This window comes from Chaetodon auriga, chromosome 17, assembly GCF_051107435.1.
Source record: "Chaetodon auriga isolate fChaAug3 chromosome 17, fChaAug3.hap1, whole genome shotgun sequence".
NCBI classification, from domain to species: domain Eukaryota; kingdom Metazoa; phylum Chordata; class Actinopteri; order Chaetodontiformes; family Chaetodontidae; genus Chaetodon; species Chaetodon auriga.
The window spans coordinates 9796804-9917217 of NC_135090.1; the positions used below are offsets into that span (position 1 = coordinate 9796804).

Here is a 120414-nt window from a genome sequence, read left to right on the forward strand (position 1 = left end):
ACTGTCAGACTCTGGGGTATTTGTCTCTGTCTACATCTGGTATTCACTTTCTTTCCGCTCTCTCCATCACTGTGTGCTGCTCTTTTGTCTTCACTCCATCTTCCCTGTTCTGTCTTTCTGTCTCTCTCTGGGGGACATTGTGCAGGCAGGCCTCCGCGTTACTGCTCTGATCCCAAAGAGGGCCCCACTGAGGAGGGATATGGATTCCATAAAGCACTCAGCTCTATAAACGTCTCCCAATCCACGTTCAGCACCTGGCTAAATATTATCCCGGCAATGCTTTGGCGACGTCCTCAGAAACATGACTGTATTGTCTGATGACAAATTCTCTGTTATGATTAATGATGTGCTTGCTGTGTTTCTTCAAACAGCACATCTGCAATTCACAATGATAACGGTGACAGATTTACTACTTGAAATTCTTTCTCGAAACAGTGAGTCCTTGATTTCACACAGAAGTGGACAAAAAGTATTTCTAGCTCAGTCTATCAGTGGCAACTAGCTGGCTAGCTACTAAAGCTAACAGCACTTTACAATTAATGTAAAGAGTGAAATATTTGAGAATGAGGATTAATTTGTGTTTGGCAAACATACTCCCAAAACATTAAACTATCCACAAATTCAATAAAGAGCAGGACAGAGAAGTTTAACATTAGCCTAAACTGTGATAGCATCCAGGACTGCCTTCAAACCAGTGGGGAAAATGCTACACTGGATGTGTTTTTTGTTTTTCTAGTGTAACCTGTAAGCCTGTCAACAAGCACAGTTAGTTAAGATGTGCTCCTTGGCCTTGGAAGTAAAGTCTGGTTACTATTGAAGGTAGTAAACTGGTTAGCCAGACAGGCTAACAATTACCACATACAGTTATGTTAAAGGAGATAAACACACTATGTAGCGCATTACTTGCACTTATGAGTTTGTGTCCAAAAAAAGACACACCCTCCAAACTCCTTTACCCCTGAAATTCTCTTAGTAGTTAGGACCCATGAAGTCTGCTTCCACATCCAAAAGCTTGACAATTGTGAGGTGCCTAGTTATGGCTGCTCACCTATGATTGGACAATCCCTTTTTGCTGGAAGAGTTTAGCAAACAGTCAATTGTGAGTTTGTAGATTTTGGACAGACCATAAAAAAAATACAACACATTGACAGCTGAAAGCTGAGCCTCAAAACTACATCTTTTTGTCTGTTTCTCAAAGGAGACAGAAAATGAATACTTAAACTGAACCTGAACAATGGACATTATTTGGTCCAGGACTACAGGTTCATTGTGGTTGTGAAATCCAGTGCTGCCATGAGTCTCATCAACCACACAAATGGGGGGGGGGGGGGTACGGTATCTTATGGTGACCCTGAGCAACAATTCAACTTCCTGGCAATGTGCCAAACCATTACGAGAGTGTTTTTGACCACCTGTGTCTATACGGCCTCTCATCTTCTCTCTCACAGTACACCTGGCACAAAGACTGATCACATTTGAATAAAGCTGGATGTCGATCACATTTCAATCAGCCTAGATCATCAAAATCATCTCATTATGATAGGTTTCAATGATGCAACACATTAGCAACAGCACATGAAGACTCATTACTTAATGTGGATCTTTGGCTACTGTGCATGGGAACCAAAAAGCTGCAACAGAAGCATGTGACACTGACAGCCTCAGCAAGCCTCGCCTCCACATGGAATGACTTATATTCAGTCTCTGCCAGAATGCTTTGCATTTTGAAGTACAACCACAGTCGTGTTTTTATGATTTTATGATGAGAACGTCTTAACTCAGAGCCATACAGCACTGTCAAATAATAACTTCAGGCTTCCTGGAGGGGCAGTGCAGGCCAGGGGTTAGAAATTGACAGAGATAAAGAAGGGGACCTCAGTTTTTTCAATTTGCTTTGATTGTTAAAGAATCTATGAATTACTGTATGACATAAATTAATAACATTTCACTGGCTTGCAAAGGAAAGCCCTGTTAGAAGATCATGTTGCTGCCATGTCACCTTACAGTCAATCCAAGCCTGACTAGAAATCTCACATGAAGTCACAGATCTCTATCTAGATTCAATTTGATAAATAAGATTGACCCTTTAGTTCAATCACAAAACCAGGCTCGGATGTCAAACATGCTCATTTTTAATGGGCTTTGGCGGCTTAGAACTACAACAGAAACCTCTCGGGTTACCACAGCTGCACGGCTCACAATTTGGGAAACCGATTTGGATGGATGGATCCAAGATAGAGATGGGATCCAGTGGACTTGATGCGACCTGGACTACCTCAGCCAGTGCACACTGACAGTGATGGAGAAGAAAAACAAAGGGCTGGAGGGAGGGAGAGGAATCGCAGAGGAAATGAATATCTTACAGTAACACATGGTGTGAAAGAAAGAAATGTCTCTCTCGCTGACCTCCTTGTGTTTTTCATTCCTCTCCTCTCCCCCCTCCCTCTCACCCCTTCCTCCTCCACCCCTCACTTGCGCTCCATGCCGATTGAAATATGCAAGCATAATAGTCTGGGAAATAGGATCGAGAGGTTTATGAAGGAAAGTGTGTTTGGGCAGGGCCCGCTATGCGGTGTTAAGTCTGTGTTGAAGACCAGTGAAAGAGATTTATGCTGTGTGTCAAAAACATGAAGGTAAATTGGAATTATCAATTTGAAACCATAATACCATGAAGAGAAAATTATGCAGAGGAGATGCTGAGTGAGTAGATGCGGATGGAGCGGGACACTGAAAAGAGGAAAATTAATCAGTGCTTCATGCCAAAAACTGCTCAGGAATGACTTAATGGATATATGGTTTGCTGTGGTTTCTCTACATGCACAGAGGCCAGACCTCATTCAGTTTAACTCTTTAATCCCCCCTCTATCTGGTGTGTGTGTGTGTGTGTGATATCTCTATTAAACAATTTTGCCAAATTATTTCCTCTCTATTCTCTTGTCCTATATCTGATCCCTTCAGCTAGCTAAAAATCGTCCGCAGCATGGGATGTCCTCTCCGCTTTCATCTAAAAAGTGGTTTAGTTAATATGGGCAGTGAGATAACCATTGCTCCCCTACTCTGCGGGACAGCTTTGTTTGCCCTCACTCATCCAGACATGGATAATAGAAACCAATTATCTCGCGCCACTGACTTCATAATTACTTTGGAGGGTCTTTGCAATAGTTCTGTTCCCACTGAACCTTGTCAAGAGAAACCAATCAAGACCCTCAAGTAGATGAGATTGATAAACCAGGCAACAGGCACTGCTTTAAAATCACCTTTTCACCTCTGCAGAATGGCTGGATGAGGTCTGAAACACTTCCTGAACCAAAACAGTTAAGGTGTCAGTATGCTTCAACCAAATGTGTGATATTTAATGTAGTAACGCGTGCAAGAATGTGAATTACGGAACCCGGAAGTGGCCATAAAGAGGAAAAAAGGTACTGAGGCAACCTTTTTCTACATCAAGATCTCGAAATGCTATCATTGACACACATGATACAATTCCTTGCCACGTTTTGGTTAATTCGTGAATGACATAAGTGTATATACTATGTTGAAGGCACTGGTAGGCCATCAACACACAACTTTGGTATTAGTCTTAGTCCAAGCATAGCAACCATGCATAAAGACGTACACAACTCATTCAGCAAAACCGATAGCTATCCCTTTTGAAAAATTATCATGTCTTACCCCTTATATATTTTTATGCCAGATTTGAGTGTGGCCGTTCAGAATAGCCATAAACACTTTTACTAACTAATTTTAAGCATAACCCGGTTTTAAGTTTACCGGAAGAGCTGGCGTTCACATCGCTAACTATATACCAACAACAAGTTGTACCTGTTCAAATTTCTTAGTTTGGACAAAATCTAACTTTTATGCAAACCTCTCAGTTTGTCAGTGAAATAAAAAAAAAATCAAGTAACAATGAACAGAAGCGATTGTAAGTTCCAAAAGACACAGACAGACTGACCTGGTCTCACTTGGCCCCAGATGACAATTCACATTTCCTCCGCCCAGTTGACAGGTCGAACAAGTGCATCCCACTTCCTTTTCCTACAGTGACCTCATCTGTCAGCTGTGGCAGGCGTTGACACTCCTCCCACCTCAGTCTACCAGTGCCCTGAAACATCAGACAGGAAACGCTGTTATCATCCCACTGTCCGTCCAATATGTACATGTTGCTGTTGGTTACAGAAAGTTTGCTTGCTACAATATAGAACAAGAGATGCAGATGTTAGGTATTTGACCTTGAATGATTCCATATTACTGACAAATGCGGCCACACACTGTACACACAAAAAGCAGACATTTTTGGATTCAAGCCCTTTCAGTAAATGGAAACAATTATGCATTTCCTTGAAGCTGCTGGTTGGTGTTACAGGCAAAGCCTTCAGAACGCCAGTAGCGAGGGCGGGTCTACAGGTGGTGTGATGTGTCTGTGAACACATCGCACCACCATCATTTTGGTTTTAACCCCATCACACACTTCAAGTGCCCACATGTGAAAATGGAAATATCAGTTGCAGTTTTCCAAGCGTGTTACTTATGTTTCCATTTTTAGGTACAGCACACCTTTTTAAAACGAGGCACACAAGTCTATGAAGAGGTGCTAATGAATGAGTCACACTTCATGGAACCCTCCGCTGCGCCTGTCATTCTTTCCTCGCTGATTCAAGCATCCACACCTCGCACCAATGACCACAGTCATTCCTTTGTTTTCATGGTAGCTGTAAATATCGGAGGTCACGCTCACTCTGTCAGTATCTGACTTGGGTTTTTTTTGCACAGGGAAGTGATTATATAATGACTAAAAAAGATCACTTTGTTACACTTCGATAACCCATTCATCGATCCATCCATTCACCCTTCCATCCATTCATTTATCACTCTATCCAATAGCCTTTCACCCCCTCCTGTTCCACAAGATTCCTGTTCATGGAGACCTTTAAAGCACATGAACCTTCAGATGAACACGTGTGTATTTGGCTCTACAGTATACTGCATGTGATCGTCATACAGTATGTTGAGTATGAAGGTGTCGAGAGGTACTTCATGTGTCACATGACGCACAGTGTTAGTGTTGTGGTGCGTGTGTGAGTGTGAAGGCGTTCAGAGGGTCACTGAGGTGTGAACAAAGAGGTGTGTACTGGTCGAGGGAGCTGCAACTGTGAGTGACGGCGTCTTGTTATAATTACACACTTGTGTTCAAACCTGAATTTCTTCCAAACACATTCACCCTGTAGGTTATTACTTTATGTTCTTTTCCTCTCCTCAACGTTGTGCACCAATCTCAGTTATATCCTCCACTGACATGTTTTCCCAGAGCTGGTGTTATTGCTAATACGGTTAGTGCTGGAAAACCAAACAAAGCATGACACAGCACTCCATCACCTGGCCTGATGATGTCATGATGTCATAAATACCGTACTGAAACGGTGGCCCCACCTTCCTCCCTGCACGTTTGGTGAGCGAAGGGCAGGTGTGCGTGTGTGTGTGTGTGTGTGTGTGTGCAAATCAGTGACATTTTTTGGAGGTTGAGTAGTGACAGGGCATGTTTTTAAGACCCCCCTTCATATTGTAAAGTTGAACCAGACCATGCAGCACAGGGGCTGGTTGTGAATGGGGGGGTTGTGTCTCTGAACAGTCCACTCTTTGAGCGTCCATAACCAGGTCCACCCTAGTGGATCAAGCATTCATGGTAGAGGTGTCGCCATCGGGATGGTTGGTACCCCTGGCCTCAGGTGTGAGAGTAGATTTAGTGTTTCAACCTTTTTGTGGTTGTATCACATCCTATTAGTACAAACTACGGCAACACCGGTGAGATCATTCACCTTTACCTTAGATTTATGCAAGAACATACTGTTCAGGTTTTAAAGAGACCCCTTAATGTAAGACTTAACATGTTCATGTTCATGCTCATTTAGCTCACCACCTTTGTGTTAACATGCTAACATTTGTTAATTAGCATTCAACACAAAGTGCAGCTGACACTGAAGGGAACAGTTTAGCAAAACAAAAATACTGGACACTTTTAAAAAGGGTAATCATGTGCTTAAGGCTCTGATTTGTGGTAAGAATATGAGGCACTGAAGAAAAATTTTGGATTCATTGCCATGTGGACAAAGACATGAGCTGGTTACTCATGCCAGATAAACGTACTGCTCAAATGAAAGTGTCATCACTTTCATCTTGACTAAGGCATGTCTTCGTTTTTCTCACAGCATCATCTATTTGCACTCATTCACACCTGCCAAGAAGTAGATAAAACAGAGAAGGACAAAAGGAGAGATAAAAGTGAAGAGAAAAAAATTGGATTGTTGGACACTCCTGTGCATTTTGAGTCATGCTTTTGCCTTCCAAAGCACATCTCCGAGGACATCCAGGTCTCCTTCAATCAGCTCCACTGGCTTTTATGTCCGCTGAAAATGTCTCCATGGTGTGTGCTGCATACCGAGTGCAAAAGAAACCAAATGTGGTATTCTGAAAACAGATTGTTTTCAGTGATTATGTTTCACTTTCCTTTGTTTCTTACATATACAATTTTGGTTTGACTGATTATGGTTAAATTTCTGAATCAAAGAAACGCTTTCATGGAATTAAAGGAGGGGAAATAGGAAATAATTACATGGTCTCACAACATATTAACAACAAAATCGATTCATAGTTACTGTGAAACATAAACCACATTGCTCTCAGATGACAGAGGCTGGAAAGACTAACACAGAGAGAGAGAATCTCACTTGGTGACAATCAGCTACCCGCTGCATGCTTCTGGTCCAGTGAGTCCAGTGAGTCCAGAGAGCAAAGATATGATATTTGCGTGTGAGGCTATTTGTGGCTGCGTGAGTACATGAGTGGTTGTAACATGGCCACAGAGATCAGAGTCCGTCTGGCTTTTCAGTTTTTTCTCCTGCATGAAACCATATGACCGTCCTTTAACTGACTAACTGATGTGGATGCTGACAGTCGGAGGGCCAGACACTGAACTGCAGAGAGAGGCCCGGAAACCATCGGACAAAATGCTCCACAGCTTTTGACAACTTCCTCTCTGTTCCTCTCTCCCGGTCCGTCCCGTTGGACCAGGACCCAGTGGGTGTTTTGTCTGGGTCAGATTTACAGTAGATTTAAGCTCCACTGAGCCCAACCTGGCCGGCTAATTGGAAAAAGGTTTGTGCGTTATGAGGCCCGGAGGGAGTGCTTTCAGCACCTCCACACTGCATGAGAAGTGAAATCACACAGGGAGTCACATAGGTGAAGCAGATGCACGCATGTACACGTGCGTCGGGAGAAATCCTCTACACACAAAGACACAACCATCACATTTTCTAGGACAGAGAATTATGAGGAACTTTTGGCGCAGCGCTCACATTACTGAATGACATGAGTGAGGAAATGGGAAGGGCAAAAGGTGAACATTCAGCTACACATGTTTGGCACGGACATTGAAGAATGAGTGTAATACACTCCCACTATGCATCCCAAATATATGCAAGCATGTGTTGTATTTGAAGGACAATAAATACGCACAATTATACATGTCCTCTTGCATTCCCTCATACAAAGTGAAGTAAAACTCCTTTCCTGTTTTAAAACATCCTCTCTTGTGTTAATGGGAGGCTCAAAAACGCACACTGTTCACATAAATCAGGCTGTTGTTACATCTAGTTATCGCTGCACCTTTCCCCAAACCGTAGATTTTGCAACATCATACCTCTAGAGGCATAGGACTTTCATGACAGGCAATAAAATGGCAGAGAAAAATCGCTCCTGCTGTGGGCCTGCTGGATGTGTGATCTTTTGCAGGCAATTTTACATCTACTGTATCTAATCTGTCAGTTGACCTCTGATTTCCATTATGGATCAGTGGAGAGGCATGTTTTGTGCATATTGGCCTGTCCAATGAATATGGCCCATTAAATAAATCTCTCAGCACTCCGAGAGCTTTGTACCCCTGAACAGCAGGTGAACAAGAGGTCTTAAACTTGGCAACAGCAAAAAGGCTTTACAGTTGGGCAGACGTACCACCACAGACTCTGGCAATATTAGGATGGAGAAATGACACCTGTCATGAACTCATTGCACACTCATTGCAACTGCATCACCCAACATAGCAGGAAGAGCGACAAAGCCCTTGAGGTGTGGGAAGAGTGTGGGGTCACACACAGGACTTGCACTCAGGAGACCAGGGTTTCTATCCCATGTGAAACTAAAAGTGGTTGGTTCCTAAAACCAAACCAAACTGCGAGCTTTTCACAACAGTGACTTTTCATATCAGAGACTGTTTGACAGCGCTACCTTGTGCATTAGTCGTTACCATTATTCCTTAGCCATACTTTTTGTTTTGTGCTAATTAGCACTTTTTAGCGTGCCAAGCAATGAGTGTAATTATTTCGACATCACAGGTGGAATAATTGTGGATAAAGTAAGGCTTACTATGTCACAGTAACATTACCAAAACAATAGGTGAACCCAACTCAACTGTTAACTTGCTAGCTTTCATGTGAGGCAGCAGAGGCACCAGGAATGAACGGAACAACTTCAGTTCTACAACATAGTTTAGGATCAGGCCACAAGTGTTGTCTTCAAAGTGATTTGAGCAAATTACAAGTTCATTCTTTCAAACTTAAATTTCTGGAAAAGTAACCTTGTGTGGGAACCCATAACGGTTCAGCCATTTTTTTAATGCACTGAAATATTCCTAAGTGCATTTTTTCATCTTTGAAATAAAAAGCATGACATGTCACCAACGTTTGCCATCATTAATGAACAATTTGCCTGATACCGTTTCTTCTAAGGTCTTTAGCTATTGGTAATTGAATGTGTTTAAGTGACACTGATAAAGGTTAAGGTAGGCCAATTGGTTTTAATAGACACACACATTCTTAGCATTTAATCTGGCACAATTTAACAGTTAAATTGAAATACAGCTAATAATGCCCCATCACACATCTCCCACACTGCTAATTTTTCAAAACCTCAGTCCACCCGTCAGATTCCAGTCAGTCTCATTTTCCAGTGTGACAGCTTGAGGTGTTTTATATGGAAAGTCATACTCACAGACCTGAAATGTCTAGCCCGCATAATAGGACATCCAGACCCCTTACAATCACATTGAGTGGTGTGAAAGGTGCATGCAGTGGGCGGATAATAAATGACTTGCTGAAGACATAAAGCCTTTGAGCTGGTGTCTAGATTTATGCTGTGATATTAGCTCGGATATATTGCTTTAAAAGTTAGATAGATGGCCTGCCTGGGAGACATGCGTCATCAGAAGTACTTCGCTCTAATCAATGTATGGTGTGTGTTTTGTCACTCCAAGGTTTTGATGTGACACACACACACAGACGGTCAGTTCATGCTTGGCAGCGGTGAGCGGTGATATCCCGTCCAGTGCAGCTGGTGTGCAGCCTCTAGGCAGCCCCGTGCTCTGGGAGGGAAGCCTGGTTTGATTTTAGTCCAGGGCAAACCAGGACTTTCACATTCCTGCTTTTCAATTGGAATTAATGTATTTGTTGCTGCCTGGGAGACTGATAGAAATATATGCTTACATATGTGCATTGGGAGGAAAAGGCCCTGCAATAATGAAGTCTAAGGTGAGGTGCCGTTTGCCCTCAGGGCTAGCCAGTGTAATATTACATGACACTTTTTTTTCCTCTCTCTCCCACTCATTCTCCTCGCTCCATCTTCAAGTGAGGCCATTCCAAGCTGGAAAGTTCTGCCGCTGTTACATAAACTCCAACTCGAGCGGCTGTGGGGTCAGGAAAAAGGGAAGAAAGGAGGGAGAAAAACAAGACAAAAGTTGAGTGTATTGTGGGAAAATGCGGCACGAAGATGAGAGAGAGGATCTGGAACGGGTAAAACCTATATCATCAGCAATGTCGAAAAACTCCTCTTCATCAGATCCTGGAGAAAAGAGGAAGAAGAAAAGAGCAGGAGGAAATTGGAAGCAGAGCGAAGGCAGCTTAGCAGCTCCCATCCAAAAAGCCTGCAAGAAAGGGAAGGAGCAAAAACTAAAAACAAGGCATTAAATGGCTCGGCGGCGTCCAGGGCTCCGGCTGAAACCCTCATGGAACCAGCCAGGTCACTGCTGATACAGAGAAGAGACCCAGCTTTGGACCAGTTTCAACCTGACATGTCTTCCTGCTGCAAAGATGTTTTCTTTGTTAACACAAATCCCTTGTGACACTGGTGATCCAGGATTTTATTGTCCGGGTTAGCTGGATGTGATTCATGCTTTTACTTTTGAGCTTAAAGAGGCGTGTTTTACTAGTTTTGTTTCTGCATTTCACCCTCCCTGCCAACACTCCTGATGACCCAAACATAACTTCTCACTTTCTATGGATGTAGGGTCCATGCTAAATGGTTGAGTTATTAGATTTATAGGAAGTGCTCAACAGTTTGTCTGGAAGTGGGTGATGATTCATATTCCAAATGGCTTGCAGATGCCGTAGCAGATTTCAGTGGGTACATACTGTGACTAAATAACAAATCAACTCATAATTACATCCCAAAACCACATCCACGTTTATTTACTGAGGTGTTTATGCACGTAAATCCCACGAACATCCCCTCAAACCGCCAAAATCGCACTTTCACAGAGAACAACAGGATGTGTTTAAGTAGACAAGTGTTGAGCCTGTGAATTATGTAACAAGTCATGTGTTGATGTGAGCATCTTTTCAGGTGCGCAACAGAGACATGCTCATTAAATCAAACGCTTCTTCCCACACCGCTTCTCTGCCCGGGATCATCATTCAGTCTGTCTGGGATTTTTACCATGAACACGCTTGTTTGCTGACTCATTGCATTCTCTTCTCAAAGAGTGCTGTCCATCCTGCTGTCATCCCCTCTCTTTCCACTGACCAGACACAAAACGCAAGCTCCGGAAACCTCCGTAAATCCAGGGTGACTGCATCTTCAGTCAACCCTTACCTCACCTGAGACAGAGCACGTTTCCCATCAGAGGCAGGACGGTCCCGAAAGCCTGACTACCACACATCCTTCCCTTGATTTAGAGACTGCTGGCTCTGCTTCAGCACATCAGCAACCAATTAACAAGACTAAGACAATGGGAGGAAAAAAAAGCAGGAATAATTGAAACAATGAAAAAGGACTGAGAAAACAAAGTGGGAAAACTAAGAGAAGCAGCGGATGGAAATGGATGGAGTGGAGGTAGAAGAAAGTGATGCGGTATTCAATAAGCGCAGGTCAATACCAAGCTGTGCGCTGGGCTTTACTGTCACAGCGTGCCTTTCACCATTTGTTTTCCATAAAGGCCACATGGAAACATTTATCTGGCTTAAAGCAGATCGGCGCACGTTGTCTCGGGCCCGTAACATTTGCTACTTGTTTTCCAGGTCTGTCCTAATAAAGTTTTCTGAAAAATATAGGCAGCTGCAATAAATACCATCAGTGATAATAAGAAAATAAAAAATAATAAAAGAAAGACAACGCATGTGCCGACGGGAGACGCCAAACCAACGGAGACATGAGTGATGTGAAATAAAGCAGAGGGGGAACAACAATAGATAAAAATAGCATCTTCGAAGCAGTTCTTCATAGCGTGGGGAGAGTCTTAAGTGCCTCGACAAATGCTTTTTTTTTTTTTCTCCTTGTGTTTTCATTCTGCGACATCTGCAGTCTTGCGAAGGGAATAGGGCTCACAGCCGCGCAGGTTATGAGTCATATCGCAGCATTAGTTTGCAAGTCTTCATACTTTCTTGTTTAATGGCCAAAACTGTGAATACAATCAGCACAAAACTCTCCCTGGTAGAACTTTGGGTGGTGGGAGACAGAAAATGAGCTATTGGATTGGACAAGGTGCTTCTAGTGTGTTTAACGCCTATTTGTGAGAACAGCGGCTGCGATAAATTCATTCTCCATGTCGAGTTTGTGCATGCATGTGTGTGTTTGTCAAGTGAAATTCCTGCGAGCATATGGCAGAGTAATACAGGTTTTCACAAATACACAAACCCAGCTGTCTGTCCATCCCCCAGGTACACGGCTCTAATTCTGCCAAGTCATTTACATTAAGCTTCTGCACAAAAACGATTTCCTGCCCGCCGTCCATCCAACATCCACATCACAGGCCTACAGGGTACACAGATATGTGAGCGTAATGTGTTGAAGAGCTCTCCTAATGGCCCGCCGGGCTTATTGCATCCTGACGGCCGTCGGGGTGCTTCCACTTTCCACTCTTTATCCTTCTAAATGAGCACTGCCCCAGACAGGAGTGGGCAGAGACTTAAGACAGTAAATAATACGAAGAAATCCCATCCTAATACATCTTCCCGGGGATTATTAAGTACAAAGACTGCATGTTGTCATCGTTTGTCTAATCTCCGGCCAAATCAAAGCTAGAGTCCACATATTGGCATCAGCCACTCCACTCCGCTCAACTACTGCGAATTGTCTGCTCTTCCCATATTCATAATCGGAAAATGAACCTTTTATTTATGTTTTCTGGCAGCTCTAGCCTCTACTCCCACAAATAAGGGAATGTATTTCTCCCACAACACCCACCTTTGGCCAAAAAATGCTCAACGTACATAACTTGAGCCTCACACTGAAAGCTGCCTCCAGCTGAGGAAGGTAATGTACACAGCAACCTCTGGTGGCTTTTTGGAGAACTCGTGCCTGAATACTGAAATTGTAAAAGCAGAAATGGGTTCATGTAATAGCAGCTATAAAATAGGATGTGTAGAGCCTGAAGGTTTCCAGCAGCTAATAGCTGACAGATTTCTCCAAAAGGAAATCCCTATCTTACAATCTCATCCTCTAAGTGCTTTCAGCAGACTCGTGAGTTTGGTACTAATGTTATTGTCCTGTTACACAATAAAACAAAAAAAGACAAAGAATAAGAAAAACATGGCTAATGTTCTCGTGGTATCCAGACCAGATTCTTGCTTCTAAAGCAAGACCAGGGATGATTTGTGCGTGTGTGTGCACGTGTGTGTGTGTGAATGACCGCCTGTGTTTTCAGTTATTGATGAGGTGTGCAGCGGGTCTAAATGAGAAGTTCTGTTCGTTACCTCTGAGTGACGTAAAGCCATTCACAGGTGTGACAGCCAGAACCGAGCACTGGTGAGCTTAAGCAAGGCAGCCTGTCCTTTTCTGCACGCACACACACGCAAACTACAAGCACAGATTACTTCCATGTACCCTGAACAAACATAAGAGAGGCATTAGGTCTGTTATTGTTTGCCTTTGCAGAGAGGCTACGGTACTCCAAAGGAATAACGCTCCCACAGTACACTGAAGCAGAACTGACAAGGTGGTACAGAGGACACTGTGTGTGTGTGTGTGTGTGTGTGTGTGTGTGTGTGTGTGTGTGTGTGTGTGTGCGTCACAAACTAGTTAAAACCGTTGCAGGTTGCCCAACAGGCATGTTATAAAGCCTCCACTCTCACAAAGCACATTAGAAAAGCATCAATATTAAATATGCCGCTTTTATTTGACATATCCATCTACATAAATTAACATTCCATATACATAATTGGGAGCAATAAAGTGTGTGATTTCTTACAAAAATAAAAGAAAACAAACATAAAAACATTATGAATAAGGTTTTCCAGCCTCACACCAAAAAGGAAAAAAAAAAGCAGTCTATACATGGCCAAATGAAAAGGCATCAATCTTTCAAGAAACATAACAAGTAATAAAAGTAACTTTGCATGAGGGATAAACCATCAGAGGCGTTCTCTTCTCCTCAACAGCAACAGCTGTCATTAAGGGACAGAGCTACAATAACTTTTCCCTCAAACTGGCAATCGATGCAAAGGATGATTTTCTTTCTTTTTTTTTTTTACCCCAAGATATTCAAGTCATGTTTCAATGATCAGCTTTTCATTGGTGAACAGTGTTTCTTCTCTCTGGAAACCTCTATTGTTTCTGTGAAGGAGATGAAGATGCTAGAACTTGAGGCTTCAAGGAAAGTGAACATCCTTCGGGCTGTTGGGGTTTGTACGTCACTTGTCTTGATGTTTTGAATTCATTCATCTACTCCGTCTGTGTGTGACTCAGTCCTCTCCATATGAGACACAACAAGCTGAGGGAAGGATCTTCTCATTTTCATCACTCGTCTCCTGCCGGGAGGTTTTCTTCGATCCTCTTGATGAATTTCATGCGGATTTCTGTCACGTTGTCCCCTCTCAGAGTGTCCTGAGCAAATCTCACATCCACAGCCATCTGGACCTGAATCAGATACATAAACACTTACGTTTCTATTCTGTTTGTACAGGAAATCTATCAATGGTTCTAGTCTATGTCAACCATCAATTTATCACTCTGTAAAGACCTGGAGCGTTGACCTTACCATCTCCAGGGCTCCTCTGAGGACCCCACACAGCAGGTTGGAGTAAATCAGCGTGTTGTGGTTATCCGGCAGCTCCACAAAGTCGACCAGCGGGTTGTTCTCAAGAATGAGGGAGAACTCATCTCCTGCTGGGCTCCAGTTGGTCACACTGGGGGTGATTCCCAGGTACATTTTAAATGCGACCTAACAACAACCACGAGACAGGGAGGAGTGGGTAAAAAAAAAAGAAAACAGTTCATGATTACTCAATAGAAAACAGCAGTGTGTACATAGTGTGCATGTTTATTTAGCTCAGGCAGATTAAATGTTTACTTGGTGGCACTTGTAGGTTATGCTCTGTAACTAATTACAGCAGCTCCAACAAAAATATAGTAGCACAAAACATAAAAGTAACTGCAGTGCCAGACAAAGACATGCTACACTCAGTTCATATCATCATTAGCATACACTCAGGGTATGTACACATACCTACATAATCAACATTTCAGCTTTAACTGTGAAACACCCACAGGAAGCCTCCGTTCGCACCAGAGGTATAGTGACAGTTGCATGTGCACACACCTGATTTCTGATAACTGTTGCTTCCTTTCGTCCGCAGCGCTTTGTCTCTGTGATGTGTCACAGGAGGGTCGGCATGTATGTCACGCATGCACAAACCAAGGTTGGCTCAAGATAGTGAAATTGCATCCACACCGATGAAAATATGCCCCGGTGCTGGGTGGCTTTTTAGTTTTTGTACGGAAAATGGTCAGACTCTGGAGAGCAGCTTACATTAATAAAAAGTCTTTTAGAAACACAGGAAAAGAATATCGGTAAATAACGGTGGTGTGACTAAGCCTTCGACTCCTAAAGAAATCAGTCGTGATCTAGAAAATCTGTTTTTGAACAAACAGCAGACCTCCTTCACACATACTCAACTGACGAGGTGACTTTCAGAGATTCACTAGAGGTCATGTGACACTCTCAGGAAAGGCTATCACTGCAACCTCCAAACCACTGTCCCACAGTGGTCCTCCAGTTACAACCATGACCCTCCTCTTCATGACCAACAGCCAGTTCCCTGAGCAAGTGTGAGGTTACATGTGTGGAACGACTCCCCCAACAAACAGCTGTAACACCTTGAAAACAGCTGGAGTGCTGAACACAGTCGGGCCTGAGAGGGGCCTTGGTTATCTGTTGTGTCTATCAGTCGCAAGGGGAGTCTGACTTTCGCAAAACATGACGAGGACACGTTAAAAATCCACAGGCAGAAGATTGATGTACAACAACTCGCAACAGTAACGTGATCATCACCTTTCTGAGGGACGAGATTACATTTCAACCCACATGTAAGCGAATCCTCGCCTTCTGAATATCAAAGCAGCCGCCGCACAACGCAAAGAGGAAGAAGGGAATTTTTAAGTTTTCTCAGTCACAATCATCAGTTTCCCCTCCCAACATCCTTCTTTTCTTTCAATTGTCAGGATGTTTCATCAACATCACTCTATCTAGTCTTTCTTTTCTCCTGCCATCCATCCTTCTCCCTCCCTCCTTCCATCTTGGAAGAAGTCCACGGTCATGCTCTGATTGGCCTGGAACCTTCCAATTACCTTAGCGATGACATCGGCTGTTTCTCGGAAATCCTGACACCTGCCGATGTTGGAGCGTGCCAGAAAGTCCTCAATCAGACGCACTCCGATGTTATAACCCCTACGAAAGAGAGAAAGACAGAAGAGAAAGAGAGATAAGCTCATTATTCCTCCTAATACTCGAGGAAAAGTACTGATGAAAACTGATAGCAATGAGTTAGAAGTCAGTTCCAAATGCAAATATTTTTGGTCATACGCTTGGCAAATGGTGATAATTCTCGTAAGGTCAAGTCAACTTATTCTTTCTACAGAATCTGAAGCCAACCGATACATCCCCATCCTAACATGGTCTTCCTTTTGACCAGCTGGCTGGCGACTAGCAGGGTGGGCAGCGCAGACTCACTGCCTTCTAAGGCCAGGTAAGAAAAGCCCCATCATGACTTAGCTTTGAGAGAGCTTAGGGTTGCTGCACAACCAGAAAAGCAAAGTACATCCAGTCCAAAGTCCTGTCAGCGTGACAGGATGTTTTGAATTTTTGAGTTATAAACCCAACGATTTTTCTTAATCTTATTTTCTGGGAGAACTGTATCCAACATAGCCTTCCAGAGAATCTTTTTTTTTTGGTCTCATAAAAACACATATCAGCATTCTCTTCTTCAAGGGCCCCATGGGTTCTGAGAAATTACAAAAGCAGAAAGGAACCTCTGACACAGAAGTGTGAGAAATAAAACCTGATTATGTCATCTCAGTGCTTTAGTTTGTGTCCAGGTACATTGTGAATGGAAAGCAGCATAATGTGTCAGCGCAGTGTGAAGGTGTGAGTTAAAGGGAGACACCCAAGAGGCCAAAGAAAATTACTTCTCTTCCCTTGGTTAAACAAGCAAGTTAAACTTTAACATGTTGAAGCAAAGCAACTCAGCTTATGGACTCAATGTGTGCGTGCACAGGGTATAACATCCATGCAATGCACAGAGAGCAGGGCTACATCTTGTAATAGTTAGACACCACTGACTGTATATAAAGACAGATGACATGACAGCCACTCAAAAGTGAAGCCAAAACATCTTGATCGCCCCCTGGTGGCTGCCTACAGAATAGGTCATAAATCTCATCCCCTCCATGTAGCAGATAGGACATGGATCAAACTAAAAAAAAAACAGAACATGCCAAATAACTGTTACTGATGTATGTTTAAGTGTTCATTTTATTGTCAAGTTTGGTTTTAATTAGTTATTCGCTGCTATAAAAAGAGGGTGTGACCCCATGATTGGCAGTTAACCCCAACCCACGAAGGAGCCGGGATGCTCCACTCCCCCATCACTGCAGTGCAGACGTCACCAAGTGTAAGATGGCAACGCCTGTATCTTGAATATTTTGGCTTCATTGTTATACAGTGGGAGGAAGTGGAGACACATCGTCCATCTTTATTTACAGTCATTATTAAACACCAACGCACAATATGTTCAGTGCTGTATGGTTCTGCCATTTCACTGGATATTTGAAGGTGGTATGTGATTTATATACTGTACCGGTAACAAATTCCACCACATTTTTACAAATGTATGAAATTATCAAGGCCAGATTAAAACAGATATTTTGTGATATGTAAAGAATCTGTGAAATTAATAACACAGAAAGAAAATAAAATGTTTTGGGTATAAATCACTGATAACAATGATTTTGATGTCATCTGCACTACATGTAAACTACAGCTGGGTGTGGTTGTTGCTCATTACAGTAGATGGGGCTCCTTACATCTTGTCCAGCTGCTTGTTGACCTCCTCGTCATTCTCATAGTCTTTGCAAAGCTGGGTGACCAAGGCCCCGTAAGTCAGCGTGAACAGCTCAGAGTTCTATGAGAGAGAAAACAACATAAGCCTTGTGTTATGTTGGCTGCTCCGAATGAAATAAACCATCATCTAATAATCAATTCTTTCAATGTGAAGAGAGGCATGGAAACAGATACAAGGATACTTTCTGCACCAGGAAGTACAACAGGTCACGCTATACGGATAGCTCCTGGTGCTGAAATCAAGTCTAACAGCAGTTGTACAAATTAAAGATTTTAATAATAATAATGAAGAAGAAAAATAAAAACACTATATACCCTCTGTAATGTATTGCCATCATGAATAATTATTTTTAATATTAACACTGAAGGCTTGTGTCTTCACCATGGCTGTAAAATTGTAATGCATTAATGATTAGTGACTCCTTGCATGGCAGAGATGATGCTGACCATTTAATACTACCGTACTGTGACTAACTGCTTCAGCAAAGTGTCTTTAGCAATTAACTATTACTATTACGAACTATTACTATTACTAACAGTAATTATGTTGAATGCTGTGTGTTTTTTAAACTTTTCCAGGTGAGAATGCATTACGGCGATATTTGTCACAATCAAATGTTATGGATTTCACTTACAAAGTTATCTTAAAAGTGAACGGGCTGGGAGGGGACCCTACAGCTACGGAGGCTAACTGTTTAGCTTGCGTGCTACAACGAACTGGACTTCCTCTCAAAGCTAGTATTATTAAACAATGAATGAAATCCTAAGTCAATTGGTTCAAATGCTATTTGTGTATCTAACCAAAACTCTCTTGCAAAGATACATGACTAACAAGTAATTTAGTTCGCAGACAAATAATGTAGCCAGTTGTTAAGTTAGCTAACGCTGTTCGGCTACGTTAGCATTTTGCTAGCTAAGCTAGATAGCTTTGGTTGACGTTAATCCCGCGGGAGTCGCCTACCATCTTCTTGTTGTCTGTTGTTCGGCTGGATTGCCTGGACATTGTGGACACTGTTACAGGCTTACACAGGTGGTGACTCGATATTAATCCTTTATTTATTTGATTCTGACTAAGCACTTATTTCCGTAATCGCCAGTTTAGTCACGCGTGTACTAACGTCAAAGTACCTCGATTAAAATATACACTTCCGGTACTTTCGACTAAAATAATTATTTGGGGGGAAAAATCCTGAGTAATGAAAGGCAAAGAGATGAAATTAAACGATGCATTTCATAAAAGATCAATCGATAAAAAATAACCTATCGTTATCATGTTATCATGTGATTGCATAGAGTTTTGTTTTTAAGGAGCAAGACGCTCTACGCTTTATTTTGAAGACAAAATAGTTATATTTCCGGTATTGTTTTGGTGACTGTTTACTAGCTTGATGCAGCGCTTCAGTCAGCTGTTTCGTCCATTTTTCCTCCGCTATTTCCTCCCGGCAGATTGCTTCATCGCCCTCCGGCGTCCCGGAGGGAAACACCATGGTCAAAGTGAGACCTACTTCTAAAAGACTTCTACCGATTGACCACTGGATGGCAGTATGCCTAAAATATTGACAGTGAGATCATTCAAAGGACCGGACATTTTCATTATAAAGCTGGAAAATACAGCTTTAAAATGTTTCTAGTTTAGAATTGAAGTGACTACTCACACTTTTGCAGCAGTACTTTAATAACATGTCGTGTGTGTGTGTGTGTGTGTGTGTGTGTGTGTGTGTGTGTGCGATAAGGGAGTGAGTGTGTTGTGTGTGTGTGAGAGAGAGAGAGAGAGTGAGAGAGAGAGAGAGAGAGAGAGAGGGAGAGGGAGGACTGAGAGCTGGAGGACTGTCAGTAATAGGTTAACTGTTATGCCTTACAGTCGACATTACATTTTGAATCATAGCAATCACATGGTGCTTTCCTCCACGATACGTCTTGATTAGGGTATCTGCATCTCGAATAACCCGCATGCTGGTTGGCTGAAAGGCAATCATCCCATCGTTGTGAAACAAACTCGCCTCGCTTTGACACCGAGGAGGAAGAGGAACGGAGCGCAGCGGCTCACACACTGCTTTAATTTGCTCACAGAAGAGGCTATTTGACCGCTGCCGGCTCGGACTGTAGGGGCCGTGGAGGAGGTGGACCAGTGCAATGATGACGGGCAAATCTGTGAAAGACGTTGACAGATACCAGGCTGTCCTCAACTCTTTACTGGCGCTGGAGGAGAATAAATACTGCGCTGACTGCGAATCGAAAGGTAGGTGTTTGCCGCTGTCCATGCCTGTTAATGGTCACCGCATGAATCGACCCTCTTGCTCATTTACTACGCTAGAAAATGCGGCATTGCATTCATCATCCCTCGACCAATTACGTTGTACTATGGTGCAAGGCACGGCTGGAGCATGGCATGCAGGGACACCATGCCAGCCCCCCAACTAATGGTGTGTCCACAAACACAATAGATCCAGATTTTATGAGGAATACCTCTCATCAACAGCTGTATTACAGGATGAAATGACTAAATGTGATCATCAGTGAACGTAACTCCCAACTATTGGGACCCCTACCAGACACCTGAGGCTCCCTGGGCTCCAGTTTGGAAACAGATCTCGAGACACTTGCACTGACTTTGAGTCACCCTGAACAGACTGTTCCTGCAGTCTGAGTGCAGATGGGGACACAGCCTAACTCTTAACAGAAGGGCACTCCAATATTCTCACTTCATAGCTGCATTATAAGGCTCAGTCATTACTTAAAGTTACAACGAGGAACTGAGGAATTGGTCGTGATGCCACACTGTCCCTCATGTTTTTAAAATTTCTGTGCTATGTTGTCAGAATATCCTTTTGCAATTGTAAAATGTAGTGTAGGATAATTTTATATACTGTATATAAGGATCACCACAGCCGGAAACTCAATTTTATGTGTTTCTGTAGACTCCTCAGTCTGTGTGTAGCCTCAGTGAGGCCTTGAACTATGTCATCAGCTGTTTGCTGAACCTGTTTTTCCATACTGGAGTAAACACTGCTGTTTTGGTTGCAAATACACTGAGCTGGAGACTGAATCAACAAGCTGATTCTCCAACATTTTGCCTGTTTAAACTGTCAATAAGGTGAAGGGGTCTGCGACTGTAACATGCTCAAACCACACACATGTCCACACGCCGGCGGATAAAGTGCGATGCACATGAAACCACTTCACAGCCGGCACTGGTTCCCAGTGAACAACTCTCCTTTGTCGTTAACAAAGAAGGTGTCACATCCTGTTTGGGCATAATTGCTTGTTTTCTTGCAAGTTATGCCAGGTTTTATGGAAACCTTTTCTAAAAACGTTGGTGCTGATACCCTGTTTTAGTATCAGCCCATTTGATAACACTGCACAGTGTCACAACCTGTGCTATTTCACACTGGCTCTGATGTAACACAGTGGCACTGTCGGTGTTGAAATGGATGAGACTGACCTCTCCATACCTCGTCCGAGAAATGAGTCAACAGGGCAGTTGCGTGTCACTGCTCTCGGCTCAATCATAGATTCTTAAGTGAAGGATGTCCGTGAATCACTGCACGCTGTCATGCAGAGGGGGCACATGGGATTCCTGATGAAAACTTGATGAATGATATGAGTAAGCTTCTCATTTTTAACTGGGAGTGAGATCTATCCTTTGGTACTGCATTCAAGTTCAGGTCTGCTTGCCGAACAGACGCAGAGGTGGACAGGATGGACACGCAAATAGCATCAGAGAAATACAAAGCGCTCTCATATCTGAGTCGTGTCACGGCTTAAAAATCTCCCTTTAATGTGTACCTGCGCCTGCAAGCCCACCTCTGCTTCACGAGAGGAGGGGATGAAAGAGTGGAAATCATTGAGTTATGTTAGCTTTTTTTCTGGATTTATGTGCAACACTGATAAAGGTGGTGCAGACAGACAGATTATTTGACCTCCTGTAAGAAGGCTAAACTTAATCTCAAAGCCCCCATCCAGTTTGTGCTTGTTCATTTGTGGCCGTCACCATCCAGGTGTTCTCTCTGTGTCTCTCTTTATATCCCTCAGTCTCTTCCTGCCTCTGTCTCTCTGTTCATTTACTGCGTCTGCATCTCTGTGTCTATTTCAGGTAGCTGCCAAATGCAGGTAAAAATGATCCGGGGTGCTGACGCTGGCATCACAAATATTTCATAAGAAACACAAAGCGAATCAAAAAGCTGCTGAAAGAGAGAGCAACTGTCAATACGGATGTGGAGGGACTTATTTTTCTTTGGATAACCTCCAATTAACCTCAACAAAAAAGAAGAAGCAGTGTACGAGCAGAAAGTGTCATTTCGAAGCCTGGTGGTAATCTGAGTTTAAGTAAGACATCAAGACTTTTAGAGGCATCAGTGACACTTGGAAAAGTAAATCCACTACATGTCGTCTGCTCAGTCTTAAGCATGATTACACCTCGTTTTTTCTTGATTTGTGCTTAAAGTCAAATCCAACGCACACACAGAGAACACAGACAATGGCAAGACTTGTACAGAACTTCGCCGAAATGACATCTGAAGTCAAGGTCTGTGTTGGATTCAATCCACAGACGTCACCGGGACGCCGTGAATGCTTTGCTTTTCAACACAAAGTTTCCTTCCACTGCGTATTGCCTTTGGATGGTCTTTTTAATAGGGTATAAATAGATCTGCAGACATTGTTAGACTTCAGGCAAAGATGCTTGTGACTGTTCAGAAGTCAGTTTAAAAAAGCAAACTGTTCTCAGACTCTTGCAGCTTGTCTAAAGACGTGACCACTCTCAGACAGCTGACAAAAGCACAGAAAATAAACAACAAAGGCGTCATTTTTGTGTTGGTGAAGCGGTCTTTACTGGTCCAAATTAGAGACATGTGGAGAAAAAGTTCATCGAAATCCTTTTCTTTTTCTCACACCCTCACACACGTGGTCTCCAAACACGCCTGTGCTTTGCTTTCTTGATTGGCGTGACTTCGCTGTGCAACAGACTGACCTAATTAGACTGCAGATGAGATTAGGTGCGAGGGGATAAAATAGCAACCATACACACACACATACACACACCAAGGGTGCTGAAGCCCCGGCTTAAATCCTTATAAAAAGTGACATTTATTCTGCATCATTTAATGGTCTTTTATAATGTAATCTGAAGTGTGTTTTCTGTCAGCTATGTCGAAAAACTTGTTCTTCTTGCTTTAATTATTTAACCATGGAAGAATATATGCTTAAATATATTTACACATCACTCTCATTCCTCAGCTTGTTTCACGTCGCTGTGCTAATGAATAAAGCCGCGTTTCCTCTGCAGGAACTTTCACCAGGAACTATGAGCTTGGCGACTGGATTGGGATCTCGCAGGACCTAATGCAACTTGTAATTTTTGCTGGATGAAATCATAGAAACGAGTTCCTTTATGTGTGAGCCAATGATTGAAATTACCGCTGGTTTGTCAAGAGTAAACGCCACATGAGCAGATCAGACATTGAAACAGAAAGAAACTAAAGCCATCGCTTTTTGTTATGTCAGCAGACACATTTGTCTACTCTTAGCAGGTCTTAGAAGCACACGTGCACACCTTCAACACATTCGTCCTCTCCCCTTCCTTCTGTCAAGTCAGGCTTTTGGCCATATGGCAGCATGATGAGGTTTGGTCTAATCTTGTTTGCTTTGGCAGAGATTACTGTGCGTTTACTACCTTCCTCCTTCTGGGTGATTGAAGAGGAAGTGGCGACATGTAAGGAGCCGAGTGTGTGCACACACCTGCACATGAAAAACACCCAAAAACATACATTAACGGTGCTATCAGGCCATCCCCTTCTATGCTTACTGTACGGATGCTGCAGCAATGAAACAATATCTCTGCTTTTTGACTGTTGTTTGCTGCCCAACTTCCTGTCTCTCCGGACCGGATGCTCTGTATTATTTGTTTTTGATCACTTCCTCACAGTGTGACACTTCTACTGTAAATCCTCAATACTGCCAGGAAATAATGAAGAGATGGGGGGGACGAGGGGAGAGCAGGTGCATAATGTAGTCAACACTTCTACCTCTGGCTTCAGTCTCAAGAGGCTGTGTGTGTGTGTGTGTGTGTGTGTGTGTGTGTGTGTGTGTGTGTGTGTGTGTGTGTTTGTATAAAAGCCTTCCTCCTTTATTGTCTCCATTGTACTTGTGTTTACGTACACACCGGGCCCTGGTTGCCATGGAGATATCACCTGGCGATACCATGCCTTATCCCTCCACCACCACCACCACCACCACCACCACCACCACCTAGCTCGCCTTCTTTCACACCCCTTAACCTCATCCAATGATAGGCCAGGAGGGATTTCCATTTAAAAAAGGTGATTGGCTGGTTGGGTCCCCGGGCTGCCATAGAGATCAAAGTCTCACAGTACCAAGAAGAGGGTGGCACAGCGGTAGACTCGACAGTATATTGCTGTGTGTATACAGTCTCTAATACACTGCTATGGCCAGATTAACCTGCTTGGGGCCTCTGGGAAAAATAAGTTGCTGGGTCCTTATTAACACCGCAGATCTACACAGCATCAGCTGAGGGCCTTAAAACTAGATTTTGACGCAGAGCCCCTCTAAAATACAGGGCCTGAAGATGAGGTAATAAAGTAGGACCCCCTTAACGTTCATATTATGACATTTGATATTGTGCACACACAAATTGCCACACGGTGAACCTTGGGCTTTGGGGGTGGCCCCGACAGTTTGAGGCCCCGGGGCAGTTGGTAATCCAGCCAAGTACAACTGTGTATAATAGAAAAACACACACACACTGTGATAACATCAAACGTCAATCTGCTCTGCCTAGTTAACCAGGAGACTGCCTCGTCACTGCACTGGAAAAATAGGACCATTTCTGCTGATGTGATGAAAAAAACAAAGAGCCGTTACAATAAGAAACAGTCTTGAAATAATGGCGTGGTATCTCAAAATAAAGCTGGTTTTCTCTCTTGGATGTGGATGGTTAGTTTGATATTACGCAATTCCTCCAAAACCGCTAAACTTTCACAATTTGTGAATCCACCTCTGAAGTTGAAAGTCATCAGTGATGGTGTCCATTTGGGTCTACTAAGCTTTGTCTCACCTGCTTGCTTTGGAGCAGATGAGGAAACAACACATAGGCCTATGCAAATTTCAAGAATGTGTCTCATTGGTTTTGAGGAACTAAGTCATTATTGTGAGAAAGCTTCTCTTTACCTTACATTAAAATGTGACAGCACAGGCTGCAGCCTCAAAAAATACCATGAAGTCCAAACAATAAACATTAGCAAAGGTAGCGCGTATTCCAGGGCTATTATATTGTTACTGTTATGTTGTCCGCCCCTTTTGTCACCAGCAGCAGCTTTCAAAATGAAAAATAGGGTCTGAGGATGAGTTTAAATACAGGACTGTAGGCAGCATTTTTATAGGTGGCATTGATTTATCTCTCCTGTTTGTGGATAACTGTGAATTATAGCTAAAATTTGTATTGCGCTCTTTAACAGATCAGTTCTCTCACACCCATGCAAATGCATACTCAACAGCTACAGAGAGTACAAACAATAATATCAGTAATAGGATCAAATGAGGCATAAAAGCAAGTCTAAAGATGTGTTTTGAGAAGAACCTAAACTTACAGTGGAGCGTCTTACTCATCTTTTGATGTAGAACGCATTCAAACTCAGTGACTCACCTGCAGGATCACAGCAGTGACACTTGCATTGTAGCACAGATGGTGGGTGTGTATTAGTAAATTATCAATAGGGGTCCATCTGTTTAGCTCAGACTGGGACTGGGTCACTGGTTGGCCTCAGGGTTTCTGGATCGGTTTAGATGTTGCGAGGCCGGATGGGACAACTGTGTGTATGCACGACTGTGTGTTTGTGTGGTGGCGTAGGAGGGCGTAGGATCCGCTCATGACTGAGGCTCTGTGGGATTAACTGGATGCATGCAGAGAGCACCATTTATCCTTGTGGGATACAGGCTAATGAGCCATATGCACCTGCTCATGCATGTGTCTGTGGGTGTGTGTGCAAGTCAGTGGGTGTATACATGAACAAATGTGTTTATGTGTGACATGTCCATTTATGTGTCATCATAGGTGTGTGTCAGTGTTGATATCATGTGTGTGTTTGTTATGTCCTGGCTCAGGGTTTGATTCTCACTTTAGGTGTGAGAGGTCTCAGGTTCAAATCCTGGACGAGCCCCTATTTGCTATGACCTGGCTCAAGCAGCCAGAACAAAAGGGAGATGCACTGTGTGAAAAAGTTAACCAAGTATATTTTATTAAACCCAATTAGGACACTCAATTAGGCACTGACAACATGGGGTGTGGAAATCAGTAAAGTGTGGTTAAAAGCTGAAAGGGAAACAATGTAAACATAACAAACCTGCCGTGTGCCTGTGCTCCTGATCACTCCAATCAGCTGCCTGCAGAGCAAACCATTACCAGGACATCACATACAACTACAACAAGGATGTAAGGATGACACAATGAAGGCCAAAACTTGTTGTCAAAGTGCAAGATGCTAAGAGAGTGAATTGTAGGAGAGTCTTTGTAGGAGTCTTGATTACAGGATGGGATGCAGCTGGAGATGCTCAGGCAGAGACACACAGGGAGGGGCAGAGAGAGAGAGAGAGGCTCTGAGGGAGACGGGGGGGTTACTGCAAATCAGATGTGCGAGGGGCACATAGCAACGATGCCTTGTTTCCCCTAACCCAAATGTCGTCTTTGAGGTACTCAGGGGTGCGTCTGTTGTATGTGCCACACTGAGTTGAGCTGTTGGACCTGTTGGAATTACTCGTTTTTAAAAGTATGTGCAAATTGAGTAGTAAAAGCAGTTCGAAGCAGGAAATTGGCCATGAGCCTTTGACTTCCGTTAACAATTAAATTAGCTTTTTCAGCCAAATACCTAGTTCTGTTGTTCACTTTCCCCGTGGGCTTTAAAGATATCCTCACTCAACCCAGATTACTATCTAACAAGCACCCTGAGTAACTAACTTGGCAGAAAAAAATCTGATAATCTAAGGCAATTGTGTGTGTGTGTGTGTGTGTGTGTGTGTGTGTGTGTGTGTGTGTGCGCGCGTGCGTGCGTGCGTGCGTGCGTGCGTGCGTGCGTGCGTGCGTGCGTGCGTGCGCGCATGCGTGCATGTCGTTGTTAATGCATCATCTTGGTGTCTATTGTTCTATTTTCTTATTTAAAATGATTTATCTCTTCATAATTTTGATAAATAAAATACATTTGTCCCAGTTTACAGTTGCCTTCCAGGCAGCCATTGATTTCCATTTATTTCTGTATGATATGAAAATGTATTTGCAGGCTCTTGAAACTTGCTCGAGATGTATAATTCAGCAATGTGAACATTAACTTTGAATTACTTTTTGACAAAGTTACATTGTCATCATGAGGTACTGAAGTTCACTGCTCCAATTTCCAGTTTTTCCACTCAATGTAATGTTCTGTTTTTTTAATTTTATGCAGACTTGACATTTATTGCGGTGGATTACACAAGCAAACTTTATTTAAAATCACTCAGAGCGCTTTAACTTAACAACTCCAGGAAGTTCAAGAGTTTGCTAATTAGTTTTCATCCTATATGGAAATGGATGGGACTCAATGGCTCTCTGGAAGGTGGATAAAAATCATACAAAATCTAACTGAAGTGTATAATATGCATTAAAAAATGATCACTACAAATGTAAATTAGACGTAGTAGTTATGTGGATAGTACTTCAAACCTGCAAATCCACCGGTGCGGTATTTAAGGAAGTGTTTTAATATTGGGGGGAAGGATGAGGGATTACAAAATGAATGGAACCAGTTTGGGTCCTCACAAGTGTTGTAATGCAGATGAGTGTGTGTGTGGGTGAGTGACAGAGAGGTTCATTATAGATCTCTGTTTGCGCTTGCTGCTCGTCATACCCCCTGTGCATCCCAGCAGGTTATCAAACAGCTAAAGTCCACCATTTGACGACTATAAAATCCTCTCTTGTTTGTCTCTGTTTTTGGCTTTCGCCCCAGCTCTGCCTTCTCCCCTCCTGATGTGCCACAAAACTGCGTGTTAGACAACCACAACCATGGTCGGTTTTTGCCAGGATGATTCATCAGTCTCCTATGCAAACCCTCTACTTTTGGATAGTTTGCCCTATAAAAAAAGAGAGGACAGATTTATTAGCCAAACCTAATAAATATTTGATCATACCTCAAAAGCAGGTGTTGGCCTTTGTTCTTTGTTTACGAAAAGAAAAGAGGAAGCTGAATCACCACTCTTATTCAACAGTGGAGAATGTACACTGCAGTGCAAACCCTGCAACACTGAGAATCTGATTTGTACAGATTGTTTGTTCGATCTTTCCTTCCTTTTTTTATATGTCTGTTCCTCCTACTCTCTACCAACTATATCTGTTGAAAGTACATGGAGGTGTGCATTGTTGCTGGACAGACGTGCTCTATACGGGTTCTTACTCAAGCACAGCATTGATTGGAACCAAAGAGGCTGCTGCGGTGCAGTGTGCAGGCGTGATTCACTTTAAATAACTAACCTTCACCTCTGTCCTGATTAGACCAACACGTCCACCAATGGACACAGGATCACACATGGTTTGGAAAGAAAAACATGGGAGTTTCTGGAAACTACTAATGAATAAGAGTCCGCAGTCATAAGAGCTAACAGCTCTGTGAGGTTGCTCTTACTGGAGGCACAGCAGTGCTTTGAGCTACATGCTAACATTAGCATTCTCACAATGATAAAGTTTACATGTTGTTAAGCAGGTATAGTGTCTGCCATGTTCACCCTCATAGTTTTGTGTGTTAACATGCCAACATTTGCTAAATTGCACAAATCACGAAGTGCAGCTGAGGGTTCATGTCCTTCATTTGTCATATGCACAACCATGAAGCACTCGCTGGCAATGAAGTTGGTGGTAGGAATGTAATTAGTTTTTCAAGTATTTGGTCATAAACCAGAATATTGGACACATTCAACTGTGCAGAAACTTTAAGGGATCACCAAAGTTATTGCAGTTTACCCTTATAGGCACAAGGCCATCTAGTAGGTGTTGAGATCTTTCATCCAAGACTACAATAGTCAGCCTCATGGTGGAGAGAGGAAAAAGTCAGGGGATCAAAAAAGTCATTCAGATACATTTTCTGTGAAGCATCAATGTTTGTACCAAACTTCACGACAATCCATCCAATAGCTGTTGACATATTTCAAGTCTGGACCAGCGTTGCCATTCCGAGAGCCACGCTAGACCACGAGTCTGGCTAACAAGAGATAGAAAATCAGCACAATATGCAAAGAGAGAAAAATTCAACAGTGGCAGTAATTCAGTGAAACCCCAGAAAGTAAGGGTGGAGAGTGTTATAGAAAGGGAGGATTGGAACTGTGAGTGAGAGATATGGACGGACGGGGAGAAGAGGAGGGAGGCAGCTGCGGTGAATGAGAGAGATAAGAAATGGCAGCCAGGACACAGAGGAGAATTAGAATAAGGATGTGGAGGACAAACAAATTCCAGCATTCAGGGGGTTCGACACAATTGACAATCTCTCTCTTTCTCTCTGTCAGGGCCGCTGTTTACAGCGGTTAAGCAGGCTTTGCAGAGTAATTCTACTATTATTAGCCGGCATGACAGCTTATGCTGCAGCCAGACAGTCAGGATGATGGCCATACTCTGTCTGGTGACCCTCTGTTTATCTTAACTGGTTTGCTCTTTTGTTTGCATGCTTGCCCTTTATTTGCTCATTTCAAGCTATATTCTACAAACTGGGCAGCCTAGAAATGCATGAACACACAGAGGCAGTCTTACGATTGCCTTCTAATGACAGAAACAGTAGAACCCCTTAAGTATTCAGGATGTAACCAAGACAAGATTCTATTATTTGACTCTGCACCCACAGCGTTTCCGCAGCTGAAGAGAAGAGGAAGGTTTTGCATCTTTTCTTTTCTGAAACTCAACTTCCTGTTTCATTTGCATAGAATGGCCTCACTGTGCAGTGGCTCTGGCTCACGGGAGAGTCCAATGAGACATCCATATCGAAAGCTGCTCTTCCACCTAGTGGTATAAAGGCCGCAGTGCATCTACTTGGAGCAAGGTTGCAAGCGAGGACTCATAACGGAGACGAGTGGAGGGGTGGAGACAGAGTGCTTCAGCCGACCAGAGCAAGCGAAGGGTGGGGGAGCAGGAAGAGATGGAGTGGGGGGGGGGGCAAGATGAGAGAGAGATGCAGGGAGCGAAGGGGGGAGAGGCACCAGTATTCTCTTTGAAGCTGACTGTATTCTCTGAAGAGGACGGTTGCATAATTTCAGCAGAAAAATAGCCCGACAGTGTTGTTTTTATTTCCTCCCTCAAAGAGTTTTGTGGTCAGGAAAGCAGAAGGAAGGAGTATCCACGCGGCAGTATAGAAAGCTATAGAGCGTGGGGTTGAATATAGGGCACATGACACTCCAGTGCAACCATTAAGATACATGTGGCAGTAAGCTGGACAAAATGGCCCACTCAGATAACTACGCACCCACACACACAGGCTCATGACCAAGTGAGTAATCATCCCTGCAGGTATCCAGGCTCAGAATGTGTGCGACTGCTTGTGTGTGAGTGTGTTTGTGTGACTTTCTACACCCCCTCTCTCCTCTCAGTCTCAGCTATGTAGGCTAACTCTCCGATTGCATCCCATTATGTGTCAGGACACCACATGACTTACACAGGATTAGATTTCCCAGCTGAATTCAAACTCATAATTGAATTTCAGGCTCGTCTCTCTATAATTGGCCCAAAATTAATCAGGAGTCTTTCCCATCATTCTTCAGCCTTTCACCTGGTTACTCTACCTCTCTGTTATACTTGTAGATTCACTCTCATCCCATCTCTTTTCTTAGTTTTTGTTCTGTCGTCCAATGACTTCATTGGCCTCCTCCAAAGACCCTGTGCTCTGAATATTATATTCCACCTTCCTCTCTCTGCCAGGTCCAAGATGGGCATCTTGGAATCTGGGCATCTTCATCTGCATCCGCTGTGCCGGTATCCATCGAAACCTGGGGGTGCATATCTCCAAGGTCAAGTCTGTCAATCTGGACCAGTGGACGCAGGAGCAGGTCCAGGTCAGAGGTCACACTGCAGATCCAACAATAAAATGGGGAGATTTGCTACATGCTAATATGTGATATAAAGTACATAGGTTTTCACAAAATATTAATGTGATACAGTCCATGACGACCAACCAACCCAAGCCCTACAACTATATGTTCTTCAAAGCATGACACTTTTCAGTCCCTTATTCAGTATTCATAGATGAACTCCAAAAAGTGTCATGTGATAACAGTGACTAATGCCTTGATGTTCTGATTTCCATTTCATGGAGGCAGTTGTTTGCATTTGTAGGTATGATACTTTGACATGTTGAGAAATATGTTGATTGCTTTTACTGCCCAGAGTTAGACAGGAAGATTGATAAAACTGTCATATTAGCTTAGCTTGGTGTTGCATAAAGACTTGAAACAGGGGGAAGCAGTTAGCATGGCTCCATCCTCAATGAAACCACTTCAGTTATTGTACAGATTAAAGCCTCTTTTCAGTTAATCAGCTGCTGGCTGTGTTTTCATATTTAGCTCAAGATGTGAGAGTGGTTTCAATCCTCTCATCTGACTCTCAGAAAGAAAGCACATAAACATATTTCCCTAAATGTCAAACTATTCCTAATTATCCCTTCCTCTACAAAATCTTTGAAAAGTATGACATTAACATTTAGGGCTGATTTTCCCTTTCAAACAAAATAACTCTCTTTATTCGCTGCTTACTGCAGCCATCTCTAGCCTGCAATTTATGTGACCTTTTGGTAACAAGATTATGGGGAACAAGAGAGTAAATTGGACCTTTTAGAGGAAAGGAGGAATAAATCATTTGAATAAATGCAGAATTATTATCAATTGGAGTACAACAAGGTAGTTTTAGGGTAACAAGCATATAGAAAGGGAGTATGAACCTTGGATAAATGATAGACTTGACAGTCATCTCTGGAGCACAGCAACATACTTATCTATAAGATATTTAAGAAACGTTATCCCAGAGCATGGGTGAAAACAAATGCTTTTGCCCTTTTCTAATGGCACTTATTAGTTAAGGCACCCAAACAAAAAGCTGCTATAGAAATATAGTTGTTACGGTGGATAACCCTGGCAGCTTTAATGCCTTAATGAGTGTAATTTATTTCTTCCGTCCTCTAAAATGTCCAGTTGTTACTCCCTTGTTCCCCATAGTCTTGTTTTCTTCCATGGTAACTACATTTAAGTAGCAGTAGGAGCCAGTAAAAATTAATTAGAACAAATGACACTATTAAAGTTTATATACATATATATATATAATATATATAAACAACAGTATCATAGCACAGAGCCCTGAGTCAGAAATGACCAGTTGTTGGATCAATATGACAGAAAACAACAAAGACAAAAAAGTGGTTGCTGCAACTGTATCTCGTGTGATTGATTAGGAAAGTTTATCTGACCTGCTAGATGGTTTGTTACGCAGAACCATCTGGGAAATTGTCCAAACTCTTTGGAAAAGGGCAGGCACTTTCAAAAAACATTTGCCAGATGAGTGGATGAACTATACCCGTCTATCATGTCTATGACTTCAACCAATCGGATCAACGAACCACATGACAAAACTCTTGTGGAAGCCTGTCTTGTGTTTCTTCTTAAAATGAAGAAATACTTTGGATATAAATGATGCTACAGCAGCATCTACACTAACCTCCTCAGGAGCCGCCATTGCTGTTTTCAAATGAACAGTGGTGCTATCGTCACATCTAAAGCACGGTCGCAGCTGCCAGTAGTTCCTCTTAGGACGTTGTTTGGTCTGAACCTCCGTGGTTCTGCCACAAGTTCCTCACTTGACACCTGGCATGATGGATTCTTACATCATGTGATCTTGCATGGTCTTGTGTGATCTAGCCGCTGCAAGGTAGAAAAGGGAATATTATGTTCACATACAGTGGAGCAAGTAGAAACTTTTCTCATCAGTATGCAGTTCAGCTCATCTGGATCTGAAAGAAAGTCGGTGTTATGATTTCCAGTGTGATAATTTTCCGATAGTCAGCATGTTTATTTCTCTCTTTCCTCCACAATAACAATTTCACGCTGTTTTATGATCAGGATTCCACCACATGCAGTGTGAATATTACCTGGGATGATGTATCTTTCCATTATTAGACTGCTTAAAAGTGTGACTGATTGTTGTGTTTGGATGTCATCAGTGTGTTCAAGAGATGGGAAATGCCAAAGCCAAGCGTCTCTACGAGGCTTTCTTACCTGAGTGCTTCCAGCGGCCAGAGACAGACCAGTCTGCAGAGATCTTCATCAGGGACAAGTATGATAAGAAGAAGTACATGGATAAGGTCATTGACATCCAGATGCTCAGGGTGAGTCCACAATGGTGTTTCCATCACTTTTGGGAACATTACATAGACAAACATTCATTTCCTGGAGACTTAACCTAACCCGTAACCATAACCACTACTTTTCTAACCCTAACCTAATCTGAACCCAAGTCTTCACCCTAAAGTATAATGATTTCTATTTTGTGGACCTGCATGTTGTCCCCACAAGTAAGACAAGTCCCCACAATGTGGCTGTGCAAACAGATTTATGTCTCCGCAGCCTGAGTAGTACACAGCCACAGAAAGGAGCTTTGTGCTTGTGTCTCAAACAGGATGAGCCGACAGAAAAACTGGATGAGACAGTGAATAACACACTTTTTTGTCTCGTCTCTCATTCCACCTGAAGTCTTTGCTTGCTCAACAAAAGTGTTTGTTCTCCCCGTACAGAAAGAAAAGAGCTGTGACAACATACCCAAGGAACCAGTTGTGTTTGAGAAGATGAAATTGGTGAGCACATCATTCTTTGTTCACACTGGTTGTACACTGTATCACAGCATTAATGGAGTGGGACTTGTCTTGTCCTGAATTGTTAGATTGTTCACATTTAGCCGATATGAGCTAAAGACAGAGGGGCGAGTCAGTGAGGAGAAGGTCATATGACGCATCATGAAGAGATGAGTTTTCAGCCAGCGGGGGAAAATTGGGACTAACTGCTGTTTTGACTTGAGTGGAAAGGTCATTTCAACACCGGGGAGTCTAGAGGACAAAAAGCATTGTGGATTCAAGTTCATTTGTCAGTGCAGACATATTGCATTAATTGTGTCGACTTTCTCTGTTGTGACAGAAAAAAGATGTCAGCCCGAAGACAGATTCCCAGTCTGTTACGGACCTGCTCGGATTAGGTATTGGTATAGCTCACTCGCATACACACAAACACCCATTCAGTTAATATATGGTTTTAGGTCAAGTTTAAGGCTGATCATCATATCCATGCCTCCATATACCCTGTATCAGATGCCCCTGCTCCAAGTCCTGCAGTGTCTAATGGTGGAGGATGTGTTCCAGACAGTAATGAGAGCCCAGTGGTATCTAATCCAGCTCTGGCACAGTCTGCACTGGATCTCTTCAGCTCCCTGCCAGCACCCTCCTCTGCTTCCTCCACTAAAACCACGGTAGAAGATAACATACTGCACATACTGTACACTGTCTGCTCTCCACAAAACCCTTATGTTTTAGCCATGGCAATGCCGGTCTCTTGGTTAGCCCATCACTTTGGTCCACACTGGCATAACCACTCTTGAATGGATCACCATGGACTTTTGTACATGCATTCATTGTGCAAAAAATCTTTAAGTCTTCATTAGCAAATGGGAGCCCACTGAGCTAAGATGGTGAACATATAAACATACCTGCTAAATATCTGCATCTTAGCATTGTCATTGTGAGCATTTTAACATGCTAAAGTTAGTGTTTCCCTTTCCCTAAGTACAGCCTCATAGAGCCACTGGCATGTGGACTCTTAGCCTTGCTTAAATCTGCCTTTGTAGCTGTGCTTTCATTTGCCCCGTTTCTCACACCTGTTTGCAACCTTCCATTATTGATGATAACCTTCTACTACTTCCTGTCTGTCTCTCCCTTGTGTCTCTATCCATGCCACCCTGCCGCCCTCCCTCTCCAGCCCATTTCCAGCTCCATGCCCCAGAGCAGAGTGACTGCCTCAGTGCCTGAAAACCTCAGTCTGTTCCTGGATCCCGCTCCCAAAGCAGAGGAGGGTACTGTCAAGAAACTGTCCAAGGACTCAATTCTCTCCTTGTATGCCTCCACCCCCTCAGTGCATGCAAGCAGTATGGCTACTCACGGTGAGAACTGAAAAACCTTCTCTCAGGTGTTGTTTTCTCTGTGTTTGTGAGTTAGTTTCATCCAAGACACAAGAGAATTAGAATTAGTAATTGCTTGCCAATTGCCAAAATGGCCACTTTCTATCTGTGATTATTTTCTGCAGGCTTGTACATGAACCAAATGGGATACCCGACACACCCCTACGGGTCATACCATTCTTTAGCCCAGGCAGGGGGAATGGGAGGCGCCATGATGACATCACAGATGGCCATAATGGGACAGCAACCAAGCACCATGATTGGAGTTCAACAGAACAGCATGATGGGACAACAGAATGGCTTAATGGGTGCCCAAGGTGTCATGGCTCAGTCTAGTGGCGTCATGGCATCACCCTACATGACAGGGATGGCGCAGGGCATGATGGGACAGCCTCAAAGCGGAATGATGGTACAACAGCAGAGTGGGATGATGGGACAGCAGCAGAGTGGGATGATGGGACAGCAGCAGAGCGGGATGATGGTGCAGCAGCAGAGCGGGATGATGGGACAGCAGCAGGTTGGAGGTTTACCTCATCAGCATGTGTATGGAGTGCAACATGCCCAGCAGCTCCAGTGGAACATTACTCAGGTGTGTGTGTGCATATTTGTTGTGGACCATCTGAATTTTGAAAGCAGTAAAAGCACTGTAAGTAACAAAGTGTGTTTCGTGGCTTTCAGATGACTCAGCACATGGCCGGCGTGAATCTCTACAACACCAACGGCATGATGGGATACAGCAGTCAACAAATGGGAGGCTCAACAACTCCAAGCTCAGCGCACATGACAGCACACGTTTGGAAATGATCTCATCCATCCAGGAAGTGATGTCACGCCAATAACCCACAAAAGAGAGGGGAACTGAGTCGTAGGAGTCTGTGGATTAGACTCTCAATGAGACATTTCCTAATGCAAGGGAGGAGGAGGAGGAGGAGGAGGAGGAAGAGGAGACAGGTATGAAGAAGAATAAGGTTTGGGAAACCACTACTACCTCTCTTTCTCTCTCCTCGCTGCCCATGCTTCCTCTTCTCGTCTCATCCATGGCCATGTTTTGCATATTTCCATGCTTGCCTTGAGAACATTTTCTTATGATGACCAAGACAACAGGGTACAGAGTTTTGCTGATTAGAACCACACATGTTTCTTTGTACCTTGCCTGTATGTGAGCGTGTGTGTGTGTGTGTGTGTGTGTGTGTGCGCATATCTGCTGTGTGTAGGGGTCAACTAACTGCTTGACTTACAAGTTTTACAATTTTTCTTACTTGATCAGAATCAAGTAGATAATCAAAAATGCAGAGGTTAGGATGTGCTTGACATTCATTGGAACAAGATGCATTTCTTTGTAATTTGTTAAATAGTTTGACATTTTGGGAAGTACACTTATTTGTATTTCTTATGTCTGTACATCAAATATGAAAACCACCATCAGCAGCCGGTTAGCTTAGGTTAGCATAAATTCGGGAAGCTGGGGAAATAGCTCACCTGGTTCTATCCGAAGGTAACACAATCCACCTACCAACACCTTGTTAGCTTACTTATAAACATACATGTTAATCAGTGAGCTTTATATGTGCTGGTAGGCAGATTTTGTTACCTTTGCACAGAGCCAGGCTAGCTGTTTCTGCCTGTTTCTAGTCTTTATGCTAAGCTAACCAGCTGCAGATAGTAGCTTCATATGTATTGTATATGCATGAGAGAGGAATTGATTGAAGAAAGTGAATCAGCGTTCATCTTATGTCCGTCCAAAATGTTGAGCTATTCTTTTAGCCAAGCGTTAACATTTCTTACCAAATCATTCACAACAGAATTCAACAAATTAGCTTCATTTTAGCCACAACCGTATTTGTGAAGAAGAAACTACAAATGTTTTTCCAGCCAGCTTTCAAGCGCACAGGGGTTAAGAGTTTTATACCTTTTAGGTGACGTAGGATAGCATTTTAAAATTATATAGCTAGATTGCAAGAGGAGAATCAAGCCAGGCTAGGCTGGTCTCTTCATTTATCACACCTTCAAGCTGCAAGCAGACGGGAAAGGAATGAATGCATTTGCCTTTCTCTGTGTAAGTAGGAAAAATGTGTAAAATCTTACAAAAACCAATGTATTCCTGTCTAAATAACCTACTTATGTTATCTTACCCATCCAAAAATATTAAATCCTACCTAAATAGCTCTTAATTATGATGTCTTCAATTTACAGAGGGCTTCTTTTAGAACCAATATCTAAACTCAACTTTACATGTCAAAAGTCCTACACTGGATTTTGGGAGACCAAAGATCAACGCTAGCTTTATTAAGGTTGTACAGTATTCCAGTGCTTTGTTACATCTGTAAAGCCACTTGACTAGTGATTCGTAGAAATATCAATTCAGCAGTCCTTTAACAGTATGTCTGGTTGTACCTGCTCATACACGACGAATGTTTGGGCATATCAAGTCACTGTGCTATTTCCTCTGCAAGTGTAGGACACTTAAAAAGTCACTTGCATGCCATACCATAACCTAAATATCGAGTTAACGCGCACACACCTCAAGTTAATCTACCTTGTACAATAGAGGCCTCAAATAACATTGAATGTCCGTAAATAAGAGAGAAACAGAGACAGAGGTGGGGACAGAGGAGACTTTTTAGTACAGATCAGTCATGTTGCAGATTCTTCCACTGAATTGCATGAGGAGAATGTTTTTTTCTAGCTCTGATTGTATGTACTGTATGTTTATTAAGATATCCGAATGTGTATCTCTGAATGTTTCTCTATACATGTCGATCAGTCTCTGACCAAGATCCATAAAAAAAAAACAAAAAAAAAAAAATCTCAATGAATGTGTGTCCTGAATGTGCTTCACGATTGTACCGGACTTGTTTCGAATACACACACCTGAGTATCGCTGTGGTGTGTTTGTTTTTGATATCCTATGACTCTGTTAAGCAATGTACACTTGTGTCTTTTGAATGTTCTGTGGTCAACGGCGTCCTGTCTGTTTTTGGTGAATTGTTCAATTCAGCCAAGTTTCAATGTTGCCGTCGCGTTAGGAGCAAACTGTGACCGGGCTGCCGCATTTTCAGGTCACTCCGGGGGCGTTTCCAATTTGGCCAAATCACATTGTGAAGCAAAAAAAGCGATCTTACGACCACAATCTGTCATTTCTTAATGTTTTAGTCAACCCTTCTGCACCTCTCCTACACGCGCCCACACAAACCATCTCCGTGCACTGATTTATCTGAAAGTCTTTCTAAATATGTCCATTCTTATAAATGCATGAAGCCATTCGTGTAAATAATCTTTCCATTTTTTTTTGTAGGAGCTCTTCTGTGTTAAGTTGCCATTATGATCGTGAGGGGTAAGAACGTAAAAGGAGCCGCTTATAATGAACGCACTCTGGCACAATAAGATTCCTTTAATCTGCTGCCAATAAACAAGCAGTACAGCCTTCACGATTCAGACGCTGGTGTATTCCTTCCAGGTGTTTCTGTCAGGCAACAGAGCGAGAGCAATATCACCGTCAGCCTGTGTCGTCTCCGCGCCGTGACGGCAGATCTGTCAGCGAGCCATGAGAAGTTTCTGGAAAAGCAGTAACAGTCCGTCTCTCTGAGCGTTTTCACTTGTGATTAACTTTAACTTTAGGTTGCTCGTCATCAGTTCCTTTTTTCGTCTGGTATATTTTCTGTGAAATAAGAGCCAGTGAAGGGATGTATCTTTTTACGTACTTGTTGATCAAGATATCTTGTACTTTATTCTTTATCAGAATTTCTCTGTATGTTTCACTATGGATGAACATGTTCTGTATATCAGTTCTTCATTTTTTCACAAGCTTTGCACTTATGGTTTCAAGTTCAAACTCACTTAAATTTGAGAATATGTATGTAACATACAATACTGTCTCTGTGAAATATACAAAATAAATATGGTTTTGATTAAATTTGACAGCTTGTAATCTATTTTAAAATGTTGAGCCATCCATGTGCCCTCCCTCACGTGCACACGGTGGACCCCATCAGTTCCACCCAAATGCAGATGTTCTGCTGGTTCTGTGAGTGAAGCTTACTGGTGTGTTTCACACAGTCAAAACATTAATAATCCAGTTCCTTTAAAGAAAAGGATTACTGGATTTCTGTTCTGTGTTACCAATTTCCCATGTGGCAATTCATTTTTTTTTAGGCAAACCTTTTTACATATATCATAAATAACACATCATTCACAGAAAAGTTCGTTAATAAGGCTGATTTTTCTAAAAAGAGATTCAAGGGGGATCAAAAACAGGCAACAGCTAATGTTGTACTTACATTCATCGGGTGGCCAGAAACACACAATTCTGAATAAATGCTGAAGCTGAAAAGGTTTAAATACACACCTGGCAAATGTTTGTGATTCAAATAAACTTTATTGACTTTGCGTCCAGATGTCAAAGGGCATGCAAATACAGGCTTCTGAATCCGAAATTGTTCTTTTTTTTTTTTTCCTCAGTTTGGTTCTATTTTCTTACAAAACTACGTGCACCTTAAGTAATCAATTCTGCAGCGTACAAACCACAAAAATACCAGTTTTACATTATCAAATACTGCACATAGAAAACATTTACAAAGCACAGGTAAAAAATTACAGCTCCCTTTTTCTTCTTTGCCATAAGCCGCATCCTTTCATCAGATGGTCTGCAATGCTTTGCCCTTTAAAATGTACTCTGTGAACGCTCCTCGGTGGAAAGGTTAAGGCCAGTTAAGAAAAGACAACCACTCATCTACCAACAGCAGCAAATCCAATTTAACTCGACTGAATTTTTTGATGCTCTCATCTATCTTTGCATTTGATTCCAAGATGGGAATTGTGGTTCATACATATAATTAATCTTGCATTTTGAGGTTCCACATTCAGCCATTAGTTCAGGTTGTATTTGTGAGGTTTGTGCTGTGCTGGGCTTGATAAAATGAAGGTTGTCTTGACAGTGGGGAGGGGAGCTACAGTGGCCTTAATATAGTCTGACGGACAGCTACAAGGACAAAATGCCTACTCAGGAAACTTGTGCTGTGATTACAGACATTTATAGACGTGGATGAAGACAAACTGGCATATTCAGCAGCAAAAACTCCAATTTGCCCATCAGCTCAGAGATAATGTCTGTTTTGATCTTGTTGACAGCTGCTACATTGGTAAACAGACATATGGAATGCATGCTTCATTAGAAAAGGAAAGTGAAATAAAAATTCAGAGATAGAAATTTGTTGCTCATGGTCGCTATATAAAATAGCAGTTATTCAAAATGCATTGCATGCTCTGTTGATGCTAAATTGCTTCTAGTGCTCGAAAATGTGATTCGTATTTGTCATCATGGTCAGCTGATGCAGATTCAGCCTGAGGTTGCCGTGACCCAACTCTAACAAGTGAGAAAGAGGCTGAGGCCAGGAGTGAGGAACAGCAGAAGCTACAGCCAATGGTTATTGCCAGAAAAGTATTTCAGAAAATGGAAGGGTTAGTCCATGCTACGTTAAGATACAGCATTTTTGACAATTCATTTGAACCCAAATGAATTTCCTTTGATATTATACTGGGTCTAATTGACTTCTCACCATGTGTAACTCTCGTAATTATTATCATCATAATCATACCATCATAAAGATTAAATACAAGAAAATCATCAGAGTAACCATGCTGCAAACATTTTCTAGTCCAAAGTACAAAAATCAAAAGAATTCCATCAGCTTGACAGATAAATCGATAAGTTAACCGGTGCAGGGGGAGGGGAACAGCAATCCTTTGACACCCATCGTGGCGATTTAAATAAATAAAAATGCATTTCGCCAGACAGAGTTCATGCTTGTTTCAACCACAGAGCTGCTCTTTCAAATGAACACACAGAGAGTAAGACATACAGTATACAGTACAGTAAAAGTAGGGGATACCTGAACCAGTGCAGGCGAGATCCCTGGAAAGTCTTCAAAGAGACGGTATAGCAAACAAGATGACAAAAAAATTACACTCAGTTCTGGTGTAAGGATTAAGAAATACATTCATAAAACTATACATATACACATATAGAACTTCAGTACAATATTTCAAGCAAAATACATTTGTCAAAACTTTCAGTTGTGTGCTACAATAGTGAAGCAATGTCTCCTACACAAAATAAGGCCATTGTAAACCGAACAAGCCCTCATTTTTGCAAAAATCTAAAGGCAGGTTTTGCCCACACCGCCTCTCTCTCCTCCCTCTTGAAATAATACCTCTCCCTCTTGAAATAATACCCCTCTTTTACAAAAATAAAATACATCTTCAACATAGCACTCAAGAGACGACTCAGGTTGATTGAAGATACGTTATAAAAGTTTTGCACACAACAAAACCGAGTTGGAGAATGCTCAGTGTGGATTTTACAGGGAAGCAAGCGAGCGTATGGGTTTACATTCCAAGCATCTGCAGCCTTTACATTCACACCTCAGCTGAGCCATGCTCAGATACTGTCTGACTCAGGCTAAGACCATATCTACCGGTCTGAAACACTGTCTTCCAAGCTCCACATGCTCTCGTGCCATTTCCCATAAACTGCACATACGTGTCTACAATCGACACTTGGATGGATCCAACAATTTAGCAACCCTGCATGCATCTACATTTACAAAAGTCTAAGAATCGCTCGGCTTCACCAAACCACTAAGACTCTCTGATGACCTGCTGTGACCCTGCCCGGCTGCTCGAGAGGCTTCAGTCTCCCTTTCAGCATCGTTTTTCGGCTCACTTTAACAGAGGAGTCTGAGTCCAAGTAAATAAAATGACCATGTGATGAGACAATGCATATTAATCACGTGATACTACAGCAAGTTCTTTCTAATCTATGCTAAACGCCATGATGACAGAAAAAGGTGTTAATGTTCACATCTGAAAACCCTGATTCTGAAATTCTCTACACTGTGGTCCACAACTTGAATTCACAAGTGACTTTTTAACAAATATCTACACGTTTGAATCTCTGCCCTGCCTCTCTTCATTGTGCATCACGCAGTGCAACAAGTGCACCTCAGTAGAAGACACACGCCCTCACGACACTTACAATACTTTCCTTTTGGTTGCACGGATCAAAATTTGGCAAATGCTCTCTGCTCTCAATAAAAACGCTTTTTATAGGATAATTATACATCTCTTTGCATCATCTCTTCCTCTACTGTCAATCATCAGAACTGTTAATGTTTAGGGTTACTCAATATACAGCAAAGGGACATATACGGTCTCATATAAGCTCCAACTATTGGAAATCACATGGAAAAATATTAACAGTATTTTTAAAGACTTTACCAAGGACTAAACATTCAACAGGGATGTTATACAGGACTAGAAATTTCTTTTAGATTTCTTTGTTTTGTTTTTTGTCTTTTTTTTGTTTTGTTTTTTTGGTTTATATTATTCCCATTTATTTTCTCTCTTGTCAACCAAGCATTTTTTGTCTTCACACAAGGCGCGCACTGAAGAGAACATGTGCAAATACGAAGAGTATTAAGTCCTTATTTTTACATCATGCCAGCTGTCCACAAAAATAGATACAAATTAATAAGGTACATAAAATTACTTCATATACATGACCAGTACAGTTACAGATCCAGCAAGGAATGGCTCCAAACCGTACAAAGAAATTGGAACCAGGACCTTGATAGTTCTTCTGAGAAGGGTTGTATACATGATTGGAGGGTCAAAAACGACCATCATCTTCCTCCCCAAAAAATCAAGAATGCCAGAGATCCCTTTATCCAAAGTTCAAAGCACGTTAAAATGTGAATTCTGTTGGTCTGAGGTGCTGAGAGGAAAAATGTGTTTCCCTTTTTTTTGCAGAAAGATGACAAGAGGAATGAGCTCAACGGTCTGGAACAGACGATAGAACATATGGTGGTGATAAAACCAAATGTCAGCTCGTAAACACACAAGCTTTTAAAAGCCTATAGCTCGAGACTATCGTGTCTCGTAACACTAGAGAAATACAACAGTCTTCAGTGTCCTTATCCATACACAAGGTCTGGTGTTGGTCTCAAGACAGACAGATTCAAAACACCCTAAAACAAGCTACTGAGGAGAGGATGAAATTTCCATCTTTAAGAAAACAGTAAACATCAGTAGCTCAGTTTGCCCTGCTGTTCCTCTGCTATCAGTGAAGACACAACCATTGCACGTTTTACCTGAACAGCTGACAGGTCGGTCTTACCTTGTTTGTGTTCTCAAATGAATAAAATAAAATACTAAAAAAAAGGAAGGTCAAAGGTGTCAATTGACTCATTTCTTTAAATAACATGGATGCAGGAGTGAATGTTTTGACTTCTTGAGACACATTTATCCTTTATCCTTAAAGTCATACACTTTTAAGATCTAAATGTGATTTAAATGTTACTACGCAATTTGCTGTGTTCTTGAATAAGCCTACGCTGCACAAGATTGAAGTTTTTTGCACATTAAAGAGTGTTACGATTGCTCAGATTTAACTCTAGAATCAGTGGCAGAACTGACCTATTTCAGCTGTCCTTTACACTGATATTCAAAATACACTCCTTACATTTCCATGCTGGCATTCAGTTCGACGATTCAGAGGTGCACACTGCAGTGTGACCAAATATAATAAAAATAAATAAAGAGGTGGTCAACCACACCATGTTTGTACTCCAAACGTAATACTTCTATCTTACAGTAAAGTGCCATCTTCCTTACAAACACACTGCCTGACAGGAAATATGAAGAGTGACATATTGCACCTGAAACAAGTAACACCACCATACATGGCAGGTTAACAATCACCCAGTTAGCAAAGTAATACTGGCGTAAATAGTCAGATATCAAAAAGAAAAAACTCATCTGGAATCAAATACATGTTTACACATTTACAACAGGTTTAGTCACAGCTGGCGTGACAGACAGGAGTGGCCGGAGAGAAAAGTAGAGGGTTAAAGGTAGCAGTTGGTACAAGCTGTGTGCGCGTTGTGAGCTCACCAGACGTGGCGAGACAGACAGAGGCACGCTACATCCTTCGTTAATTAGGAAGAGTGTGAAAAAAGATGACATCACAACAGGGAAATCAACAGGAAGTTCAAACAAGTCTTGGTGCTGGTAAATATACAGCGAGAGTGATACTGTGGCACCCCCTGGATGTGGAACACAAGAACCCCAGACAAGAGCTGGACACGTTTCCCACAGTGCCTTTGTGCTGAGCGCCCAGTGTGGTACAACAGTCCCTTATACTCTAAAGATGAAGGCAGGATCAGAAATGTGTTTATCAGCGAATGGAGAGCTGGCTGACTAATTTGTTCTCTTCTTCTGCGGACGGCAATGACGGCGCTCTCCCTGTCCCCTCGATCCTTCTCCCTTACTCAGTGCAGAGCTCTTTTCAGGACAGATTGCAAAATAAAGTGGCACTATACTCCCATTACATTGGTCAAGCTAAATGAAAAGATTTAAGCACTTTAAAATGTCTCTACAAGGGTTGCAAGCAAACATGCAGAATGCAGCCGATACATACATTAACACAAATAAGTATTTAACTATCTATTTATTTATATATATATATATATATATGTTTATCTATATATAAACTCTGCCCTGTGAAAATTATAGAATAGCAGTGTTGCTACCTCACATAATAGCCATTATGTGAACCTCTAAGCCTGTTGCCCAGGTATGTTTATGTGTTTGGCTTACCGTTCTCAGCTCGTGTGTGTAGAATGTATCTTCTTTTTTTGCATTACATCTAAGTCATCGACTCTGCTACATATCCATACTTTATATTGTATACTAGTTCACCTACTACTTATAGTAATAATAACAACAATAACAATTGCTTTGGTTTTAAAAAATAAAGTTTTTTTTCTTAGTTTGGCATAGAGAGTTTAGAAACTGGCATCGGGATGGCCCTGGGATGAGTCGTGCCACGGAAATCTGGTACTTTGGAATGCAGAACATGGCACCCGGTGGGGTCGATGTGTCGTGGTTGGAAATGTTGAAATGGGTGAGGGTGGAAAAAACGCTACATGTTCTGGTAAATTCTATCGACTTGAAGCTGAATTTGCTAAATGTTTTATCGACTAAGAATGCAGATCGTTGGGTGAGAATATGGATGCTGTGAGTAATGTCCAGTAAAGGATATGGCAGCATATCAGTGTGTGTATCCATGTAGATGAGATCAGGTGTTTGCACCTATATGTCAAATGTGTCTTCCTGCACATGGGTATATGCGTGCCTGTGTGTGTGTGTGCGTGTGTGTGTATGTGTTTATGTCTACCTGTCTTGCACTTCAAATACAGTCATTGTGTAGGTCTATATACAGTACGTGTGTCCATGTCTGCATGATCTGTGCCCCTGCTTGCGGTTGTCTACTGGGTGTCTAGGTGCACGAGGGGCTGGTCGCGCTCTCCAGGGAGGACTGGGAGAGGCGTCTGGTGAGGGGTCCGATGCTGGGATCTGCCAGAGAGGAGGTAGGGAACAGCTTGTACCAGCCGCTGACTGTGGCAGACAGGTCCAAGTCCTCCAGGAGGATCTGGGCCATTCCCATGAAGCACTTGTGGTCCATACGCCCGTAATCCCCCCACACTATTACCTATAGACAGGATGACAATAAATTATACATACAGCACTGTACAGTACATGCCATCAGTATGGTTGTTGTATCCTTAATAAACCACATATTTTAAAGGTCCTGGAAATGTCTTCAGCACTCTTATCAGGTCCCACATGAACACACTATTTGTTTGCCAAAGTTTAACAATTTGGGTTATTTCACATGAGACACCTTCTTCTGACTGGTTTGAAGTGGGTAGGCTCATTTAGAAAAAGATGATGTCACATACTTCCGTGCACCAATCACGATTTAGTGAATTTGAATCAGATTAACGGCTAATGTCAATAAATCCGAACAACCCACACATCAGTTTACTTTGAGAGGAGATGAATTTCTCTCACCGGCACATTGAAAGATGAGGAAACACATTTTAGGGTGGGTATTTATTAGATTTAAGTTTGTGTATTGTGGGTGGAAATGATCCGTGGGAAAAAGAAAACTACAAGAAATAAGAAAGGGACGAACATGAAAGAAATCCCACACCTGTAGGACTTTGCCCTGAGGACTCTCATCAAACAACAGAGCCTGCTGGTAGGTGGGGTCCAGATTCTTCTTCACTACTTTGGTTTTCTTCTTGGCCAAACACACGCCATTCTCCAGCAAATACACCTTCACGTAGGTCGCTGCAGACAAAGCAACATAATGCAACACAGTGAAACATACAGACTAGACAAAGGGGATAAACAGATAGATTTTAATGCAGCAGGTGAAGTCAGTTGAGAGTACCTGGTATGTTCTTGGAACCTGGTTTGGGGGTCAACCCTCTGGCCTGGTTGACCTCCACCTCCAGCTGCCCTCCTCTGTCTACCATGCCTACATGAACATCCCCTGCAGAGGGAAAGGAAATACATCTCTAGCAATCCAACAGAAATCTGCATAATCAGAGCCAAAACCTTCACACACTCTGGTGCTCAGGCAGTCATGGTCTGCTCTAAGCGTTGGTTCACTGATATTGCAGTGGCTGATATCAAACTGCAGAGGGCGCCACATAGCTGTAAAACTGTCTGCACAGCCAGGTACATTGGAGCACAGTGCTCTGTTCTGTTGTTTTTCCTAAGCAATGACCTTTGCATGAAAGATTTATACCTCATGCAAGAATAACTTCCTCCATGCTGAGCGAATACACTCGTATTGTGCAGTATTTTTAGATGCTGCTGTGCATCTAACGGTTTGTAAATTGGTTGTAGATTCACGAACTTGATTCTCCATCATCCTACAGTCAAACAATATTTGGAACCTTTTGTATTACAGCTTTAATTACCTTTGATTTTCTGGTTGTTACTGAAATGTGAAAAGTTGTTTGTCAGACATAAGTCTTGCTCCTACAAGAGCATGAAATCTCATAAAGAATCAATTTCGGATGAAATTGAGACAGATTGAAAAGGAAAAGCTGTTGCTCTTACCCATGGGGGGTGTAGCTAGTGTTTGCCGGCCTACAATCTGAGCAGGGCCTAATCCATCCAGAAAGTCACTGAACTGGCTCTCAGGGCCCAGACGTGTGGTAGGGAAGACAAACCTGAGAGAGAGGAAACAAAATAATGACAGCTGGATACTGTATATGGATGGATGGGTGGAGGAGCTGCGGGTTGGATACTCACGTTCCATCGGAGCTGTTTGAGTTGGTGCTGCCATCAGTTGAGTCCTTGCTGCCCTGCCGTGTCACTCGGTTCCTCATCTCCACAGCAATGCCGGTCTCCGTGCTCCGTCGGATGGTGCTGCGAAGCTTCTTTGTCCCGCCGTCTGAAAACACAGAGGTCACATCTCCTGCTTTAAGTGCCTTCATTTCAGCAGGGTAATCCACTAAGCATAGTAATCAGAGGAAGTCAGAGTTGTCTGATAAGGAAGTTAGGTATTACACAGTACCAGCCCTGCATGATAAGCCTTTCATGAGGACCTGCTGCCCGTACTTCTAGGTGCAAATAGGTGTTCATACATAAACTTCTCTGCAGATGTTAAGATAAAAGTAGAAGCTTCGTTCCTTCAAGAAAAGTTCTCTGAGTTACCAAGTTTATGAAAAAAACACCTGAAACACACAGAGGATGGATGCATCTGTCAAACTCTTTCATGTCTGTGAGACGGGCTGCACAAGAAACATCCACAATGTTTGCTTTTATAAAACTGCTCATGAGAAATGAGGATAAACTCAGGCCGGCCTTGAGACCACCGATCTCACTATTTATTTTGAAGTAAGTCCACTCAGGCGAGAAGGCAATCTCACCTAATTTCCACTGAGACGTCGCCACACTATTGGAAAATCTCTCCACTTCGCAGGTTTTACTATGGCCCATTTTAAACACACACTCTACAATGGCTGATGTGAGAGGGGGGCAATAAGCTTTGAGAGGGGCTCCTGAGCCCTGGCTTGCGAGGTAGAAACACACACAAATTGGCAGCTTGAGGAATGCTGCGAGTGGCGGGGCAGAAAGAAGGTGGAGGCTGAGCCGAGAGGAGGGAGGAGGGGGAGGGAAAGGTATTTAGGCTGTATGGCTCTGCTGACGCAAGGAGAATGGGAGCGAGCTGCAGAGTTAGCGAGCTGCTAACCCCAGAAGAAGCTTTCAGGGCATCATCCCTTGTAATGACACACTGTACTGGATCTCTGTGTGACTTGACATGCTGAGTGCAAAGTAGCAGGGCACTGTCGCAGCGATTCAGGATATGACATGTGAGGCTGCGCTCTCAAGCAGTTTTAGCAGATAACCCCCCCCCCCCTTGCCTTGTATCGCTCCCATCTTTGTCTCGCTATCCTTCTCGCAACATTACCCAGAGTTCCCAGGGTCCAAAGAGGCAATGCAGGCTAACATCTCACCAACGCACTTCAGGCCACTTCACACGGAAACACACACTGATGAAAATATTCTGTTCTTTCAAATGTGAGGATTTGCTGCTTTCCTTTGTCATACATGACAGTAAAGTGAATATCTTCTGTTCAAAAAAGGAATTTGATTAACTTGTACAACCTGACATTTTATAGACGAAATAATTAATTGATAGATCAAGAAAACAACTGTCAGATGAATGAAATTAATCAAAATAATCACTAGTTAAGATCAATGCATTTAATACATGCATACAAACAAACACAGAGATCACACTTATGTATACACACACTGAGTATGTATACAAGATGCTAATTGTTATGTGGAATTCATATTAAAACACTGAAGGCAAGAAGCTGGTGCTAGAGGAAGGAGATGTGAGAGAAAGAGAGGCAAATAAAAGGGGACACTTTTGTTGTCCCTCGGGTCCACAACAGTAAACAATAAGGCAATGTAAAAACTCCTGGAGCTATTCAACACGATAATCTATAGAGACACGGCCACATATTCACACATGACGCTGACGCTAGACACCACAAGTGTCTGTACAGTCACACCTATGTGCAGCAATTACACACACACACACACACACACACACACACACACACACACACACACACACACACACAGAGTCTGCACGTGAGCAGTGAGGGTGACAGTTCAGTCAGACGGGAGGATAAAAAAGCTGCTGTGAGTCGTTGTGTCAGCAAAGCTTGCTTTATAAAGACCTCTCCAAAGTCTAGGTTCTGGGACATCCCACTGACAGGGGCTTTCTAGGCTGGCAGATATTTTTCTTTAAATCCTGCAGCAGGGATTTAAACTCTTGAAAACCTCTTAAACCTTTTACAGACGTCTCTAAGTTTTCCCTTTCAACTTGTTAATTTGGAGGTAAATCACTGGTTGACAAGAACACTGCCCTCAGTAGAGCGCAGATCTCCACCACGTGTGTCTGTCTGAAACTGAGGAAGGTGAAATGTCTGAGGTATCAAATGGTGAAGCACCTGTTTCAATGCTACAAGTTTTCTACAGACAGATGCAAGCAAAGCTTTTAATAAAGTCTTTTTGTATAGTACAGCCTCAGTTTTCTTTGTCAGTTTTGAGCCACAACGAAGGCCAAAACGTGGCCTCCAACTGAATAAGCCTTGTTTGAGCCTCGCCGATTGCTGGAAATGCCTTTTGCTATGCCATAATGCATATTGTAAAAAGGTGAATACAGCAGTCTAAAGAGGTATAAAACTGAGCAGTCAATAAAATAGATTTTTCAAAAATTGTGAATCACTGCAACCAGAAGAGGTCCTTGAGCATACACTCATAAATGTGCACAGAAAATATTAGGCTGATGGCTCCATCAGTCTAACAGCTACTTGGACTTGGACTACGAAGTGGCTATTCATTTAACTTAATATGCAAGACTAGCTGCGCATACAGGCAGACATGCATGCATGCATACACACACACATACACACAACTGAACACACGACCCCCTCCAGTCTTACGCAGCAACGAGAGGAACAAACTGATTAGCTTCCTGTTTTAGTGCAGCGTCCATGCAGCTCATTATGACTGCAGTTGCTGTAGAAACTCGTCCATCTCTCCTCTACAGGAGCCCAGATCGCTGAATGGTGCAGTGAAGTCACCAAAGGAGACTTTTAACAAGCGACTGCTCATTGTTGCCAGTTAAGCGCGCACCCAGGTACAGCCGTCCCACTTCATTAGCCTGAGCAACTCCAAGCTCATTAAGCATCCTCGCCGTGCTCGTCCCATCACCATGACAACCACAGACACCCCACATCATCACCATCACTATGGAGATAAACAGACAGCAAACAAAGCCACCTGATGAGACTTTAAGTGGCTCAAAAGAGGAGATTTAACAAGAGTAGATAGAGCTTAGAAAGAGGGATGATGAGTGAGACAGAAGGGAGAGGACAAACAGAAGGAAGTGTTGAGGAGAGACGGGTGAAGAGGAAGATGAGGATGATGAGGTCCCATGGGTGAAGGAGATGAGGAGAGGGGTGCTGCCTTGTGCTGCTTTCTATTTATGATCCTGCAGTCAAGAATATTTCCAAGAGACAGTATCTGTGTGCGTGTGTGTGTGTGTGTGTGTGTGTGTGTGAGTGTGTGTGTGTGTGTGTGTGTGTGTGTGTGTGTGTGTGTGTGTGTTTGCAGCATCACACCCAGACAAACTCCATGTGCTCCTGCTGCCATGACAACCCCCGCCCTCGGATCTGGACCCAGACAATGCCACCTGAGACAACTGGCGCCATGGCGGCAGACTCATCCCCCATCACTTTTTTTAATGAATCTATCGAGGCAACATTTCAGTGAAAGTCCTGCAGCAAAGGACCAGCACCACCCTGCAACAGTAACCTGAACCTTGCCCTAAACTGAAGCACACAGGCTTGCTGGTCAAGAATGCAGCCTTAACACATAAACATATCTGTGTACGATGGTCAAATGCATCTCTAAAGATGGTGAATCTGTCAAAATAAGAGCCCAAGTGGGAGATCTCCACTATAAACCCGTCTTTGAACTAACCACTAGCTATTCATTTAACTTCATAGCCACACTTGTTACTCATTTGTCAGCCGGCCCCTCCTCTCTCATCAAAACAGCCCCCCCACCACCAACCCCACCATCCCCCCATGGTGTGAAGCAGTGATCTCTTCCTTCCTATTTAATCCCCTCCTCCTCGTCTGCGCTTTCCCTCCGTTCGTTTCCATGGCAATGCCGTCTGCATTGCACCAAGAGCCCGGGCCGGCGTGTTCACTCATAAGCCTTTCCCCTCTCTCTGCGTGTCTTTCCTCGCTCGTATTGTCCTCTCCATGAGTCTCACCCCTTAATCTGCCCCCACTTCGTTTTCTCTCTCTGTCTTTAGATCACTGTTCTGTCTCTTTAGTGCTGCTCTTTATCTCCAGCTCTTTGTTCACTACTATACACACACTTCTTATGCACCAATTCCTCTTTGCTTTATCTGCATTTCCAAATCGCTCTCACTTTTGTTTTCCCTTCTCTGATAGTTCCCCAGTTCTTCTGTCCTCTGTCCATCTTTATCACACAACTCTTACCTCTTTTCCCGGTCCATCCCATCTAAATTATTTAGTGTACTTTCTCTTCTGGCTCTGCTGAACTAACTTTGTCATACAGCTATAAAATCACACACATTCTGGAGGAATAATTACAGGTAGTCTCACATACATGTCATTTGAGCAGCTGAAATAACACCATTACATAAGCTGTTGTGCTTTATGGTGCTGGAGGAGAGTTTCTTGATCTTTTGTGTGCTACAAAGATGTTAAAAGTGTCTCCTGTTGGCTCCACTATGATGAGTAATACCTCATCCCTGAAGACGCAGACACAGAAATGTGCAGCCCAGGGAGTGATCGCACACGCAAAACTTTCTTTGCATGTGTGTAAAAACCAAAGCACTGAAAGCTACTTATGCAATCTACGTTTAATAATCACAACAGGACAAGATCAAGTCACGGGGAGGAAGATTAGGACGGGAGAAAGACAGAGGTGGTGGGGATGGAAAGAATTAATAGCGTCAGTGGAGAGAATTAATAGCAGAGAGGGAAATAAAGAAAGGTGGGATTACTGAAAACGCCAACAATGCAGAAAAGAGCCACACACTGTGACTGCATGCACACTCACCAGATATATAGCTTCTCTGTGTGTGTGTGTGTGTGTGGGTGGGTGTGTATGTGTGTGCTCAGTAGATCATTAAAGCTGCTCTGACATTTGGAGAGAGCACTGATGAAGCCTTTCTCATTATATGCTGTAATATAGAATGCTGTTTTTAGACTCGCTGGCTCCGCCGACATGCCTATTGGATGCACAGTGACGGCAACAATCCACCATGCATAGCAACAGTAACCAAGCACGAGCGTTAGGGATGAAAGATCTGTTGTGGTATCTTTACGGCCAGACCCCTGCTAAATTTGGAGATTCAAGGCAGAAATAAAAGATTTTTTTTTATAAATATATACAAATGTGTGATTCAGAGACATACTCATCTGTCCTGTGGTTACATAAGATCATAGCCGGTGAGTCAGTGGTTAACACGGTGGATAGAAAGCTTCATGTAACTGACATTTATAGTGCTTTCTAGGAATTTCTAACATCAAGGAGGATAGAGGCCTATAAATGACAATAAACTCTATGACTCTCTGGACTTAAAATCTTACGTAGAAGGAGTTTTATGCTCCCTGGTTAAATCATAACCCTGTAAGCACATTAGTGTGAAAAATCAGCAGCTTGTGCTTTGCTCAGGGACACTTCAACAGCCTGAGCAGGCAAGTCCAATAGCATGTCGTACCAATACTGAGTAATGCCTCCAGTTCAGCTAGCAGAACACTGAAAGGCCCTGAAAACTTATTTTCTCAATCAGCATCTCACTATGGGTGACGGGATCCAGAATTAACCCACTATTGACAAAGTTAAACCAGTTTTGGTTGTTTGTCCTGCTTCTTCTGTGCTCTTCTCACTGGCTTGACGTGAATGGGGCTTAAACAGAAAACATTATGTTACATGCTCATGCGCTCCAATCAGGATTTGGCAATATTTGAATCCAAATGCGATGGCGGTTGAGTGAATTGTTTGGTCACTGTCAATCAAATCTGACTGAACCACAACCACACAGCCCTGATGAAGCAGGAGTTTTAAAGTGTGGAAAGAAATTGTTTGACGTTTTGAGACTTTGATGAGAGGACTGACACCACACTCATCCTGTGATGAGTAGCTGGAGCCAGCAGGAATTTAGCTTAGCTTAGCATAAAGACTGGAAACAAGGGGAAACAGCCAGCCTGGCTCTGGCTGAAAGTAATAAACTGGCTCATTAATTAGCACGTTTAGGTGTGAGGGTGGAATCAGTCTTCTCCTCTAACTCTCTGAAAGAAAGTGAATTAACATTTTTCCCAGAATGTGGAACTAGTAGTTAAGTTAATGGATGTGACTTCTGAATGAATTTGGAGGGATTCATGTCTGTATGTAATCATATGCTTGTGTTTTCTTTCCCAGCTGCTTTGTGTGTCTCTATTTGTGTTCTTCCTAAAACCTTTTTCTCTATAATTCAACAATTTATGAGGCGCTGTCAGCTGGGCCACTTTTCTAAGACAGTACTTTAACTCTAACAGTGCGTGCAAAAACAAATAAATGTGCCGGTGACTTCAGTGTAGCCAAGTGTGCTAAGTGTTTGTCTGTTTTTAATGATAATGCATGGGAGTTAACAAAATTAATCTCCTGTGTTGTCTCTGTGTGTGCGCGCACTGTCAGTGTGTGTGTGTGTGTGTGTGTGTGTGTGTGTGTGTGTGTGTGTGTGAGTCACATTAACAGCTCAGGCAGGGACATAAGGCAGAGAGTGGACAATGTGATGCGATTAGCCTTCCTCAGCACCATGTTGCATAGGAAATGATTTCTTCAAATCTAAAACCTTCACGTATGGCAGGATGTCTGTCAGTGAGTTAATATGCCACACGGGCTCCTGTCTAATGACTATTCATTACAATGAGGAAAGGCGTAATCTAATTCAGATGTAATTTCCCCTTGATTACTCAACTTGGTTGATGGGCAAATGATGCAAGATGACCAAACGATTTACAGGGAAGAGGCAGATGAGAAGAAACAGATGACATCAGATGGCTGGAAATATTTCAGGACACTTTCCGTTGCATGTTAAGCACTTAACATAATTTCCACTTGCATACCCAGTGACAAAGAGCGAACAGAATACTGTAACATTGCAAAAGAAGAAAAAAAAAACAGTTCATCTCATTCATTAAGTTTTTAAATCTTAATTCTGCCAGTGGAAGACGAAATATTTCCATTCCCTTCTGATCTACATTAAACTGTCTTTCAGGAAACAGTGTCAGCATCTTCACGTAAAACAGAATGAAGACGCCAGCTCCACTTTGTATGAAGAAAATTACACTCGGGTCAAGAAAATTCCCCAGAAGAATCAACTTACATTGAGTTAGCAGAAGGGAAAATATTTCACCGCCTTGGCAGCTACGTGCTCTCTGATTTAAGAGCATATAACATTTTAAGTCTCAGAACTAAACAAAATCTCTTAGTCGATGTTTGGCCAGTGCAACAGCAGCCCCCCTGTGCCATGACACAGATTTAGAAATCAAACATAAGTGTGTGTTTGTGTGTGTTTGTGTGTGTGTGTGTGTGTGTGTGTGTGTGTGGCTCCCATGCACCAAAAGATGCTCTCCAGTCCACCTCTTCTTTCAGGGCACCATACGGCAGACGGCAGAAGGCTTGTGTATTTTCTGTGTAAATATGTGTTTACAGCACTCCATGCTGGGAGGAGTGGTAATGACACCCTGATTATAGGTCTTTTACACACACACACATTCATGCGCACACCCAACATGGTGACTCACCTCACACACTCTTGAGCTCAGTGATACTTTAGTGCCAGTTAAAACCTTGCTGGGGTGCCAAGAAGTGCTCTTTCTCATGTTGAGCCTAGCTAAATCTGAGAGCTTTTACTGTATTAGTGCAGGCTGCCAGATCAGCGAAACGCCTGCAACATATATGAGAAACAACACTTCAGCTGGCTCTGCTGTGTGAAAAACTGACATCATGTATAATATAAGAGGACATATTCTATGCTTTTCATCAACAGAGCGCAAGTCTTGAGTGGAGAGCTGTGCAGTTGTTAAAGGAATAGTGTGACATTTGGGAAATATGCTCAATTTCTCGAGCAGGGGGGAGCAGCGAGCTAGCATCTCTAAAGCACACTACTTAACATGTTATATTTCACTTGCTTAATCCGAACAAAGTGTGGTTTATGGGCAGTTATGGGGGGATTATATTTCTTGACGAGGTGCAGTAAAGGCCTGGTCGTACTAAAAAGCAGCTGCCAAACTGACCCGCATCTTTGTAAAACATACGTGGTTCTACACCCTGGGTGATACAGAGGTCACTCACAGGTGGAAACAAAATGTGCCTGGCAAGCTAGATAGCTGGGATATGATAGGACCAGTCAGTCAATTCATTCAGAGTTTTAATGAAGAGGAAAAAAAGCTCTCTGAGTTAACAGAAGGAGAAAGCGTAGGTTACAACCAGTAACACAGCTAATACAGTGAAATGGCTTCCTCCATTTTGGACTCTGAAGCTCTCCATTCCGTCAAAGGTCAGTTCTGTCAAGACGGCTTGCTATTGGTCAACAGTGTAAATTTTCAAGTCAAAGTTTTGGGTTTACTGCAGCCATATCAGCACATTAACTCACATTTCGCCATCTTAAGATTGGCGAGATTAGTTCACAGTTGGTTGAGAGCCAGTGTTTTACACGCAGAAGCCGCACACGCTCGCACATTGTACTGACACACATTAGCAGGTATACAGGTACAAAGAAAAACAGATTCACAGCTGAATGGTTCACCAATCTGCGTGGCTAAGAATAGAGCATGGAGCACGGAGGAGTCGGTGAGCAAGATTGAGAAAACACGATAGACGTTCTGAGTGAAAGTGAGAGCAACAAAGACGGAGATGAAAGGAGGAGAGATAAAGGAGAGGGGAAAATTAAGATGTCAGTGAGTCGGACGAAACACAAAGAGGGTGACAAGGGAGTACGGCCAGTGGAGGGACGCAAGACAGAGAGGGGAGAGAAAGTGATTGCTGGTCAGTCTAGCTGGTGTCTGATAGCCTCTAAATGCACTGGTGGGGAAGAGAAAGCTTTTAGAGACACGTGTAAGGTTTCAGTTTGTGTGTGTCAGGAGAGCCAGTGACTCAATATGCTTCAAAAGAAAATGAGGTGGTGGAGCAGGAGGTGGAGCAAGGAAGACAACAGAGCAGCAGAAACACCTGAAATAGCGATTCAAAACACAAAAGGAGGACTTCTCCGTTAGTCATAGTGAATATCAATAGCTATCATGTGTAGTCATCCTGTGAAAGAGGCATTATTATGAAAGGACATTTCAAGTGTTACCACGGCTCAGATGCTGCAGTGACTCAACAACTTCCATTCTTACTATTCTAACAATTCATAGCTTTTTATTCACTGTTGCTCATTTTGTCCACAAACCTTTTCCGAGCTGTCCCGATACGTCAGAATTTCTCTTTCGGGGTGAATTTTCCCTCAAAGGATCTGATCACCGTAAGCTTTCCAAAATGTCTGCCAAAATTCCTGAAGTGTGTTTCCTAGCTGTGACTCAGACACTGAGCTAGAAGTAGGGCACGAGTGAGTCACCCCAAAAACACCCTGAGTACTAAAATGCCAGGTCTATTCTCTGGTAGCTGTTTTTAACCAGTGGATATAGTAGTCTGTGACCTTTTGTTATGCTGTTGTTGGGTTTCTTTCTCATGCCAAAACATCCCTGATCACTTTAATGTGCTCAAATATCACAAAACCCCTCAATCATATTATTGAACAGGGCTGTTCACATAGAGGAACATCCTGATCCAACGTACAAAACATGATGCACGACTTCAATAATGAGGGAGAAAAGAGGCCGCAACTGAGGGAAGGAGACTTTCAGCTACGGTGGTTTTTTCTGATGTTACATGAGTGCCAAGGAATAAAAGGAAGATCTGCACACACATGGCTTAGTGCTGTTTAGAGGGTTGTAGGCAGTGGTGTCGAACTGTCTGCTACACCAGCGCTCTTATTTTGGAACAGAAACAGAGCCTCCCAGATAATGTTATCATAGCTATCTCCCATCTGCATCACATCAGCCTGTCCTGCAGAGTTATCTCAAAGTACTGTGTTCACGTTGCAGGTGCTCAGGAAACCACCAAGACTTTTTATGAACACTGTAGTTCAGGCAAACTGATCAAAGCAGACCTTTAGCTAAACACCGTCCTGTCGACAGAGCTACAGTATCAGCACTGCCCTTTGCTTATCAGTAATAACCGGAACTGTGGGGTAACATTAAGGATAGCTAAAGACAGGAGACTTCTAAACACCACAGCCATATCTGCTAATGTTAGCTTTGGTGAAATGAAGTCTAGTACCGAATAATTCCAAACAAATGCCATAATGTGCACTCCAAGGTAAGCTATCAAATAGTGGGGCAGTCTGACTATAATGTTAACTGGCAAAGAGAATCATTAGCAAAAACAAGCTGGTCAGATATTCTCTTTGATACGTTTATGTCCATACAAACAGTGCCTGACAACCTTTTCATTAATAAAGATTTACTATGAAGCAGCTGTGGCTCAGGAGGTAGGGCGGTCATCCACCAATCAGGGGTGGTTCGATCCTTGGCCTCGGCAGTCCACATGCCGAAGTACCCTTGGGCAAGATACTGAACCCCTGAACTGCTGTGCCATCGGTGTGTGAATTCATATGTATGTCGCTTTGTATAAAAGCGTCGTACATATGCCAAATGACTAATTGTATTATGAAATTACCCAAAACAATGAGAACCAAGGCCATGAAGAGCCAGCTAGTTGAGCACAGGTGACAGTAGCTATTCTCGGTTTAGCAAAAGGTAAACATCTCAGCGTTTCATTCTTAGGCCATTTTTGTCTTACTTCTGTCCTTCTCTTTGTTATTTTGAGAATAATATCTGCTTGTTTTTAAATGGCTTTGAACTCTTCCACCATTTTCCACAATAAAATGGCCACCATAGCAGTCAATGACCGAGTTTCAGCGGATGCTAAGGCTAACTAAAGCTAGCCACAGTTCATAATTTATGTGAAATATACTGTATGTTTGATATATTTCTGTTTAGGATAAATTTCTGTAGTTTTGAAAGATGCATGGCTTAAATTTGTTCTACACGGGGAAACAGTCGAAAAAGGTTATTATTTCTTGGCATTATAAAACCACAAAACAATTCTTTTTACCAGCACTCCTGGCCTGACACTGAATCAGGTAGTTTTTATAGCCAGGGATATGAAACAGAAACAGCTGTGTCATTTTATTCTGAAATAAAACAGAGTCAAATGCCAGGGAAATGGTTTTATTAAGATTACTGGCAATGGTGAAAGCCCCTTCACATATCCTCACTCGCAGGTTGGAGCTAAAGAAACATTCAGCTACCTCCAATTTATTTGTCTGACAACAGAATACCCAGACACGTGGCTGCTTTGGTCTCCGAACAAAGTTGGAATCAATTTAATAAGCAAACTAACAAGTGCTCTTGCTCTGTGGCAGACATTTTTCCCTCTCTGTCTGTCTGTTTCTTTTCCGTGTCTCTGGTGTACTGCCAACAATATCTACAGCAGCACAGAAATAAACACGCAGAAGACAGAAAGATTTAAATAAAGAATATCTGAAGGAATTGAAAAGTGAGGCTGAGAAAAGAAGAGGATGGGTGTTGAGTGGGATGAGAGAGCCAAATGGAGGAGAAAACAGTGAGGTGTTTGAGTGGGAATGTGCGGCAGCCAAACACAGGCCCACACAAACAAACACACGCGCACACACATACACACACATATATATATATATATAGAGAGAGAGAGAGAGAGAGAGAGATTTTTTTTAATATATATATAAACTGGGAGGGATGGGAGCTCAGAGTTGAAGCCTCTCAATGGGATGCTCACCAAAAACACACACAAACATGCACACACCCATGTCTGGTGTCCATTAATGTAACTCTGCTGGTGTGCTGCATCTCCTCAGCTGTTTCTCTGCGAGCTGCGTCCCTCAGTGCAGACTGACAGTGCACTGGGAGCTGCTCTGCTCGCTCCGTTTTCACAGTCATGGATAAACCTGCTCAGGAGATAAGACTGTGTTCAGCAGAGGAGTGACTCACCCATTAAACCTGGGAAACCGTGTGTGTGTGTGTGTGTGTGTGTGTGTGTGTGTGCGTGTGTGTGTGTGTGTGTGTGCTTTCTCCTCACTGATTCTAATAATAGCAGGTAATACATAGAACGCAGACAGAACCAAAATGCCATCCCCACTCGCCTGTTACAAAACCAGAATAATGAGACGATGACACAAGCTATGAATGGAATTACACGAACAACACTGAGATACATCATGGAAATAAAAACATACACCGTGCATGACAATAGTATCTGAGAATCTAAATATGGAAGCACGCTTTGAACAGCTACACCAGTTTTGTAAAAGTGTACAGTACATGGACATTATCTTCTATACTGTTTTTTATTTCTCTCATGTCAATCTTCATAAGGTTTGTCGTACATGTCTCAACTTTGACACCTTTCTTCACACAGCTATCTTTGGCAGATGAGTGCAGAGACACATCAGCAGGACATATCAGGACTGGAGGTGTAATGCTAAAAAAGCGATATTTTAGACATGCAAAACGGCTTTTTAATATTGAATAAATCTGCCGAGTTATGGCTCCCTAAAGTTGTACATTTTTGTTTGGAAACACCAGAGGCCACAATTAAACTGCATCCATTAACACTAAGAAGTGTCACAGGGCTCAGCTGCTGTCTGAAAATGTTGACAAGGCTGCATCCAGAAAAAATGCCCTTGTCCTACTTAAGGCATCTGATATCAGCGTGTGTGTGAAGATGTTAAACTCAGATTGTTTTTGTCGTGCTGTTACCTTACTGTGGCGGGGAAGCTTGTGCGTCTCAAAGACCTTGAGAGCTCTGTGGGACTTTTTGCTCTGAAGGGGATTAAGTAAGTAAAAGTTTGTTTTCATTCTATCTTTATTACAAATACTGTGAATGTATTGTTGCAGCCCAACTGACGACTACTTCAAAAGGCCTGATTATTGGACATTCATCAGCAGCCAAGCAAATCTTTTCAAATGGTTTTAACACCTCCATTGTCCAGAAGATGCAACACATCCTTTTTTTTTTTTTACACTTTGGAAATGAAGTTGTTTGAAAAATAAGGTGCAATTCTTGCCTGGAAACATCGACAAAAACACTTCCTTGCTTGCAAAAGAGTTTCCTGGACAGATCCTGCTGATGGTTATAAATAAACTGGATCCAATTCGCAAAATGGAGCACGGCTAGAACATGCCCTGCAGAAACTCTGACACAATAACAACACCATAACCACGTTACCACGTAATAGCTCTTTAATGGCGAAACACTGACATATACGCCCATAGTCTCCGTTCACTTTGTCTTTTTTTTTTTCATATCTTTGTGTCTCTATGAGCTGCCTCTGTGTTCAGTCACTTTATCTAGCCCTATTTAGACATCAGCTATTAATATGATGATTTAGAGTAGAAAAAGAACCAGCAGGAACATAGTTTTAGTCACTGCTTGAATGGCTATAGTTACGGTCCAACAGTTAGATGGTCTTTGTTTCGGTTTTGTTTTGTTTATTTTTCCCATTTCTGCACACAAAGTCCAAATGACCTCCCTCACACAGTCCCTCTCCTCTGGGGACCACTTCAACCTGTGGCTTCTCTGCCATTAGGTGACCAACCGAGCGAAGCCGGGGGGGGGGGGGGGGGGGCTCTGCACCTGTGTCAGCCCGCCCCATCGGCCAATTGATTGTGTCACTCGGAACATGGAGCAGTGACAGCTGACCAGACTGGGCTGATAATGATTGCCAGGAAGGAACACAGAGAGAACCATAATCGAACTTGACCAAGCGAGGGGGAATGCTTGTCTGTGTGACCTTCTGTCAGTCTGTCAGTATGCGCTGGTCACCCATCTAATTACATACACTCATTTTTTCCCTCTAGCTGGTGTGAATTATGAGGTAGGGAAAACAACAGATTAGTGTAGCCCATTTCGGCCTCTCTGGGTCATTGAGTAAACAGCCTTGTTTGTCTCAAGGAACAGGTTTCCAGGCTCAACTCCAATTTCTAGTATAGGGGTGACATAATCTTGTTGTTGGGCGGATTTTATGTAACAGAACTAAAGCAAAACACCTGGATTTTGATTCAGGTTACACTTAAATAATTTGTTGAGCCTACTTGAGACAATCACATCCCAAATAATATCGAAATCTAATACCAATAGTAAGTACAAATAAAACTGTTTTTCCCAAATTTAGTGTTCTACTTGCTAACGTTAGCTCCTCTGTACTGTTTTCCAGCTGCTAAAAGTTTGGTTTTAATAAGATCTTCTTCTTCATTAAGCTTTGTTGCATATGTAATACAATTATATGTTACTGCATCCATGCAATGGTTCAAAATGATGAGACAGAAAGTGTAACACTTCCAGCAAAGATCTACCACTGAGCTACCATTAAAATGCACCTATTGTGAAGACATCGTAGTAGGTCAATGAGAGAAAATATTTGACTATTTAATGTGCATCAGTCACATTGGCCAATACCCAATCCTTCTAAAAACGTATCAGGAACAATACCGATCTGTTTCGTAAGACCTCATTCTCAAGCTCAGGCAGTCAGAGGTTTGTTTCTGAAAAGTATCTCAAAACCTGCCATGGCCAGCACAGTGAGGAAACTAGCCTGCAGGAGCTGAAGAAGAGCTGCGGTGTGGATGGAGGAGGAAGGAGCGGTGCATGATACTGTGATTTTTTGTTCCAGGCGCGATGTGTTCCTCTGGCAGCTGAGAACATCTAAATTTAGACACACCCCTCGTCTCCCCTTCCTCTTCTCTACATCCTCAGCCCCTCCTCGCCTCCTCATCCACACTTTCCCCTCCATTGTGCCCTCCTCATCACCACGAGCACAGCGACCTGAAAGCCCCTGTGGTGAAAATATCGACAGCTCTCTCTGCGTCAGACAAGTGTCAGCTGTGCATGAGGGCGCCGAGCTCTTTGAGTGAGTGTGTGTGTGTGTGTGTGTGTGTGTGTGTGTGTGTGTGGAGCAACAGCCATCTCAACCTGATCTGTGCTAAAAACAGGTAATGATAGAAGATAATGATTCAGGATTTAGGTGTGTGTGTGTGTGTGTGTGTGTGTGTGTGTGTGTGTGTGTGTGTGTGTGTGTGTGTGCGTGTGTGTGTGTGCGTCTTCCTGTGTAAACTGCCCATTAGCCATATGGTGGCCATGTCAGAGCTGGCATGACAACATGTACGAAGTGAACTCTCATTTTTTTTTATTTCATTTTTTCTTAGTGTCATGTTTTCATCCACATTTTTCCACTGCTGCTGCAGAATGGTCTCTTTTTTCCCCACTTAGCTTTCAGTAAACCAGCCTGGTCTTGTTATATTTGCTTAATACAATCACAGACCAGTGAAAAAGTGCTCCCAAAGGACTGAAGTTAAATGAGAAGATGAGATGATTAAGGAGAGGACAGAGCCACTTTGGGTGACAGGGTGGATACCATTTGCTATGTCACCCAATCCCAGAGGGCGTGTCATTGGAGTGATGAATATCCTGAACGTCCTAGAACTAGGACTGGGAGTCAAATGAGTACAGGCCAAATTCTGTCCGGAGCACGAAGTACAAAAACTGTGAAGTATTGAGAGTTGGCTCTCAATCTTCAGTATTTTATTCAGGCATAGTTTGCCATATTTTGTTAAATATGGATTAAATTAAAGATTCAAATGACGCTTTATGGGAAACAAGGAAGTAGAAGCTCACAATTCTATTATAATTTGTATGTAACATTTTCATATTCATTCTTTGGATGTTTGATTGGAGTAATTCTACAGCTGATAGTATTTGTTGTTTTGGTTTGTTTGATAGTATATTGTCATGTGGACTTACCTGGATGTTTGTATCAAGAACCTCCATTGAAATAGGTCTTGGACTTTATGGTGTTACCTTTGACATTTCTGGAGTTGCATGCGATTACGTACTGCAACTAATGTTTATTTTCACTATCTGCCAATTACTTTCTCAGTCAGCTAATTAATCATTTAACCTGTACTAAATATACTAAAAATAGTATCACATGTTCTCAGAACCCAATGTGACTTCCTCATATGCCTTGGTTTTTTGTTTTTTTTGTTTTTCTAATTCTAATTCTAATTATTTTTTGGGGCTTTTTAGCCTTTATGACAGTGACAGCTGAAGACATGACAGGAAATGGGGCAGAGAGAGAGGGGAAGACACGCAGCAAATGAGCCACAGGTGGTCATATGCCCTGTTTTGTCTCAAAAAACCCAAAGATGTTCAGTATATTTATAGTTTATATACAACTCAAACTAAGAAAATGGCAAAAGTATCCTTCTGACACTGGTACATAAACTCAGGTATCCTACATTACTCAGCCTGCTAGACGAAGCAGAAAACAACCACTCTCAGATGTTCTAATAAGCTGAACATTCTCGCAGACTAACACGCACATACTGTACAACCGCAAAGCAAGCAGAAAAACACATGCAGACACTGTTCTGACAAGGTTACAGTTCAATGTACTGGAAGGAGAAACAGAACGTACTAAGAGGATGCGGAGGGACAAGTAATGCGTTTGTTACCGTCAGACAGAAAAATGAAAAAGGAGTTTAAGTGCATTGAAAAACAGTTGCATCCTCTGCCCATCCTGGCCCAGCCTCTCAGCCTTTACCCAGCCTTGGTGTGTCACATGTTTTTCCCGTTTCCCACCAGGAGTGTGTGTGTTTGAGTTCAATGCTGAGGTGCAAAATGAGAAACACTTTTGTTGCAGCTGCACAATATCTGTAATTATACCCCACAGGACACATATAAGAACATGGTGTTGCTATCATTACTGCACAGGCACCATGCATATGAGCTGCCACTGCTGCAAACCCACTTCAGAGTGCAGCACACAGTGATGCTCACACTAATGTTGAAGGCTTTTAAAAAGGGCTCATTACAATGATAATACCACAAAAGGTAAAGCCAGTGAGAGCTTGTTGAATAAGATATTAAAGGTATTCAAACATCGGCAGTGCACCACCAAATGCCCTTTGGAGTGGATTATGCTAATGTTATTGTGCACACTCCAAAACAATCACTGTTCTGTTAGACCAGTGTTAGCGTCCGTGTAACTGTTTAACAGCAGCAGGAAAACATTTAATCATTTTAAAGGCATGTGGAATATTTGGAAATGCTAAAGCCAAGCCAGGTGGGTAAAGGTGATTAAATGCCTCAACTAGTAAAAATTCCATCTTCATTTGGAAAGCATTATGATTTGCAGCTTTCACTCGAAACTGAAATTTAAACAAAGGATTGATATCCCCACAGACCACATAAAAACAGACAGCAGAGGAAGGGGAAGAGGCGAGGAAAACTGTGGGAGCTGATAATTAGAAGAGTGGAGGCAGGGAAGAAAGGAAGTGGAAAGGGACTAAAGTCGCACTGAACTAGCTGAAATGGTGCAAATGGTGGAAAAATATCCTGGGATTGAGAGAAACTGATGACGAAAAGGGGGCTGGAGGGGGAAATGAAACTTTACTTGCACAAGCGGAGAAGCTCAATCTGAAGAGTTCACATCCAACAGAAGCATTTCAAACTGTGAACTGACCTTGCTGGTTGAGCTGCTGTGTGCTCTTGCTCCACTGCGACAACCCCACAATGGCCACCATCTTGGCGCCCAGACTGGAGCGCCGCTTCTTGTTGCCAGCCAGTGACGTGGAGTCCGGGCCCCCGCTGCTGGGACTCTTCTCCAGGCTGTACATGGCCCCCGAGATGCTGGAGGAGCGCACCACGTTCCGGGCCGCCGCGCTCAGCCCGCTAAGGCCGCTCATCCCGCCCGGGCTGGGCACCTCCACGGAGCTGCTGAGCATCATGGTCCCGCTGGACTGGAGGGCCGGAAAGTTGGAGCAGGGCTGAGGAAGGAAGATGAAAGAGACGATCAGGTGAGGCTGGAAGGTGGGAGGGACAGAACAGCTCAAATAAAAGGATGTCCTGATGTGCAGTGTGTCTGATGAAATACAGAATAATAGCTTGTCTTACAGCTGCAGTAGCTCCCCGAGGCTGAAGGACACCGAGTTTAAATTTCAACCACAGTTTGGTTTTCAATTAAATTCTCCCATTTATTGCTGAGGCAGCAAAAATGACTTCCTGTCCCATAAAAGACAAATAAAAAGTGAAAAGCTCAGAAAAGTTTTTTTATTATTTTTTTTATCTCCAATAGTTTTGCAAACTGAGAAAACAAAGAAGACAAAGGTCAGCAGATGAGGACAGTGCAGATGGCAGCAGACTGTTCGAGTGAGTTAAGAAATATCTCCAGTCACACACACACACAAATGTCAGGGCAGGCCTGCTGCTGAGGGGTGACCCTGTCAGCTGGTATTTGTCTCGTGTGTTTTTTTGGAAGCTCATTCTGTGTCTGACCTTAAACAGTGACAGATAATAAACTCTGCAGCTGAAGTCATCACTGGTTGGTTGAATCCTGAGAGGAAACCTGTGTGTGTGTGTGTGTGTGTGCGTGTGTGCACACTCTGCTAAACTTTGTGATATCTAAGTGATGCACGTACAACTCCTCGGTTGCAAAGCTACAACTCTCACTCTTTTTCATCGTAGTAGGAAAAGCGCAGGTGTTATTAAAATCATTAATGATGGTTGAGGTCTATGTGATGTGAGTGTGAGAGTCAGGCAGCATGCACAACACCAGGACCCTGAAACTGAAGCAGCTAAATGGAATTCAGCCATCGCTAATTTAATTATTTGCACACGTGCTCCTCTTAATGTGACATGTCAAAATGTCTGCTGGAAAAAAAAAGGTTTATTGTCCTTCAACATCTCTGTCACGCCATATCTCTCTCCTCTCCTTTCCTTCTCTCCTTTCCTTTCCTCTCTCCTCACTTCAGAGCGATTACACTGAGGCTAAACCAACATCCCGGGGGAAAATTAAATATGTAGATGCACTGCGGCCAACATCGTGCTTTCACACTCATTTTTTAATATTTCTCTTTCTTCACCTCTCCACTTACATGTATTTTCTCTTTCTACCTGCTTTCTCACTCAGTGAATCATTGGGACCCCTGCTGTAATTTTTTGTTGTTACACAGAAAGTACAGCAATGCAGTCTTTCACTGTCTCAGAACCCACTAAATAGGTGCCCCGCAAACTTTAGTCCAACTCAGATTCATATGCTTCAACAAACCAACGCAGTGTTGTATGCATCATAGGCACACAGAATCTGGCAAGGACGCATCTGAACGCACTGGACCACTGAAAGCTCTGGCTGGAGGGTGACGTAGTGTGAGCAGGGCCCACCATGGGGGCCAGGTCACAAACTCTCTCATATTACAGCTAAAACAGTACACTAAAATATGAAAACATGAGGTAAGAAGAAGAAATGCATCAACAGAATCTTCAGCACTGCCCAGTTGGCAGTGGGATCTGATTTCAGCTGGATGGACTCAGTTGCATAAAGTTGAGGAGGAGTCGTGATTCTGCTAATTCAGACACAGTGACTAGTCTCTCAACAAGCCATTTTGCGTCCATCGTGCACTGTGCTGCCGGATCTTCTGCTCTCCATAGAAATTAAATAGGATCTGTCAATGGATCCATTGTGTCTGCATCTTGAGGCGACATACTGCAGTATTTTGAGCTAAATACTCTTGTCAACATGCCAGTAATTACAATACTAAACTAAACAATACTAACTAAAATGCTTTTGTTTAGCAGGCATAATGTTTACCATGCTAATATTTGCTAATTAGCGTTAGCATGAGTACAGGTGAGGCTGATGGCAATGTTGTTCGTTTTGCAGGTGTTTGGTCTGAAATCACATAATTGAACATATTACAGATTTTGACCTGATGATGGTGCCATAAAGAAAGTTATGGGATCTGTAAAGTTTTTATATTACAATTCATCATTTTATTCAAATTCATCCTGAGGGGAACATGAACGTATGTACCTAACGTCATGACCAATGTTGAAATTTTTCAATTAAAACCGCAGAAGATCACGAATGAGCATCTGGGCACCATAAATAATAGTTGCTGACATAGTCAAAGCAGTGGACCAACCGTCACTGCCAAATCTAGAACTTCTAACGTGACTAAAAGGCATCAGTTTTACATTCTGCACCACTGTTCGCAGGGAATGCTGCACAAATTCTTTATGCAACTTTAACACTCACTCCCATGACTAGAAATCATAAATAATACATATACAGTACAGTGAATTTGGAGCCTCAATTGTGCTTCAGATGCCTCCATAAATCATCATCATGCTCCTGCTTTGTCACACAACCGCAACCATGATGCTTCCAGCCCCAAAAAGTGCTGCTGACAGGCATTTTTTGCAGGGATGTATTGAGCATTACCACAGAAACCAGAGTGGGTGCTATTGAGGAACAATGAACTGATGTAGCAAAGGGCAAATTTTGGCATTTTGTAATGAAGCTCATAATAATAGCAACTAGGTGGAGGTGGAAGACTGCATGCTTTGTACAGGGCTATTGCAGTGACATTTGCTTGGGCTGGAAAAGGGTACTGAGGGGAAAGAGAGCGAGGGGAGATAGGGGCTTGAAATCTGAAATGCAGGTGAGCTTGTATGCCCTTATTTTCATCCTCTCCCTTTTCCTCCCTCCCCCTCTTCCCCGCTCACCCTCTCTTTTCTATTCCAGCCCATGCGCACTTCTCTCTCAGGGGGGCTTCTGTATACTTTGAACACACAGCGAGCAGAGCAGGAGAAAATGAGGATAGGGGAGGGATGGAGAAGGCGTTCTGAGAGCCACGAGGACAGAGACGAACAAGTGAGGGAAGACAGCGGACAGGGAGAGAAACGTGGGAGGAGAAGATGCTTCATAATGAATGGACACAGAGAAAAACACTGCGGGAAGCTGTGAGAAATAATGGAGTGAAAGGCAGAGACAGAGAAGAATATGACACTGATAGTGACGATGACTGAGACATGCATCTAGTCCTCCTTTCCTCTTAATGATGAGATCCTCAGTCCCGTGTGTGTGCGTGTGTGTGTGTGTGTGTGTGTGTGTGGCTGAAGACATTGACCAAAGTGAAAAGCGTGATCTTAAATGTACTGTATATAGTCTGTATATATGTTTTGCTCAGAGGACATCTACGCTGACAAGTGACATTGGTGTTGGTTTTAGTGGTGCAATAAGCTGTTTGGAGGTTACTTCTCCTGTGCTTCCTTCTCTGAAACAGAACATTTCCCAAGTTTTTAAAGAGTTTCTTATCTTGTCAGCTCCATATCTGATAAATCAAGCCACAGACAAAATAAAATATCTATGTAGAGTGGGGCATGGAGTAACCTTGTCAGTTTTAAGACAGAATAAAGACACGTATTAACTCTGTTCATTCATTCATTCATCTTCTATACCCGCGTATCCCTTTTGGGGTTGCGGGGGGCTGGAGCCTATCCCAGCTGGCAATGGGCAAGAGGCGGGGTACACCGTGAACCGGTCGCCAGCCGATTGCAGGGATATTAACTCTGTTATTTATGAAAAAAAGTTAAATAAAAAAAAAGGAGCATATAGGTGCATATAGGAGTCTTTCAATCTCCAATATCTGCAGTTCAAGATGGCACCACGTACCTGTCCTCACACAGTGTTTTGCTGGACCTGAAGGTGCAACCAGAGCCCATCTATCTTCATCTCAGTGTCAGACAGCTCCCCTGCCATATGTCTGTGCTCTTTTAACTTCTCATCTCAGAGCTCATTTATTTCTCCTCCCGTCAGCAAACCGACCTCTTCGACCCAGTCCGGCGCTTTAAGCCCCTCCCCTGCACCCTGACACCACCCTTCACGTTTGTACACATTCAACAAACCTGATTAAAAACGTGTGAAGCACTGAGCCTCAGAGGTGCTGGAAGGCAGGTTTCTTAGAGATGAGAGTGGTATTGATCGAAAGTGAATGAGCATATTTCCCAAAGTGTGAAACTATTAATTAAGAATTCACAGATCATGTTTGGTAGATATCAATATGTCACAACTTTATGTCTCTTTGAAGTTGCTCTGTGGTGTGAAGGCCACCATGCTAATGGCAGTCAGTTCATTAACCTACAAATTAGCTGCAAAGTAGATGATAAAGATGTACTGTGGGTGTCTTGTTGGAAAACAAACACTAAAAAGCCAAGGTGAGTCATGCTCAACATGAATCACCAATGAACAGTAAAATCTGTCTTGTCTTGTTGTTATTCAGTGGTTAATTCATTTTTACTTATTGCCTCCACTTATTGCTTTTGCTTCTGCGTGTTACTTTTTCTAATTGATTAAAGGTTTTTGTTTTTTGTTTTTTTTTTTTGTAATTTGCTGTTGAATGAGTCCGTTTTCATGTGTCTGCCAAGTCTTTCTGGCTGTTGCAAGGCAGATTTCCCAAATGGGACAGTAGAGAGTAAACAGCTGAATCGTGGCTAAATTAACAGGAAAAAAAAGGTATCTATCAGCAGCTTGCTGTTTCGTCTGCAGTCAGATGTCATGAGGCATTTAAATTAAAAACAATAAGCATTTTATTTGACTGAATGAAAAAAGCACATGCACACTCAAATCTGTGCAAAAATAACTGAGCTGTGCTGTTAAGTCTGATAGCGGGTGAGCAGTGTATTTTATTGTCTCTATTTTTGAATTTGATTTCAAAAATAAATAAACAAATACATAAATATAAAAAACATGACAATATTTTTTTATTTAATTATGGGGCTGATCTTTTTTGTGGTTCCCTCACTAACCCCAGCTAACTGGTATCCATGTCTGAACTGCAGGATACAGTAATGTAATGCGATGCACACGTTAAAAAGTATTATGTTGAAAATGATCAACAAAAGCTGAAAAACTGTAAATCTCTGTTCTTTAAGTGCAAAAGAAAAAATATGACCGACCAAGAACCTGGTTTAAAAGGATAAAATTGGGTAATTGAGCGTACTGCAGTATGTTAGATGCATCTACAGCATTTAGAACAGCATTGCATCCGACACGTGTTGTATACATGCAATTTTCAATTGAGTGAAAAACGGCTCGAATTAAATTCATGATGAACAATCACACCGGCAGTGCACAAGGACAGGCAGGAGCTGTAATGCACTTCCTGTTGAGGCTGCCATGGAAACGTCCCAGGTGATACTATATGTGTCGGCCCGGTGCCGGCTGCCGTTGTGCGCCTGGTGTCGTGTGTGGCTGATGTATCTCTCTGATCACAAGGGGTCTCTTAAGGTGAGAAAACAGAAGGCTGGTTCTGCAGCCATACGCACGCACACACACACACACACACACACACACACACACACACACACACACACACACAGACAGTGTAAGAGTGCCAGGCTGTGGGACGAGTGAGAGCCAAATGGATCACACACAAAATCACACACAGAGAAACCCAGCGTAGTGCAAACACACATATGCTGCACTGAATGTACGTGCCAGAACGTGTCGGAAGAAAGAGCTGAAATACTGAATGACAAGGGGCATTGACACTGGTGTCTTGGCTTGCAGACTTGAATTAACATCCAAATCTTCTGCAAAACACTCCGCTGACACAGATTTGATTTCTCCAGTACCACACTGACCGAGAGAATCAGTGTATCAGAAACGAATTGACCACATGCAGTCAAAGCACCATTAAATATTCACAAATTTCCCATTTCACACTTTGCAGAGCAATATTATGCCTCATGCGCACACACACACACACACACACAAATCTGAATCAAGCACTAACAGCCATGAAATGAACAGAAAAAGGAGTTCATAAGCAGCTTTCGTTTTGCCTCTCCCATTGGCCCAATCAAATTTTTATCCAATAAAATCTTTAATGAGGTGAGTCAATGAGTCACTCCCTCTACATCACCTTGTGACAGTGGACACAAATTCGATCCGTCACACCGTGTTTTCACACAAATTGCCTGAATCATATTGAATCAGCCATGGCAGGGAGGCAAAGGTTTACATTTTCTCTATCAGGGCTACAATTAAAGGGTCAGATTGGCCTGTCAGACATTGTATTAAAGGTTATGTAGCATTGAAATGCTAAATCAAAGCGTACAGCACACATCTGTGACCAGAAACAGCAGTTGTACTGATGTATAAGCCATTACATCTTCTCATAACCCAAATGACAATCAACTCTGTCTCTTATTTAAAGGTACACGGTGGACTTTTTGACCGCCAGTCATAATCTTGTAATCTTGGTTGCAATTATCTTGGTATTAATTTATATGAATAAATACTTTAAGGATTAAGGAAGGAACATGGTATATTACAACCTGGGTCTTATTTTCAGAGTTTTGGCTGTACTAGCGGTCCAGAGATTATTGTACTCAGAGATCTGTCCAGCAACATTTCTACATTAAAATCTGACAATGTGACAAACACGAGTGGTCAGACAATAAGACAACAAGCTAACAATTTAGCTACATTATCCGAACCACTTACTAAGGTGATAAAACCATAAGGGAGTCCACCAGTAATGTTAGCAGTAATCCACTGCTCATAAAACCTGGAAGTCAGTCTGTAAACTACGAGGGATTTCTCCAGCTGTGAGTTGGAGCAACCATTTTTACCGCTCACCACCTCCAACCGAGTTTGGCTGACGTGGGGATTTTGTTTGAAACCTGTCAGATCGTCTGACTGTGCATGTTTCTTATCCGTCTGAACCATCTTTTTAGTGGCTTTCCCAATAAATTTTCCACAATTAACTTGGTGAGCACACTGATTGAAGGCCAAACCAATGTAAATAAAATCTTTAATATATTGAACTGTGACAGAGTTGCGCCACTGCAGGCTGTCTCTGCACCATACTGCACATAACAATAGGTGGACTGAGTTGAGGTAGTTTTACCCATCACCTCCTGTCTGTTCATAGGATGCTAGTTCATGGGGTAGACATACAGAAAACACAATTACATGAAAATACTTTTTGGCATTAAGCCACATCGATAACCATCAAATCACTACTCTGTAGTATCATTTCAAATGTCCATCCACTCATCCCCTGCTTCCCCCATGTTCCCCGCTAATCCCTCCACAGCTGAGCTAGCAATACAATGTTTTCGTCTCAGCAGTGAATCAAATACCTTGTCCAGGATTTGAGCCAGCAGCTTTTTAGAGAAGTAAGACCTTTCTCATATCATTACTTATCACCCCATAGCAGTCTCACCAGCTCACAGGGTTTCTCTCTGCTCACCACCATGGGGAATCTGGTGTGAAAATGAGACACACTATGTCAATGTGTTCTCTTCTTTCTCTCCCTACAGTCACACAGACTAAACAAACTGCCTCTAATCGTTAGATTTAGTTTCTTCAAATTGCAAAAAAGTTGTTTTTGTGCGAAGCTTCCGAACTTTTTTCCTCGCTGCACTCCGGAGGTTGACCCTAAACCTCCTCTCGCTCTCATCTCTCGTGATCTGTCCAGCACTGAGCCATTCTCTTTGTGCCCTCTTCTCCTTTTCATCAGCATCAAAAGAAGGATGGCAAAGTTACTCCATCAGCAGCAGGGGGACGGAGAGCTAGCAGAAAATAGAAAAATAAAAAGCCGGAGTGGCTGGACTGAAAGGAAAGTGGGTTAAGAGGGGCGTGATGGATGAGGCTGGGAGCTTTCCTGACTCATGACCTGCTTTCTCTGGTGACTAATGTGGTCAGTGACATCTCTCTCACTTCCCCTCAGCCACCCCGCCATCTCTCCACCCCACCTGGGATTCTGGTAGCCAGCCCGGGGTGGAGCAGCGCACAGGATCTCACTCCCACTTACCACGTCCGGATCACCAAGTCCCAGCTTAGACAGCGTGGGTTGTGTGTGGTGCGGAGGTGGGGGCTACAACGGGCCTTTGGGGTCAGCCAAAGCGTGCCTCCCTGTCTTATTTACTGCTAAGGCTCTGGAAGGGACGTGTGCACTGGAACGTAGAGAGACCCCGCGGGAGGACAAGATAAGAGCTGTATATTTATCTCTCTCCCCGCTTATGTTTTTAAGACTTCTATCACAAGCTTTTAATCCATTTCTCTCCCATCTTGCTTTTATATGTGACCTAATTTTTAGGTTGCTTGCAGGTTTAAGAGTTAGGCCAAACTGTCAGACTGATAGCAGTCTTTTAGTACAATAGGATATTAGTTAGTCAGTATTATTAGCCAAAACATAATGAATTTCAGGGCTTTAACTGGTGTCTGCCATTGCATACATTTTATGTTTTTTTTTTTTAAATACTGTGAATCATAATATGTAATTGAGTTGTCTAAATGAAGTCAAATACTAATAATTACTGATTGCAAGGCTTGCAGACTGTAAATGTAACTCAGTTTAAATTCTCATTACTGTGCAGTCCAGTGAGAGGAATACAAACTACACAGATGGACAATTACAATTCAATGACCTTAATATACAGATCTTGCAACATATGGTGAAAGGTCTTCTTATTATTGCCATATCTCTTAAATACAATTTCAGTCCCAATAAAAGCAGTTTGATTGCATAGCTGATGGACGATCATGACCTACATAATCTTAATGTTTGATCGTATAATGCAGTTTTACAGTCATGCGCATGATCTCCTTTTACATTATCGTGCTGTGTAAGTGGCTTGTTACAGAGGCTTTTTTGTTTTGGGTTGCATAAATATAGCATAAGTCAATAAATTATTAATGTTCAGCTGGCTTAACTACATATGAAGTGCTACAAACACACTGCCATGTTTATATTTTGTTAGACACACTTTCATTTTTCAGCAGGACGCATAGAAGACATTTGTCTCCAAGACAGGTGTTACATTAGCAAGCCAGTACTCTTATGATAGAGGTCACCTTTGGTCCTGCAGCAGCCTCAAACACATATCAGGTGTTGAGCGGAATTGATTTTCTTGGTTCTGTTGTTGCAGAGTCCTTGTATAGCTCAAGAAAAAGTTCAGTGGCATTCAACTGGATGATCAGCTGACACTGTGTAAAATACAAACTTCAAAGAAATATAGGTCAAAATCTACACTCGTGCGTGTTGAGCGTGAGTGTGCAAAATAATCTCACACAAGACTGCAGTGTCTCATTAGCAGGTCCAGTTTGAAGTGGGAAGTGAGACACAATAACCACTCACTGATAACCAATCGCAGCTACTCTCTCTGATGATGCACACCAGTTGGCTGGTGAATTGTGCCTTACAGATGGTTCTCTACAAGTGTACACAGACACATAAGCTGCAACAACAAACACTGAAGCCTGCTCATGACTATAGAAGTGTCTACTCTGGTGTCTACGCTGGATATTTTCACTTTATTTTCATTTCAAAGAAGACCAGGACCGGCAGCGCCAGCTACAGATCTGAAGTGTGTCAGCGCATGTATGTGTGTGTGTGTGTGTGTGTGCTGCACTGGACTTTGCCTTTGCCCTTTCCAGCTATCAATTTTGAGAAGTGTGTGTGTGTGTGTGTGAGCAGAGACTCTTTGATGGAGGATGATACAGTGCACAACAGTCAGGCTGGCCTTTTGAGTAGCCAGTTCTGAAACACACGCACACAAACACACACACACACACACACACACACACACACACACACACACACTCGGTGAATATTTCAGAAGAACAAGGTTTTTCCTGCCCTCTGAACTTGTGAGCCACACATCTCAATTCTGCTCGGCAGCCCCACCTATCCAAATGTGACACACATACATGAATACTCAGCCATGTGGGCTGCGTGCCACAGCTGTTTTAAGGACAAAATCATGAGATGACAGACTTTTTCTTCCCTCTTGCTTTTGTGCTAATATAGAATGCAGAATTTGTGGAAAATGGCTTCTACATTTCAATGTCTGAGTTTGTAAATGGAGTTATAGAAACACGGTTTTCCACAGCACTGGGCTGAGTCTCTTTCCAGCTTTTACTGTCTCAATGGATTACTCAGAGGATCAAGTTTGAGTCAGGCACGGATTTCAAGAGTTAAGCAGGAGGGTAATTATTCCCTTTCTCCTTAAAACGGGCCAAGGAGGGCCTACTCCTTCAGGCCCAGTTAATGTACTCACTCCATGCTTCACACTCTGTATTTAACACGAACAACTGCACGTCAGAAATGTCAAACAGCTTTTAGATTATTCTTAGCAAGATTTAGAGAAAGGCACACGCACTGGAGCTCCATCACGTGTCTCTGCCCGCATCCACAGGTGGGGGACACAGTTTGAGATGAGATCTGGAAATTGTTGTGTTTGTGTGTGTGTGTGTGTGTGTGTGTGTGTGTGTGTGCAGCCATCTGACATAATCTCGCACCTCAGCATGCACTTGGCCTGACCTGAGTGCTGGCAGAGGACAGGCATCTGAAAATATGTTTATTCTGTTCCCCACACTCCCTCCCTCCCCCCTCGCCCTCGCTCACATGCGCTCACACATACAAACACAATCAAAAAGAGGTACCAGCGCATAGCTGGCTTATCCTGAGACACCTACATGCAGTTGACCCCATGCAACCGTGCCACACATCACCCGCAGTGTAAAGCTGACCTCTGACATGGCTGCCCTTACACGGCTTAATCAATACAGGCAATTAGTTTCTTGTTTCTTCAGCAGCATTGTTACAAATACAAGCAGAACATATTTAGATGTCCAAACACAACAGGCTATTCAGAAGTTTTACTTATTGGTTCCACTCTTTGCAACTGAAAAAATAATAGAAGACATAAATGAGTATTTAGGTCACATTGAAATCACTCCCCTGCAGCCTTAATGTGCAGTATCTTGTCCACATCATCTCCCGTGATCATATCAATCCCGTTAGGCAGTTAATGAGATTGTAGTAGGAGAAGATATAAAACTGTAAGCTGTAAGCGCATCTTGGCATTGCTGGGCTTATAATGCTACAAAGGTGAGAGTGGAAAAGAAGAAAGCAAGTCTGCTCAGCTGATGCTAATCATCTAATCCAGTGCACTCTGCCTCTACAACAGGCCTACACGTTATCACAAAAAAGACAAAAAAGACAAAAAAAAAAAAAAAAAATCAGATGCCAGCGCCCCGTTTGAGGTAATCATCCGCTCTGCTATTAATTGCATTATTCGCAGTATCATTCCACTGGCGCTATCACTCTGCCCTGTGCGGAAATTGGGCGCTGCGAGCCCTGCAATTAAAAAGGAATCAAGAGGCACTTACCACTTACAGCAAGGAGCGGCGAAAGCAAGGTGCGGGGTCGGAAGTTGTCAAATAATTGTTTGCTTCTGTCGTATGTGTAAGAATGTCATCGTTTGGGTTTTATTTTTGCAGTGCTGGTGTGCAGACGGCGGTGTGCTGGACGGTTTCTCCGCTCAGTGCTGCTGGTCACACGGCATCCAAGGCGCGGTGAGAGACGCGCTGCTGTGGAGAGAGGAGAGGAGAGCAGAGGAGAGGAGGGGGAGAGGGAGGGAAGGGAAGGGAAGGGGAGACGAGAAAGCAGATGAGGCGGCATGGCAAACAGCGACAACGTGTGGCTTTGTTAGAGAAGTGTGATTAAACGCTGAGGAGCTGATGGTTCACATCACCAGGCGGATTGCACATGGATGCCTGCGTGAAAAAGCCTGGCAAAGACAGCATGGAATACTACCACAGAAGCTACCTGTAGGTCAGGTCCCACAGAGGTGCATGGACGGATTAACCCGCTTGGTGTCCAAAGGGCCCCTATTGGCCCCTTGTGGTAATTCGACCACAAATGCATCACATAGCATTGAAAAGTGAAAGATGGCGTGTGAATGCTCAAATGGGTTGTTAAAGAAGCTGACATTACAGGGAAACAAGCTTAATCTGCAAGGGGGAAAAAAACAGTTATTTCAGGTGTAATTATTAATTCATACAAAACCCAAAGAGTTGCAGGTGTTGTGTGCAGTGGCAAATCCATGGTGACCATGGATTGCGAAGCAAACTTGCAGTTAATGAATACACCACAAACCAAGAGAAACACAGTGGGCCCTGAAGGTCAGGGGCCCTAGGGCAGTTTTGCACAGGTGCTGGTTCAGCCTTGCAGAGGTGATGCAGATTTGTACACGGAAGCCACAACATTTAATGCACATATGCTGCCTGCTAATTATTACCATAATAATATTACTGATGTGCTAAAGGTGTAATATTTCTTGTGTTCATCAGAAGACCTGAGGCCATCTCATCCAAATATCTCATCAGAGAGTTTTACAGCCAGTGCCTTCAGGGCAAGTAAAACAGCTGCTTTTGTTTTGCAACCAAGAATAATTCAGGAAGCGGTGCTGCTGCAGAGCTTCACAGATAGGAAATGGCATTTTTGAATGTGTTCATCCTTTTCTGGATTTTAAGAAACTCAGCTTGCTTAAGAAAAGTCATGCATCACATTATTGCTGTCATACATTATTGTCTGTGTTTCCCCTTCTGCTGAGGGATCATGCAGCGCTGTCCACATGCACAGATGAAATCAATGTAATGTAATGTAGCATAATTGTCTGCTCAGCCTCTTGGTGCCACTTCAGGTCAAATGACCCAGGCCTCACCCACTCTCCTCTCAAATATATAAATTCTCTGCACCGACAGTATTTACTCACTACAGTGTGTTATTACTGTCAGTGTGTGGAGGTGCACTAATACAAACTCATAAACATCTGCAGCACAGAAACCGAGGTCCAGAACCTTGCAGGTAAAATATGTGCCACTCAGTCTCCCATGTGGCAAACCACTCAAATAGGCATAAATCACAGGCCTTGGATCAATGCCCTGTTTCTTATAGGCAAGCTGCTGTGGCACAACACAATCAATTTCTGTTCTCTGCAGCAACAGTGAGGAGAGTCGACTGGAATCGGCCCCCATCAAACATTAATACCAGCACTGAATCCGAATCAGCTCATTGGCATTCTGTAGACAGAGGGGATTCAAGCAGTGGTAACAGCATCTGTTGCTGTCATCAGCCGACGTAGTGACCGCAATCGCTGTGAAATAGCAATGAACACTGTGTGCATTTAGGTAGTGTGTGTCATTGAAAAATGTTGATCCGAAGAAGACGGCCAGGGAGGGGAGGAATTTGAATAGCTGCAAGGAGAAGTCATAATTCAAAGGACTGATCCGTTCAGAGCTCTGACACACATACACGGGTACAGTACAAGGTCTAAACAGGGAATTAACAAGACAGACGGCCCCTATTGCCCCTATGTGAATGCTAAATGTATTAGAGCACCATATACAGTGTATGTGTGGTCCATGTTGCTTGAGTCAGGTCACAGTCAATTGAATTGCAGTATACATTGTGGTCATGTGACCGGGTTTGTGTAAGCTATGATTCCACAGGAGGGTGGGGCAGGTTGCTGATTAAAGCAGGAGGAGGGGGAGGAGGAGTGTGTGCAGTACATGACAGGTGTGTATAAGTGTGTTTGTGCGTTCATTTCAACTCAAGTGTCATCTCTCAAAATCCAGGCTCTCTCCTGGGAATACTGAACAATCCCCAGGAGGGGAGGAGGAGCGAGTGACTGCATTCATAAGTGATATTCCTCGCTATTAAACAGAAATGAGTGAAATTTAATAATTTCTTTAATATGATTGCATCATGCACCATAACCTTATAGAGGTCTTAATGCACTCCAGAGTGATTAATTGTCTCCAGTAAAAGCATTCTGTGTCTGGCTGTGTGTGCGCAGGCATCCACAGACTCATCCCTCATCTTTAATATTGCTCTGATCCCGCTCTGTGCAGCTCATGCATACATTACATAAACACAGGCAAGCTGGCAATTTGATGCCACAACAGTTAGTGATTTTATTTGCTGTTGGGGAAACAGGGACTCACGAGTGCTCATATTTCTCAGTTAGAATTATTTAAGAGTCACCGGATGGCAATTTAAACAAGTCTCACTGAAGTGAGCATGCAAGTGCCTTTTCATGAGATAGTCTCTTCTTCAATCGTTCATTAATCTGTTGAATTATTTATGTATTATCTGCTACCAGGGGGTGGGTGGGAGGTTAGTGCTGACAGACTGCAAAGTAGGAGAGAAAATTACTATGTTGCACCCTGTTGCTGGCAGTCAGTGCTTTTACTTCAGTAAAAGAAGCCTACTAAGACTGATCAAATCCTATGTTAATATGTATGTAAGTATAATATGCACAATATACCTGCATAAATGGATGAATGAAATCGAAATGCATGAAAAGGAAACACTCAAATAAAGTACAAGTATCCCAAATCTGTGCTGTATTTAAGAAAATCTACTTAGTTACATGTTATGACTGCTGGCAGTCAATGCTGTGTTAAATGTGTAAAACTGTATTATGCACAATGCCTTTGACCTGGCCACGCAGATATTAACTTTGGATGATTTCACACACAGAAACTCACAGTGAGACAGACTCAGGAGGCAGCAGCAGCTCAGTTTCACCTCTTGCTGATATTACAAACTCCCTGTCAGCTGAAAATATGCTCCAGTCAGCAGAGCCGTTGCCCCTATAGCAGCAGAATAGCTTATTGCTGTCTCTTTGTCACTGTATTCCTCTTCTTGTGGTCCCACCAGGTGCTCAACACCTAATGAATACATATTGAATAGCTTGCTCACTCATTGTCATCTGTGCACGACCACACTTCCCTCTCTTTCAGCGGATGTTTGCTTACAAGCTGGTGTGAATGGATGGATTTAGACAGACAGGCCTGGCTTCAGTTATTTTAGTAGTGTCACGTTACAATCCACAGAAACAGAAGGAAAATAAAACTCTGCCTGAGGCAACAATCTACCTCTTCTTTTTAAGTTAGTCTGAAGTTATACAGCCCTTTACAAAATCCTAGTATCTGTGTGTCATTGAAATGTTGTAAGACTGGCTTGTATTGTGACATCCTCTCCTGGTTGAGTTGTGCAATTACAAGTTTTAGAAATGCGTGTCAGTTCATGGAAGATCACAGTGACAATCTGAGGAAATTCTATTATTCGCCCACCAAGCATAGAGTGAGGTAAGAGGGCATTATGTATGAATTATTGCAGGAGCTTTGTGCGAAGGAAAATTTCCAACCCAGTTCAAGGCATGTTTTTTATTGTTTTGTTGTAACAGATTATGTTTGATCACATGATCTTGCAAATAAATCTCAGAAAGAAAGGTGAAAGTGTCAAAACGTACAATCCAACCTGAAAGACATTCAATCATCTCAAAAAATAGCACTTTATATAACAAAAGACACGATCTAAAAATATGTCCTGTGTATTGTGCAGCTGTACATAAAGTATATGCATAAAAATCTTCTATGGACCGAAAGCAAGTTTTCCCTTCCAAAACTGAAGTATCTCAGCCAAAGCCATATCTTACAGAAGCACTATGCAGAGGAAAATCTTTGCATAAATTATCGCTTTATTTCATCTTGCAAACCTTTCTCACAGCATCATACCACCAGCATGTCAGCTGGAGGAGGCTTCAAAGGGATCTGGCCTAGAGTGAACCTCTTAGCTTTGAACTGACTCAGTTCCTCTGGAGTCAGTTTGCCCTCAGGTGAAAACAGACTGTCTGATGCCCCACCGGCAGACCCGGCTCCTGCTGCAGCTGGAGCAGTGGATGCTCCAAACCCTCCACTCGTCTGTCCAAAAATGCTGCTGTTTCCTGCTGCAGCAGGTGCTGCAGTCCCAAAACCGCTCCCGAATCCTCCTGCGGTGTTAGCTGTCACGGAGAAACTGAACCCTGAGGCAGAGCCAAACCCTGAATTGGCTGCTGATGTATCAGAGGTCGGAGCACTGAAGGAGAAAGAAGAAGCAGAGGAGGGAGCAGAGGAGGAACCAAACCCAGAAGGAGGTTGTGCAGGAGCTGCTGAGGCACTGCCAAAACCTGTTGAGGATGATGGTGCCATCGAGGAACCAAATCCACCACTTGTAGCACTAAAGCTGAAAGTGCTGGCCTGGACCGGTGCTGGAGCCCCAAAACCTACGTGGTCAGACAGATTGAAAGTTTGCAACATTCCCCAGGTAAACAGGTTCATTGGTAACAGGTATGAAAGAACCTGCAAATGCTATGCTACATGTACCGAAATCACCTGATTCTGATTTTATCAAGAGTGGTTATTTGGCAGTCTATTTCTCTGAATGGGCACAGTCCACTTCCTTTGCAAGAAAGCGAATTCTAAGTATTTCCCAAAATGTTGAACTATTGCTTTCCACTTCTGTTGTTACAAAGAAGCAACACTTAACCTTCACCTTTGTTTCCAAAGCCGGATGTAGAGAATCCCAATCCGGTCCCTGTCGATGAATCAAAGCCACCTGAAGATGCCTGAGGTGCTGGGTTGTTTAACTCTGCAAGCTGCAAAGAGATATCACATGTTCGCTGTATTTATAAATAGTCCTTTACGAAAAACAGACGGGAGTGCTATTACAGTAACTGAGTGCCTCACCAAAGATGCGCGAGTGGCTGGATTCATGACTTTCAGTTCCTGCACTCTGCCCCTCCACTGGTTGAGCAACTGATTGACACCATTAACCTAAACACATGAAACAGGACGTTCTCAGACTCTTACGCATTCAAAAATTCCCGCAGTCATATTTTCAACATCTTCTCAGACAACACAGAACTAATTCAAGGTCATGTGGCAAAAACACTGAGCTATCACCCATCATCTTTACTGAGAGAAATACTTCCATACAGAAGACAGAAACTCACAGAGGACCAGTCTTTACTTCCTTATTGTCCTGTAGACAAATGTTAGGAATGATATTAATGAGTGCCATAACACTTACATAACTCTGCAGATCACCTGAAGCTCTTGTAGTGTAATACTCCAACCTGAGCTCTTCTGGAGAGAGATCAGTGAAACCTACAGACAAGAAATCATCATTTACAACGAGTACTGTGACTCCACGTGGGACAGATATCATATAACTAAATGCATATTTGATACAGACCAGATAAAGTTGTCTTGGCGTTAGCATAGCACGAGAAGCCCCACTGCCCTGAACTCTCCCAGATGTCCATGTCCAGCTGAATGATCTCCCTGGGTGACCGTGAGACAGACATCACATGAATTAATGTCTTGTGATAACATGAATTTGAATGCCGCACAACCTGAAAGAACAACAGCAAACTCACAGTTTTTTGTCATCATCTTCATCACCAGCTGCCACCTGCTGGCCTCCTCTTCCTCCCCTGTCAAAGGTGCTGGAAGCGCCAAGTGCCGAAAATCTGTTTGAACTAGTGAAACTGAATTCGGAGGCCTTCGCATTATCTCTTCTCCCTCCACCTACTCTGCCCCAGTCCGTCCCTCCTCCTCCTCCTCCTCCTCCTCCTCCTCCTCCTCCTTGACCCCAGTCATCACTTCCACGAGAAGAGAAGGATGAAGGCTGGATATAGCCTCCTTTTTGCTGGGAGGGATTCACCCAAACTCTGTTTCCATACCCTGAAACCAACATACACAACAATATCAATGAATGCTGAGAAAAAAAGGCTCATTGCAGTGCCATGAGTGCTCCGTTTGTTAGACATAAATGCAAACTCTCTGGAGGTTAGCAATGCAGCCATCATCAGATACATTTTAGCTGCCACTTTGAGTAGATACACTGAGCTGATTTCATGCACAGGGCTGCAATAATTGCCTTCACGATGGCTTTTTTTTTAATTATTATTCGTCAATTCAACTTCGTGGTCATTTTGGATATAGTTTGCGATGCTGTTAACTTACACTGAGAGGGGTTTCTAGTATTTTCTACAATCTTATTCAGGCAATAATTACTCAATTGACATTAAGTTAGATAGCTAACGCTGAGCAGGCTCGCCAGTCAATAGTCAACGCAGAGTTTACCAAACAAGAACAGCTACGGAATTACTTTGAGAGGTATAACTTTCGCTATATTTATTTATCCTTAATGTTACCTCCACCTCCTCTCGGCTGCTGCTGAGTAGAAGAGCGGTTGTAGTTGTTGTTGTTGTATCCTCCACCACCTCCTCCACCTCCTCCTCCTCCTCTGCTTCCTCCCCTCGGGTGTTCATTCCAACACTTATCGCCATACCGACAACGGCCCTGAAGAAAAAAACTGCACACTGTCATTTTGAGTCGGTTTTGAGTCCTTCGTTTCTTCTCCGGGCTCCCAAGAATCACCGGCACTCGGCAATGTTTTCGTGCGACTGGCGAAGAGCCGGTGTCGCAGGAGAATGACGTCACACTCAACGGCGACCCCACGTGGCCGTCGAGTGGCTTGCAGTGGATAATAGAGGACAGTCTGAATCGCATCTGGTTTGCATTAAAGACACGTTGGACAGGGACTGTGTTTCATCAGATCATAGACTGTGAACTGTATCCAAGGCCATACATCACTCTGCAGAATGTAAAAATGTGACAAAGTATCTGCTTTATAAACTACGAGCATGTGTTAGTCTGAAATAGGTTAACCTGTAACATTTCTGTGGTAATAATGTACCACTAGAAACGAGGTTGCTTTGCCCTCAGTTAAAGGTACTGCACACCCACGCAGGTGACTAAAATTATTCTGGCTTATTAGACTTGTCGATTTGGGTAGAGATATGCAGGATTTTTCCTGAGATCGCTAAACTCTACCCTCACAGTCCCCAGTTTATCACTGAAGATACGCATTGTTGTCTTGGCTGGATTAACTTGTTCGGGCCTTAAGGCAAATTGCTGTTGGGCCAGACTATACATAATGTCTTCATTGTATGCCCAGAGACCTTAACATCTACAGTGGAGTTTCTGACCCCAGGTTTCCTGCGTGTGCTTTAATTTGTCGTCATTTGATTAAACACATCTTAATTTAATAAGATATGTGTCGTGTCACGTAACTAAAATAACTAAGTGTCAGTTGTCCCACCCTAACAGGTGTAGCAAACCTTTTCATGGATGATTTCATGGCCTGTGAATACATGCACAGGCTGTACTGTGAAAAGGTCTAATCAGCCATAAGTGAAAACCTGTGTGGGTGTGCAATGTTTGAGCATAAAGCACACACACACACACCCTTGTACATAGGTGAGTGTGGTATGTCTGACATGTGCATACAACTTTGAAAGAAGAATTTGTCTCAGACTAAACAGACGAAGGCTGTTTGGGCTCTTAGTCGTAAAAATCTAAATTCAGATTGAGCAAAGCTTTTAAATGGAAGTTTAAACGTTTGCAGCTGTTCAACAGAGAGCACAGGGGTTAACCTCAAAAGAAGACACTTTCCTTTACACTTTATCGTTCATGCATTATGAAAAGCTTTATTTGCCATTTCTGTAAGACAAAACGATACACTTTGATAGAACAATGACACAGACATGAGACTTAAATGCAAAGATTTAATATAGTATAAAGTGAATCATATTGTTTTCCCAAACAACAATAAATTAGGATGTTAACTAACAGTTAACGGAAAGTGGCAGAAAGGCCACGGCAAAGGCAGCTTCATAAAACTTCATAGCTCGTGTAAAAATAAACTTGATCTAAAACATTAATACTCCACTGGAACATAATATAGCTTTTTAGTATTCAATGGCAGTATTTCAGTATATATATAATGTTAACATAATAAACAATTTTCTTGATAAATAAAAGTCTGTAACATATCTTTTGATTAAAAGCAGTAGCAGCAATAAAATGCATACTCATTCAAAATAAACATCCTGGCAAGAAGAGGCGTGCAATGTAAAGATGTTATTTTCTTTGTTTTCCATTGGCATGCATTCGATTTGTTGTCAATCAAAAAAACTTCAAATCTGTAAACATTCAATAAACAAGAAATCTGAACAATAAGAATGTGTTTATTTACAGAGGTGCTTGATCAAGTACCTAAACACCTCAATGGGACTCATCTATGAACCATAGAGCTGCCCTTAAGTGTAACAATTAATCACATAAAATATATATATTTCCTATTTTATACAAAAATATGAAGTGCTTGCTAAGTAATAAAAATACATGTAGGAGTAAAAATATAATTGGAATATCAGTACGATACTGAAACAAATAGTAAATTATAAGGAAATATCCATGATAATGATAATCCCAAAAAAGTTTACAAAAAAGAAAGAAAGAAATGGACAGATTATAATGCATGAAAAAGAAAGAAAAGTGCACATGCAGACACTACTTCTACTTTAGCCCTTTGCACAACAAGGTCAATCCACGTACGCTGAGACAAAGGACCAACAGCTGAACTGCTGCTTTACTTCCTGCCTCCACCCACAGCGTGTCGGTGTCTCTCCTCAGTATCACATTGGTTGAGCTGAGCAGCTGTTGTGCCAGTTGGAAGGCCTGGCTGTCCTGCAGCAGGACCGCAGGACACTGGATGGACAGAGGCTCGCTGCTCTCCTTTAAGCTGCACAGCTGGTGACACAGACAGACAGATGTACACATGGATAGACTGATAAACAGATGAATAGATTAAGATTATACTATATTGATAATATTCATGTACAACAGCTGACGGTGTAAAGATGTGTAGTAAATGAAACAAGTTAACTTACAAGTGTGTCGAAGGCTTCCAGAAAGTCAGGACAGCTTTCACTCAAGAGGCTCAGAGTTTCATCAGGCAACTCTGCAAAAACAGCACATAGAACATACAACAAGATTAAAACTGTGCGGCAACATTTCCTGAATGCTACCTCGTTTTGCTCAACGCACTGTGAGGAAAAAAGTAAGTTCACCCTCACCTTCCATGGCACTGACCAACAGGTGAGCTGCATTCAGGTGAGCAGCCCCCTGTGTGTTCTCAGTGGGGCAGTCTACGCAGAGTCGATCCAGTATGGCTGACACTAGTTTTGTCTGACTCTCCGTCAGCTCCTCATGTTTGGCCATATCGGGTGTCTCACCACAACACAAGTCCTCCAGCTACCACAGAGAGGGACAGATAAGGGGAAACAGAAGACGTTAAAAAAAAAAGAAGAAGAATTGTGTCCATGTATTAGCGTTGCAGTCATGTCACTGTATCACTCACCTCACACTGCAGATACGACAGAGCACTTCCATCCCTCAGAGCCTCTTGGAGACCCTTAAATAAGGCCCATCGAGTTGACTGGGACAGCTCTGCCAGAGGAGAAAGGTCCATCTCCTGTGATCCTGTAGAGACCCGGAGATATGCTGAATTTTAAGGCAGTCGTTTGTTGGTTTGTTTGAAATTCCCTGTCTCTTAAGGACTTAAAAGGAACTTCATGTTTTTTGTTCTTAACTTCTGAACTCTAAGACAAACTAAATTCAATGTATCAGTAACACATCCATTCACATTGGCGTTACTAGGGTCTCTTGAGGCTCCAAGCAAGAAATTCCTGGGGACCCCACCCCACCCGTGCACGCTGCAAAAATTTGGTTTTTGCACACATAAATGCACAATTTCCGGGACATTTGAGATGAATACTGAAAAAATAGATTAGTGGTTCTCAAAGTGAGGTCCAGGGACCAACAGAGGTCCCTGAAAGAACAGGCCTATCAATAATCATTGTTGTAAATAAGTGCCCCCCAGTGCGGCCGGGGGCTCCAAGCAGCTGCCTGGCTTGCTTAGTATTTGCATCGCCTTTTGTTTTTGGATATTCCTCATCGTTTTCCTTCAAATAGTTACCGAGCTCTTGTAGTTCTGACCTTTTTCCATAATTCTTGAAAATTTTGCAAATTTGGATGACGCATACTCATATCACTCTGAGAATTCCTGTGATTCCTGGATGCCATTTTGCCTCTACATTATGTAGATTGTTACAGGTGGTGGTAGAGTAACAGAATAACTTTAAATGGACTCACATTCATGAGTCTGACTCATTTTAAATTTTGCTCAGCTGCATTCCTGTCCAAAGTTCTCCTTTCCCTGGATTTTATCCTTCAAAAATCTACCTTTTTTTTTTTTTTTTAATGACCATGTTTATTTTGATACAAATCAATAATCAAAGGCAAATGAACTCACGTCTAATCATTTTAAAATAACACATTTCAAGGATTGTGCAACCTTCCATGACTTCTCTCTCGTTTTTAGTTTCAGTTGGGAAGAACTGATGTCAATGAGGGGCTGAGTTTGGAAAGGTTGTACTGCACAGTCATTTGGAAACCTGAGAATAGAAAATTTTCTGTTGAGCAAAATCATAAGTGAATCTAGTATTCATATCAGAATATAAAGTAATATACTGTATCTATTATTGGTAATTACATTGTAATGTATCCCATTGAGCAGTATACCTTAGTACTGTGTTGTGTTTATTTGTATGATTTTTAGTTTTAGTTCTGTTGTTTGCTACTGAGTCCGGTCAGCAGTGGTGGAAGAAGTACTCAAAGCTTTTTATTCAAGTAAAAGTAACAGTAACACAGTGTAGAAATAGCCCTGCATTCAAAATTTTACAAGGCATTAACATCAAAATATACTTAGAGTGCCATGAGTAAAAGTACTTGTTTGATTAAAGAATAATGGACATTACATTACTTGATCATAACTATTGATGCATTAATGCAGCAGGTAAATGTGGAGCTAATTCCAATTACTTTATTAACTGTCAGGTAGCTTGTGAATTTCTCCACCAGGATTGATTATAATGGAAAAGAAGTGTAAAGCAGCAGAAAAAGGAAATACACCAAGCAAATAACAAATATCTTAAAATTGTAGTACTGAAATATATTTGGTTGCTTTCCACTGCGATTCCTTATATTCCAGAGCAAATAACTTGTGGAACTGTGGATGCAACAATTCAGTGAATCCACAGTGGCATTATGAAGAAAAGGGAACCTATGTTAGTGCAATCATTTCGTTCCCTTCTGTTTCACTTCCTCGAGAAATGAAATCAGGAAAATAAGAACGTGAACAAAATATGATGAAAATGAAAAAGCTAAATCATTCCTCACTGATGAGTAACTGGCCAAATGTAGGGATGAGTGGGTACAAACCATTTTGCAGTGCACTCAAAGGTCCTTTCTCTGGAGCCTTCTCCCCATTGCACTTGCCGTCCACCATACTCAAGGAATCATGGGATGGCCAGGACAGTTCGGTTGAGTCTGCCTCAATGCCTCCTATTGTGCCAGGTTGTAGGCATATATCTGGAAACACACACAATATCAGAGATAAATACACAGAGGAGGAAACTCAGGTAAGGCACATCAAGGTGCACACGCATATTAGTCGACATAATCAAACCACATCATAGAACATCAGTCTGTCGGATGTTAAAATCATGAACTAATTGCTATTATGAAAAGCACACACACACACACACACACACACACACACACACACACACCACACACACACGCTCACCATAGTGTCCACTCTTTTTAATCTCCAGTTCCAGGATGCTGTATGCAATGACTGTTCCAGCTGGGATCTCCAGGGAAACATCACTGCCTGCCTCAATGTTGTTGCTGTCTTTCACACACACCTGGGAATAGACATAAACACACACACAAACACACACAAACACAGGTGCTTTAAAACATATTGAGAATATGTTTGAATCCATCAAGAAAAACCCAAACCAGTTCATTACTAATGGATTTTACCAAACATGGTCATCACACTGAAATGGATCACACACCCACACCCACCTTAACAGAGCTCCCCAACATGCCCACCAGCCCGAGTACCCCCTGAAAGGTGCACTGCTCCTTTTTTGTCTGGGTGACGGAGCAGGAGCTGGTGGTGAGGATCCTCTCCTTCACCACCGCCAGCACCTCAGCACGCTTCTCCAGCTGCTGCACCAGCTTGTGCTGCATGTCCACGTGCCTGTTGCAAAAGAGAAAGTGGCTTTGGTTTACAATGGTGACACAGTATGCACTACAGTACGTGCGTAGCATTTAGGCAGTGTAGTTTGTCATTATCAGCCAGCTATGAGTGGAATCACATCAGGAGTGGTTTGAGAAACAGGTATCCAATCACAAGAAACAGATCCAGTGCAGTATATTTAAGCAAGATGACACTAATGAGCTCTGTGGTTGCATTCCACCGGTCTGATGTGTCAAATGTCTGATGTCTGACTACATTTATAGTGTTCATCCCATCAATAATGAACTCATCACCCTGTCACCTTCTGATGACTGGTTGCAAAGTGCAAAAAGTACAAAAAGGAATTATTTAACACCTGTCGCTGGAGTCGCGCAGCAGCTTCTTCACATCCAGTTCCTCTTTCTTCAGCTTGCCAAAAGACGACTGGAGCTTAGAGGTGCCCCGCCCCTCCAGCGTGACGCTGACGGAGCCAGCTTCGGTGTCCAGCTTCCCAGAGAGTTTGTCTCGAAATGTCCCCTTGTAGGTCAGGAATTCTGTCTCAGACACTCCTGACGAGACACACGGAGTTAGCATATATATGGACATGTGCTAGAAATCCTTCATGCGCTGTGAAAATATCAACGTGTGTCTTACAAAGAGGTAGCTGGCATGGAAAGAAAAGATAACATATAACTTGAGAAATTTCTATTCACTTTGCATGATGTCATTTTTTACACAAACAGTCTGTGTGCGCACACCTACGTACCGGGACTGAGCACCTTGTCGCCCTGCAACAAGTCACTGAGAGTGAAAACTGTCGGTTGGTACTTGGGCCTCTGCCAGAACCAGATGCGGTTGCGTTTGACAACCAGCGCCATGGGAACCAGTTTGTGTGAGTCGTTTACTCTGGACACGTGGATGAGGCTTCCCTCAGGGTCGATCTGACGGACGAAGTTGGCAGTGGCTTTGGAAAACATGGCTTCAACAGACGAGGACTGCAGACAGCTGGAAAAAAGAGGGACTTTTAAGGCGGTTCACTTTGACCTTATTTTGTGATGCGCATTTGCTTAAACCACTGGGTGATTTCCACTTGGTATTGTCCCCAGCTTTCCCCTCGAGATGACGTCTGTGTAAGTTTAAGAAGTCTCAATAAAGCCAAACAGACCCTGCGTGTGTGTTGGCAACTACCATGTAACCCCACACGTTTCTGAGTCCTGCAATCAACAGCAAGCGGTGACTCACAAGGCTTAAAGGAAGTCCCCCTGCATGTTGTTAACATATTAGTATGACCACACACACACACGTATGTAAATACACACAGACACATCCCGGCTTGTTAATTCTGCTGGCTCAGCTTTCATAGTTTAAATATTTAAAGTAATCAGGCGTGAGTGGGATTTGTGCTGTGTGGGAAGACAGAGAGGGAGAAAGAACAGAAGAAAGTAAGAAAGTTTGAGCTGTGGTTTGAGGAATGCTAGAGTTAAACAGAAGAACGCGACGTTGGCTGGAGGACAGAGGAAGAAGCCTTTCGGGGAAATGATTATTAAACAGAGAGGGGCTCAGAAACTTTTCCCCTGAACGAAACCACCTTCTCATACAACACAAACTCCCCTCGACTCGCCATGGTCTTGGTGTGTTGACTCATTTGGTCTGAATAATTTAAGAGTTGTCGTAACGTCACCGGGGACCTTTCTCTAACCCCAAACTCCAATTCCAAAAGCTCAAATATGCTGTTTCTAAATATTTTATGTAGCTTTTGTTTAGTGTGATCTAGACCAAGGAAACAAGAGAGAGAGAGAAGATGATAAAAGCAACAACTTTTTTTTTTAACCATGAGAGGAAATGTTTGACTACACAGCATTCACGTGGTTAACATGACATTGTGACAAATATAAAGCAGCAATGTAAAGATAAATATGTTTTCTTTAGTGTCTGATCAACAAAAAGCAATCAATCAGTAGAGTGCACACTTATCTTAACTTTTGGTGATTTGTTCATCTATAAAAGGAACATGATTAATTCCTGGAATCACTTTGAAGATGATGCATTTATTGGACTTGAACTGAGTCCACAGCAGAAAAGGATAATAGAAGTAACAGAATAGACTGCAATTAGTAAAACAGACTACAATTTCCCATCGAACTCTCGTCGTTTATCCTCCCACAACATTCCTGCGTGTACAAATTATACACAACCACACACACACTTCACGTGTGCCAGCGCGCGTGCGTATTTCCCGGCAGCCCTCTTATTCTAACATAACCAGGCTGCAATGGCTGAGAGCCGCGCGTGTTTGCGCGGTGAGGTCAACTGTGCGCGAGCCTTCAGGACGCATGACTCGGATTATGAATGACCAAATGATCTGAAGTCTATGTCAAGTAGACGAAAGTGAGAGTGGCGCTTTTCACTGACATGTCGTCTCCCAAAACACGCTAATAAACGACTCGATAGAAAAATGGACGCGCTGCTCACCTCTAATGATCTTCCAAACAAATGTCCAAGTTCAGGATTTAGCGTCGCAGCTGCTTTCAGAGGCTCTGTCCCGTCCAGTTGTCAGTCCTGGAATGTTACCGACGCTGCCATGCGTAAAAGTAGACCCAAGTTGTCCAAACGCGGAGAAAAATAGTCCCCCGCGTGTCACAGTGACGCTCCCCTCGCAGCGTTAATACAAATGTAACATCGGCCGTCAGTGAATCGTCGGGTGTTGCGGCAGAAATCACGGAGAGCGGCGGTGTTCGGTCAGAGCTGTGGCTGCATGGTGGAAGGCTGTTTGACTGTACAGTTATCCGCTTCCTCCTCCCACTCTCACTGCAGAGTTAATTATGATCATATGAACTCTGGTACCCCAGTTGTGTGCGTGCGTGCGTGGATGTGTGTGTGTGTGTGTGTGTGTGTGTGTGTGTGTGCGTTTCGGGACATGAGCAGACTTGCCTCCTTCTCTCTCTTTTTTGTTTGACAAAATTGAGAACGGAAATCGCTTGCAAATCGTCCCTAGATTCATTCATACAGCTGTCTGCACATCTGTATAACGGTGGCGGTTTGTAAGAGGGTTGGTTTATAGCACGTTACCACCGGCTACACCACATCCTACCTAATGAAGAGCACCTCCTGTGCAGTTCTGCGAACGATTTCAAACTTTCTTATCCAACTTAAATTACAAAGAACTTCGGGCACTTCTGACTTTGTGACGTTGTCATAAACATGGAAATTCAATTTACTTTAAATCAAACAAATGGCTCACAAGCCAACTAAAGCAGCATGTCCATTCACTGCCCATGCAGCTGTGCCAGATGTGACATGATGCTGAGAAAGTGGCACACGCTGAGCTGACTGTCAAAAACCTCATTTCAAAATCACGTGACTTCTTAAAATGGGTGGAAATTCCCTTTACCTGAAAAGAAACCTGAGAAGATATTCTGTGTCAGTGCTGGTACCAGGACGCAATATGTGGATGTTCAGATTTAAAGGAAATTGATGTAAGGACTGGACTGTGTGTATGTGTGTGTGGGTGGGTGTATTTTGGTTTGTGACATGCTTGCCAGTGGTGATAAGCAGTAACTTTGTAAAGGCTGACAGGGCGTTGTCACTCAGATGTAGACAGTGTTGGGAGCAGCAATCTAAAAGTAGTGTGTGAAAGTAATATATTACTTTTTTCAGGAACGAGGTGATGTTGCAAAGTGCTAAGATGCATTATCTTTATTCTCTCTCTCAGTAAGTCCTCTCAATGATGCTTAATGCAAAGATTTCAATGTTATTCATTTGAAATACAGCTGGAATGAAAAAACAGCCACCTCACAAATGGTCAGTGTATAAACCAGCACCAACATAAACCGCCATGTTCTGAAGAGACACATTGTGAACTCTATTCAACAAACACTAATGTTTAACTTGCTGCAAAAGAGGTGTGTGTGTGTGTGTGTGCGTGCGTGCGTGCGTGTGTGTGTGTGTGCGTGTGTGTCTTTTTAAGCGACAGAGTGAGGATATTTTTAGAAAGTGATGACATTTTGGCTGGTTGTCACAACTTCAAAGGGCTGTTTGAGGGTTCAGGCTTAGTTTTAAGGTTACATCAGAATTAGGTTTAGGTTAGGGTTAGGCATTTAGTTGCAATGGTTGAAGTTAGGGTAAGGGGCTAGGGAATGCATTTGCCCAGCTTTGCAACTGTGGGGTCACCCCTATGCATGCATGTGCCAGTGACAAAAACTTTTTTAGTTGGACTCCTGCAGCACAAAGCAGTTTTGAGGGAATCAAGCGACTTCTTGTTTGATCCTACACTATGCATTGCAGTATCCACTGAAGGGCTGTGGACTAACTGCTGTTTTTGCAGTCCAGCCTGATGGCACAGAGAAACTTGTGCCTTTTGCTTCCTGCACACTGACTGTAGCAGAGTGATAGTGCTCTGCTGTTGAAAGAGAAGCTCTTGCTTGTGTATAGGCTGCCAAGAAATGGAGAACATACTTACTGTCTGCACGGATCACCGAGCACAACACTGCTTGACAAAGAGTCAGTCGGGCTGGAAAGCGCACTGCCCTCTGGTCCCGCTGGCCCGCTGTTTTAACTATGATGTCATCTACCATCCAGGTTCTGAGAACTATATGGCTGAGTGCCACCCACAACTCCCCTTGCCTGTGTCTACTGACTCCACTCCGGATGTAGAACCTACATTTGCAGTGCAAATTTCTGCCTCCCTGACCTTTCTGCCAACGGTTGACTTGACCTGCTTCTTCTGTCCTGAACCGTCAGCCTTAAGCACACAAGTTAAAAGCTGTTGGCCTGCCATTAAATCAGCAAATGACACACTTGCACCATACCACAAGATCAGAGATGAACTGTCAGTTAAGAATAACTACATTCTCAGATGTTCAAGGCTTGTTACTTGCATATGAGAGAGTTATTTCTACTAAGCAGCACCTGAGAGACACCTAGTGGTGATTCATAAGTACAGTCTTCCATAGTTTCATGTGTCCTCTGCCAGTCCAATGATAAAACCACCTGTCCACGTGCTACTCCTCTCCCACTTTAATAGTGTAAAGTAATGGTAACAACACAAGTGAGCATTTACCCATTCACACACAATTTCTTATGTGAAATTATGATTTCATTTTTGTCATGATAATCCAAAAACCTCCAAAGAATGAAAACCAAAAGAGTGTGTGAAATGATCCTATGCTTAGCTTTAATCTGGTCGGACTTGTTTCAAAGTACGGACTGGATTGTCTCTCGCCGACTGAGCAAACACGTTTGACTGTTTGTCACTTGCTATGTCTTCATCAGGAATTGTCACCAAACTCATTGGAATTGATCCTCTGGGGACCACAAACACCTGCACCAAATTTCACGGCAAGCCAGCTAATTCAGCATGTCCATTCACTGCCCATGCAGCGGTGCCAGATGTGAACATTACACTGAAAGAGTAGCACATGTCGAGCTTACTGTCCAAAAGCTCATGTGAGTTCTTAAATTGGGTGGAAACTCGCTTTACATGAAATGGCACAACATCCTGTGTCAGTGTTGTTGCTGCTCAGAAATAATATGTGAGGGTTCAGATTTGAAGTGAAATTATGAAAGGGCTATGGGTAATAGATTGTGTCTGTGTGAGTGGGTGGGTGTACAGTATTTTGGTTTGTGACATGCTTGTCAGTGGTGATTAGTAGTAACCTTGTACAGGCTGACAGGGAGTTGTCACTCAGATGTTGAGATAATGCTCCTCTGTCCCTGAGCTATGGATGCACCCACATGTACAAACAGTACGTAGTCATAGCAGGTTCAGACTCCTCCTCCTCCTCCTCCTCCTCCTCCTCCTCCTCCTCGTGTAACTGAATACTCAGGACCGTTTGGCCACAGGCCGCAGGGGTAGATGAGTATTGGGAGGTTGATCATCTTTTGTGTGACATTATCAGTGACAACTTGACAGTCCCCCGCAACCCCGAAATGGGATGCGTGGGTAAAGAAGATGAATGAATGAATGATGAACTTGACAGTTTTACCTGCAGTGTAAAGATCCAAATGTTTTCCCCATATCTGAAAAACAGTCAGCTTGTTTCGAACACGTTATTGTGACACTTGATCATGAATGATCATCAATCATGAATGGAGCTTATGGAATTTTAGTGCAATTTAGAGTAGAAGTTATTCAGACTCACATACTGTATTTAGGGCTGGAGCCAATTATTGATTTATCAGAAATTAAAGTTTCGAATCGTTGCTTGTTTTCTGATTTGCATCCATTTTTACCCAATGATAACTACAAATCTTTAGGTAATACTCAGAACTTGCAACTAGAACAGTGCCAAGTGAACAGAAAAATGTAATATTGCACAAGATGCTGCATGGAAGTAATGACAAACACGTTGAAACATAAAATCACACAGAAGTGTAAACAGTAGGTCTGTAAACACAGAGCTACATTCAACAACACTCGAGCTGAAGTCTGACCGCAGTTGGAATGAAGGACGTGCGGTAGCGTCTTCTTACAGAGAGGATGCAGCAGTCTGCTGCTGAAGGTGCTGCTCAGGACCCCCATGGTCTCATGCAGGGGGTGGGCTGGTTCAGTTCATAATGAAATCCCCAAATTCTTTGCAATTTTACACTGAGAAACAATATTCTTAAACTGCTCCACTTTTTGCTAAGGTTTTGCTAATAATCACGTTCTGTTTCTATTTATGTTTTACAGTGTCCCAACTTCTTGGAAACAGGTTTGTGTGTGTGTGTGTGTGTGTGTGTGTGTGTGTGTGTGTCTATATATATGTATAGAGAGAGAGACACATACATATAAAATCTCAAAACAAAGAGTGACAATCGAACTTTTCCATCCATTGTGCAGTTTATTATCTTCTTTGAACATGGTGTATCATTGTGGTTTTCCTCATTGACAAACATTATCCTTGGTCCTATGACAGTCATAAGAAATTATAACAAGGCAGCAAAAAAGGCTGAAGTCTCTCTTTTCTAATAACAACCTGTGATCAGCCAGTGATTTAAGGAATCAGTCAGTCTTCTGACTTCAGTCATGATGCTGACTGCATGGAGGAATCCTTGTGCAGTTTTTGACCTTTTGAACTTCCACCCAGATCCTTTTTCTCTCCAGTTTAGTCCAAGTCACACTGACATCAAGATTTTTGAAAGTCTCTGAATAAAAGTGTTTTTGCATAACTGCTACAACAGTTGACTGAGTGAGGCACTGCAATAAAAGGCACTGTCGTAAATGCTGAGAATGATGCACCAGGACATAATGATATGAATCTTGAGTCTATACTGACAATGTGTAAATTACAGTTATGATATTGAGAGGAGTCAATGTACCCTTAAGGAGAAACATAATAAACTAGAGAAACAAAATCATCAAAAGTTCTATAGGCTCTGCTCAGTCCTGAAAGAGGACACAGGAAGTCCATTTAGGTTCAGGTTACCGTGACATGGAGCAATTCATGTTAACCAGGTCAGGACAACTGGAAGCTGCTCTCAGTTCAGTTTTATACTTCCCTCTAGGTGAGAGGGGTTGTAGTGGAGAGTGGTTTGGTTAAAGAGGTCACCACAACACAGGGAAGTCCATTTTACTGAAGCCAGGGTCTCTGCGCAGTTCCCAGTATGTGTTGTTGCTCACCCATGTGTCATTGTTAGACTTCCTGCAGACACAAGAAAAATGAAATCTGGTTTTAGGATTGGTACATCGTAAATTAGTTTCCAGAGTGATGTTGGATATCGATATACAAAATAAACAACTGGCTGCAATGACTAGTCTATTCATCAACCGAAAGAAAATCAATTAATCGATCGCTTCAGCCATTTTTCAAGCAAAAATGTCAAACAATTGCTGGTTCTAGCTTCTCAAAATATGAGCAAATGCTGTTTTTCTTTGTAATTTATGATAGTAAATGAAGGGTCTTCGGGTTTTGGACAAAAGAAGCAATTTGAAGTTGCTGCTTTGGGCTCTGGGAAATTGCAATGAGCAATTTTCAAATTGTTTTATGTCAGAAATGCTTTTCTTTGTATGATTCATATAATTTATTTTGGAAAGTAAGGAAAGATTGTATTTTGAAATTTTTAGGTATAACTAAAGGTTAATGATGAGTCAAGTATCTGAGGAGTGCAGAGTCACATGTTACTTCTGAAATGGACAATGACAACAAACAAATGACTTATTTTGCAATGATGAGCCCAACAGTTATCTTAACGACCCAGTCTGTTCATCACAAGCCTGCAGACTGTCACACTTATACCACATGGAAACATAGCGGCTGTTCTGGAGGCGAACTCTGACCACATGCAATAGACCAATTACATGGAAACACACATGCAAACACTGTGTCTAATTGCACACCAAGACATAAACACACAGCAGCATACTTGAAAAAGCGTGGCTGGTGTGTCATGTTGTTGTCCTGCAGCACTTTCCTCCTCTCCCTCTGGAGCTGCTCTATCCTCTGTTTCTGCTCCTCAGCTCCTTCTGTGTTCCCCTCCTCCAACAGCCTAGACAAAAAAAAAAAAAAGACAAAAAGAGTGAATGGGGAGAGGGAACAGTAGATATTTGGTCCTGCTAGAGCACCACTGCTGCTGCAAAAACAGGAGAACAGGAAGTAATTAAAGTTATTAACAATGAAGTTTCTAAAATGAGTAGGGATGATAACTGTGGACCAACCTCTGGTCCGGCCTGAAGCGTGTGTCTGTGGGGGGCAGCAGAGGTTTCAAGGTGGAGTCAAGCTCATTTAACTCCACCGCAAACTGGGTGAAGCCATAGTACTGGTCTTGGTCCGCTGGCATGGAGTCTACACAAACACACAATGTAAGAGCTGTTACTACAAGAGTTTAACACAACAAACTCAACATCATCCATCTTTGCTCACCACATCTTGGCCTTTCCTGCCCTCAGTGTGTATAAACTACAGGTTTATGAACTCCTTTTTTAAAAAACCAAAGTGTGAAATTATCACTTATCTTACCACGATCAACCATGGGGAGCAGGTCATTATTGCTACTGGCTGAAAAAAATCACTTCCACGGACCAATCACTCACTTGCTCTCCAGATACACGTGGCAGAAGGTGGGTCTCCTTGGAAAACTGACTCATGCCATTTTCCAAAAATGGAGTGTAGAACTTTTCCATTTGAATCTGTAACCACGCCCTCTATCTCGTTCACTGTAGAGCTCCATGATTTTGCCTTAAAAAAAGACAAAAAAAGAGGTAAATCGATTGCACGTGTTCACTCACGTGTGAGAAATACTGTTTGATTTTTGTCAAAGTTTGAGAGGATTGGGTTCATGTTTGGAAAGTTCAGTTCCCACCTTGGTCCAGAAGATGGTGCTGTTTGCCTTGATAGTAATGATCATATCATACAGCATGCTGAAGCTAAGCATGCAGAAAACTGCAGTAATACTTTCACAAAGGAACAATTTTCAAGGGTCTGCTCAGAGGATGACAAAGCTTAAAATCAGGGGCTAAAAGCCGGGCGATTACAAAAGTCTTGACCGAGGTTGATGTGAATGTGACAAAACCACGAAAGAAATCCTCTGAAGGAGTGAATCTCATCCGACAGGGAGTGAAGAATTTTTTTCAGCAATGAAAAACACAACCAGCCCTCGAAATCAGTTGTGGAATAAAGATCCATTTCTGTCATTCACACACATTCACAACAAAGACAGCGGTTTGGATATCTATGGTTCCTTACCTTGACAAATGTGATTTTACACTGGCAGGCGTCACTGTTGATATTTTTGATGGCCATCTCTCCGTAGTGTTCGATCCAGCGCTGGCCACTCAGGATGTTATGGATGCAGGACGTCACTTTATTCCATTCATAGTGATCCCCAAACCTGGAGAAATCACACACACATACAGCTCAAAAAGTGCTCATCCTTACAGCCTATACTGTGCACAATGACGCCGACACCCATATTCAACATACAAGAGCGTAAACACTCATGCACATATGCAAACACACACCCGCACACAATACATAAAGGACTTACGCAGGTAGTGTGACATGGGTGGTTCCCATGGGAACGATTTCCATGGATTTGCCCCAGAATTTATTTTTCCATCGGACATCTAAAAGAAACAGATTGCAAAACAACAGCTGAGCGCTTGTGACAAAGAAAAATGTCATAATATCTTAATTTAAATCTTCAAGGCTTCACTTTGAGCATTTTTATAAATCTGCTTCTTAGTGAATGTGGGACAAAGCAACAATTTGCAGTTCCTCTGACTACCAATGACCAGATTTGAAAGAAATATTTGAGTTTACAAATGAGATCACATTATGATTTGCATGGTAATGTTACAGTATATAGATACTGAGCACTTAAGGATCATGCAGTGGAAAGTTACAGAGTGATTAGCAAGGCCACAGTACCAGTTTTCACCATAAATATGACCTACAGCATGTAACAAACACTCAGAAATAAAGGTGTGGCGGCAGTGATGCAATGTACACATAAGCCCAGACAAACAGAGGAGAAATGGGACTTTTCCTCCAGACATGCTCCCTCCTGCTCACCTTGCCAAAAGGTAAAGTTCCTTGAATCAGAGTGACATGCTGACACAGGTGGATGGTGACTCACCTGGGAAATGGAGAGAAGAGGCAGAAGATGAGATGAAGGCATTTCATCAAAAGCTTTACCACAGTAGACACTGTAGCCCAGGAAGTCTGTGGCTTTTTCCATCTTTATTCAAGAGTGTGGAGTTTCAACTTAAGAGCATGACTGATTGATTTCACATTCAGATTAACGTTTTCCCTCAGAAACCTGCCTCCGCACTCAAATAGCCGCTGCTTGCGCTTCGATTCGCTCTGCTTGGATGGCAGGATGAACTGGGTTAAAGAGTAACCGCCGAAAGGGACACTCTAATGGCGCAGACGCACAGAATCCGGCGAGGATGCTTGAGGGAAAGTGTTACAAAATCTGAATGCGAAATCAATGAGTCATGCTCTCAAATTCAAAGATTACAATCTCTAAGACAGGAAAAAAAATATCAAGAAGTCATATCATGAATCAAAAGGTGGGAAAGGTGATAGCTATACTTTTAGCCAGCTATAAACCATTACCACATTTATTTTGAGAGATCAGTATAATTACTGTAAACAAAGACCACCACAGGGAAGAATGGCAGTGCACTTTCACAGCTCTACATTGTTTGCTGTTAGGATGGATCGTGTGAGGAGGCCGCTGACATGAGACAACCAAACCAACAATTAATCTGACAATTACATATCAATGCTTAACAGCCCTAAATGTGGCACATTTAACTTAACGACATACAAATGGTGTCTGCAGCACCTTTCCTTTGCAAGAAAATCAGTTGGTCTCAAAGTTCTTGTGCAGTAAACTGAAAAGTGAAGGGAGTGTATTCCCATGCAATGAGTCACGTGTGTGTTGTGAACCATGTGATCTCTACCTGTTCCGCTATAAACCTGAAGCTTTTGTCCGGTCTGTCACACTCGTACGTCTCTCCCAGGACAGGGTTAAATGGTTTACTTCCTGCTCGATGGTAGGTGGACGCATATGCAGATATTGCAAATGTGGCGACATAGACCTGCACGAAAAAACATCAGAGAGGATGAGTTACACTGCTTACGTGTGCGTACTCGATGTACTGCCATGTTTGTCTACATGAAGTTGTGAACATGACTGTGTGTACGTGTATGCATGTGGGATGCCAGATTTTAACTGTGTTTAAATGGGACTATTGTATGGATGCATAAACTGTGTGTGGTGCAGGTAAATGTGTGTGTTTGTGTAAGTATTAATTACTCATATATATTAGTGCTGTGTGTTGTACATTCTACAGTATGTAGAGGAGTGAGACTTGATGCATGACACTTTAGTGTCTTTGTAGCTATTGTGTGTGTGCTTGACTATGACTGTGCATCAAATATTCTGGAAAAAAGGCTTTCAAACAGGCGCAGAAAGAAAAAAAGACAATTGAAAGCTGCTTCCTTGCAAAAATTAAATATTTATTCAAGCCTCTAGCAGAAGCGCGCAGAGCTAAAGATGAACATCTGAGTAGCATTTACAAAGCTGCCTGAGGAAGTGCTTGAAACACATTTCCTGTTTTGCTACAGCGACTTTGATGTGCATTGGCTCATCACGGCACATCAGAAACATCAGTTTAACTTTTTAGAAGCATGCAACTTCCAATTGTCTTTTTCTACTACGTAGTAAGTGCATGTGCCAATGCTCCTGTGAGACTATTCTGTGCATGTGTGGAGGTTCTTCTCACCATGCGCTGATAAGGGTCCTGGGTCTGGTTAGCAGTGTCCAGCAGCTCACTGTATTCCAGCTCCTCACACAGCCTCTGCAGGGTGTTGAGTGGCTCATTGAGGTGGACAGGCATGGCCACCTTGGACAGGTCCTTGCCAATGTTGTTCCTCAGGATGTTCCACAGGCTCACGCTGCTGTTGGGACTGGGAGAGGGCAGCGTGGAGCGCCGACGAGCCAGGGTCACTACGCTGCTGACTAGAGGGGAGCAATGTGGAGAGAAGAGCAGAGAGACAAGAGGATATTTTAAAGAATAGTGACATGGGTGAACTGAAATGACTAAATTTTTTTAAGGAAAAAAAAAACAAAACATTCACACAAATGTTGGCTTTTTCTGGTTGGTGCTACCCGGAGGCAAAGGTTTATGCAGTGAAACTGTAAAGCAAACATCATCTGCATCAGTGAACTCATGATGCCTCAACACTGTGCGCTAACATGCTTTGTTAAATATTACATGACGAAACATCACACTGAGCTTGTGAACATGTCTGGAAGTTGGCTGTGGTCATGTTCAGCACATTCTCCAAGCAAGTAACTCCAAGGATTTCAGCCATTTATCATTTATTTGATGCTGAGACTTTCTGAAAAATACACAAAAGTACACAGAGGCTTTGTCACAGCCACACTCAAGTGCACCAAGACGGACAAGCCCTGCTTCATTTTGACAGAATAAGGTCTCTTTGCAGCGTCTGTCGTCCTCTCTGTCGAGGGAGCTGATATGTCCTCTCACACACACACACACACACACACACGCACACACACACACAGAGATGCACACTTTGCTACTGTATCATGTACCAGAGTTGTGTCTCTCGCTGCCTCCCTCATTGCTGTAGGTATCCATAGAGACGCTGTCACTGACATCACTGATGTACGAGTCATCGTCAGACACCTGGAGACGCAAAATCAATGGGAAAAGGTGAGCGAGTGAGCAGAACATAGAGTCAAAGGACAAAAACGCACAAACCCAAAAGTCTTCAGGCATCAGAAGAGAAAAAAAAGAAATGCAACCAGTGTGGAATTAGCTTCGTTAAAACCTGATGTCTCCATCATTTTAAATTAAATATCATTACATTTTGAAATCGCAGTCAGACAAAAAAAAAATTAGATCGTGTTTCACCTCATTCTCAGAGGAGGAAGAGGAGAGGAGGTACTCCTGAGCATCAAAAAACTCTGATATGGACTCTGGGATAGATGCTTTGCTCTCATTGGACGCCTGGTGGACCAAGGAGTGAGAGCTGCCTGCACATTCCTGGTGAGAATAAGAAGTCACTTGAGCAAACTGGACCGGTGGTGGTAGGTAGAGGACATTTGTGGTGTAAACATGCAGAATCATGATTTTTGAGTCTCACACTCACTGAGCCATAAGCGGTCTTCAAGCCCATGACCTGCACTGGCTGTGGGGCCTGCAGGTCGATGGTGTGCCTCAGTCTGTCTCTTTCAGCTACTAGAGAACTAAAAGCTGATTTCAGCGTGGCATGGACTGGAGAGAGGCAAATGCCAGAGACAGAAAAAAGAGGGAGACAGCAGACACAGAGTTGTCATAGAAACTATTTTACCATATAGAAGCAAACACTTGCAAGAAAGCATCCTTTTCTATCCAACCAGAAGACACCAACACAGGGACTCACTGTTGTTTGCCAGCCTGCAGAAGTCCTCCTGTAGACGGGACACATCTGTAGGTGAGTCTGGGGATTCAGGACAGACCTCGTGGGTGTTTGACTCCGTGGTGGAGAGGTTGGGGTTGGAGGCATGGAGACGTGGGGTTTGGGAGGAGATGCAGCTTGGGACCTGGTGGACGAAAACAGAGAAAGGTGAGGACCGGGACGCCATAACTTCATTCCCATGGTTGAATGATTATGAACATGTTTATTAATTATTATCAGCAGGAAAAGAAAAGCTGCCAGTGTACCTGTAGTGTGGATTTGCTTTCTTTGCCATTATTTTTGGATCTCCATCTCCTTGGTCTCTTCTCTTTTTTGGGGATGTCACATGTAGACGCCTGTGGTACCACAAAAAACAGAGATGTTTAGAGAGTAGTAAAGAAAATTACAAAAAAAATAATGTCTTCATCAGTCTTCCATTAATTCCACGAGTAAGACCACTGTTTCACTTCTTACTCCCTTTCCTATTACACCCACAAAGTCAGCAAATGCATTTCATTGGATATTAGGACACCTCTGAATTTAGCATCGTGGCTAACCTAATCTGTGTGCCTGTGCTCACCTGTAGTGCACTAATAGCCGGGGCTGAGTATGTGCGGTGGAGGACCTCCATGCTCTTCAGCAGCAGGTTGAGTTCGAGCAGGTACGATTCACATTCCTCCAAGTCTGAGTGAAAGAGAGACTATTATTAGATGAGGCATTAGAAGTTTGGGCGCTTGCAGGCAGGCGGAGTGATGAAAGGTAAAAACATGAAAGATTCACTGCAGTGAGACACACTTTAAGACACTGTTGACAAGGCAGTGTGACAAAGACGCCACAAGACAATTGGTAAGCAGAGAAAAACAGACAAAACAACTGACCTTTGCAGCACTTGTCCATGTCCCCGGAGGAATGGAGCCAAGAGCTGACCTTAGCCTGGTGGACTGACGCCTGCTTGGTTAGAGTAGCCCTCTGTTTTAAAGGGAGAGGCAGATGAGGGAGGATAACACACATCCCTAATGCATCAAACTGAAGGGAACAACAAAGTCATCTTTTCAAATGATTCCTGCTATTGAACAGCTTACTTTTCTCAGGGAGTCATTGAGAGAGGGGGAGGATGAGGCGTGGGGGTGGAAGAGGTGCCTCTCGTGAGGATACATGGCAATCTCATTCTGCCGAAACACGCGGTGATGACGCAGCTTTGACACCCACTCCTCAAACAGCTCTGGAGACTTCACCTGGGTGACATACAGTCAGATTAGGGGCAGGGACTCGGAGAAAGCTGATGTGAACGTCTTTGCAGGACACAGAAACCACGTAGGCGTTGCATACACGTATATCTCTGAGACGTGGCACTGACTTGTGCTGAATTCAACAGAATAGGAGTTTGCTAAGCGGAGTATCAGGTGTTACCTTTAAGTGATAGATGTTATCCTCTGTGTCCAGGTCAATGCACATGGCTTTCTTCTTGACCGACATGACAGAGAGGCCAACGTCAATGCAGCCATGGAGCTTTCCCTTCTTCAGCTGTGAAGCGAAACACTTAATTAGTGCGTGTCTGTATGTGTCCGAGTGCAAGAATGACCGACAGATGGCGCTCTTGAGGCAATACTTACATCAGTTCCACGTTTTGCATACTTCATGATGCCTTTCTCCAACACAAAGTATCTCTAAGTGGAAAGAAATCAAAATCAGTCAGTCATTTATTCACCAGAATTACTCTTTTTTTCACCTCTTGCCACCCTTGAATCCAGGTTTACTGCACTCTCGGGTTATGCAACAGTTAAAAAGACACCAAAAAAGAAAAAAAAAAAGGATAAGCAGGTATTGTGCAGTTTTGCATCAATAACACCATTTTCTCTTGACCCTGCCATTTAAATTTCACAACAGCAGCAATGAAGTAAGTGACCAGCAGTATGGATAATGACACAGAAAACAGCTTACAAGCAGACCTTGCTCACTTAACCTTTCCCATAAAAAAAGAACATGCTGATTGCTGATAAGCACTGAAACAGTACTTGGGGCCTCCTTTTTAGTTAAAACATTGTATGAAAAGTGGCAATTCCATCATGTTGCAAGGCAGAACTTTCCAGGTATGCATGAGCACACTCGCAGAGACGAGGGGGAGGAAGATGAGTCAGGGTTACAGTATAATCAGATGGGAATAAAAAGAATGGAAAGACGGAAATACAGAGGACTATAATGGTGAAGAGGAGGAAATGTGGAAATAGCTTGAGGTATTAAAAGAAAGCAGGTCAGGACTCCAGTTAGACATTTAGGGAGGACTAGAAGTGCTGCTGGTTCAATCTTGGTATCATCAGACAAGACATGACAGCCAACACCCATGAACACTGAGTTTAAAATGCATAATTGTAGTGTTCCTTAACCAAGATGGATATGAGGCCTTTTCTAATATCATCTATATTTATAGAGTGCGGAGTATCAAAAAAGAAGAGTCTGCTTTGCACTAGAGAAACATTACAAACAAAGCCTTTACAGTTCCAAAAATGAACAAACCCCCATGCTTGCTGTCTGACACCCCTTGTATTAAAAATCAGAAGAAAGGCATCAGCAGTGTTCTAAAATAAGACGTGTTACAATGCTGTGGCTGTCTGGAGCTTTAAAAGGGCTGTCGAGGTGCTCACCTTATGCCACCCCTTCATGGGCCACTTCCTCCTCTTGAGAAGAAAGCCCTCCTGTCTGTCAGGCTCCTGCATGCTGGCAGGAACCCCCCTGAGCCCCTCCACAATCTCCCAACTGTCCTGTAGGGAGACACAGGAGCAAAACTGTAAGAGTTAGACAGACAAGTGAATGTCTTTCCCTTGAAATAGCACAGGTATAACACAATCCAAACATCTAAACGGCAGACGCGTCACCATCATGTGCATCAGCTTCAGGGCAAGTTACTGTAAAAACAGTGTCACTGTGCTTAAAAGATTTCCAGTGTTTAAAGAGTCTGGTTTGCATTTCTAAGAAGGCTTAAATGTTTGGTCACAGAGAACATCCCCTCCAAATTAAATCAGTTTCATCTGTTTGATACAGACCACACATGCACAGTCTCACACACACACACACACATACACAATAATAATATACTTCATAGCCTTCGGCATGCCATGGTGCATTTAAATTTAGCAAATCTGAGGTCAGTTCACATTAACTGAGAAGAAAAACAAATGCTGAAATTCTAACAGTGGCTGCAAGTCTAACAAAAACTCGCATACTGTACATTAAAGGCACCACACACACGTACCTGGTTACTGTCATGCTTCGAGGAGCCACTGCTGTCACTGTGAGTGGGCGACGGCGATGTCATCTTTTAGCGACCCGACTCCTTTCTGCCCACTGCAGTCTCGTTTCTGTGGAAACCCCAGCAACAGAGATCACAGCAGAGCCGCCAGAAGCATCACTCTGACCTTTGAAGGCCACACCACAACAGTCCGCACTGCGGAGAAAGGTTAACACGAACTGATGCCAGAGCAGCACAAAGGTTGCGCTTATTTTAAAGAGAGCGGTAGCAGCACGCAGAGCCAGACGGAGAGGAGTCACTTGCTCACTGTGACTGACTAACTGAACAGCCAGGATATGAAATCCCCAAAGTAGCTTCGTTTTGAGGAAGCTAGACACAAATATCTCAGATGAAAACACATGAGGCCAATAATCCTTTATCATGAGCTCTCTCTCACACACACACACATACACACACACACAGGTCAGAGTTCAACTTCCACTGTGTGAGTTCAGATATGCTGTGACTGATGTCTGGCTTTCTGTGACCTGTTGAGATAAATTTGAGCTAAATACAGACATGAGCTCATGAACACATGGCAGGAACATACATACATACGCTCAAAGGCTCACTACATCGGGAAAACAGCAAAAAAAAAAACCCTTTGGAATGTGGAAGGAGGATCTTACTAACAAAACTGTGACTGAAAAACTCGTTTTTTACGAGTTCAGGCAGCTACACTAAGCAGCTCATATGCATAAACACCAAGCACTCCATCTCCGTACTGCAAAACTGAGAGCTGGATCTTTGCAACTTCACCACTGGGTACTTTCCGCAAATGTCACCTCTTCCACTTGCCCCAGCCTCCTGTTTCAGCGTGTAGATGGCATAGATTTGATTGTGAATTTTGAGTGTTTCTTTCAAATCTTGTATATCTGAAGCCAGGAGGAGGCTTGTGAGGTCAGGGACGGTCTATGTCAATCCTGCTCAGATTAGTTCAACAACACTAAACCAGAAATGTGTGTTAGTTTTGCAATTAATTGTTAAAACATCAACATTATTATTTGTTCATGTTTATGTTCACACTGTTCTAATCTTTCAAAACTGCAATAAAAATTGACAAAATTAGTTTGTTTGGCTTCACACATCTGAGAAGTTATGTTTCTATATAATTCCAGAGATGTACTGTGCATGTTTGTGGCTGTATGGGCTGAGCAGGAACACCACATTCTCACTGCGATCCAACATTCATTCCTCTCCTCACCACAAATGACATGCCCAAACCTGGCTGTGTATGTTGCACCTCTGAGTTTTAATGCCACTCCCTTTGCACGCTGATCCTGTCAAAGACTAAACTCGGGTGTGTTTGCGAGGACACGTACTGTTCATGCGGGCAGGTCACATCCCTGTCTGGTGGATGAACACAGTGAGAGAAAGCCCGTGTGCTCGGTGTGTGCTCGCATGCAAATTTGTGTACACTCTTGTGCTATGCTGCTAACTCTCCTCTGCAAACGGTGTGGTGGTTTGAGTGTGTGTTTGTGTATTCTGTAGTTCCCCAGGGCCTCGCTTACAGTCAGTACCATGCCCAGGACATGAGTCATCGGCAGGAAAGAATGTGCTCCGTGCTTCGATACCCCCGACACACCATAACACAAAGCTAACTACAGTCAACACTCGGCTAAAGGCCGACTGAAACACACAGACATCTCACTTCACAGGCCCTGGAGCACAGACTCAAAGGACAGACAACATATTTGAGCAGGCTTCAAATGGTAAACTTGGGGAGCTTGAAATTAGCTCATACAGCTGCAGCTACAGCTTTACAGAGACATCAAGTTCAGGGACTCCTGATGTAGAACTTCTGCTTATTTACATCTGTTTAAACTTTTAACAACAAAAGCTGCATGCAGCCATGAAAACATTATGTACTGGCATGTTTTGCGGAAGCTCAGGGCCTCAGTGGTAAATTTCCAGCTCTGACTGAATTCTTGGAAGAACACACTCATCGTGATTATAAACAAAATAAGCGGTGAGTAAGGACAGCGGCATCAAACACCACCTTACCTGACAGTCAGCCCTGCCTGCCATTCTTCAGCCTTTTCTCTTTCACTCAACTCAGCAGCAAAGTTTGCAACAAAACAAAAGTTTTGGGACTGAAAAGTTTGTGAGAACGGTGTGTGTTATCCAAGAGTACTACGTGCCACAGATGAACTGTAAAATCTGTAAATGAAGCTGGGAGACGTCAATCCCCGAACATCCCACTGACTGCCCTACTTACCTCGACTGAGTGATTACTGTAGTATTGTACACCACTGAGCCTCCTGCGCTGTAAGACTAGAAGCGCCGGGTTTTGCCTTCAGCCTTACGTAATGGGAGTCAATCATTAATGGCACAACACCTTGTAAATGATCTGTTAAGATGGAAAGGGCTCATTCTTGCAGCGAGGGCCAATGTCAGAGTCACAAGGCCCAAATGAGGGAATGAAAGGTTTAAAGGTGAAGTATGTGACTACCTTGTGTGCATTTTTTTCTGTTCTTCATGTGTCAGCGCTTATGGGAAGCAGGAAGAGATAAAGCAGATGCAAATGAGAAATGTACTGGGTTTCTTTCTGAGTGTATGGCAGTGGGTCTGCATGGGAGATCAAAAGGAAAGATTTTGCAGTTAGTGCTGTACCTATAACTACCTTACAATGAGAACAGGTGTCTCCCCTAAGCTTCCTTCCAAGGTTCCCAGTAATTACTGTTTCATTTTCTTGTTCAAGTCCGACATACTTAAACCTCTCTGGTCATTACATCTGTCTCTTTAACAAAAAGGTGTCTGTGAAGGGATCCTTTCCACAACATTGTCTGATGCTTCCATAATGGTGTTAGTGGCAAAACCATGTACTTTCACTGGATGTACTTTGATGGCGCACAAATGCCCGGAGGAGATTGCATTGCAGTCCATTTCACAGCTGCCAATTGCAGCACTCTCACTCAATACTGGACCAATTTTAAAAAATTGGTGTCCCCTTTAGTCACCTAGACACAAAAACATGGGAAAATAGGGTCCAAAAACACATATTATTGTTTGTCCGGGACAAACCTGTGCTGATGAGATGGGGACTTCAACCCAGTTTCTAGGATGGGCACAGCAAATACACACAAGAAGGGTAATTAGACTTTTAATTCCTACTCATCCCATTCCAGATTAGCCTCCTAAAATGGCCACCACACTAACCAGTGGTGTTCTCACAAAGCTTTCCATTGACAAGCTTTGTGCACTTTGAGTTGTTCAGGAATGTTACTTTTAAAGTCGTCATTCAACAAAAACTAAAAGAACAACAATTCAACAAGTCATTAAATCCACCATTACATCCTCTTTGAGCTGAGCATGGCTACAGGCAACACATACTGTGTATTTACAGGAAGCCCTGTGGCTTTCATAAAGCAAAGCGTCATCTGTTGATCACCAGTTTCCATGGCAGGATCTCAAGACAACGACGCTAAAGCCTGAGGAACTGTCAGGCTGGAGTTTCCAGTCCTGGCAGGACAAACACACAGACATTGACTTAGTTAGCAGCCAGTCCATCTGCTTTCTGCCTATACACATTCTGGCAACAGCAGGGCTGCCATCAACCCAACAGTCCACATAGCTGTACATCTTCCCCATTACTGACTGACTAGGACTGCAAAAAGGTCCTCCAGATGGCCCATCTGTGACTCCACCTCCAATAAAGCATCAGAATCTTCCGGTAAAGCTTCTTCACAGAATTATTGAGTTAAAGCTGTGCATGATCCTCTGATTATCAAACTGAGAGCCGCCATGCAAGATGCTTAAACAGACTCACATCCGGCAATGCTACCTACTTTATACATCAACACCCAAATTTTATAACATAAATGGATAAATGGATGTGTGGCAGCACATGCTTTTGGACTGGTTAGTGGCAGCAGCACTTAGCTTACCTGACCTCTGACCTTGTGTCTGCATGTTTTAATGCAGATGCAAGGAGTTTTTAACTGGTTATAGAACAGACTTAATTTAATACCGATGCCTCTATATGACCTACATAAGCAAACAAGATCATCCGCGACAATATCATGTCAGAGCTATTTCTATACTGTACTGTACTGCTGCTCTTGACCACAGGGGCTGCCAAAATCAGCACAAAATGAAACTTCTTGTGCTTGCTTTCATCTGAAAATAACACAGTGTCTGTGTCTCCTGTATGCAGGCAAAGAAAGACTAATGTGGGCATCAGCGAGTGATCAAAGAGGTAAAAAAGTGGCCCCAATATGCCATACAGCAGCGTGCACTGAGAGTGAGGCAGAAAGAGAACAGGCTTGAGAACCAGCAGGCCCATCGACTCTTGACCAATGTATTTTTGAATAGCTGCATCACAAAAGACGTCTTTCTGTCTCTTTCCTGCTGAGACAAGAGACACTTTGTGTTACTGCTCAATCACAGGTTGCTATGGATACAAAGGAAAAAAAAGGCCAGAATATATTCATTTTGTTTGTTCTTTGTGGGAAATCTGAGGGCATAAAAACACGGGGCTATTAATAGGACCCTGCGCCGTTACCAGCAGAAACATGATTTCACATGAGTCTCAGTGCCAAGCAGCCAGCTTGGCTGGAAGTAGGACACAACATCCTATAACCTTATAAAACCAGAAGAGATCACAGGAAGCCTATTCTCAGAGTGGCCACTTGGAGTATTAGTCAAGGCAGGAGTGCTCTGTATTTACCAGCTTTTAAGTGGGAGTTGTGTAAAGGAGAGAGTGACACAGAGATAACTCAGTGAGTCACGTCAGTGATGTCGGATGTTTACGCCCAGAAATGTTGCAGCAGGAATAAACATTTTGGCTTAAGTGATAGACTTGATTGATTCCTGCGACGCAATCCTGCGTTGGCTTGAGATCACAAGAGTGCAGGGGGACCAGTCTGCAACAGTGCCACCTGAACTCAGTCGGGATCCAGTCTCAGTCTTGCTCAAGGATGCTACAGCAGTGCCGATACATGCCAATAAATAAAAATAAAAACCTACAGGGCTATATTTTTGTTTACACCAGCTCGTGCACTGGACTGGCAATGTGTGCCCACAGGCGATCTGTGAATGGCACATTGATAGCGATCATCACCATCACCACTCATCCGTGAAATGATCCTGCTTGGACTAAGAGGTGCTAAGGCCAAGTACTGATCTACAGGTTAACAGAAGCCTGAAGTGAAGACAGCTCATGATCATTTCATGAATTAATGCAGTGAATGTAAAGCAGTATGTATTGATGTAAAACAGTGAAAAATGCCCATCACAAGTTCCCAGAAGCCAAAGTCACATCTTCATACGTTTCTTTCAACCAATAACAGTCCATCACCCAAAGGCATTTCACTGACTATGAGAAAATTAGCAAAATGACAAAGTAGAAATTAATTTCTGTTTCTCTTGACCGACTAATCGATTCATCACTAGAGCTCCAATGGTGTGTGTTTACGTAAAACACAGGCTAGTGGAGAAGCACACTGTGAACAGACAGCAACTTTGAATGACTGTTTCCCATCAGATCAGATCAGACTAGCAACAGTCAGCCTCCATCCTCACTATAATCTCACTATTGGGAAGAATAACAGTTTTATGCCGGGGATCAAGTCAGCACAGCAACCAGTGCACATCGCTTAAATTAAAGAGTCATTACTGAGGACAAACTCCGCGGGGAGAAACCACAGGTGTCCCGTTTGAATTCACAGCCCTCGCAGCTCAGTTCCTGTTGCCAACAGCCAACACAGCAATTCAAACTTGTCAGCGCAGATAAAATGTCCCATATCTCCCATGTGGTCGTAACACACCCTCGATAAAAATCCAAGCATCACCTCTGAGGTGGTTCAAAGAAGCTTTCGCACAACAGTTCAGCTCTCAATATCACGCGGAAGTCCATTAATAATTCTATCGAAAGAGATATTTCACTTCGACGGTCATCCAAAAGGCACGACAGGAGCGCTGTCAACTCTGCCGCTGAACTCAAACGGAAGCTGCTCAACAACGGCAAGGACACAGACATAGTTTTCCGTGAGTTATGAGTAGTAATGAAAGGAAATGCTTACGGTTATGTGGCGAAAGCTACAGCATCCTAACGATAGAGAGACATTCCGCCTGGGCTTCAGGGCCACAGCTCCTCGTTTCAATGCGCGAGCTCCGTGGAGGAGGGGCTCGCTCGGTGGGCTGGATTGGCTGACGCGTTATTGAGCCAATCGCAATGCAGAATCGGGGAGAGGGGCGGGGCCGATAGGTTGGGCGGACACGTTTCTGGACGAGCCACAGAGTGACGTACACAAAAAATGTCAAAGACAGAAAAAAATGCCGTCAAGGTGAGAGCTTAGCGCTAGACTTTGGTGTGTCAGGTGAGCTGCAGCTGTTGAAGTGAGGTGAAGTCATGTAAATAAATGGTTTAATGTGTTAAGATATCATTTTATGTTCCTTCTGTAACTCTCACTCATATTTCTTATCAGTTAAGATCAATGTCACGCTTATTTTACATTCTCTCATTACTTCTCTCTTCATTGTGCGTTTTGTCAAAGCTTACAGTATGCTGTTTGATTTCTACTCAGAAATTACAACTACCAAAGAGAACAAAGTTGTTTTTTTTGTTTTTTTTTTTAAATACTCAACCACAACATTTGTCCACAACTTTTGAAGAACAAATAAGCAGGTGTAGCCAGAGGTCAGGTGAAGTCAATCATGTAAGAAGTTTCAGAAATAGGCCACATTCGAGATGCAACTTGTGATTTATTATTGGGTAATGTGCCAGTTTAAGAGAATAATTGTAAGAAAAATTCACTCAATTCACTCTATAATTTCCTCTTGCCAAAATGATGTCATTAAATTGCTCGTTTTGGCCTAAATATATTCAGTGTATTATCACTAATTGCAACTGTAAAATTGCAGACTGTCTTTCTGAGAAAAGACAAATTGTTTCACCTCTACAACACCTCTACACCTCTTCCTTTAATATCGTTACCCGCCGTGGATTGCAGGAAGCAAATTGTTCATAAATCAAAGCCAGTAGGCGTGGAGATGCAGTATGTCTAATAATCTGTCTGCTCTGAGGACAGATTGTATGCTGTTTTCCTTAGACACTCAAAAGATGGCTTTATCCACAAGTGCTGACTGTTTGCTGAAACGATGAGTAAGTGAGAGAAGTTGTGTGATTGCAGCCAGACAGAATGAGCGAGTGGGTGAACCAGTGAGCATGTGTTTATGTGCTTCTACTTAATGTCCGTCTTGCTCTGATTAAGTTATGCTCCTCATGCCTTCTTTGGAGAAAGCTCTGTTCAGTCAGCTCATCTCTATTGTCCTCGTAGCTCCCTGAACCACCTTCATGCCTAAGATTTGTTTACCCAACAAAACAAATTTCCTTCTTTGCATGGGCTTCAGGCTTTCACTTCCTGCCTGGGCTTATTTCTATGGCAACAGAGAGAAGGGAAAACATAAAATAGGGGAAAAAATGTCTCTGAAAGGGAGGGTTGAAGGTGGGTGTGACCAGAAACTTAGAACCAGCAACGGGTTGGGTGTTTAAATGTTTAAAGGAATGTCGGCTGAGTGCATCATGCCTGATTGAGGGTAAATGTGTACTGATGGCTGACATGCTGTGGTGTGACGCTGCAAACAGAACACACAGGGAGAAAAGTGTTTGCATCACAGATCTTTCCACTGTCAAACCCAGGTGAATTCCCTTGTACTTACTTGAGCAGTGCACAATTGAACCCCTGAGGGAACACACCCTGGCATACCTGACAAGAGACAGACTCTGAACCACACCTGTTTACACACACACACACACACACACACACACACAGAGTGAGAGAGACAGAGAGAGAGAGAGATACAGTGAGGTAGCCAGCCTGAAAATATACCAGACATACACTGATAATGGCTTTTAAACAGATAGCACATTTTAAACATAATAAAGGAATGATGAATAATGAAGAAGAGAGCGTGAGACAGCCATAGATAAAATAATGCAATGGAATTTGATACATGGCGGTCTGCTTATGCCAGTATAGCTATTTATATCCCCTGTCACCCTTCTGTCCCTTCCAGTACACACACAGACGTACATGCATATTGCACAAGCAGATTATGTATGACAGTGTCATCTGTAGGTCAGATATGGTTACTGCACACAGAACGGCTCTGAGCCGCTGCCGAGTGCTGCTGCTTGGCGGAGAGCTCACGAGGACCTGTGTTTAACAAAGAGGCAAAGAGCATGAATTGCAGGGAGAGCCGTAATGCTGTTTTAACTGCATACAAAGGTCTGTCATTGACTTGGCTCTGGGCACGGTGCAATTTGAGCTTAAGTGTAAAGGAGGGGGAATGAAGAGGGACAACACCCTTCAAGTAGAGAACACATAGCGGTCTTAAGAGTTTAAGCACCCTTGAGCAAGACACAGGCACAGTCCCTGTTCTAAATCTGAACATGACCTCTGGTCCTGGCATGTACTACCCCTTTTTAGGGGCCTGGGTGTGGGGCCCTACCAACTCCCCTGTATCTCCCACTCTGTTGTGTATGTATTAGTGATCAGTAACTCAATTAACTTGATTAAGCACAATTTTATTGAGTCAAATGCACCAGGTGAGCACAATAGTGATATCATTCCCCTGTCTGTATGATAAATATGAAGCTCCAGCCAGCAGTGGGTTCGCTTAGTTGAGCACAAAGACAGGAAGCAGCTGATTTTGATGCAAAATGCAAACTACCAACAAATATGATGTGTTAGTTAGTGACCTTGCTGGTAAGCCAGGCTGGCTGTTTCCCACATCTTTTGCCCCCTGCTCATTCCACATAACAACAAAACGGCAACCTTATCTTAGCAATTTCTTTGTCCTAAGCTAACCTGCTGCTGGCAGTAGCTTTACCACACAGACATGAGAGTGGTATTGATCTTCCCCTCTAACTCTTAGCGAGAGAGCAAAGCGTATTTCCTAAAATGTCAAACTGTTCCTTTAAAACTACATTTAAGCTCGGGCCTCAAGAGGGATCGTAATGTAGATGCTGTCTCAAGGCCTCTGCCATTTCAGTTTATCTTGTACACTTTGCCCAGTTGCTAATCCAGCTTTACTCTGACCTCTGTGTGAAGGAGGAGGCACGCAAAAATAAAGTTTCTCCGAAGAGATCAGCACTCTATTCCAATATTGTGGTGCAGTTGCCTCCTCATGCTATCATGTTCCGTGTCTGCAGAGGGCAATGTTGCACAGAAGCAATGCAGTGTGGGGACTCCATCGACAGCTGCAGATCAGATGTCTCAACTCTCTAAATTACTGACTGGCGACTTTGTTTTAATGACTCATAAAGCCCACATTTTTTGTACTCTTGTTTGTGACTTCTTTTGCATTGTGTTAGCTTGAGTGATGCTAATCCACAGGGTGCATGTGCGTATGTGCATTTTTGGGCTTGCTTTCATGTTTTGGTGTGCTCATGCAGCCCTGTAAAGCCCATCGCGGGGTGTTTCAGTATGAGTGTTATCTTCTGTGCAGCTCACTGATCTTAAGATCTGAAGGCATTACGTTCTTTCTGTGTCATTATGTGATTGAGGCTGATTATGTGCCTGCAGACAGTTTCTATCAAACTCTGTAGATCAAAGGCCCTGCCAATACACACTCACTCACTCACTCACTCATACACACACACACACACACACACACTTTCCTTTACACTACCCTCCTTATTCCTCCCCCTTATCTCCCCCTCCACTCTCTCCACCCTTTCAACAGGGCAATAGCATGCTCTCTAATTTTTTCCAGATGTCAAGTACCTCCTTTCCTCTGTTTCCCTGCTCTGTTCCCTTCTTTTTTAACTCTCACAGGGTCAGCTGAAATCCTGAAAGTTCTGCCACCCCACCTTTCCTCTCTCTCTCTCTCTCTCTCTCTCTCTCTCTCTCTCTCTCTCTCTCTCTCTCTCTCTCTCTCTTCTCCTCGCTCAACGACAGACCATGACCCCGGGAGGTCAAGCAGGAGAGGCTGGAGCTCTCCCAAAGCAGAAAGGAATGCTGAAGCCAATGCATTTCCCACATTGCCTGACGTGCTAGTGTTGTTGCAATCAGCCACAGAGTCCACAGTGCATCTTTAGAGTGCCAGCTGTTTGTGACATACTTTTAATCTTGATGAGCTTGTTTTGGCTTTTTGACCAGAGTGACGATCTGGACTCTCTGTCTCCTGCACTCTTTCCCTCCATCTTGCCTTCCGTTTCTACTTCCTGTGATGAGAACCAACTGTTGGAGCTGAGCAGTGGGAATGTGGAGGTTTACATGTTTGAGGCCCAGGTGGTTCCTTACGTTCTTCTTCTATTATTTGTTTATATGCCTAAAATGGGGCTGCATCCTCTGTATAACATACAGTGTCTTCAATCTCTACACGCAGTGGCATTTCAGTGGAGCTGCAGACACATGAGGGGAGTCTCTTTTACCTTCTCCCTCTAAGTGCATAAACATGCTCACTCATCCACTCACAAACATACAGGCAAACACACACACACACACACACACACACACACACGCACGCACACACACCATTAATGCATGTGAGCATACTAGATCTATGATTCCCTGCTCGAGCTAAAGCACTTAATGATCCCAGCAGCTGTTCATGTTAACTCTCCACACACACACACACACACACACACACACACACACACACACACACACACACATACAATCATGTTTCCATCACTTTTGGGAACATTACATAGACCATTAATTTCCAGGACACTTACCATAACTATAAGCCTATCACTACCTGCCTGAAATTAATCTCACCCTCTCGTTAATCCAAATCTTCATCCTAAAGTTTAATGATGTGGGTTATGGGGACTTCATCTCCTCTCTTCCCTCACTTTGTTGTGTTCTCCTTTATCCTTGCATATTCATTCTTTAAAGGATCACTTCAAATAGTAGACTTCACACGAAGAAACGTACATACTCCTAACAAGCAAAAGTGCACACACATACACATGCACAAATGCACACACACACACACACACACACATGCTTTCCAACTCTGCCACACACAGGGGACAATCTGTTATTAGTTTGAACAATTTCCTATTGATTAGAGCCCTGTTGGAGGACTTATCTTAGGAACAAAGCTGCTGTTAATCTTCATTGTGGCCCATCCTTTACACTGATTACTATGATAAGTCCCAGATATGTGCTAGTGTCATGCTGTGTTATATTACCAGGATGTGTCCCATATGGATTGTCTCTCTGATGCAATTTAGGCCCACGGGGAAAAGTGAGCTGTTCAGACCCCTTCATTCTGACATACAATAGCATGCACATGTTTCCACTAGCATAACTTTGTGCAAGTTTGTGACTCTGTTTTAGGCGGATTGGTGCCTTACACTGTCAGATCTGCTGCGTTTGGCGCATTTTTGTATGTCCATATGCATGGGGTATATGATAAATGTTCACCTTAAGAGTATCACCTGCTGGTTGTAGTGTGATTTTGTAGTCTTATATGTGTAAGTGTGTTAGTATGTATTATTTCTAAATCCCTGCTTGTGTGCATTATCTGGCACAGCATGCAAGATGAAGCATTTGACCTCTTTTTCACATTTTAGCTGTGCTGCAGTGTGAGGTACTATCAAATTTATTTATTTCATCAAAGATCTGGATTAAACAATGTTTGACGGACCACTCCCATGCCTGGAGTGTAAACATGAAACAAGAGCCAGGAGATGGTTAGTTTAACATAAATACTGGAAACAGGGGGGAACAGCTGTCCTGGCCTGAATAATGTGTTAACTAGTGAGCTTTAGTGGCGCTGGTAGGCAGATTTTATTACCTTTGGACAGTGCCAGACTTGCTGTTTCCCATGATTCCAGTCTGTGTGCTAAGCTAAGATAATCAGTTGCTGACATCATATATAGCATAAAGGCACAGGAGCGGTATCAGAATATGAAATTATTAATGCATTAGTCTGAGCAGCATTTGCATGTGTTTGACCGACTCAATGCTTGTTTCTACTCCAATACAACAGCAACAATATCAATAACAATGTATTTGGTGACTTTTCACCTCTGCTGTTGATAAAGACTATGAAATTTAAACCATGTATAATGATTCTTACTGTTACTTATGCAACTGCCCCTCATAAAAACAGGTTTAAATCCTCCCTCCACACACACACACACACTTGTCCTCCCTCCCTGTCTCTCTCCCTCATTCACAGAAAAAGCCGGTTCAACACCTGAAGATTGTGCTGGAGAAATGTAACCCTCCTAGACGACCTACATATGCTACAGCATCAGCTCACTTACATGCACACGCACGCACAAACTCACCTACACTGACCTGGATATTCTTCATTTCATGTAGACATGCTTTCATGCACACACGCAATTTGTCAGTCTCATGAAACAGGCATACTCAGGTGCAGACAGAAATACAAGCCCTTCTCTCTCTCTCTCTCTCTCTCCCTCTCTCTCCCTCTCTCCCCCCTGATGGAATTAGGTTTCTCTCTCTCTTTCTCTGCTGAGAGGCTGAAGTGTCATATGGCCGGTTGATTGGACAGTAAGAGGCCCGCTTGGAGGAGAGAGAGGTGATGAAAGGATGGGCCGGTGAAACCATTCTGCAGTGTTTATTGTGTGCAGGCGCAGTGGCAGACAGCTCTGTGCGAGGGCCTCAGTGTCGCCTATTGTGCCAGCTTCTTTTTGAATCTGGGTCAACTCCAGAACAATCTTTGTCTACATCAGTCTAACGCTGCACTCACCTCCCTCCACCTCTGATCCCCTGCCCACACTTTCCTCAGATTGTTTTCTTTTCTTAGCCTGTTATTTCATTCTATCTGTCCATCTCATTTACACGCTGAGCTCTCTTGGGAATGAATGCTTCACCCTTATCCTCCTCCAAACGTTACTACATTAGAGTTAAGGTGATGTTATTTCTGATACTCCGGTGAAAGCCAGTCTTTCCCGATGGAATCTTTTGTGTATCCCTCTCAACTCTGACACGGACCGGGCGACTGCCATAAAACAGCTGTACTTCGGCCAAATCTCTGAGTGTTTTCTCAATGTGTGTGTTCCTCAGAGAGAGAGAAAGCGACACTAAAGACAGGGATACAGAGGGGGGAGGGAGCAGAGATGGCCAGACAGGAAATAACCTCCTAGGGAGAGGGGGCTTCCCCAAGGGTTGTGTTTCTCTCTCTCTCTCTCATACACAGACACTCAGTCATACACAGCTATAATGTCTGACTATGATGTCTTCCAAGAGATATGCATGAGAATGAGGCCAATCGGGGAGTGTGTTTGATGCTTCTGCTCTGTGCTGGAAATGAAAGAAGCTACAACAGTCATCCATTAACTTGGCACTGGAAACCATTGCATCACGTGCTTCTCAAGGGAAATGGCCTGTGTATGTGTGCATGAATGTGCACGAGTGAGTTATGACTGCTCAGTCTTCCCACGGTTGCCAAATCTCTATTCATAGACATTCGTGCACACTAGTTAGAAGTTACTGTATGAAGCACACTCATATGGTCTCGTCACATGATCAAATAGAGACTAGACATTGGACATCAAGATCAACATCATTACCCAGCAATCATCATTCCTTATCTATATATGACAAAAAAAAAACAAAAAACAAAAACAAAGAAATAAGGAATGATTTACTGAATTTAATTTTTTTATAGTTTTTTAAGTTTATGTAGAATAAACATACTTTTGCTGTATTGTTGTCAACTATTTAACAAAAAAAAAAAATCCACTTACACTTCATTAAAAGCACTCATCCTGTTCAAAACGAGAGGAAACATGATGCATGGTGTTGATAAAGGAGTAGGCCACTGAGCTCATCTAATAGGGCTGTGGTGATAGATCAGTTTAAAAAGGTCTGGAACCACTGATCTAGGCTGTGTATATGTCAGCGGTATAAGCACTCTACCTCATGTACCACACATGCAGATGTCTTGGCAGTAACGTTGCATGCTTTTCAAACCAGATTGGAGCACAAACCTCCATGTACGCTGCAGATAGTCATACCTCACTCTGCACAGTCCTGCACAAAACCTGCATGTTTCAATCACCCTGCATTTATTTCCCCGCTTTCAAGTTGGAGATCTTTAACTCAGATTTGGCACCTCTCCTCGTCAGTCTTAACACACTTGACGACCCGAATTCCTCATCTGCAAATGTGAACCATCTGTGCTCCTTATGGCCCCGGCATCACAAGGCGCGTTAATGAGAGAACTGCAGTGAAGCTGCATGATGATGGTGTTCCTACTGTACAGAGTGCAGACTGAGCTGCTGATTTGTTGACTGTAGCTTATACTTAGGCCTACTCATTTTTGTATGCAGTCTTCAGATGTAATGGCCTCTGGCTAGCAGAATGCATCACTGTTCACTGGGCTGCAGCTCTTTTATGAAATATAATTTTTCATAGCTCATCAAAAACAATGGCAAAATGAATTTAAGCTTTCTACTAAACGTGTTTCATGAGTGACTCTACTTCGCTTTGTCTGCACCCCCCTGTGAGGGAATTGGGGTTCTCTTGGGGTTCCGTGGGAAGGAGATCTTCCTGTCTGCTTTGTCCATACCAGGGATCTGATCCAGATCTCAGACCCCCGGTGGCTGCGGGGGCGCGCAGAAAACTCGGTCAAAGGGTTTCTCAAACTCTCTCTCCCTCCCTCTCTCACTGTACAGACTCGTGTGTGTGTGTGTGTGTGTGTGTGTGTGTGTGTGTGTGTTTGATTACCTGCGTGCACGCGCAAAGCTCTGGCTCTCGTGCGTCAAGAATTGTGCACATCTGTTTTTGGCAGGGTCGCAGAGTTGCGTGGGAGGGACTTTTTCAGTGTGTGTGTGATTG

The 120414-nt window shown here is 42.9% G+C and overlaps 6 protein-coding genes across 6 annotated transcripts; 1 reads left to right on the forward strand and 5 right to left on the reverse strand.

The window, feature by feature from the left end:
• Positions 1–13413: 13413 nt before the first annotated feature.
• trappc3 (trafficking protein particle complex subunit 3) lies at positions 13414–18794 on the reverse strand. Its single transcript, XM_076755360.1, has 5 exons — positions 18621–18794; positions 17623–17720; positions 15889–15988; positions 14300–14482; positions 13414–14178 (listed from the first exon to the last, which is right to left on the reverse strand). The coding sequence occupies exons 1-5, from the start codon at positions 18660–18662 to the stop codon at positions 14059–14061; spliced, it is 543 nt and encodes a 180-aa protein (XP_076611475.1). The 5' UTR covers positions 18663–18794; the 3' UTR covers positions 13414–14058.
• A 642-nt stretch (positions 18795–19436) lies between these two features.
• Positions 19437–37662, forward strand: smap2 (small ArfGAP2). Its single transcript, XM_076755148.1, has 9 exons — positions 19437–19898; positions 30594–30727; positions 32881–33045; positions 33451–33510; positions 33848–33905; positions 34018–34175; positions 34682–34862; positions 35006–35469; positions 35559–37662. The coding sequence occupies exons 1-9, from the start codon at positions 19793–19795 to the stop codon at positions 35682–35684; spliced, it is 1452 nt and encodes a 483-aa protein (XP_076611263.1). The 5' UTR covers positions 19437–19792; the 3' UTR covers positions 35685–37662.
• Positions 37663–39235: 1573 nt separating this feature from the next.
• Positions 39236–76235, reverse strand: rims3 (regulating synaptic membrane exocytosis 3). Its single transcript, XM_076753828.1, has 7 exons — positions 76012–76235; positions 64510–64813; positions 47049–47190; positions 46854–46966; positions 46177–46278; positions 45934–46073; positions 39236–45429 (listed from the first exon to the last, which is right to left on the reverse strand). The coding sequence occupies exons 2-7, from the start codon at positions 64772–64774 to the stop codon at positions 45217–45219; spliced, it is 975 nt and encodes a 324-aa protein (XP_076609943.1). The 5' UTR covers positions 64775–64813; positions 76012–76235; the 3' UTR covers positions 39236–45216.
• Positions 76236–79844: 3609 nt separating this feature from the next.
• On the reverse strand, positions 79845–82930 carry nup42 (nucleoporin 42). The gene is made up of 7 exons (XM_076754774.1): positions 82671–82930; positions 81891–82197; positions 81707–81795; positions 81542–81618; positions 81199–81285; positions 81005–81107; positions 79845–80735 (listed from the first exon to the last, which is right to left on the reverse strand). The coding sequence occupies exons 1-7, from the start codon at positions 82843–82845 to the stop codon at positions 80203–80205; spliced, it is 1371 nt and encodes a 456-aa protein (XP_076610889.1). The 5' UTR covers positions 82846–82930; the 3' UTR covers positions 79845–80202.
• A 1136-nt stretch (positions 82931–84066) lies between these two features.
• Positions 84067–91200, reverse strand: LOC143335538 (gasdermin-E-like). The gene is made up of 10 exons (XM_076755052.1): positions 90929–91200; positions 89223–89461; positions 88833–89025; positions 88300–88477; positions 88013–88133; positions 87646–87795; positions 85724–85845; positions 85440–85617; positions 85254–85324; positions 84067–85113 (listed from the first exon to the last, which is right to left on the reverse strand). Exons 2-10 carry the CDS (start codon positions 89431–89433, stop codon positions 84880–84882), a joined length of 1458 nt encoding a protein of 485 aa, XP_076611167.1. The 5' UTR covers positions 89434–89461; positions 90929–91200; the 3' UTR covers positions 84067–84879.
• Positions 91201–95246: 4046 nt separating this feature from the next.
• Positions 95247–111775, reverse strand: LOC143335698 (oxysterol-binding protein-related protein 3-like). The gene is made up of 22 exons (XM_076755278.1): positions 111661–111775; positions 105602–105707; positions 104994–105110; positions 103965–104018; positions 103762–103875; positions 103434–103586; positions 103230–103320; positions 102932–103035; positions 102618–102707; positions 102337–102496; positions 102064–102188; positions 101826–101957; positions 101504–101597; positions 100668–100903; positions 99843–99980; positions 98947–99010; positions 98420–98498; positions 98119–98263; positions 97467–97611; positions 97092–97218; positions 96800–96922; positions 95247–96078 (listed from the first exon to the last, which is right to left on the reverse strand). Exons 2-22 carry the CDS (start codon positions 105662–105664, stop codon positions 95982–95984), a joined length of 2451 nt encoding a protein of 816 aa, XP_076611393.1. The 5' UTR covers positions 105665–105707; positions 111661–111775; the 3' UTR covers positions 95247–95981.
• Between the last annotated feature and the right edge of the window lie 8639 nt (positions 111776–120414).

Coding starts and splice junctions, on each gene's coding strand:
- LOC143335698 (XM_076755278.1), bottom strand. CDS start 105,664: ATGACATCGCCGTCGCCCACTCACAGTGACAGCAGTGGCTCCTCGAAG. Junction 102,708..102,931: donor CGGCTATTAGTGCACTACAG/GTGAGCACAGGC, acceptor GTGGTACCACAG/GCGTCTACATGTGACATCCC. Junction 97,612..98,118: donor GTAAAATCACATTTGTCAAG/GTAAGGAACCAT, acceptor TCTTTTTTTAAG/GCAAAATCATGGAGCTCTAC.
- trappc3 (XM_076755360.1), bottom strand. CDS start 18,662: ATGTCCAGGCAATCCAGCCGAACAACAGACAACAAGAAGATG. Junction 17,721..18,620: donor CAACAGACAACAAGAAGATG/GTAGGCGACTCC, acceptor TCTCTCTCATAG/AACTCTGAGCTGTTCACGCT. Junction 14,179..14,299: donor TCAGAGGAGCCCTGGAGATG/GTAAGGTCAACG, acceptor TATCTGATTCAG/GTCCAGATGGCTGTGGATGT.
- smap2 (XM_076755148.1), top strand. CDS start 19,793: ATGATGACGGGCAAATCTGTGAAAGACGTTGACAGATACCAGGCTGTC. Junction 34,176..34,681: donor CTTCCTCCACTAAAACCACG/GTAGAAGATAAC, acceptor CTCCCTCTCCAG/CCCATTTCCAGCTCCATGCC. Junction 35,470..35,558: donor TCCAGTGGAACATTACTCAG/GTGTGTGTGTGC, acceptor CGTGGCTTTCAG/ATGACTCAGCACATGGCCGG.
- LOC143335538 (XM_076755052.1), bottom strand. CDS start 89,433: ATGTTTTCCAAAGCCACTGCCAACTTCGTCCGTCAGATCGACCCTGAG. Junction 85,846..87,645: donor TTTGAGTGCACTGCAAAATG/GTTTGTACCCAC, acceptor GGGTCTCTACAG/GATCACAGGAGATGGACCTT. Junction 85,325..85,439: donor GTTGGTCAGTGCCATGGAAG/GTGAGGGTGAAC, acceptor CTGTTTTTGCAG/AGTTGCCTGATGAAACTCTG.
- nup42 (XM_076754774.1), bottom strand. CDS start 82,845: ATGACAGTGTGCAGTTTTTTTCTTCAGGGCCGTTGTCGGTATGGCGAT. Junction 81,286..81,541: donor CAGGTGATCTGCAGAGTTAT/GTAAGTGTTATG, acceptor TCATGTGTTTAG/GTTAATGGTGTCAATCAGTT. Junction 80,736..81,004: donor ATCCGGCTTTGGAAACAAAG/GTGAAGGTTAAG, acceptor CTGACCACGTAG/GTTTTGGGGCTCCAGCACCG.
- rims3 (XM_076753828.1), bottom strand. CDS start 64,774: ATGATGCTCAGCAGCTCCGTGGAGGTGCCCAGCCCGGGCGGGATGAGC. Junction 47,191..64,509: donor ACAGCAGCTCAACCAGCAAG/GTCAGTTCACAG, acceptor CTGTGTTTTCAG/ACGGCGGGACAAAGAAGCTT. Junction 45,430..45,933: donor CTCAGGGCAAAGTCCTACAG/GTGTGGGATTTC, acceptor TCCTGTCTATAG/GTAATAGTGTGGGGGGATTA.